Source organism: Hyaena hyaena, unplaced genomic scaffold, assembly GCF_003009895.1.
Source record: "Hyaena hyaena isolate Hyena2069 unplaced genomic scaffold, ASM300989v1 scaffold_0, whole genome shotgun sequence".
Lineage (NCBI taxonomy): Eukaryota > Metazoa > Chordata > Mammalia > Carnivora > Hyaenidae > Hyaena > Hyaena hyaena.
The window spans coordinates 10,816,227-10,957,654 of NW_024080632.1; the positions used below are offsets into that span (position 1 = coordinate 10,816,227).

The 141,428-nt window shown below is 46.7% G+C and overlaps 4 protein-coding genes and 1 long non-coding RNA gene across 11 annotated transcripts; 2 read left to right on the forward strand and 3 right to left on the reverse strand.

The window, feature by feature from the left end:
• Positions 1–16,413: 16,413 nt before the first annotated feature.
• On the reverse strand, positions 16,414–30,116 carry LOC120243227. Of its 2 annotated transcripts, none has more exons than XR_005531266.1 (3): positions 29,784–30,116; positions 28,437–28,552; positions 16,414–16,737 (listed from the first exon to the last, which is right to left on the reverse strand). It is a non-coding gene; the product is annotated as an uncharacterized LOC120243227 (long non-coding RNA). The 2 variants fall into 2 exon arrangements; XR_005531262.1 differs by lacking the exon at positions 16,414–16,737 and adding an exon at positions 21,183–22,023.
• A 121-nt stretch (positions 30,117–30,237) lies between these two features.
• Positions 30,238–42,965, forward strand: RFC5 (replication factor C subunit 5). Its single transcript, XM_039252128.1, has 11 exons — positions 30,238–30,413; positions 32,196–32,260; positions 32,531–32,667; positions 33,766–33,845; positions 35,075–35,148; positions 36,406–36,565; positions 37,281–37,362; positions 37,746–37,875; positions 38,831–38,908; positions 39,909–39,963; positions 41,031–42,965. The coding sequence occupies exons 1-11, from the start codon at positions 30,349–30,351 to the stop codon at positions 41,125–41,127; spliced, it is 1,023 nt and encodes a 340-aa protein (XP_039108059.1). The 5' UTR covers positions 30,238–30,348; the 3' UTR covers positions 41,128–42,965.
• On the reverse strand, positions 42,411–62,218 carry WSB2 (WD repeat and SOCS box containing 2). Of its 4 annotated transcripts, XM_039249575.1 has the most exons (9): positions 62,110–62,217; positions 55,823–55,991; positions 50,216–50,460; positions 49,914–50,045; positions 46,863–46,963; positions 45,499–45,671; positions 44,645–44,755; positions 44,389–44,496; positions 42,411–43,762 (listed from the first exon to the last, which is right to left on the reverse strand). In XM_039249575.1, exons 1-9 carry the CDS (start codon positions 62,120–62,122, stop codon positions 43,600–43,602), a joined length of 1,215 nt encoding a protein of 404 aa, XP_039105506.1. In that variant the 5' UTR covers positions 62,123–62,217; the 3' UTR covers positions 42,411–43,599. The 4 variants fall into 4 exon arrangements, with proteins under 4 accessions (XP_039105506.1, XP_039106182.1, XP_039104823.1 ...); XM_039250251.1 differs by lacking the exon at positions 44,389–44,496 and having other exon boundaries at positions 62,110–62,218; XM_039248892.1 differs by lacking the exon at positions 62,110–62,217 and having other exon boundaries at positions 55,823–56,025.
• Positions 62,219–64,303: 2,085 nt separating this feature from the next.
• VSIG10 (V-set and immunoglobulin domain containing 10) lies at positions 64,304–102,551 on the reverse strand. 2 transcript variants are annotated; one of them, XM_039248752.1, is made up of 9 exons: positions 102,131–102,551; positions 95,547–95,828; positions 83,019–83,321; positions 81,007–81,267; positions 73,005–73,298; positions 70,380–70,490; positions 69,838–69,850; positions 68,168–68,385; positions 64,304–67,045 (listed from the first exon to the last, which is right to left on the reverse strand). In XM_039248752.1, the coding sequence occupies exons 1-9, from the start codon at positions 102,207–102,209 to the stop codon at positions 66,990–66,992; spliced, it is 1,617 nt and encodes a 538-aa protein (XP_039104683.1). In that variant the 5' UTR covers positions 102,210–102,551; the 3' UTR covers positions 64,304–66,989. The 2 variants fall into 2 exon arrangements, with proteins under 2 accessions (XP_039104683.1, XP_039104604.1); XM_039248673.1 differs by having other exon boundaries at positions 69,838–69,853.
• A 21,844-nt stretch (positions 102,552–124,395) lies between these two features.
• On the forward strand, positions 124,396–129,503 carry PEBP1 (phosphatidylethanolamine binding protein 1). Of its 2 annotated transcripts, XM_039227149.1 has the most exons (5): positions 124,396–124,646; positions 125,699–125,744; positions 125,967–126,030; positions 126,734–126,834; positions 128,522–129,503. In XM_039227149.1, exons 1-5 carry the CDS (start codon positions 124,512–124,514, stop codon positions 128,737–128,739), a joined length of 564 nt encoding a protein of 187 aa, XP_039083080.1. In that variant the 5' UTR covers positions 124,396–124,511; the 3' UTR covers positions 128,740–129,503. The 2 variants fall into 2 exon arrangements, with proteins under 2 accessions (XP_039083080.1, XP_039083145.1); XM_039227214.1 differs by lacking the exon at positions 125,699–125,744 and having other exon boundaries at positions 125,921–126,030.
• Positions 129,504–141,428: the final 11,925 nt, after the last annotated feature.

Sequence of the window (141,428 nt, forward strand, 5' to 3'; positions counted from 1 at the left end):
TGCCCCTCCCCCTGTTGTCATTCATGTGCTCGCTCTCTCTCTCTCTCTCTCTCTCAAAATAAATAATTTTAAAAACTTTTAAAAAACATAGAAATGTATATTTTTTTCACAGTCCTGGAGGCTAGAGATCACAGTGCCAGCATGTTCGGGTTCTGGTGAAAGATCTCTTCCTGGATTGGGAGGGTGTCTTCTTGCTGTGTCCTCACATACCAAGCATGGTTCACATGGCCTCTTATTATTATTATTATAGGGCTATCCACTTTTTGAATTAGGACCTCATGCTTTGGCCTCCCCTAACCCTGATCACCTCCTAAACATTGTAAAGGTACATTAGGGAGTAGGGCGGGGATATATGAATTTGGAGGAGGGGACACAATTCAGACCATAGCACCACCCTGTTAAAGCACTTTTGCTTGAACTACCTGGAGTAGATTGTGCCATTGCAACAAAGAACCTTGGCTAAAAATCTTGCCGAAAATTCCAAAATCGGGAGACAGTACCAAAAATGAGATTTCTGGAGTTTCCGGGAAATCAGAGAGATCTGGCCTCATTGGGCAACAACTGGCTGGATGTGAGAGACAGCTGCCCCTTTCAGATGTGACACAGCTCCCTCCAGTTCACCATGGCCCCCACTTAGCCTCCTTTGTTCATTATTTCTATTTCTTGCCTAGCCCCTGAAGGCATTTGCATCTGCTGCCCCTGGGACAGCTCAAGGTGGTTTGTGGCTGGGATCCATAGGAATCTCACCAATTTCAAGCTTGGAGGACTGGAGCTAACTGTGGAGAATTACACCATGGCTGTTGTGACTTCATTGCAGAAGCTGCATGGCACTCGGGGTGCTGCATGTCTTATGGGGCCTTTGTCGTGGGAATAAATTATTCTTACTGGGCTATGAAATGAGTTGAACTTAGAAATATCACATTAGATTCCATAGCTTTTAGTTTTGACTAGAAGAACAGTCTCATATTAGAAGTCCAGTCCAATCAGGGGCGCCTGGGNTAGAGAGAGTCTGATTCAGTGGGTCTGGGTGGGGTCTGAGGATTTGCACATCTAACAAGTGCTCTGGTAAACTCGAGAACCACACTTTGAGGATGATGACCTCATGCTCTACTCATTTCTTCAGGCCAGTGGGAGCTCTCGCTATGCCTGAGATCCTAATAATAATAATCAACAGGGGCGCCTGGGTGGCTTAGTCGGTTAAGCGTTCGGCTTTCACTTAGGTCATGATCTCGCGGTTCGTGGGTTTGAGCCCTGCATAGGGCTCTGTGCTGACTGCCGGCTCAGAGCCTGGAGCCTATTTCAGAGTCTGTATCTCCCTCTCTCTCTGACCCTCCCCTGCTCACGCTGTCTCTCTCTCTCCTAGAAATAAAAATATTAAAAAAAAAAGAAGTCCAGTCCAATAAAAACTCTATTCTCATATCCAGTTTAATACTTCTTCCCCACCCCCTCTGGTCTGACCCGCAGATGGCTCAGGAATCTGCAGTGGACATGAGGGCAGGTGCGTCCTCTCCTGCCCCTTCCCCGCTCGCCCACCGTGTCCGAGTATAGGAGCAGGGGAGTGTGTGGAAAAGGGACCCTCCACTGAGAACAGGTGAGTTCAAGTACAGTTCTCTCTGGTGTCAGATCACCCCCACCCCCACCACCCCCACCATGTCCTTGCAAGCACTCACATGCTGGCTCTTTGCCTTGGGCAGACTGGGAGATCATTAGAGACCTCTGTAGGGACCTTGTGGGGACTTAATGTACGTACTGGGTGACCTCTTGCATACCTCTTCCATTTCATACCCCAGGAAGTAACCCACATTCTCTTTTGAGGTCCCAGGAGGCCACCCTCTTGGATGAGTCTTTTTCAGGTTGACTCAGACCTCCAGACACACACTCTGGTGCATGGGAAATAGGATACACCTTTGCCTTTTGCCCTCGCCCCTCGCCCTGCTGTCATGGACAGCCCCAAGCAACCTTCAGCTGGCAGTGAGATGCCAGCCCCCTCCCCCGACCATGCTTGCTGCCCCCAGTCGCAAGTGATTCTCTGAGCTCTCCTCTCTTGGCTTGGAGATCAGAGAGGAGAAGAAAATCTCCTACAAAGACCTGTCAGAGAAACCTCCTCTAGATAAAATCTGACCTTGTTTTATATAGGCTGGAGGCTGACAGTTATTGATGGTCAGGGGACCAGTCTGGCCACCTCTTGACAGGAGGAAGTATTGTTACCCACTGCCCTCAGCATTGAAGCTTTAGCTGAAGTTCTGGGTCAACAGGAAAAGTCTCATTCCACATCTTGTTATATTAGTGATATGCTGTCCCCAATATTTGCTAAGTTGCCTTGTGAATAGGGACCCAAACTGGAAAGTAGGGGAGCTCGATACCCTGGCACTGAACAAAACTAACACTCACCTCTTTAAAGGCTCAACATACTATTTTCCTAGGGCATTTCTTTCTCTCTCTTTTTTTCTTTTTCTTACTGATTCTGAGAAGGAAAAATAAAATCTCAGAATGCCCGCCCCCAGGACGCAACCAAATCTTCCACAGTTGTGAGAGCAGTATTACTGTTCTGTTCTAACTCATTGATCCCCAAAACATAAATGGCCTTGAAAAAAAAATACCTTTGATGAGTGCAGGCAGAATGTTCCTAGCTTTAACCTTGTGAAGTTTTTCCAACATCAGAAAACTGGCTTTTTCTAGAGTTCTTCTCCTCTTGGCTTTTTGCCTCCCTGTCTCTTACTTTTCCACTGCAAGCGAAGCAACCAGATCACTCTTGTGATAACTTCAGCTCACGATGATGGACAATTGAGTCCAGTGATTTATGCCAGCTTTACACAGTACACACTCTGCAATGCACCGTGAATGTTCAGATACAGCGCCCTCAGGCTGGGAGAGGGTGTGCGCCGTGGCATCCGCTGACTACTCAGAGCCCACTGAAGGAGCGTCATTGAAAACTGCAGTGAGGTGGGGCTGTCCACCCAGCGGGCTTCCATCGTGGGCCCCCTGGTCTGGGAAGCCCTGCTTCAGCCTGAATGGCGATGAGAAGAATGGCATTTGCTCTGCACAGGCACCAGGGGCCACCGCTCGTGGGGCAAAGCACAGTCTGGGCACCCGTGAAGGAAACACCCTGCGTGGCGTTCGTCTGTGGCAGCCCTGAGGAAGGTCCTGATTCTTCCATTTTGTTTCGCTTGCGGCAAAATGTACATAAAGTTGACCACTGGTGACATGAGTTACACTCACATTGTCATGCCGCCATCACCACTCTAGAGTTCCAGAATGTTTCCATCACCCCAGAGGGAAGTCCCGTACATATTTAGCAACTACTCCACATTCTCTCCTTCTCCCAGCTTCTGGCAGCCACTAATCTCCTTTTTGTCTCTACAGATTTACCTGTTCTGGATATTCCATACAAGTGGAACCTTACAATATCAGCCCTTCTGTGTCTGGCTTCTCTCACGGTAGCATAATGTGTCTGAGGGTCATGTGTGTCATAGCAGGTATCAGTTCTTCATTCCTTTTTATGGCTGAGTAATATTCCATTGTGTGCATAAACCGCATTGATTATCCGCTCATCTGCTGGTGCATATTTGGGTTTTTCCACCCAAATATGCTTGGCTATTGTGGATAGTGCTGCTACGACCATTTGTGTCTAAGGTGTCGTTTCAACACCCGTTATCTATTCCTTTGGGCATGCAAGCGTACCTTGGGGGTGTTGCAGGTTTGGTTCTAGACCAGCAAATACTGCAATAGAGCAAGTCAAATGCATTTTCTGGTTTCCCGGTGCATATAAAAGCTATGTTTAGACAATACCGTAGTAAAGTAAGTGTGCAATAGTATATTAAGCGTGTCGTAAAAAAAAGCAATGGGCATACCTTAATTAAAAACTACTTTATTGCTAAAAAAAAAAAAATGCTAGCCACCATCTGAGCTTTCAGCGAGGTGTAATCACTGATCACATTCACCATGACAAATATAATAATAATGATGAAAGAGTTGAAAACATTGCAAGAATTACCCAGATGTGACGCAGAGACACAAAGTGAGCAAATGTTGCTGGAAAAATGGCACCCACAGACTTGCTTGATGCAGGGTTCCCACAAACTGCCAATTTGTTAAAAACACAATATCTGCAAAGCTCAATCAAGGGAAGTGCAATAAAATGACGTATGCATCTATAGCCCGGAGCGGGATTGATGGGTCATACAATAATTCTGTTTAACTTTTCGAAAAACTGCCAAACTCCTTTCCATAGCTGTTTGCACCATTTAATGTTCCCGCCAGCAATATGGGAGGCCTCCAGCTTCTCCACATCCTCCTTCCCTGACGCTTCTTGTATCGATATTTCATTACTAAAATAACATAGTGATGGTATACTTCCGAAAGTATGCATTGACACACATTTCTCGAGTGCCTAGAATGTGCTAGGATGATGCTACAGTATGGGACTTAAATGTTAACACAAAACAGTGCGTTCTTCAGTTTTCCTTTCGCCACAAGAGATGGAAACCCACACCGAGCCAGCTTAAGCAAAAAAAAAAAAAAAAAAGTGATTCATAAAACCAGAGAGTTCAAGGGAGGAAACTCACAGCAGCCTGGCACTGTCCTTTTCCCTCTCTGTCCCTCAGTTCTGCTTCCGTGCTGGCTGCACTTCTAGGCAGCTTTTCCCCAGGATGTGGCAAAGATGGCCACAGAGAGCTTAGCAACCCTATCACAAAGAGAGCTCCTTCCTGCTTGGTTCCAACTCAGTTCCAACTAGCTCCAGCATAAGTTGCAGGATTGATTTTGCACTAACCTGGTTTAGGCCGCCTATTCCTTAGCCCGTTGTGTGAACCAAGGGGATGGAGCGTGAGGATGGGCAAGGTCTAGGTTGTGGGGAAGTGGTATTGACTCTACCCAAACCGTATTGTAGGAGATTAGGGGAGGGCTTCCCCTGGGAAAGGGGAATTCCTTTGGGAATTCCCAAAGGAAAAGGGGAATGCTGTTGTCAGAGGGGGAGTTGGATGTTGGGCAGACCAAAACATCAGCAATATTCCACCATCTTTGAGGGAGTCCTATTCTAATGGGGGAGACCCATGCAAATGCGTCCCGTAACTATACTATGCTCTGGGAATAAAGGAGAGGAGACCTTTACCCCCATGCAAGGGAAGGGGCTCCGGGAAGGCTCCGTTGAGGACATGATTCTGAAACTGAGACTAAAGAAGGAATGGAATCCTCCAGGCGCATGTAAAGGAACTGGCTTGTACCAAAGTGTGGCGTCCTGAAATCATTGGTGATTCCAGACACCTGCAAGAAACATATACTTGTCACAATGATTTTTAAAAGTCACAATGGAAATACGAAAACCATTAGACCTGGCCTTGAGAAGGCTTTTGCTGGTGGACAAGTTAAGGCACTGCCGGACCTTGCTCTACTGGTTTACTGGATGTAGGGCTTTCAGTGCTAAAACCAGGACAATCTAAGGCAATGTGGGACAATCTGGTCCCCCTATAGCTGAGTCCCTGACTCCAGAGTACCTACTGAGTGTGTGCGGAGTTGGGACAAGTGCTATAGGGTATCTGTTATGTAAGGATGATCCCTCTGTTGAAACAAAAACGTGCCCACAAATGTTCACAGCGGCACTATTCACAGCAGCCAAAAGGTGGAAACCACCCAACTACCCATCATCTAATGAGTGGATAAACAAAATGTGGCATATCCCTACAATGGGATTGTATTCAGCCTTAAAAAGGAATGAAGCACTGAGGCGAGCTCAAGCTCAGGGCTGGGCTCTGATGTGGATGAGCTTGAAAACATTATGCAAAGGGAAAGAAGCCAGATAGAAAAGTCCATGGCCTGTAGGATTCCATCAATAAGAAATATCCAGAGTAGGCAAATCCACAGAGATGGAAAGCAGATCGGTAGCTGCCAGGGGGCTGGAGGAGGGGCTTAATATGTATGGGATTTCCATCTGGGATAATGGAAAAGTTCTAGAGCTAGACAGAGGTGACGGGTGCAAAACACCATGAATGTACTTACTGTCAATGAATTGGGCACTTTAAAATAGGGGCACCTTGGGGCGCGTGGGTGGCTTAGTCGGTTAAGCGTCCGACTTTCTCTTAGGTCATGATCTCGCGGTTCGTGGGTTCAAGCCCCGCGTCAGGCTCTGTGCTGACTGCCAGCTCGGAGCCTGGAGCCTGTTTCAGTCTGTGACTCCCTCTCTCTCTGACCCTCCCCTGCTCACGCTGTCTCTCTCTCTCTCCTAGAAATAAATAAAACATTAAAAAAAATAAAAAAATAAAAAAATAAATAAAATAGGGGCACCTGGGTGGCTCAGTCAGTTAGACGTCTGACTTAGGCTCAGGTCATGACCTCAGTTCATGAGTTCGAGCCCCGCATCGGGCTCGGTGCTTATAGCTCAGAGCCTGGATCCTGCTTTGGATTCTGTGTCTCCTCTCTCTCTGACCCTGCCCTGCTCATGCTCTGTCTCTCTCTGTCTCTCAAAAACAAAAAATATTTCTTAAAAAAAGAAAGAAATCTTAATATGGTTTAAAATAGGGGCGCCTGTGTGGCTCAGTCGGTTAAGCGTCTAACTTCAGCTCAGGTCATGATCTCACGGTTCGTGGGCTCTTCTATCAGCCCAGAGTCCCCTCTCTCTGCTCATGGTCCCTCTCACTCTCAAAAATAAAAATAAACATTAATGAAGTAAAGTAAAATAAAATAAAATGGTTACAATGGTCAATTTTATGTCAAGTGTATTTTGCCACAATAATAAAAAAAGAATCCCCGTTCCTCCAAAAGGTGTATAAACCAGGTGAATTGAAAGGCAGCCAAATTTGGCTTGTAGATGAGTTTCATTTGGTGGCATGGAGTTTTAAAAAAAATTTTTTTTAATTTGTGGCTAACATATCTAAAATGGGATATTTCACATACAAAAATTTTGATGAGCAATTTATTTGGGAAAATCGAAAACCCTGGCCCCACTTGACCTGTATCTGCCCCTGGCAACATCAGGAGGTGGGCAGAGTGGCTACTCAACTTTGGGGCTCAGACTCTCTGATCCCCTCCAGTCCCCCTTTCCCCAACCTTCCCCTGGGATCCTCATCTCCTCTGTTTGGTCCCATTAAAGTGCAGGATTTCTAATACTTGCATAAAACAATTAGAAACAAGGCAGAAAATAAAATGCAGAAGTCAGGCAAATAATATGGTGATTTCCGTGTTCATTTCTTTGTAAATGAGATGTCAACAGATACTACTTTCCCTAAAGTGTTACTCCACTTTCAAAAAAGTAAGGAAAAGTCCCCTTAAAGCAATGATTCATAACCTTAACTGCACATGGAAATCACCTGGGAAACTTTAAGAACTATTGGTGCCTAGGTCCTACCCCACCCCCTCCACCTTGGAGATTCTGATTTATTTGGTCTGGAGTGTGGCCCCCTGGGTAACTCTGACGTGGAGCCAATGTTGAAAAGTCCCCCTTTACATCTTCCTTTTAGAGACTTGCCTTCTTCTGACCTCAGATGTCACAGATCAAACTGCACACACGTTGAGAAATCTTTGAAGTGTTTAAAGTAAATATCTTTCGCTGTTCTTGCTAGCTCCCCCTACAAACATATGCTGTCTTCAGCTGCTCAACAGGTATCTTGACAGATACAAGAAACACAGGAATAAAGAACCGGTTTTTTGTAGGGGAGTCATTGGTTCATTACCAAAAACAGCATCGAAAGCACCTCATAAAACACTGAAAAGTTAACCCCGTTTGTTTAATTGGCGCAAAGGGCCCTAGCCTGTAGCAGGCTATAGACTAAGGAGGCCATCTGATAAAGAACACACGCTGTTTACCCAGGCTGGAGTCTTAATGGATTGTCATGTGAATGCGTGTGCATTGTTCAAAGTGATCACCCCTTTCCAGAGTGCAACTGTGACATCATTGCTGACATCCTGGCCATGCATTTTCCATGTGCTCCTGCGTGCTAGCTCTTCCACCAAGCTCTTCAACACTACAAAAAAGCATCTGCTGGCAGAAAAAACAAAACCCATTCCATAGTCCGGGGCGTATTCAAGGCCCGCTATCCTACCCTGGCGCACACCTTCCCCACAGTCAGCCCAGGTAGGAAATGAAGCCTGCACCTGCCTTCCGGCTGGCGCAGGGAGCACCTATCTGGTCAGTTCCATCAGGCACTTCCTGTGACTCTTCTTGATACTTCACCACAGCTGTCTGCATCTCAGGGCATGGTGCTGGCTCAGCTTCCAGCACCCATCTGTGACTTGGCAAGGAGGGGGAGGAAGAAAAGAGAAAGAAAAAACAAATGCGTGTGGTGAGTGAACAAAATTGCCCCCGTTGTCCCGGACGAGCCTCAAATCATCCACAACTTGCTTGCCTTCTGAGAGGCCAGACCCTGAGTTTCTTGAGCCTCTTTTTGTAACTGAGTCTGAAAGACAGAACGGACGGTCCTTTACGAGTGTCTTCTGTCATTTTTAAGACTTTCCTTTTCTTTGAAGAAATAGGGAAAAATTAGAAATGCTGAGGGGGACAGATCACAGGTTTTCCCCTGTCTGGTGCTTCTGTGCACAGAATCAGATAAATCAGTACCAGCTTAGTTTAGCCAGTAAATTGAGAACACTTTTTATTTTCCTCATAGTGAGCACAAATGTTGGCTTTTAGTTTTTGAAGACAGGTCTGGTCCACCGTTTCAACTGAGCTGCAATGTTAGTAGTCCTCAGCTCCTGGGATGCTTAGCTAGTCTGGATTCATGTATTCCTGTATTCATTTAATTCACTTATCAATTCATTTCTTTATTTTTTTAATGTTTATTTATTTTTGAGAGAGAGAGAGACAGAGTATGAGTGAGGGAGGAGCAGAGAGAGAGGGAGACACAGAATCAGAAGCAGGCTCCAGGCTCCGAGCTGTCAGCACAGAGCCTGATGTGGGGCTCCAACTCACAAACTGTGAGATCATGACCTGAGCTGATGTTGGACACCTAACTGACTGAGCCACCCAGGCGCCCCAATTTCTGATTAGAAGTAAAGAGCCTGATCTCCTGATGGGATAACAAGAATCTGCAGAATTGGAGGGGGTGATCCAACCTTCACCATCACAAGTAGCTGACCACTGCCGGTGAGAATGTTGGCTCTAAGCCTGATCACCAGGTTCAAGTCCCAGCTCTGCCACCTCCTGGCCCTGTGACCTTAGGCAAGTGATTTCACCTCTCTGTATCCGGGTTTCCCCACTTAATGAAGGTAATAAGAGTATCTGTCTCCTTGGACTGCACTGAGGATTAAATGAGTTGACGTGTATAAAGTGCTTAGAACACGCCTGAAAATACACAAAGTTGCTTCTGCCCCTGGAAACAAACCCCATCACAGTAACACAAAGGCAGAAGCACTGCTGTGTCATCCCAGATTTACGTGTGTGCAGCCTTCTTCCTCCATCTATTAAAAAAAAAATCTATATTGGATTAATGGGAAGATCCAGGGGTGCCCGGGTGGCTCTGTCGGCTGAGCGTCCAGCTCTTGATTTAGGCTCAGGCCATGATTCCAGGGTCATGGGATTGAGCCCCGCGTCGGGCTCTACACTGTGTGTAGAGTCTGCTTGGGATTCTCTCTTTCTCTCCTTTTGTCCCTCTGCCCTGCTCTCACTCTCTCTCCTTCTCTCTCAGGTGAAAAAAGAATTAATTAAAAAAAAAAGGGAAGATCCAGTTCAGAATTTCCACAAGTGCCATGTGCTGACCAGTTCCATCAGAACTACTTGGATTGCTCATCAAAATTTGCAAAACCCCAGGTCCTATCTCAGACCTACCTACCAAGCCTCTTTGGTTAAAGTCCAGGCAATCTTCATTTATAACAAGCATCCCATGTGATACAACGTATCAAGTCAGGCAAGTATGACTAGAGTTAACAAATAGTGATACCAATGAGCCTAGATATTGCTCTTCTGAATCCAGGGAAGCAGGGTCTCTAAAACTTCCTTCAAGTGTTACCTTTATTCACAATTTTTTCCAGTTATTTTACAATTGGTAACAGCGTATGCTTACAATTTTCTGTAAAGTGACTCACTATTTTTACTAAAGTAAATTCATCGTAAAGGGAAAACGTATTTTATTAGTGCAAATGAGAAGCAGACAACTTGCCACAATGAGATGATGAATGTAAGAGTAAATAATTTTTTTTAATGATATGGAATTCTGCGTAGACACGGGTACCTGCTGAAGCACTGAATCCGTGGCAGCGTTTGCTGGAAAGAAAACATCAGCAAGTGCCAGACAGGTGGGACAGGCTTGGTAGCACCACGAGGAGACTTTCTCCTTTATGAGACGATTGAGAGGGACAGAACGGAGAATGACTTCCTCACTGAGTGATTCAGTCCCATTGAATGTTGTGTGGAAACACTACCTAAAGCCATTTCCCAGTGAGTCACGGCGCACACGTTAGCAGAACTGCAATAAAGTCTTCTCCTAAAAGTCTACTGACTCTAGATTTGCCAAAGAAACAAAAACAAAAACAGAAACAAAAACAAAAACAAAAACAAAAATAAAAACAAAGGCCTGTACTATCCAGGACACTGGCAAGCGTAGTACATGTGGTCCACGGGTCTCCAGGACATCCCTCAAATGTTACTCTCAAAGGGTGAGGGGGTCACCGATATAGATTAGGACCCAACTACCCACTCACTGTGGTTTGTGACCTTGGGCAAGTATCCAGAAATGTCCCTTTCTATAACGTAAAAATGACGCAATACTTGTTCAAGCCAAGATGAAATAAAATGATGTTTGAAAAGCCTTAACACGGAGGGTGACGCATGGTTGATGTTCAGTAAATGGTAGCTTTTAAGAATTACCAAGACTTCATATTTTTAACCGTCTTTGATAGAACTCTTTGTAGACCACGATTCTACTTCCTAAATGCAGTGCAACTTGATGACTCAAGGTTATCATTTTGAATGTCTCTGCAGTCATTTTATTGTCATTTGATGTATTTCTAACACCTTCCTGTGTTCGGCCTCTTATTTGGCCATTCCACATATGCAGTGGGCTGACAAACAAGCCAAATGTCCACAGTCAGAGACCTGATTAAAACACAGCGAAATTACACGGGTAGCCAATAAAAATGCAAAAAGATACTCTAATCAGAAAAATACAAATTTACGCAATGAGACACTTTCGGTCCAGCAGCATAGCAAATTTTAAAGAGTGCAATTATCTAAGGTTGGTGAGAATGTGGCAGATAAGCACTTGTATACACCAAGAGTGAGAATGTCAATGGGCACAATTCTTCCGGAGGGCATATATGCTTTGGCCGAGCAATTCTATTTCTAAAAACCCGTGTGCAACAGAATCTCTTCCTTCTGGGCACAGGATGGGATGTGCAAAACCCCAAATCCTGGTGAGGATGGGGAGAAGTTATAACCCCTGTGCATTGCTGCGGAAAACAGCATGGCAGCTCCTCAAAAAATTAAACATAGGATTGCCACATGATCCAGCAGCTCCACTTTTAGTTATATACTCAAAAGAATTGAAAGCAAGGACTCAAACAGCTATGTGTACCCGCATGTTCATAGCAACATTATGCATCAAGAGGGGAAATGACCCAAGTGCCCACTGATGGATGAATAACAAAATGTGGTGTATAGTGCAATGCAGTATTATTTGGCTATGAAAAAGAATGCAGAGAGGTGCTATAAGTTGGATGAAAACATTATGCTAAGTTTATCAAACTTAGACATAAAAGGACAAATACCAGTTATTTGAGATACCCAGCACAGTCAAATTCATAGAGGCAGAAAGTAGAATTGTGGTTGGTCAGCACTGGGGGAGTGGGCCATGGGGAGTTAGTGTTTAATGGGGACAGAGTGTCAATTTGGGAAGATGAAAAGTTCTGGAGACGGACAGTGGGGATGGTCACCAACCAATGTGAATGTGTTAAATGCCACTGAACTAAACATGGTTAATAGGGTAAATCTTAAGTATATTTTACCACAATTTTATTTTATTTATTTAAGTAATCTCTATATCCAACCTGGGGCTCAAACTCCCAACCCTGAGATTAAGAGTTGCATGCTCTACTGACTGAGCTACCCAGGCACACCTACCATAAGTTAAAAAAAAAAAAAAAAAGTGCAGAGCTAACCAAAAAAGTGTCACTTTTGAACAGAACTTTGATGGCCTGGTGACTTTTTTCTTCTTATTTCACATTCAAGATTATGTGTAATAGTGGGACAGAGAATATCACAAATCTGGTCTCAAAATAAGCAGAATGTTACTGAGTTTGTCTTTTTTTCATTCTGTTCCTCCTATTCATCTTCATGCCCATAAAAATACTAACAGAGGGCGCTTGGGTGGCTCAGTCAGCTAAGCGTCCGGCTTCAGCTCAGGTCATGATCTCACAGTTCGTGGTTCGAGCCCCACATCGGGCTCTGTGCTGACAGCTCAGAGCCTGGAGCCTGCTCTGGATTCTGTGTCTCCCTCTCTCTTTGCTCCTCGCCTACTCATGCTCTGTCCTCTCAAAAACAAATAAACATTAAAAAAAAATACTAATAGAAAACTGCTAATTTTTTATTAAATAATTAGTAAATTAACAATTAGGCATTGTGATAAGTCTGCTCTTCACAAAATTTACAGATTATGAAGATTCAGTAAGATTACACATGCAAAATGCTTAGCGCAGTTCCTTAATTGTTATTGTTCTGATTTTTCTCTCATTTAATTCTCAAATTCCTATGACATAGGTATTATTGATAACCCCATTGCATGGCAAAAATTGAGGTTCAGAGAAGTTAAGTGATTTAGCCAAGGTAACACAGCACATGGCAGAGTTAAGGCTAAAAAGCAAGCTGTCAGACTCCAAAGTCTATGTGCTTAACTACATGCTGAAAATACTTTCTCAAGTCTTCAATTCTGTGAGAAGATTCCAACTGTTCCTAAAAGTGCACCGAAGCAAGTTTTAATTAATGTTCTAAATTTAAAAATATCTTTTTTTAATATGATTTATCGTCAAGTTGGCCAACATACAGCGTGTACAGTGTGCTCTTGGTTTTGGGGGTAGATTCTCATGATTCATTGCTTCCATACAACACCCAGTGCTCCTCCCAACAAATACTCGCCTCCATGCCCAGCACCCATTTTGCCCTCTCTCCTACCCCATGCCCATCAATCCTCAGTTTGTTCTCTGTATTTAAGAGTCTCTTATGGTTTGCCTCCCTCTCTGTTTGAAACTATTTTTCCCTTTCCCTTCCCCCATGGTCTTCTGTTAAGTTTTACAAGTTCCACATGTGAATGAAAACATGATTATCTGTCTTTCCCTGACTGACTTATTATTATAGTCAAATGTAATATATGTTACTGTCTTCAATATTTAATGATTTATTTAAAATAATATAGTTGAAAAACACATAATTTAAAAGACCCCTCTATCCTACCCTTCCCCATCTTCCTATTCCCCAGAGACAACCACCCCCAAACCTTATACATTTTTCCCTGGTACTTATCACCATCCTTCTATATAAGAACCTTAAACCACTATTTCTTGATTTATCAATTTTAGAATGTCTATTAGTTCATTTCTCCCACACTAACACCACTCCTTATTTGTCCTCTCCTATCTCTCCAACATCCATCACACAGCAATTTGGGGGTAGTAGGAAAAGTTTATATTATGACCATATAAATATTTTTTTCTACCAAACCAAGTAGATGCTCTATGACCATGCCTCCTTTCTTATAAAGCCCTTTGCTTTTCCTAGAGTTAATTATTGACTTGGTTTTTTATTTCTCTGGTTTTCTAAGTATTGTTTCTAAGTAATTTTCCAAGAGCTCCAACATCTCTATCAACAATATGTTCTCTACATTCAAAGTATCTCCTGGAAATCTTTTCCTGGAAAGAAATCTCCTAGTTTTCTTGCTCCAATCAGGACAAGTTGTTCTCTAGGGTTTACTGCACAGCATCATTTTGAATCATCTCTTTGCCATTGTCCTCTGAATTTCCTTTGCCTTTGCCTCTTCCTCACTTTGATCTCCTCTTCCTTAGAATCTTGTCTCACTCTTTCTTATTTTACTCTCATTCTGTTGGAGTACATTTCCAAAAGTTTATTGAAAGAGGGTAAATGGGAGGTAGTTTTTTTAAGTCCTTGCATGCCTGAAAATATCTTTGCTCTAATATTACTCTAGTGATAGTTTGGCTGGGTATAGAATTCTAGTTTGGAAAACTGGTGACTGCTCTCCCTTCAGGTGTGGTACATCTATATCTAATAAATACATTTTTTATTACTTTATGTTTTTTTTTAATTTTTTTTAATTTTTAAAAAAGTAATCTTTACACCCAATGTGGGGCTCAAATTTACAACCTTGAGATTAAGAGTCACATGTTCTACTGATGGAGCCGGGAAGGTGCCATAATTTTTTTTTTAAGTAAGCTCTATGCCCAATGTGGAGCCTGAACTCATGACCCCAAGATCAAGAGCTATGTGCTCTACCAACTGAGCCATCCAGGTGCCCCTACTTAATGTTGTTTTAGTGGGGTTTCTGGAAGAAAAAAGACAAATGTATAGTTTACCATGTTTCACCAGAAATCCCTCCAACAAACTTTCGTCTTCCAGTATTTGTTGAAATGTCTTATCCACTATTGTCTCTCCTCTCATTCTCTTTGTCCTTGTGAGTTAGTACTTTCTCATCCCTTTATTTCTTTTAGCCAGATTTTTGGAGGAAGAGGAAATAAAGGTGTCTCCCAATATGCTGGCTTTAATTGTAAATTTCACAACTTCAACTTCACAATATAAATAAAACTCAAATGTCTTGAATCATGCAATAAAATATTCATACATATGAACAGAAGGTGAGCCCTCCAAAGGATGAATTTTGCACTCTCTTTTGTGTCTGAGGAGACAAGACCGCCTTTATACTTTCCGATGAGGTCTCTACTCCTCAGCTCACTTGGCTAACACCTAAACAAGGCATATTACTTCCTGCACACATAAAATTATAAATGCAATTAGACTTCCTTTCCTATTTACAAAATGAGTAGGATATGTGATCCCTAGATCTAAATAAGATTTTTTTAAATGTTTACTTATTTTTGAGAGGGGGAAGCAGAGAGAGGGAGACACAGAATCTGAAATAGGCTCCAGGCTCCGAGCTGTCAGCATAAAGCCTGACGTGGGACTTGAACTCACGAACTGCAAGGGCATAACCAGAGCTGAAGCCAGACACCTAACTGACTGAACCACCCAGGTTCCCCTCTAAATCAGATTTTTGCTTTTATTTCTACTTTATTTTATTTTATTTTATTTTTAAAGACAGGGAGAGAAGAGTAGTGAAATTCACTGGTGAAAGAATTATAGATAGAATACTACTATTGTCTATTTCTAAAGAAATTTAAAAGTTTTAACAAATCCAGACAGTTAAATAGTGACCTATAATCTCAAAGGCATCGTCCTTCCCTCTCAGATGGGTTTCTGATACAGGTTAATTTTTCTGCAAGTAGAAAACTGAAACAGTTTGAAGTACAAGAGTTAGGAATCAACATCTGTGAAAACAAGTGGAAGGAAGCATGTGGGATAATTGGAAATATAAATGCTGGTCTCTTCTCTAGCTTCTGACACAGGGCTCCTGAAACCTTTGAAATTTCCTAGGTGATAAGAGCTCTGGGAGCATCTTTTGCTCTAAAAAGGTGACTCTGTGTAGCCTCCTGGATGGGCTCCTGAATGGGGGCTGGTCACTAGAAAGACTAAGCCAGGATTAGAAACTAGGAGTTTTCAGCCCCCCCACCCCCCCCAGTTCTCCAGAGAGGGCAGAGGGTTAGAAAGGAAGTTAATAATTAATCATGCTACCTGAGGAAGCATCCATAAAATCCCACTATTCCGGGTTTTGGAAAGCTTCCAGGTTGGTGTGCACATCCACATGTTGGAAGACTGACACACCTCAGCTCCTTGAAGACAGAAGCTCCTGCACTCAGGACACTCCCAGGCCTCGCTCTATGGATCTCTCCATCTGGCTGTTCATCTGTATCCTTTATCATGTCCTTTCATAAGCTGGTAACTGTTAGTAACTATTTTCCTGAGTTCTGTGAGATGCTCTAGCAAATTCATTGCACCTGAGAAGGGGATTGCAAGAACTCTGCCTTATAGCCAATCAGTCAGAAGTACAGGTGACGAGCTAGACTTGCAGCAAGCATCTGGGTTGGGGGTTGAGGGGCCAGTCTTGTGAGACTGAGCCCTGAACCCGTGGGATGTGATGCTATCTGCAGATTGTGTCAGAATTGAGTTGAATTGTAGGACACCCAGCTGGTGTTGCAGAATTGCTTGGTGCAGGGAAAACCCCCACGTATCTGGTGTCAGAAGTGTTGTGAGTGCGGTAGTATGAGAGTAAAGGAGAAACACAGGACGGAGAACTGTTTTTTTTTTGTTTTTTTTTTTTTTCCTAAACAAAGCAGAACTGGGCAGAAAAAAAAAAAAGCCAAACCATGGTGCACGTCCAACAAAGCCTCCGCCAAACCCACAGGAAGCTCTGAGACAATGATCGCCTGTCGGAGTTGGCGGGGTTGAGCCAAAGTAACAGGCTAGCATAGCCACATCCCACTACTGCTTCGCTCAGTCACTCGGTGTGAGCTGCCCCCAGAAGGACATGACCTTGGATGAGCAGCTCTTGCAGCTAAGGCTGAAGCCAAAGGAGCTGACAGCAGAGGCCATCTCTTGATTGTGTTCCAGGCAATGGGACAGCAAGTCTCTCCTTGAATAGGGTCTGGGCAGCCCATCTCTTTGTCCATCATTACTGTATGAGTCTCCTACGGCTGCTGTAACAAATTAGCATAAAGATAGTGGCTCAAAACAACATAAATTTACTATCTTACAATTCTGGAGGTCAGGAGTCCAGGTCTTCTTGGACTAAAGTCAAGGTATTGGCTCTAGGGGAGAATTCATTGCTTTGCCTTTCCCATCTTTTAAAGACTGTTCACAATTCTTGGCTTGTGACCCCCACCCGGCAACCCAGCACTCCAACTGCTGCTTCCACTGCCTACTTTCCTCTGATTTCCTGCCCCCCTCTTTCCCTTATAAAGACTCTCATGGTGACATGGGACCAACTGGATAACAGAGGACAATCTCTGCATCTCAAGATCCTTAACTTAATCCCATCTGCAAAGTCTCTTTTGCCATGGAAGGGAACATACTCTCATGATCCAGGGGTTAGGTTGCGAACATATTTCGGGGACCATTATTCTCCCTACCAAAGTTACCAAAGAGATGGTCTAGAGTAACTGGCAAGAGTAGCATCAAGCAGATACACTCATTTGATCCCAACATTTGTCAACAGTAATATCTCATATTGTGGGGATGAGCGCTGGGTGTTGTATGGAAACCAACATGACAATAAACTATTAAAAAAAATTTTTTTAAATAAAAAAAAAAACAGTAATATCTCATGTGAACCCAGAGCTCTGTCTCAAGGACTTTGCTAAATGCGCAACATGAATATCTCATTTCTTTCTCTCAACATTCTGAGGTGGGCACTATTATAATCTTTATTTTGCTGATGAGGAAGTGGAGGCCCAAAGAGGTTAAGCTATTTACCTTTGGTCAAACAGCTGGTAAGTGGAAGAATCCTAATTTATTTTTTTTTAATGTTTATTTATTTTTGAGAGAGAGACAGAGTGTGAGCAGGGGAGGGTCAGAGAGAGAGGGAGACACAGAATCAGAAACAGGCTCCAGGCTCTGAGCTGTCAGCACAGAGCCTGATGCAGGGCTCGAACCCATAAGCTGTGAGATCATGAGCTGAGCCGAAGTCGGACGCTTAACTGACTGAGCCACCCAGGCGCCCCAGAAGAGGAATCCTAATTTAAACCCTGGTCTGCCAAACTCCAAAGCTGATGCCCTTGCCCATGTCTTTCGAATCCTCCTTTGCTTGTTGCTAGGGTTAGGTCTTTAAGCTGATAGATACGACTGCCTCCCCTCACCCTCTACGCCAGCTCAGGGTGGCATATGACAAAGGCTTGATAAATATTTGTTGAATTGAATTTCCCAGAATGTAATCTCTTGCCAGGTTCTGCATAACCCTTAGGGCATTCCCAAATTCCCGTATTCTTATTCTCACATCCAATAAACTTTTATTGGGCATTTATGTGCCAGGCACTGGGGAAATTCAAAGATGAATAAAACATGTGGCTTATTTCCAGGAAGCTCACTTTCCAGTGAGGGAGTCATGATTTTGACCTTGGAACAATTTTGAATTTTCCTCCTCCTTTTTCATTCCTTTAGACAATCAGCGATGGATTTGAAAACAGGAACCATCACTGTTACTGTTTTCAACACCTAGTCACAATAGGAGCCTAAAGAATAAGAGGAGGCTGTAAGTTTTTCGACTTTTTTTTCATATTAATATATATTTTTGCTGTGCACACATGTATGCAGGGAAGATTTTAGGTTTTATTCCTCTTTGTAAAAATGGAAGTGTGTTATATATATTACTCTTATGCTTGTCTTTGCCTTTAGGAATGCACAGTGGGTGTATTTCCAAGCTTACTTCCTCTTCTTCATACTTCTTCCTGTTTTATCCCCCCATTGATGCTTATCAAAATAGTTCAAGTGTTTTCCCCCAAAACTTGCAGGATAAGCCCTTCCTTTTGCTGTGGTTACAAAAACCTTGAGGAATGACAGGTCTACCTTTTCCTAAACCATCTACCCCCTCATCCCCAGAATGGTCTTTTCCAAAGCCTAGATTTGATGGTCGTTTCTCTCCCAGATTCCCCAGTGCCTACAGGGTAAATCCAAATCTGAACTGGTTGGCCTAGCAGATAATGATATTCAGAATCTGGCCCCTATTCAGCCTCACATGATGACTCTGTACATACATCTCACGCCTCCGCTGGCTTTCTTCATTCCACCTTAGCGGTCTTCTTGCAGGCTCCCAAGTGCACCAGCCTATCTTGAATCCAGGCTTTCCAACATCCTCTCTCTCTGCTTGGACAGCTTTCTCTGCTCCCTCCATCAGCATAAATTCTCCTCATTCTTTGAATTTCTGCTGAAGCATCATTTCCTTGGCCCCTCTTAGGCTGGGCCTTTCTTTTCTTCCCTTCATCCTGGGTACATGCATCATGCTAGAAATTAACTCAGATGTCTCTTTTGCCTGCAATTCTCTCTGCTCCTCTGGAGGGTCTGTCCCCTTCACCTGCTGAAAGCCCCCCACGCCCGCATGCCAGGCACCACACAATTGGTGGCACATTGCAGATGTTGATAAATGTTTGCTAAATGAGTGATAATGAATGACTCATGGGGAAGTTTTACTGCTTCTGGTTAATATACAATGCGTAGGTGCAGTCTCATGTTGAATATTTGGTTCCACTGAGAATGATAAAGGGAAAAATCACTTACCAAGGGGAAGGCACCCTAGTTTCTTTTTCAAAACTACTTTAGGAGTTGTTCTTTTCTTGTATTGATTAATTTATCTGTGGGTTTAATCTTTGTCAACCAATTTATTTTAAATAGGTCTTTAATAAACCAAGTATCTAAAGCGTTTGCGATCTGATCTTGTCATTTGTTGTTCCTGTTGACTGTTGCTCATGGTGGATTGTTTCCTTGTGTGTTTTGTGATTTCGAACAAATAGATCTTTGTTTGTGGGCATCTGGTATATCTAGGCTGAAGGTTTGTCCTTTCAGAGTGTGTTTGGTTCATTTCTTGGCTTGGGGGTTCCCCACTGTGGAAATTTGAACCCTAAACCTGTTAGTATAGTCCTGTTGTGACAAATTCAGAGGGGGCCTTTCTTTCCTACTCAGGGTCCAGAAAAAAAACAAATAGGCTTCCTTATTACCTCCCTGTGTTGGTCAGATGAATTTTTCTAGTCCCTCCACCCTTTTCTCCAAGACTGTAGCTCTTTGGAGGTCCTCGTTTGTGTGGAGGTCACCGTTCCATTCCCCCAGTCTCGTCCCCTGTCCTTTGGGACTTTTACAACTGAAACCCCTCCCCAGCTCCACAGAGACAATCCTTACCAGTTTGGTTTTCACCCTCTCTTTTGCTGATTCCTGAAGATTATCCCTTCTTTCTGGTGTTATTAAATTTTATCCAGCATTATCTAGATGACTATCAAATGAGAGCAAAGGTTTTACATGATCTGATCCAAAATATTAACCAAAACTGGAAACCCAGCAGGTTAGTTTATATATCTTTCCTTCATTCTGTGTGCATGAGTCTGGTTTTCTAAAAAGTCACTTTGTTCTCTTCTTATTTTCTGTATATTTACCACTTTTCTCCTATTATCTTCCTACATTTACAACAGCTACATTACAGAACAAAATGCCTTATGCTAATAATGTCTCCTGTAGAAACTAGACTTTTCTTCCCTTTAGTATTTGGCTCCTATTACTGGTTCTTTTTCACCTCCTTTCCTAACTATCCTTTTATGTAATTTTCTAGTGAACAGGCACCAAATATAGCTAGTATCTGATCCATATGTCACCTGCTAATTTAAATGTTCTTTTCTTAAAAAAAAAAATCTATCCCAATTTTGCAGATTAAAAAAAAATCTTGAGGTCGACAAAACTGCTAGCAATGTTTCCATACATACCATTGTCAAAAGGCTGGCAAATTTGGTAACATGGGGTAGCCAAGTTTTAAAAAATTCAGTACTAGTATTGCAAGTCATATTTATAATTTGAATAAAAATTCTAACTTGCTTAAAGCATGTTTTGGCCCTAGATAAATTTCTTTTGGTCTTAGGTCTGGGCATACATGCACATAAGTATTTCTATTGATATACGTGTGCATCAAGTGTACTCTATACCGGTAATATTTGCAGCCTCAGAGTGCTTAGCAGAGGGCCCAGTTTGTGAGGCTGTTCTTCATTATTCCAACCTTCCTTGGAAATTCACATTTACGTAACACCAAGTGAAAATGAAGTATCGAAGGAACTACTTTTGTCACTGCTATAGTCAAGGTTACACATTAGCTAACTTATAAACAAATCACTCTCAGTGACAGAAATACTAGCAACTGAGATAGCCTATAAGCACAGCCACCAAACTTTTTTCTTTTTCTTTTTTTTTTTTATTTATTTCTAGGAGAGAGAGAGAGACAGCGTGAGCAGGGGAGGGTCAGAGAGAGAGGGAGTCACAGACTGAAACAGGCTCCAGGCTCTGAGCTGGCAGTCAGCACAGAGCCCGACGCGGGGCTCGAACCCACGAACCGCGAGATCATGACCTAAGTGAAAGTCAGACGCTTAACCGACTAAGCCACCCAGGCGCCCCCAAACTTTTTCAAAAGGACTTTTAAAAAATTCCCTTAGTTATGACAGCTTTGGTTAATGGATATTCTACTCATCTTTTCCTTTTGGCCTCTGAAATGTTTCAAGATTTGGTAAATCCCAATTTTAAGGATTTAGCAAGTTGTCACTGGGAGGTTATCCACTGGGACATAACAGGCCAACCACACCTAAATGTGGCGGCTTAAAATAACAATCATTTTATTTGCTCATGAGTCTGTGGGTCAAGAACTAGGCAGGGTGCAGAGGGACAGTTCTTCTGTGTTCCATGTGGTGTTAGCTGGGGTGGGTTCATGAGGGGCTGGAGGACCGTGATGGCCTCTCTCACGGGGCTGGTGCTTCAGCCGGAATGGCTTGGACAACTGAGGACTGCATAGGACAGCTGGGCCTCTTTTCCTGGGGTGCTGACTGGACTCCCTCATGTCGCTGGGGCCTTCTGGTTGTCAGGTGAGTTCCTGGAGTCCCCTCCGCTTGGCTTCCCTCTCCAGCAGGAATCCCTGGACATCCTAACACAGCAGATGGTATTCCCTCTAGCTAAACTTCCAGGCTTCCACTTAGAAGTTCTGGGATAGCATCGCCGCCATGTTCTCGTGGTCAAAGCAAGTCAAAGGCCAGCTCTCGAGGAGTGAGGAAATAGACTCCATCTCTTGAGAGGGGGGAGCTTCCTGCCCGCATAGAGATGGGAGGAATGGCCAGCCACCATCTTTGCCGACAATCTACCATTGTCACTTTGTTTATGTATTTATAAATAATTGGCACCCATCCTGTTTATACGGTTGCTACAAATCACAACGCAGAGTACTAACCACGGTACGATCACGGCCACGGTTGCTACAAATCAAAGGAGAAGTGTATTAACTATAGCTCAATATTAGTACTAGAATAGCTTATAGTACCTAGACTAATGAAGTCAAGGTATTTTCCCAATATAAATATACTTAGGGCATGTATTTTTTAATTTTTTAATTTTTCAGTGCTTACAATGATCTCGTTTGGTTAACAGTAAAGCTTAAACTAAAGTCCCTTAGTCCTCAGGATCTGTGGGGTTACCTTTAGTTCATAACCTCTGTGTACACCTTCTCCCTGGTGGTCACACAGGAGTACAGGGAGACATGAATACACAATCTTATTTTTTTTGTTCTCATAACACCATATTGCAGGCTTGGACCAACTTTCTAATCCCACTAATTGTTTTTTAAAGAAATAACACGATTTTGATTTTGCAAATTTTATCACACCAAGTTCTCCACAATAGGGTACACCAAGATCTTACCATTGAAACCCTTCCTGGTGTTAAGCAGATGGATAATTTTGAAATATGTACGTATGGAATTAAGTTCCATGACTATCCAAATACGCCAACCATTTCCATGGCATTTGGAATTATGCAATGGAAAACATTTCCAGTGACGCCCTTTTATGTGTTAATTTTGCAAAATTTATTCTCAATTATAATTTCAAATCACCTGAGAAACAGAAGAACATTAGACATTGTATCAAAACCAAGAACTTATTTGAATTTAGCATTAAGAAAACATTTTAAATTAATTAATTGGCACAAGCTGAAGATAGCCCATGTTTAACAAGCCAGTTCTGGTTGACATTTGCCAAAATATGACATATTGAGTATGTTGTTTTTGTCCAATATCCTTTGAATTTAAGAACAAAATTAAAGCAGAGGGCACAAAATCATTTACTCCCATGAGATTCATGAAACTTTAATTAGATACCCCTTTAAGATAGAAATTTGCTTTCCCTAATTTTTTTTTAAATTTTTTATGCTTATTTATTATTGAGACAGAGAGAAACAGAGCATGAGCGGGGGAGGGGCCGAGAGAGAGCGAGACACAGAATCTGAGGCAGACTCCAGGCTCTGAGCTGATGCAGGGCTTTAACCCATGAACCATGAGATCGTGACCTAAGCTGAAGTTGGACGCTTAACCGAGGTGCCCCCCCTTAAATTTTTTTAAAAATCTGTACTTTTAAATGGCCTTTAAGTTTTAACACTTTTTCAAGACACGATTGTCCAATCTTCATATTAATGAACATGCCAGATATTTTAATTTCCTGCACATCTACCAAGTATTTTTAGTTTGGAACAAGATTAAATTCTAAGGTGCCTCCCTTTAAAAAAAAAAAAAAAACATACACTTTCTCTTAAGTTGAAAGAATTTTTAAAATATATTTTGACCACCTATATCTTTGAAACACTTAAAATATCTTCAGGTTTAAAAATTGTCTTCCACGTTGGCTTGGGAAATGTTGGCTCTTCAATTTTCAGTACTACTCTCTTGTTTGATTTTTCAGCATTGCATTTAATTGAAATAAATGTATTTTTCTTATCACATTGCCATTGAACTTGGGCCAAATGCTTTGAAAGAGTGAGTTTAGGGGGACTGGAGGAACAGGACAAAATGGCTATAAATAGCAGTTCTTTGTGTAGCATCTACTGTATAATAAAGTGTTGTGTAACTCTGCCATGCAACATAAATAATGATAGTAATTTGCATTTTCTTATTACTATTCGTCCTCGAATTGAATCTACAGTCTTTTGCCAATATTAAGGTCTCTTTCTCACATCCTTACATTCCCTGGGGTCCCTGCTATGACGAGAGAGGGGAGATAAACAGTCCCTTTGGTTTGCAGACATTGTACGACAGGTACGCACCAACTGCGTTTCGCCTCTGCGTTCCCATCTCATAGACCCAAAGGCAGCATGGTCCATGGGCAGACCAGCACCAAGCAGAGCAGATGTAACTCCACTTCCATCCCCTCCTTATTAACATCTATTCCCTTTTTTTCAATCATGATGACCCGAGAGATTCTAGCCCAGGGCCATTACGCCGGTCTCAAACTTGAGAGAATCAGGAAAGACTCCAAAAGAAGAAATATTTTAAAAATTTCACCAGCCTGGAGGGCCTGTTATTAGTGTGACAAAATAATGTGATGGAGTCATCAACTGGACTGAACTTTCTGCTGTAGACTCATCACAAAAGACTAGGGGATTTTGGTTTTATTTTTTTCTTTTCCCCACGCAGTTAAGCCTCAGGGTCCTGGGGAGATAGGTTTTGGCCTTCTGTGGCTCAGGGGAGCTTGAATGCCTAGGAACTTTGGGACTGGGAGTTGAATTATCAAAATGCGAGGAGGCAGGAGTGTTACTTGAGAGAGCAGAGGCCCAACTCCCTAGAGAATTCCACACTAGAGCTGCCGAAGGCAGTGAGGAGCACAGTGGCGGGGAGAGAGATGCATTCTGTGGTATCTGGGGCTTCTCAGCGGAAAGCTGCACACCAGCTGCTTGGAGACCTGGTTAAAATGCAATTCTGATTCAGAAGGTCTGGAGTGGACCCAGAGACCCTGCATTTCCAACAAACTCCCAAGGAGTGTTGTTACTATTGGTTTGGGGACCTCGCTTTGAGTTAGTAGCAGGTGAGGAGGAGAAGGGGGAAGAATTTCAAAGGAGGGGCACAGGGAAGTCTAAACCTCAAACTTTGTTTTGTTGCAAAGAGCAACTATTTGATAGACTACAGAAAAAAACTAAACACTAGAAAGCCCTTCCTCAAATTTTCTGGCCTCTTTGCCCATAACCTCTTAGGCTTCTCGAATGACCCTAGGGAAGGGAAGGAACCCAACTCATGACTCCAACCGAATGCATTTCCAAACTCCTTTGACTTGAGGAAGAAACAGTGGAGGAACGGGAGCCATGTTATATTTACTTTAGAAGAATTCAGAAACATGAAATTTTTTGAGCTTATGGAGCAAATTCATATGAATCACCCTTTCGATCTCAAAGAGAATCAGATTAAGGAATCAATAAATAACCATTCCTTAGTTACTCAATTAACACACGTTAGCGGACAATGAGTGGATTTTCCTAAACCCTGATGTGGGACTTTTGGGGGCTTCTGACAAGAGAAACTCATTGAAAGGAACAAGTGTTCCCAAAGATCTGAGGATTTACATCCCTTATCAGTCAATGACTTTGCCATGGTCACCAGGGAAGATGGCCCTTCCTCTACACACACACTTCAAATTGCCCATGGAGATTTTTCCCTCCTTCAAGTCCTTTCTCTTCATTTAAACACGATTTCACCAGTATAAACATGTTCAGGAGAAAGACCCAGTTTGATTTTCTTCTGCCAGCATCTTCCAAAGATAGCCTCGCATCCCATTCTCTCATAAGAACAAATCTTAAAAATAAACTAAGGCAGTAAGTGCTGTGTCCAAAGCCAAGTTTGTTCCAAAGCTGAGAGTAATAAAATCCAGGTCTCCCTTTCCCTAATTCAATTTTAAGAGCAAATGCCTTTCGTTGGTAATTCTGTTTGTAAGTTCTGATTCTTTCATTTGTAAGGCCTGGTCTTTATAAAGCACTCCCAAATCTGGTTGTGATTATATAAGAAAAGGGGCATTTTGTTGTTTGTTTTTTATTATTTGTATTAAAAAATTTTTTTATGCCTATTTTTTTTATTTTGAGAGACAGAGACAGAGAGCGAGTGGGGGAGGGGCAGAGAGAGAGGGAGACACAGAATCCGAAGCAGGCTCCAGGCTCTGAGCTGTCAGCACAAAGCCCGACGCGGGGCTCGAAACCACGAACTGTGAGATCATGACCTGAGCTGAAACTGGATGCCCAATGGACTGAGCCACCCAGGCACCCCATGTTTTTTATTTTTTTAATGTTTATTTATTTGAGAGAGAGAAAGAGAGAGCACAGGCAGGGAAGGGGCAGAGAGAGACACACACACAGAATCCAAAGCAGGTTCCAGGCTCTGAGCTGTCAGCACAGAGCCCTACCAGGGGCCTGAACTCAAAAACCTCAAGATCATGACCTAAGCTGAAATCAGACACCCAACCAACTGAGCCACTCCGGTGCCCCCTACCTAAGAAAAGTTTGTGCCCATGCTCATCAATGTCACAATTCACAGAGAGATAGCAGTTTGGCTGACTCTTAATCCTCCCAGAAGGTCTACAATCTAGCGTGGTGTAAGAAGGAGTGGCTGCATCTTTTGCCTGATCATCTGTCCACAAGAAATAAAACGTCACAAAGTAACCCAACATTTTTGCTTGACCAGCAGATGTTTTTTTTTTTAATTAGTTGCCAATGTTTACAGTAATTTCACATAAACATCTAAATTTCTGATTTCCCTTAAAGTATCAGAAGCGCTGGCAACATTTGGGGGCTGTCCCTCATGGCTGAATACTGGCAGAGTGGACATTTGTGCTCCTTTGGCCACCGGTATCTGAACCCCTCCCCTATATTCAAGGATGTCCTCAGTTCACAAGTCTTGGTGGGAGGCGGACGTCATTTCCCAACATTGAAGCTACATACCATGGACAATGACGCACGTCTCCCCAGGCTTTTAATGGGGCGCTAGTTTTACTTAGCATCCAGTGCAGGAGAGAACTGGTGAATTCTTCCTGACAACAGAATTGGTGAAAGCGACATCCAGTGTCTAGGGGCAGCGGAACTTGAGACCAGTTCCGAAGGTCACCAGTAGCTGCGCTTTCCTTACTGGCTTGGTTCTGTGGCCTACCTTTGACCGTGGTTTCGGTTCCGTGGCCCGTCTTTGTCCCATTGGCCAAGCCATCCAGTACTTCTTCACTACAGTCCTTTCCTGCTGAAATCTTTCATCTACAAACTCTGCCGTCCTAGAGGGAGGGCAGTTTCCTCTTGCTTTCTGTATTCACTTCCAGGCTGCTTAGAGACATGTGAGTTTGTAATTTTGGTCTTTCTGTCTTTCGCCTTAAAGCTAAAGATCACCCAGTGCAAGGATCCACAGAGTTCAAACTGGGAAAAGTTTCCCAGGGGGACCTCTTCCCATCCCCGCCCCCTCTGCCATTTTCCCTTACATCTCATTGGGCAGAACTGGGTAACATGCTCACCTTTAAGCCAATCAGGGGACTAAGATTGCCGTGATTGGCTTAGGAGAGGCCCTAGTTCAACTTTGGCTGTTAGAATCACCTGGGAAGCTTTTAAAAATGCCAGTCCCTGGTCCCACCCCACACCGAGGCCAAATTTAATCGGTCTGGCTGGACTTCAGGTATTGGAATTGTAAAACCCTCAGATGCTTTTAATGCCATCCCTGTCTCTAGTCCAGCCCCCTACCTCTGCCCATTTTACAAATGCCACGACTGAGGTCCAAACGCATTAAGTAACTTGCCCAAAGGACTATACCTTCAACTAATAACAAAAACAAAAGCAAACAAAACTACACACACACACACACACACCCCATTAAATGGACACCTTTGTTCTTCCAGTGTATGCGAGTAGCATTCTCTTTCTTACAAAGTGAAGTGATCAGATACTGGGGGACTGAGAGGCAGTAGAAGGTAGGGCAGTGGTTCTCAAACTTGAGTGCAGTCAGAGTTCCCTGGAGGGCGCGTTACAACACAGATGGCCGGGCCCACCCCCAGAGTTGCACAGTCAGTGGATTTGGGTGGGGAGAAGAAGGGTTAACATTTCTAACAAGTTCCCAGGGGATGCTGCTGCAGGGCCAGGAACCACACTAGCTTAGCCTCTAAGAATGTGGGCTATAGAATCACACCGTCCTGGTAAGATCTGGTTGTGCCCCATATATTGCTAAACTTTCGGGCAAGTGACTTAACACATCTATGAAATGGGGCCAAGGATAGTTGCTTTGGTTTATCACAGCAACTAAGTGGGTATAACAAATGTGAAGCACTTAGAACACTGTGTGGCCCATAGTAGCTGTCTAATGAATAGCAGGCATTAGCATTCATTCATTCATTCATTCATGGAAGTGATTAATTGAATGCTTCCTTTGAGCCATGCACAATTCCAGGCACCAGGAATACAGCGGTGAATAAATCAAAGCCTTGCCTCCCAGTGAGCTTACAATCCACCGGGAAGGCACACAGTACGTGACCTCATAAATATATAATATCACTCAGAAGAATTCTGCACTCCAAGAAAATGGAGCAGCAGGTGCACACAGAGTTTTATGAGAACGTAGTCCAGTCTCGTTCATGTCTTCCAGCTCAAGGAGATGGTAGCAGCATGTTTCTAACGCAAAGGCCCTTTAGCAGAATGGCTACATTTATGTAATTTATATTTATATTCACGTAGATTTAAAAACATATATATTACATGATATGTATTACTTATATATTATATATTACATCAGTAACATATTTATGTATAGTCCATATTAGATATTTTGTATTTTAATATGTTTCATGTTTTAATATTCACATTTATATTTTATATATCATAGGGATAGACTTACATGATTATGGAGGCCAAGAAGTCCCACAATCTGGTATCTTCCATCTGAAAACCCAGGAGAACTGGTGGTATAATTCAGTCTGAATTCAAAGGCCTGAGAATCAAGAGCACTGATGTCTGAGGGCAAGAGAAAATAGATGTCCCAGCTCAAAAAGAGTCACCCTTCCTCTTTTTGTTCCATTCAGGGCCCCAGTGGATTGCAGGATCCCCACCCGCACGGATGAGGTGATCTTTACTCAGTCCACCCAGTCAAATGCCGATGTCTTTCAGAGATGCCCTCAGAGACACCCCCAAAATAATATTTTACCAGCTCTCTGGGCGTCCAGAGTCTAGTCACGTAACCCATAAAAGGCACCCCCATGGGCACAGTCATAGCAGCCAATTCTTGAGTCGGTTTGGCTTGAGAAGAAGCATTTGAAACAAGAACAGGGTGGGTGGAGAGTGTGCTAGAAGTGAAGGAGAGAGTAAGGAGGCAATGTACGGAATGCTTTACGTGTGTTCCTGAGTCCTCACAGACACCTTTGGAGTAGAGATTATTGGACAAGAAGAGGCGAGATGGCCAGAGCTCAGTGGCGAAGCAGAACACGAAGGAACTGAACAAAGTTAGAGTTGGCTGGGGAGGAAGCAGGGAGTATGGGCAGTGTCCTAGCATAAGCCACATCCGACCAGATTCAGATGAATCCCCAGGCAGGCGCGAGGGTCAAGGATAACTGCCATCATGTATTTGCCCCAGTGTCTCTCTACCGTGTTCCCAGAGCAGGTGCCGGTGATGTGATAAGGTGCAAGGAGCGGCTATTTATGAATCAGAACGCTTCTGACCCCAGGCCAGCCTCACCTTGTCTCCATACTGTCTTTCTCAAACGTTAAAAAAAAAAACAAAACAAAAAACAAAAAACAAAAAAACAAAAAAAAACCCCACACACACAACAAAAAACCAAAGCAAAACAAAACAAACAAAAAACCCAAAACAAAACAAAACAAACCTCCCCCAAACCCCCACGTTATTATGGATAACATTCATTGCTGGGAAATAGCAAGATAAAAGAAAATAAAAGTGGTCCATAATCACTTCATCTCAGAAAACAACAACAATAACAACAACCACCAAACACTAAAATTTTAATACTAATTCTCCGATCTTCAAATCAGGGACCCTGCCCTCTGTGCTGAGTAACTAGCCCTTTCCAGTTAAACGTATTAACCTAACTGGAAGTTTGTTTTTTTGTTTTTACTCTGGGGTTGTTCTGGAGCTTGGTTCTCTAGATTCTGTTGGGTGAGGGGCATGGGTTTGGGCGGTAGATTGGAGTTGTATGTGTTTTGGAGTCCTTTATCAATTCGAAGTGCTTACCTCCCAGCTTTGGGGCCAAAAGGTGTTTCGAGCCTTTTTTCCCAGGGCGTCTATATTCAAGAACTGCCCCATCGTGTGGGGTTGTTTTTTCCTCTAGATTTTTTTTTTTTTTTTAGCACCGGCGGCTTTCTCTGTTCCTTTGAACGGTAAGTGTTTGAACTCTGGTGGTGGCTGGAATTGGCATTGACCGTGAGACTTCAGTTTGTAACGATGACTGGAGGCTGTAGGGGGTGGCCTTGCCCCTCCTGCTCCCCCAGGTCCCCGGGCTCAAGAAGCCCAGCCGCATTGGCAAGCGGGCAGCGCGGGGCTAAAAGGGCGGACCCGGAGGGAGGCTGCCAGCGGGCGCCTCCCGGTAACCAGGTAACCGGCGCCTTGGCAACGAAGAGGGGGCGAGACCCAAAGAGGAAGTCGGAAGCTGGCGGCCAAATCTCGCGAGAGTTGCCTTTGCGCGCGAACTCTAAGTGCCGGACCCCGGGATCCTGGGGTCCGCTTGTGGCTGGTGGCTGTGCAGACCCCCGGGGGACGCGACGACGCCAGCGGACACGGACATCTTCTTCACCCCGCCATGGAGACCTCAGCGAGGCAGGAGCAGCAGCAGCCCGCGGCGGCCAAGATCAGAAACCTGCCCTGGTAGGAGGAGGCCCGGCCGCCGCGGGGAAGGGGGTCGGTGGCCGGGGTGGGCAAGTGGCGCGGCCGCAGCCCGACTTCGCCCCACCGCCCCCGACCTGCAGCCAGACGGAGCCCCAGAAGTTCTCTTTGGCATCCGCAACTCCCCAGCCCCTTCCGTTATTTGAGCACTTTGTCCTGTCTTCCCGCGGCCCTGATCCCACGGCCCCCAACCCTTTTACGACCCGGATGTCAGCACAGGGGTTCAGTCCCTTCTGACTTTGCATCGGCCTCCGTGCCACAGTGCCCTCTATTCTTGCGGAATCTTCAATGCCGATATTGCTCACATTCTAAACTGAAATAGTAATGATAACAATAAAGCTCCCTAGTTAAGTGGTATTGGAAAGTCTTCTGTTTAGATCACCAGGGACCCCGTTAGATGTTTGATAAAGACAAGGACGCTAGGAGGTAGGTGCTGTTATTACTCGGGTTGTAGTACCAAACGGTTAAATGACTTACCTAAGGTCCGGAGCTTGAAAATTGGTTTGGATTTGAACCCAGGTGAGTTCAGAGCTTGCACTCCAAACCTTACTTCCACAGCTGCATCTGTGAATGATGGTTTAGAAACTGATAGGATCTGGCTTGATTTCAGAAAGCTCCAAGTGGGTCCTGTCTAATAAGTTCAATTTGTTTCTGTTGTGGAAAAAACAGTTTACGATTGTAAACATTTTAAAGTGCGTAATTCAGTGACATTAAGTACATTGAGAATGTCATGCTCCCATCTATCACTGTCAAGTTCCAAAACTTCTCATCACCCCAAATGGAAACTCCATACCCTTTGGCAGTGACTCCCCATTACTACCCCCTCCCCTCGCCCCCCTGGCCACCACTGATCTGCTTTCTCTCCCTGAATTTGCTTATTGTGGACATTCATATAAATAGAATCAGTACGTGGCCTTTTGTGACTGGCTGCTTTCACTCAGCATCATGTTTTCAGGGTCCATCCGTGTCGCAAGTGTCAGTGCGTCAGTCGTTTTTATGGCTGAACAGTATTCCCTTGTACAGATAGACCACCATTCATCTTTTCATGTGTATTTGGGCACGAATTCAGTTTTTAATTTACTTTGAAATAATAGGTGCCCATCCAGGTTGAGATTATCTATAAGCAGACAGCTGGAGACATGAAGGTAGAGCAGGGTTTATCAGCCTCAGCACTACTGGCCTTTGGAGATATATACTTGGTGGGTGCGGGCATGGTGACTATCCTGTGCATCGTAGAATGTTTAGTGACATCCCTGGGGTCTGTCTGCCGGAAGCCTATAGCACCCTCCACCCAGTTGTGACCATTAAAAATGTCTCCAGACATCACCGAATGTTTCCTGGAGGACAGTACTGTCCCTGGTTGAGAACCAGTGGTCTGTATTCAAACATAAAGGATTTTGCTTCTCTTCGTCTTTTTGTTAGGATACAAAAAGATTCTTTTGCATGTAATAGCACATCCTTGCATTTGTATATGTTCTTTTTTTAAAAAAATTTTTAAATGTTTTATTTATTTCTGAGAGAGAGAGAAAGAGAGAGAGAGAGAGAGAGAAAGCGTGAGCAGAGGAGGGTCAGAGAGAGAGGGAGACGCAGAATCCGAAACAGGCTCCAGGCTCTGAGCTGACTGTCAGCACAGAGCCCGACGCGGGGCTCGAACCCACGAGCCGCGAGATCATGACCTGAGCCGAAGCTGGACACTTAACCGACTGAGCCACCCAGACGCCCCGCGTTTGTATATGTTCTAATCCAGGCTAAATTGTATTTCAGGGTTGAAAAATACCGGCCACAGACGCTGAATGATCTGATTTCTCATCAGGACATTTTGAGCACCAGTAAGCACCCTTGTGTCATTTGCTGTTAGTCTGGTTGCAGGACCTATATAAATTTCTTGGTATTGTCTCTGCTGAGCAATAACCTCGAAGGATCTGATTGAGCTTTATGGAATGTTGCTGTAAAAGCTGAGTCCTTCAGATTTTTCATTCCTGCATCTGCCTCTGAGTAGAACGTAGAGTTGAAGTGCGTTCAGCCCAACTCAAGGGCCCACAGCAAATGAGGCAACTCCTGGGAACTGATGGGGGTCTCTCTTTCCTCCCGATCCTCAGTTCAGAAATTTATTAGCGAAGACCGACTGCCGCACCTGCTTCTCTATGGGCCTCCAGGGACGGGAAAGACCTCCACCATCCTAGCCTGTGCTAAACAGCTATACAAAGATAAGGAATTTGGCTCCATGGTCTTGGAGGTAAATAGGATTATTCTTACTCTAGAAAGGACTTGAGTCTCTTACTTTTAGTTCTCTTAGATTTGTTTTGCTTTACAAGTAAGTTGCTTTGCTGGACATAAAATATTTCGAGTCACTTTTTCCTGGAATTGATGTTTCGGTCTGGATTGGCATGAGCTAGGGGGCAGTTGTAGGGCTAGATATTTTTCTCTGCTGTTACCAACTTCTACTCAAACGCTCAGTGGGCACTCAGGGACTGGTGGCTCAGTAGCTTGCTGTCCAGGTTCCTTCTTCACGTTGGTCCACCCTGTTCTTGCCCCAGAAGGCCAAGCTGTGTTGACTGCAGGCTGCGCGGTCCTTGGGCTCCTGGGTAGGTTTGGCCCGTAGGGGCCCTGGCTGGAGTTGGAGGAAGCTGAACGGGGCCTGCTTCTGCCCTGGGGGCCACCACAGGCTGACAGCACCCCACCCGCAGGACCACTGCCCCCCTCACCTCTGAGGGCTGGTCAGGGGCCCGGTAGCCCCAGAGGGATTGCATAGCCCTTGTGGTTTCCCCACACCCCACCGACACCCTTTAAAATCTCTCTTCACGGACTGGTCTTCAGATCACTGAGTTTTGAGTCCGCCATCTGTTTGCTGCTGAGATTTGACTGATAGACTTAGATCACAGAATTCTAAATATTGTCTATTGCAAAACAAAATGTTTAATTTTTTTTGTTGTTGTTGGAGATCTTAGAAGCTGGCTGCCGCCAGTGCTCTTAGTTCTGTGGATTCAAGACTTAATAACTTCTGAGTTGCTCTGGGCTGCGGCAGCTAAAATTGAGCAGGATTCTGCTCACGCCAGAGATGCTGCTCACTGTGGCCGGGCCAGTTAGTTATTCCTCCAGAGTATGTCAGTGATTGTGCTGGAAAGGGGGAGGAAACACAAGTTGTTGGCCTTTCAGAATGTAACGTGCTGATCTAGTGAGTTGTGAGTTTTAAATACAATTGTGATCTTGGCTTTTTAGCTGTTAGATCTAGAGACCTAGCTTACCGCGATGGATTGAAGAAAAGATACATTAATTCACAGATGGCACACCAACATGTGTCTGATTTATTCTGGCTTCTCCCTTCCACATTCAGCTGAATGCTTCCGACGACCGAGGAATAGACATCGTTCGGGGACCAATCCTGAGCTTCGCTAGCACAAGGACAATATTTAAGTAAGAATTATTTGTATAATTCCTCTCTCTAGAGGTTTTGGTCAGTGAGATGACAGAGCTTAATTTTTTAAATCCTCTCCTTTGCCAGTCTGTAAAGGTAAACAATGACTTTGTCATAAGTAGCCATGAAAAAGAGATAAAGTATGGTGGTAAGATAGAATGCAAATATGAAAATAAAATATGGGGGTGCCTGGGTGGCTCTCTCGGTTGAGCGTCCGACTTTGGCTCAGGTCACGATCTCACAGTCTGTGGGTTCGAGCTCCGCATCAAGCTCTGTGCTGACAGCTCAGAGCCGGGAGCCTGCTTCAGATTCTGTGTCTCCCTCTCTCTGCCCCTCCCCCACTCGCTCTGTCTCTCAAAATAAAATAGAACACATTAAAAATATATATATATATCTTTTTTTTAAATGGAAAAAATAAAATATCTCAGAACTTGCTATATTAGCAAGTTCCTTGGGGAAGCCTAACTTCATTTTAGTAATTAATTTTTATTTATTTATTTTTGAGAGAGAGAGGACAAGCAGGGGAGGGTCAGAGAGAGAAGGATACAGAGAATCCAAAGCAGGCTCCAGGCTCTGGGCTGTCAACCCAGAGCCTAGTGCGGGGCTCGAACTCAGAAACCATGAGATCATGACCTGAGCCAAAGTCGGATGCTTAACCGTCTGAGCCATCCAGGCGCCCCTGAGCTAGTTTGAATTTAAACAAAAATGAATTGAGATGAGGATGGATAAAAAGGAAAAGATGAAGGCAGGAGTGGAGGTGGTGGGAAAAAGCAACAGGGTGCCAGAGGCAAGAGCATAACAGAAATACGGAAGTCAGACCTCCGTTCCCTTTAAGAGCTGGAAGAGGGATGGGCATGTCCTCTGTGGGAGCACACTTGTTTGCTTCGCTCAGAGGTCAAGGAGAAATGGACTTTCCGAGGCCCAGCCTGATGGCACAGATGTGAACATGTAGGTTTGAGCCTGGAGGTAGAAGGGAGATTAAAGAAATCTTCAGAGGCGCCTGGGTGGCCCTGTCGGTTGAGTGTCCAATTCTTGATTTCTGCTCAGGTCATGATCCCAGGGTCGTGGGCTCGAGCCCCAAGTCAGGCTCTGTGCTGAGTGTGGAGCCTGCTTGGGATTCTCTCTCCCTCCCTCTGCCCCCTCCCCCAGTCGCGCGTACACACACAGTCTCTCTCTAAAATAAAATAATAATAAAGAAATCTTCAGATGGCACCGTTTGTTTTCCTAGGAAAGGCTTCAAACTAGTGATCTTGGATGAAGCTGATGCCATGACCCAAGATGCCCAGAACGCCTTGAGGAGAGGTAAGGGCGGTCAGGTACAGCGTGCTGGCCCATGAGTGCATTAGAAGAATAAGGAACTTTGGACATGAGCTAATGACGCAGTTCGTTGACAATGTTTGTTCATCTTCTGGCCCAGAGCAATCTGTTTACCTTTCTGTCCTATATCCCACCTGATGGTCTAGACAAAATCTCCCTGCACTGGGGGTGTCCCCTTGCAGCAGCTTAAAGGTAGAAGCCCTGTCGGGACTTTTAAGTCTGACCAGACACAGCTGTTTCATTCTCCTTTTCCACTGGGTTCATTTTGGGCTTGGGAATTTGTATTCTTAGATGGAGGCAGGGTGGGGGGGAGGGGGCGGACATGGAAAGTCTCTTATTCCTAAATTGCTGGGTAGACCTTTCTGCTCTCGGTACCCTAAGATACACAGTGGCCCAGAAAATAGTACTGGAAATGCCGTCGCACCCAGAAAGCTGATGTGACGTCTCTGTTTGCCAAGGGAATGACTTGGCGGGGAGGGGAGTATCGCGCGAGCTGTCTGTCTCAAGGGGCCTGGTACAGTTAACTTCTCTGAAGGGACGTTGGTGACCTCCGACATTAAGATTCCGAGGTGACCGACTAGGAGAAAAGAACGCTCTTTCGGAGTTCTGGGGCAGAAGGGGTGGACTGCGGCCCATGTGTGAGACGAGGAGGAGACGGTCGGAGTTATCTTCTGATCGTAAAAGCTTTGGCAGCCCTGCTTCAGCCTCTGCTTTGCAGAGTGACTGTCAGTGTGGGCAGGTCCCCGGGGGAGAACACTGGGAAACTACAGAGCGAGACTGGTGTTTCATAAGCCTCTCTGAATTTGAGCTATCGCTCTCTTGAGTGCTCTGAGGCTTCGAGACAAGGTGCACTGGGCAGTCCACACAGAGGGACCCTGTCCGCCTCTGTCAGGTCATCACCACCCCGCCATAGAATCTTATGCGAGATGACAGGCGTACTAGATCTCATAGCTACTGGAATGGGATGGCAAGAGCGCCAAATCATGGCAAGCCATCAAAAAAGGAAGCATTTTCTAGAATCCTGTCGCGATGACGTGTTCATCAGCTTTGGGGAAGAGAGTGGCCGGGCTCCCAGGCCTGACCACCGCAGCCACTGCCTCTCGTCACAGCAGCGTCCCCTCCTGCTCACGGTCTTCACCTCCTGTGTCCCGTACCCTTCACGTGACCACGGAAGAGTTCAGGGTTTCCAGGTCTTTTGAAGAATCCGAACAGACGCGAGACGGTTTTCTTTTCCCTTGCCAGTGATTGAGAAATTTACAGAAAATACCAGGTTCTGCCTCATCTGTAACTATCTGTCGAAGATCATCCCCGCCTTGCAGTCCCGCTGCACCAGGTTCCGATTCGGTCCCCTGACCCCAGAACTCATGGTCCCCCACCTGGAACACGTCGCACAAGAAGAGAAGTAAGTACATCGGGAAGCGGTCAGGGACCGAGCAGCGTCGGCCGGGTTCCGGGGTGGCCGGCGGGTTGACATTTACAGGTGATAATGCGTGTCGTCGACGAAGCGGGGTGCCTGGCGCAGAGGGAGCACCGGGGTCTGCCGGCTGCCCCCATCTCCTCTGGCGTCTCCGGGACATTCCTGGTAAAAGGCGCTCGTTCTTCTCCCGCTCCCCTCCTGCCCCCGCTGGCAGCTGTCCCCATTCCCTCCTTCTCTCCTTTTGTCACCGGGGACTGCGTGCTGCCCAGTCCCTTCTGCTAAGATGCCCCGGCCTTTTCTGACCGGAAGGGAAGGTACTAAGACTCCGTCTTCCGTGTCACTTGCCGAGCAAGGAGCCACCCCAAGCTGCTGCCTGTTGAAAGGGGGCGCCCTGGCTCTGCGCTCTCAGGCCTCCCCCGGTGCCCTCTCTTTTCAGAGAACAGAACCCAAAGCCCATCGCTCAACACGGCCAGGCCTGGTCCTCGGGCCTCTCTCGAGTGGGCCGTGACTGCTGCTGCGAAGCCACATCCCTTAAAAGCAGAGTGACTTCTGGATCCTGTAGATCAGGAGAGTTCTACTCACTCCGTCCTCCCCTTGCTTTCGTCCCTTCAAAGCCTCAGTCATTCCAGGCCATCTCGTTCCCTGGGCGAGTGCCCGCGCTCTCCGGGCCTCTGAGGTCCCCCTCCCTCTCCCCTTTCAGGGTGGACCTAAGCGAGGACGGGCTGAAAGCCGTTGTGACGCTTTCCAGCGGAGACATGCGAAGGGCTCTGAACATCCTGCAGGTACCACCCTCCCTCCTGGCAATTCTCGAGGCACTGCTTTGGAATAGTTTGTCAAGACAGGCAGTGGCACAGCCAGCCTAGAAGTTCAGAAACCCAGAACTGGAAAGATCTCTGTCTCACAACGAACCAAAGGTCTCCCGCGGCCTGTGTGTTCTGTGCCGGAGTCCGGGGAAGGCTAGGGAGGGCTCTGCAGCTGGGACACCGCAGCGGCCATCCCCTTGGGAGGCCTTTCCAGGGCGCACCGCGCGGGCCCGGGCTCGGGCTGTCCCGCACCCACACGACATTACTGCCCACTTCTATCGCTGCCTCCGCGTTTTCCTCCTGACCCACCTACAGTGTGGTGGCCACGGGGACGGCCACTGTGATTCTCCCTCTCTGCACAGAGCACCAATATGGCCTTTGGGAAGGTGACAGAGGAGACCGTCTACACCTGCACTGGGCACCCGCTCAAGTCAGACATCGCCAACATTCTGGACTGGATGTTGAATCAGGACTTCACGACCGCCTACAGGAGTATCCTTTCTCACGGCCTACTGATGGCACGTTAGGTACCTCGGGCCTGAACTTGGCCCGGGAGCCCAGGCTGCAGCCAGTACTGGCAAAACACTGCTGGCTGTGTGTGCACCTGGTCAGCTTTCTGTGGGAACAAGAGGTATCTGGGGGGCGTGGATCCTTGTCTTTAATGCCCTAAAGTTCTTTCTGAAGGGCTTGGCTTGAAGCCACTGTCCTCACGGATGAGAGAAGCATTTAGGTTTTGGGGTGGCAGATGTGATCATTTTCAAGTGGCCATTGCTATTCTCATTTTTCAGTAAAATTAAAAGCTAGGGGTAGGGGCGCCTGGGTGGCTCAGTCGGCTAAGCGTCCGACCTCGGCTTAGATCATGATCTCATGGTTCATGGGTTTGAGCCCCGCGTCGGGCTCTGTGCTGACAGCTCGGAGCCTGGAGCCTGTTTCAGATTCTGTGTCTCCCTCTCTCTCTCAGAAATAAATAAAACATTAAGGAAAAAAAAAAAAAGCAAGGGGTAGCCTGCTGGGAGATGCATTTGGCTCTGTTCTCCACTAGTCAGAAGGAAGCAGCTCTTGTTGAAGATAAAAACATAAAAAGATTTTTTTAGAAGCGGGGAGTGGCGCCTACATGGCTCAGTCAGTTGAGTGTCTGATTCTTGATTTTTAAGTTCAGGTCACAATGCCAGGGTCATGGGATCCAGCCCTGTGCAGGCTCTGAGCTGAGCAAGTAGCCTGTTTGGGATTCTCTCTCCGTCTCCCTCTGCCCTTACCCCCCCCCAAAAATAAAATAAATAAAGATAAGAATTGGAGTCCAACAGCTGCAGCTTCAAACTGAAAGCAGCAGCTGCGTCAGGGTGAAAAGCCCTACTTCCAAAGTCACTCACCAGAGTTTGGATTCAAAATTGCATGCAGCGGGTTTCTTCTGGAACTTGCGCCCTTTGCCTTAACCACCCCTCTCTAGATATTACAGAGTTGAAAACGCTGAAGGGGCTGGCGTTACATGATATCCTGACAGAGATACACTTGTTTGTGCACAGAGGTAACTCCCTCTCTTCCCTCGCTGAAGCTGGTTGGAGGGGGAGGCGTGCAGGGGGCTTATGGGTGGTCGGGAAGGAACAGGAAGCTTCACTTTGGAAGCAAAGAAACAGGAATGGAGTATGAACCTGCCCCGTCTTAGTTTTGTCTTGTTGCTGTTTACAATTTTGTTCCAGAACTATTCTCTTAACCTCTAAAACTGCTGGGGAAAGAAACTCCTGAGAGCCAACTTTCTTTCCTCCAAGGGTTTGTATTTTACAGCGGTGAACAGTACGCTGTAATTCACATTTCGAAGGGTGTTTCCCCCCAAAAGGAGAAGAGAAGGAAGATCTACCTCCGGTGTAAACCAAAGCAGTCTTAAGTGAACCACCTCAAGTCCCACACTTGGTCTGACCTTCTGTACGGAGAGCTGGTTCTCCTTGGCGGCGTGTAGGGGTCCCCCCAGACCAGTTCCCTGGGCCTTTTGGGGGGCACTGGGCTGAAGGATTTTTGCAGGCTCTCCAGGTGACCTGTTGCACAGCCTTTTCGGGGAAACCCCGCCTTCCTCCGCAGCCAGCTGCAGACAGACCTCGGGTCCGCGAACATTCTCCCAGCCTCTGCAGGCCTCGCCGGGCTGCCTGGGAATGCGGGCCGCTCAAGCCCTGCCCTGCGCTTTGTGGGAAGGGAGTATGAGCGGAGGTTTAGAATTCAGTTGACTACGTTTGTTTGTGACACGGGGACAGCAAGTGAGAACAGGGCTTTCCGGTCCCGCTGTTGAGCTGCCCCCTTGCTAAAGCAGTGCTGCTGCTCTCCTGTGTCCTTGCGACCACTTTGGAACCTGCTCACAAAACGGGTAAAAAACTGAAAACCTCTACAGTGTTCACTTCCTCAGAGGTGCGGTCCCTGTGGATCTGAGGCCTCGAGACAAGTTTAGTGTCGCCTGATGTTTAAATTCCTAATTGGTGGGTGACGTTTTATTTTTTTTTTGCAGCAGACCTCACTCAGTTATTTTGTTTTTCCCCCAGTTGATTTTCCATCTTCAGTTCGAGTACATTTACTGACCAAAATGGCAGACATTGAGTGAGTATTTCCCAATTTTGGTTCTTTCCCCTTTATTACCTTGTAGCGGTTCTTCTTCCCCTACCTGTGGGGTTGGAGCTTGTGTACGTCACTCATATATGGCACAATCTAGCCTTTGGTGGGAATCACGGAAAGAAACTGGGGGAAGGGTACGACTTGCTCATCTAAAGAACATACAAATAAACACCAGGACAGTTCCAGCTCAGTTACATATCTGAGGTAAAGGCTTCTCCTTAGGCCTCGGAGGCCTGGCCCACACCGGTTCCAGAAATGCTGTCATTTGGAAGGCCTGCTTTCAGTTCCGACATCGAGGTCACTTGGGGGACGAGCAGCTATCCAGCTGTTATTAAAGCATTTCGGCATAGCAAAGCATATTGGGGGGAAAAGTAAACATAAACTCAATTTTCCACTTTGCCCGGCTCCATAAACACAGTGATTAGGCCCCAGTGAAGCCGGCAGCTATCATTTAAGGAGACAGAAGCATTGGGTTCAAACCAGACGCCAGCACGGGGCTGGCTCTCATTTGCCGTCACTGGCTTTCCACGTGCACACTATAGGCCCCTTCTCGGCCCCGCGCTGCCAATGCCGTGATTTTGCCTTCGCCGGCTGGGCACCTGGAAGGTGGCAAGATGGGCTTGCCAGTGTCCTGCTTTACCAACCAGAGCACAGAACCACAGTCAACCGTACTTCCTAGTGAGTCAAGAGGAAGGAAAATCTGAGTGATAATTTCTCTCGATTCCTTCTGCGAGCGAAGAAGTGATCCTCAGCCATGTAAATTCTGTACAGCTAGAACAAAGTTAAGTTCAGAACGCTGCTGTTGATAACGAACACATTTTTTTCATTTAATTCTTCACCACCAGTGTGGATGGAGTTATCAATGAGTATCTATCTTCAGGGCAGAGAAGAAAATGTTAGGGGACACATCCAGGATGACTGCCCATGATAAAGTTTTAGTACCTCCTTTCCTCCTTCAGCAAACATTCTGTCTCTGATCTCTACTGTTCTCTGGTCAAAAGGTAGCTGTCCGTGATAGTCTCTATTCTTACCTTGTGTTTGATGTCTTTTAGGTACAGACTTTCCGTTGGCACCAATGAGAAGATTCAGCTGAGTTCCCTCATTGCCGCTTTCCAGGTCACCAGGGACCTGATCGTCACGGAGACCTAAATGCTGAGGCCTGTCGCCGCCATTCACGGGCCCCACAGTGACTAGAGAACGGGGGGCTCAGTCACGGGATAAACTGCTGTGCGGGCCGGGGGCGTGCATCCATGGTCACCCCAAGTTTTGGAAAACTGTTCCAGACACGGGCGGGCAAAGGTTTAAACAGTCGCGTGTGTGTGTGTGTGTCTAGCAGGTATACATAGGACACTTGTAACACGCAGCTCTGACTGCTCTGCCCATTGGTGTTTTACAGGAAAAACCAGAGCGAAAAGAAAAAGGTTTTTTTTTTTTTTTTTCCTCAGGCTTAAGGCTGTTAGCATTCAGTTGCTTAGATGACAGGAAATTGGCCTACCCCATTTTGGTACAGAACAAAAGGCTTCCAAATCTCATGTGGTACCAGTGTCTTCTATTACTCAGGCTAAACCAAACATCTCCAAGATCAAGTGTATAAATCTAATCTGTAGCACCATCTCTGTATCGACTTTAAAAAGGTGTTAATGAAGAAAAAAAGAAATGTTAATTGATCTCTGGCCCAAACGATTGTACTCTTTTACTGGCCTCGGGTTCTCTTACTTGAAAAATGTCTTTATTTCTCCTCTAAAAGCAGGCTCCTAACCACGGTGGGGACAGTGTGGAGTCACTTTGTGTCCGTGGGGGCCAGGCTCCCTAGTGCTCCCTTGTTCATGCAAAGAGGGCAGGTGAGCTCAGACCCGAATGCACAGGGTGGCAGTTGATTCTAGAGCAAACAGGCGGCGTCTGATAGTGTTCTCAATAAAAATAAAGCAGCTTGTGTACGGGCTGTGTTGCAAGGGACTCTTTCCTTCACCGGTTATAAAGACGCAGACCCGTTCGGCTGGCATCTGTGTGAAAGAGCCTCCCCCATCTCTGGTATCACAGAAAAAGCTTTCCTTGGAGGCAATTCTTTTTAAAGGTGTCAGGTTCTTATACTATTCAAAAGGGAGAAGCTGGTTATTTCCATCATTCATGTTCAACCCACTCCCCAAGGACACCAAGCGAAGTTCGAAGCTAATGGCCAATGGGGTCTCGGAGAAGCCACCCAGAGCCTCTCCGACTACACTGTGATATGTCAAGATAACCACAAAATTAAAAATTCACCCCAGCCATTCCCCGCTCTCCTGCTGTACTCACTTGGTTTGAGAAGTGATATTTTTTTCTTAGTGGAAAAAATGAACCAGTGAGCCAAAAGCTTTTTAACTTTCCCTTCAATGAAAGCCTCTTATCTTGAAAAGAAATGTTTTTCTTCAACAAAGGTGGCAGAGGGGACTTCGTACTTTTGCAACAAGTTTTATAACATTACACTGGCCTCCACAAAGCACCTAGTAAGAAAGCCAAAGGATAAGGTGGTGTGTTTCTTTTAAAATAATTTACAATATATTAAATTTTCCAAAGGCAGGTTTCATTGGGATGAGGTGTCCTGATCAGAGAACTACACGCCGCTGAAGGAGAACAGTACTTTCAAGGAGCTACGTCTGTGCCGGGGCGGAGGGGACACGGCTGATCGGTCCGATGAGGTGAAGCAGCAAAGGCAGACCGCGTACGTGAGACCCAGCCCAAGGGGCCACCACACCACTTCCCACACTCAAGAAGAGACGTCAACCGTTGGACTTAACAACTATGGTTTTTAGATACCGTGGAGGGAGACACAGCTGTACCTTAACATCTGCTGAGAAAATACAAATAAATAGGCTACAAATGGCAAACACCTGCCAACGCGGTGGCCACCTGAACAGTCATGCAGTTTAGGGGGACATCCGTGTGGAACCGGACGTACACATCTGTCATCGCCTGCACATGCACACCACTGGTTATAAAAAAAAAAAAAAGAGCGCCTTGTATAGTGTATCAGTCAGGAGCACGGCCTCTGAGTCACCTGCAATTTAGTCAATACCTCAGGGGACACGGCTCCATGGAAACTTTGTCCTGCCGGTCAGAGGGGGGCCTGAGGAAGGACAGTGCTTGCCAACATCAAAGCCACTCTGACACAGCAGGAGAGAACTTCGGACAATGTCACCGCTGTATGTGAAACATGACAACGCAGAAGTATGGGGCAGAAGCCACACCTGCCAGTCGAGGGACCCAACCCCACCCCTACAGAGAGGCTCCTGAGGCCTGGTTACTCTTCCTACCGAATCAACATGAGTAACTGCGCTTTGACTCAAAAACATGACTTTGAAAAGTGTTGGGTGCTGCTGTCTGTAAGGGGACTGAGGGTTTAAGGGAAGGCTCAGCCGTCGCGGAACTGGAGTCCCCCTCTGTGACGGACCTCCCCGTGTCATGGAGAAAAACACTGGTGACTAGTCCACCGGTATCTGGTTTTGCTACACTCTGTTCACACCCCGAAGACAAATTCCCTTCCAAGCCAAGACCTGATGTTGGGCCCTTTGGCCCAGCTCCTCCTCTGCCACGGAGGTTTATCCTGCTACAAAGAAAACAAGTTATGAGACTATGGAGCGTGACTTAAAAAGTCCTGTAAGTGAGGAACTCTTTCATTTTCTTGGGGATCGGCAGTGCTAGCACTTGGTAGGTGGTTAGGAAACTTCGAAGGGCTTTCCGGCATAAGTGCTTCAGTGAGGACAGGACCCTAGGAGCTGTCCAGAACTGGACGTGGCCATCCCTTGTCCTGAAACAAAACAGAGACAGACGCTGTAAGGCCGACCTTACATATACCTGCTTTCGCTGTGACAGGTGTGCATGTTTCCACTCTGGCGCACGGGCAGCAGACACCCAGAGAGTGAACCGCGACCCTTAAATGCAACCCTGATGGCTGGCATCGACGTCAGGGCTGCGATGCCGAATGACTAAGGCTGCGGACACGACTCTAAGAACGAAGGACGCCTCTGATACCAAAGTGCTATCTGTGAGCAGAGCCCTTCTGAATCACACTGTGAGTTCAAACGTGCCACAGGGAAGAGGGCCACCTTCTGAATTCTGGATGTTCCCCGTATGGTGGTCTCTGCCCTAAACGGTTTCCCGTATAAATTCTGCATCATCTCACTTCCTGCTTCCTTGCGGACCCGGCTCATTAAGTGGCATGAATCACGGCTCTTTAATTCCATTTAGATGAAATATTAAAAGTAAAGGCTAACCTGTATTGGCAGCATAGAATATTAGAATTCTGTGTCCTCTTAGATTTCCTTAAAGGCTTCATCACAGGCAAGAAAATTCTAGAGGCTTGCTTTCCTTAAAAAGCTGCATAGTACACTCAGCAGAAACTGCTGCCCATCTGTTCAGCTATCAGATACGTACCCTGTGGCAATAACTCCACCATGTGGAAAAAATGTGCAGCAAAGACCATTGGTCATAGGAGCAAATGCAATGGGAGTTTTGAGTTCCAGGGCCCAGATCCTGAGGAGTCTGGACGAGAGAGAGAGAGAGAGAGAGAGAGAGAGAGAGAAAAGACACGTTTGCACATTAGCAGACCCGGGGCCAGGCCAGAGGGCGATGCTACAGGGACTTGCAGGGACTTGCTCCGAGGCCACACACAGAGATTCCCCTTCGTTACCTGTCATCGGCCACCGTGGCGAGGTACAGGCCTTCGGGCGAGAAGCACACAGATCTCAGGGAGCTAATGTGGACATCGCTGTCGTCCATGGGGGGGTCAAGCTGGGTGTGGCTGAGGAGAAAGGAACAGGCTGGTGGTCCTGGAGTGACGGGCCACTCTCCACCCTGCATCTTCTTTCCCAGGCAGGCGGCCAAAATGGCGTGGCTAAGAAAGGCTCAAGACCCATCTTGTATCCCCTGTGGAAAACCTCGGGACAAGCAGACTGGGGGACAGAAGCGCATTTCCTGAGGGTCCAGGTGTCTTGTGGAAGGGGCTGAAGGGTTACTCACGCTCCCTGTGCTAATTTCCTTATGCAAAGTAGGTCAGCCCTCACTTTAATGCCACAGTACAAACTGAAAGTCTTTTTTAGGCTAAGATACGTGATAATTATAGGACTGCCTATTATTTGCTTCAGAAAACAACAGAGGCCAAGAGAAAAAGACCAAGTTTGTGAGAACATGAGGATTCATTTTGGAAATACCAGGTTCGGTAAGAAGACCGTTCTGAATCTGCTACTACAGTTATTAGTAAATGGAAAGAAAGAGTCACACTGAGGTTTCATTAACGCTCAATCCAGAGTACACGCCGCCTCCTGTACGAGGAGCCCTGAAGCGCTCGGGTCTGATTTGAGAACCTAACTGACAATGAGGGGCCCCTGCAAGCCAGTGCCTGAGAAGCAGCACCGAAGGCACCGTGCCTTGTACCCAGACTGTCCCCTCCCATGCCGCGGACTCTGCGGGGGACATGCCTGACCCAAGGCAGCTTTCTCGTCGGTCGCCCCCCAAGAAAGTCATAAGCGGGGATTCCGTCCTTACTGGAGTGACCTCAGCCTCTCGCCCGTGTAGGGGTCCCACATGATCACGTTGGTATCGTAAGAAGCCGTGACGAGCAAGGCAGAGTCGGGTGAGAAGTCACAAGAGACAACACTGCTTTGGTGGCCCTCCAGCTTCCGGATTAACGTGTAGGACCGCATGCTCCAGAGAAAGACCTGTGGAAAAGAACAGGTGCCAGGTCAGGGGCAGCCACAAACTGCCTGGAACATGAACGGTGAGCGAGTGACACGGCGAAGCCCGCTCACGGCCCACGGCCAGGTGAGGCCAAGCTCTCCGCTCCCCTTTTATACAGCTCTTCCAGAACACACCAGAAAGGTTTGAACAAAGGAACAGGTCTGAATTCTTGAGGCGCCCAACCAGTGCATGTGTTCAAGGAGCTTACGGGAGAACAAACTCAGGCAACGTCAGGAAGACTACAGCCTAAATGCTGTCGGTAGAGGCTCCTGAGTTCTGCTTCTGAGCCCTGTGGGCAAGATCACAGTGTGTCCTGCTGCAGACCTACGCCAGTTCATCTTGTCCTTTCACTTAACACCAGAAATCGGGGTCAGAGGTGAAGGCCATGGCTCCCAACAAAGCGATGGCACCCTGCCAAGCCATTTTACACCACAAGGTCACAGGACGGTGGCAATCTGCCCTGTGACTGCACGCCCGTCTGACATAGTTCATCACTTTAAACCTTTAGTCATTAAAAAGCGGGATTTTCTTTTCTTCCCTTTAAGAAAACTTGGTTTCACGTCATCCCAAATCCCAAAATGATTAACCGCCTGGGCTGTACCATGTAGTGAACTCTTAACTTGGTTAACCATTAGCAAAGAGCTCAATGCAGATCTAAACTTCAAATGAACAGACTGTTCCCAAACTGTTCTTGGGTTTCTAATACTTTCCGAACTAATGGGCAGGATTTCAGGACCAAGTTCCACAAGTGACTGTACATTCTGACTTGAAATAGAAATCCCAATTCTGTAGACTCAAGTTCAGTGGTTCAAAGGAAATTAGATCCATATAAGGGCTGCAACTTTTAAATTCTTAAGACTCTTGGGGGAGAAAGAAATTTAAAAAGCACACCTTTGCCACTTTGTGAAGGCAAACAGCCCCCATGCAGTGGTGAGAGCAAGCCATCCACTTCAGACCTCTCCTCTCTTCTGGCTTACGTTAAAGCGGGTATCAAAAGAGAGGCATGCAGGGGGAGGTCACGCCCACAAGCATGCCTTTTATTGGGGCTGGTTTGCAGACAGATTTTGAGGCGCGGCTCCTACTTTCCCTCTCGCACACGAAGCCTGTTCTGACCTCCAGGTCTCGCAGAACTAAGGCAGCAGAGGGAACAGTACCCGATGTCTGGGACTCACCGACTTCTCTCCGGCTGCCGAGCACAGCATGCTGCAGTCCGGGGACACGGAGCAGCAGTAAACCCACTGCAGGTGGCCCGATAACACCTGGATCTGTTTGCCTGGCACGGAAAAGGGGCAAACGGTGAGCCAGGTCCCGAAACCGCAAAGCCGCCAGACTGAAGAGCTCGTAGGAACGGCCCACCTGCCCAGGACACCCAGCTGGTTCTCTATCGGCTGGGCCCGAAGGCCCACTTCATTCATGCAGAAGAAGCAAGATGACACGATTTGTCATTGAAATACCTGAAATCTATTAATACAATACTCTGATCCCCTAGGAAATCACTACCTCGTTTCACCAAAATCTACCCAATCAGTGGGACAGAGGTTGTACATAGATCAGATGTGACAGATGCCTTTGACTGCAGAGAACATTCTTTTCAGGTCCCTCAACCACTTCTAGTACTTTGAAGCATCCTCCCAAATTTGAGAGTGTTTTATCCTCACTTCTGTTGTTAACACTCTGTAATGGCTTCCCCCTCTCCAAAGGGCCCCACTCCTGCTCTCTCACCCTCTCCAGGTTGTCTGGATGAGCAACGGTGCACAGTAATAAGGGCCGCGTGCTCTGCTGCCAGGCGAACTTGGGTTTGAACCCTGACTCCACTGTTTCCTCAGCACATAGGGGCCACTCACATAACCTCTCCAGTTCTCAGTTTTGGGGAAAAACTAAAATGTCCATTGATAAGCATAAGAGAGCAGGTAAGTATATAAAATATATCTACCCCATTAATTCAGATGGCATTAGGGATCTAGAATTTCCATGGAGGGGGCACCTGGGTGGCTCAGTCAGTTAAGCATCTGACTTCAGCTCAGGTCCTGACCTCGCAGTTCGTGAGTTCAAGCCCCACATTGGGCTTTGCTGACAGCTCAGAGCCTGGAGCCTGTTTCAGATTCTGTGTCTCCCTCTCTCTCTCTGCCCCTCCCATGCTCACGCTCTGTTTCTCTCAAAGATAAACATTTAAAACAAAATTTAGACCTTCCATGGAGTACTGTTTTGCAGAAAAAAATGCAAAGAACATGTATCTTTTTAGGGAACGATGACTCCCAAATCCATACATGACCCCAAATTCCAAGTAGGAATATGCAAGTATACGGGGGAATGCGGGCACGGGTGATGAGGTTGCTGGGGGATTACAGGGAAGGCGATGTGATGGAGGAGGAGACAGGGAAAGAGCCCGGGGTGGGGGGCGGGCGGGCCAAGACCAAGAGAAAGGGGAAAAACAGTTTTTACGAACACATACAGTCATGCATTTAAGAGTTTATGTGTATGTATATGGGTCCGTATAATTTTTTTTAAGTGAGTCACGGTTTCCTCAGCTGTCCAAGCAGAGCAGCACCTCCCGCAGTGGGGCTGTGGGTGTTGAACAAATTCAGGCAGGACAGCAGGGCCAGGCCCGGGACCTGGGACACTACTTGATCCTCTCCCCTCCTGGGAGCTCCAGTGCGCTCGCCCGCTCCCGGTCCCCTTCAGCCAGTCCTGCCTTCCCAACCACTGAAAGATTTTATTACTTTAAAAAAAAAATGTTTTCTATTGTTTGTTTATTTTTGAGAGAGACAGAGTGCGAGCAGGCAAGGGGCAGAGAGAGCAGGGGACACCGATTCCAAACCAGGCTCCAGGCTCTGAGCTCTCAGCACAGTGAGGCTCGAACCCACGAACCACAAGATCATGACCTGAGCCGAAGTTGGACACAACCGACTGAACCACCCAGGCGCCCCTGACCACCAAAAGATTTTAGAGTCGCTTCCAGGGCCTTCCTTGGATGGTGGCAACAAGCTGCCTCACGACACATTAAAAATGCTGCTGCCACAGAGGAGCCTTCCCAGGCAGCAGACCCATTTGTGATTTCAAGTTCTCTTGGTGACCAGAGGCCCCTGAATAAGGACACCACAAGCACCTCCCTGGCTATGTGACAAGTCATCAGGCTCACTTCGAAGAGGGCAGGAGTAGCTCGTGGCCCCGTCACAGCTGAGGCAAGAGCACCGGTGCCTCCGTGTTACCGGGGACGGGCACCTCTTCACCAACCGTCCACGTGGCCATTTCCTCCCTCCACCTCCCTCCGGCTCCTGTGTCCCTGCCCACGTGGGGAAGAAATGGCCTGGTGATAAATTCCCCTTCCCTATGTCACCTTTCCAGTTGCAGCTCAACCCTGGAGATGTATGGAATCCTTTGCTGGGCCACCTCTGTAGGCGGTTCTGCTCACAGCACAATTCCGCAGAAGCTGACCCTCCGGAGCCTAAGAGATTTCTTCTAGGCAAAGATTTCAAGAGAAACTTGATTTCTGATAGGAAGTATCCCGCAGGGAGGACTTCTTCTGGATCCTGTGGTTCTCAACCTGGGGAGACTCTGCCCTTCACACGGACAGGGCGTTGTGTCTGGAGACATTCTGGGTGTCAGAACCAGAGAAGGTGTGCCTGGTACCTAATGCGTAGGGGCCAGGGTGCTGCTCAACTCCCAGAACACACAGGACAGCCCAGAACAGAGAATTACTGAGCATGGGGCGCCTGGGGGGCTCAGTCAGTTAAGCGTCCAACTTCAGCTCAGGTCATGATCTCACAGTTTGTCGGTTCAAGCCCCGCATCAGGCTCTGTGCTGACAGCTCGGAGCCTGGATCCTGCTTTGGATTCTGTGTCTCCCTCTCTCTCTCTCTTTCTCTTAAAAATAAATAAACCTTTAAAAAAAAATTATTGTGCACAAAACGTCAAAGGTGCTGTGGTTAAAAAGCCTATACTCTGTCATGTATTTTCAATAGGGGTGAAATCTTACTTTTCTTATATGCACAGATATGCACTCAGTGCCTAAGTAAATGGTATATTCTCGACATTAGTATCTCGTGGGGACAAGGAAGGTGTGTGATTAGAAAAAAATGTCTTGAAAGACCCTGTAGGAAACCTGGCTGAGAAACACTATTCTAGACAAAAGCGACACCGGTCACGTGGAGAAAGGGGCGAATACGGCGTCTGCGGAGCTGCCCGGCGGCTCCATCACCTCCATACCCTCCATCACCTCCATACCGTGTTTATTCAGGTCCCAGATGCGAAGAGTCTTATCCCGAGATGCCGACACCAAAATCAAACTGCCGCTGGGTGTGAAGCTTAGATCTCTCACGACATCTTGGTGGCCGGAAAGATTCAAAAGCAAGAGCCCTGGCATGGGAGCAGAGGCAGTCAGTCAGTGGGAGGGAGGCAGCACCCAGTCTGACGGCCACGGCCACACCCCTCAGCCAGCGGGGGGGGGGGGGGGGGCCCTGGCGGCCCCTCTGGTCTCTGATGAGCACGTGCACACCCGGACCTCGTCCCAGCCAGAAATGACCTACCTGTCTGCACCTCCCAAATCTTGATCTGCCCATCATTGAGTCCCGTAGCGAGGATCAGGCAAGAGATATCTGGCACCTGGGGATGGTGGCGTGCCCAGAGCTTCCTGCTGGGTGGGGAGGGCCACGGGCTGAAGGCCAAACCCCAGACGATCTGCCCACAGTCCAGAGTCTTCTCCTTTGGGCTGCCCCGCCCTTTGGTGTCATTTTTGCTGCTCCGGCTTTTGGCTTCAAACCCTTTAGGGATGCTGGAGGAAGCAGAGATCTCTGAATGAGTCTAAAATTGTCACCAAGGCAACCAATGTTTCATTCTAGGATATCTAAGACATTAAAGTTCTAGAAACAAATTGGCCTTCCAGAATTCCGTGAATTCTGGCAGGACTTTTCATTTCTTTTTAGAATTCATGTGACGGAGACTTCATTAGCCTTGGTTCATCCCATCTGTGATGGGCCTGCAACGGGGTGACCTGCCTTGTGGGAGAACTAGGTCACAGAAGCCCCAGGGAGCCATATGCTTCCTCAGAAAGTTCTCTCGGGTTTGGTGCATGGAAGGAAAGATACTCAGTGTTTCCCAATGAGGAAGAAAGCTCGCTGTAGGTGTGGAACTAGGACAGATCTTAGAACTCGAACACCCATCTGCTGTTCCCCTGCCTGATGAGCCCCTTTATCTCGAGCCCAGAAAGCCCCGAGGAGCGGGAAAACGACCCCTTTTCTGGCCAGCACAGTTTGCTGGGTACAGGTTGATTTCTACCTTCAGTCGCTTTATGTTCCAACCAATCAGTGAGGCTCTTCCATTTACCTCGCTGACGGTACATCCAGCATAGGAACTGACCAGCGGGGTGATCAAGGAGGGAAAGAGCCCACAGAACTGCACCCACCTCCAAGATCCTGAGGCCGGACCCCCTCCGTACTTCCGGTGAAACACAGGCCCCGCCCACCACTCCCCCAGCACACACGCTTCCCAGGCCTGAGTAGTTGGAGCCCAGGGGGAGGGATGGGTTCAGCCCCCAAAATCAAAGTTTCCTGTCTGCAGTATGCTTTTTCAGTGCAAGTGTTAAGTCCTACCTTTCTGTGAGACCCTGACCACACTCTGGGGCGTATCCGACTAGGGGAAATGGGGATGATGAAGCTGGAACTCCATTCCATGAAAAATCCCACACTCAGCGTCTATGTTAACTGGGCCTCTTTAGGTATTAGACTTGTTCCCCGAAAGCTGTAAGCGGATCATATTTTTGCCAAGTGTGTGGTTGAAATCTATTAAAGAACTGTAACCAAGCTCACGTGCAAAATTAGAAGGGAAGAGGCAAAATTAGGGCAAACACAGGCCCCTCCAGCTCTAAAACTCTATCAGCAGAATCAGAGGCTGGCAAACTATGCCCAGGCCAGCAATCTGTTTTTAGAGATGAAGTTTTATGGGAAACCCACCATGTTCATTCGTTCACGTACTGTCAACGGCCACTCTCCACTGTTAACGGCAGAGTTGAATAGTTTCGACTGAGACTGTATGGCCTGCAAAGCCCAAACTATTTACCATCTGCACCTTCACAGAAACAGCCTGCTTAGGGGCGCCTGGGGGGCTCCATCAGGTAAGTGTCCGGCTTTGGCTAACGTCATGATCTAAGTCTGTGGGTTTGAGCCCCGCGTCGGGCTCTGTGCTGTCAGCTCAGAGTCTGGAGCCGGCTTCGGATTCTGTGTCTCCCTCTCTCTCTGCCCTTCCCCACTCGCTCTCTCTCTCAAAATAAGATAAAGACAAAACAAAACAAAAACAGTCTGCTGATCCCAGGTCTCAGTAGCCAAATGCAGTTTGAAACCCTGTTGTCCTGACGCACATCTGAATGTGATAATGAATGTGTTTTCGACTGACCCTCCTCAAGCCACGCACTTCGTAGACCTGCCAGGCCCTGGTACAGGGACCCGAGTCTGTCACCCAGGGAAGAAGCTACAGGGAAAGCTTTGTAAGACACCTGGGAACCACCAAAGGTGTACATTTGTTTTTCACAGAATCCTAATTTCTGTCTTTAGGAATTAAGGAATAATCTGTAGTAGCTATTTTATTCCAAAGGAATTTAAGGCATATCTGTAGTTTTATTTTTAATGTTTGTTTATTTTTTGAGAGAGAAGGAGACAGAGTGAGCAAGGGAGGGGCAGAGAGAGAGGGAAATAAAGAATTCGAAGCAGGCTCTGAGCTGTCAGCACAGAGCCTGACATGGGGCTCAAACTCAGGACCATGAGATCATGACCTGAGCCCAAGTTGGACTCTTAACTGACTGAGCCACCCAGGCGCCCCGAGGCATATCTGCAGATTAATTCATTTAGGTATCATAAATTTACTTTCTCTAGAAAGAGATAATAAAGCCTCCATTTTAGGGGTATAGTTAACTTGCCTAGGGTCACACAATCAGGGGCAGAACAGGAACTTAAGTCTTGGGTATCCAAGCCCACTACTCAACAGATCCCTTGGACTTTGCAGTTGGCCACTGAATCAACTCCCTTGAGTTACACAGATGGGGGGGGGGGGTGCATGGGAAGGGGACAGCAAAGGGCAAGGGAGAGTCATGGGGGAATATAACCTCACTGCAATTCAAGCTTCTAAAAACTTTTTTTAAATTATTAAAATACAATTATCTGGATAGTATCAATTATTTGCTCAATACCCAAAGTGCTATTAAGTTTTTTTAATGTCTAACAATCCAAACAAGACTATAAAGACCTCAGAGCTCCCCTTTTAAAGGACTTTTAGAATACCCATTATTTTAAATTATAAAAATAATGGAGAACTATGGTAAAAATTTGGAAGTGAGACAATAACATAAAAGTTACCCATAATCGTAACACCACTCTAACCAGAGTAAACACTTCACTATCAGTTTTTACTTACGTGTATGTACATATATTTAAAAAAATTTTTAAGGTTTATTCATTTTTGACAGAGAGAGACAAAGTGTGAGTGGGGGAGGAACACAGAGAGAGGGAATGGAATCTGAAGCAGGCTCTAGGCTCTAAGCTGACAGCCCAGAGCCCTACACAGGGGTCTAACTCACAGACTGCGAGATCATGACCTGAACAGAAGTTGGATGCTTAACCGACTGAGCCACCGAAGCGCCCATACATTTTTAAAAGACAAATTTGGGACCACATTACATATATAGTTCTATAGCTTACTCTTTTCCAGTAAACCTTATAAGCATTTTCCTAAGTTACTATTCTTCACAATGTGTGATTTTTCCCCTAAAACAAGTAACTTCTCATCTGACATACTAAACAGTAACATTTCTCTTGTTATATTTAAACAACAGACACACAAAAAGGATTAATACTCCAATTTCCATTTTCTGAAGTTTATACTGGAAGGAGATATTTACCTGTGGTAATGTATTCATTTGGATATGAGTGATTTTTGGAAAACCAGTTTCCATTTTTATGCTTTCTATAAAAATTCTTTTTCTGACTGAATTCACCCCAGACTGGATATAAGGTTGAGTCTCCTGTATCCAGAGTAAGAGCTCAATAAGAAAAAAGAATTGCCTTGGTATTCTCATTAAAATGACCACACGGAAGGAACTGAAAATCATGATTAAGGCAAAAACATCTCACATGGAAGCAAAAAACATCCTATGACATTGCCTTAAGTTCCTTTACCATCCTCTCATCACTGGATTTTAAGGGATTTCTAGTTTTATGTAAATAGATGACCCCATTTCCGAGATCCCTGGTAGCCGGGAGAAGAGTTTTGAGGTCCTCGGTGCATCCTCCCAAACAGCCAAAGGGACACCCCTCGAACCCAGCAGTGTGCAGGGTACCATCTCAGCGAGCTCATGTCAGCAAGCAGTGCTTGTCATCAAGACAACGAGCTTCAGACTGAACTCAGGAAACACTGAAATCTAATGCACGATGTATAAGAAACGCCTAACGCAAAACAAATGAGACCTTCAAGGGCAGGGGCCGTGCTGGATTTCTTTGAGGATTCTCAGCCCCTGGCTCAGTGTGGGGCAAAGATTTCCAACAAATGCTGGCTAAATAAAGGCCGACAAGGAAGTGCCGGCCACAAATAATAAAAGGCAAATGCTGGGCTCACAGCATTTAGACACTGGGACCCGTCCAGCCCACAGAACAAAAGTAGTCAATATCACAAACTAAACTTGGACGATAAGAGAAAACCAAATACCCAATTTAAAAATGGAGGACGCCTGGGTGGCTCAGTCAGTTGAGTATTGGACTTCAGCTCAGGTCATGATCTCCGTCGTGAATTCGAGCCCCACATCGGGTTCAATGCTGTCAGTGCAGAGCCCACTTCAGATCCTCTGTCCCTCTCTTTCTGCTCCTCCCCCACTCGCACTCTCTCAAAAATAAACCAACATTTAAAAACAAAATGGGCAAAGAATGTATATGGACATTTCTCTCTCTTTTTTTTTTTTTATTTATTTCTAGGAGAGAGAGAGACACAGCATGAGCAGGGGAGGGTCAGAGAGAGAGGGAGTCACAGACTGAAACAGGCTCCAGGCTCTGAGCTGGCAGTCAGCACAGAGCCCGACGCGGGGCTCGAACCCATGAACCCCGAGATCATGACCTAAGCGACAGTCGGATGCTTAACCGACTAAGCCATCCAGGCGCCCCAGGACATTTCTCGAAAGAAGATATGTGACGGGTCAAGAAGCGTAAGGAAAGGTGCTCAGTCAGAAGCCATCAGGAAACGCAAATCCAAACAACGAGAAGCCGCTTCCCGCCCCACCAGGATGGCTCCGCCCCAATCAGAAAGGCAGACAATAACAAGTGTTGGAGGGGATGTGGAAATGACACATTGCTGGTGGGACTGCAGAACGCTACATCCCCCCCTGAGCAACAGTCTGCTCCTCACGCGGTGAAAACACTGAAAGCGTAAGTCCACGCCAAAACCTACACATAAACGTTCACAGCAGCGTTATTCGTAACAGCCCGAAAGGGAAAGCCACCAAAGTGTCCACCAACAGACAGATGTACACACAAAATGTTCGGTCTCCACATAATGAGAGTATTATCCAGCAATAAGAGGAAACAAAGTACAGGTACGTGCTGTAACGTGGATGACTGAAAACACTATCCTAAATGCAAGAAAGCAGTCAGAAAAGCCTAGACGGTATACGATTCGATTTACGTGAAATGTCCAGCAGGAGGAAATGTGTAAAGGCGGAAGTGGATTAGTGGCTGCTCGGGGCTGGAGAATGGAGACTGGAAGACGACAACTAAGGGATGTGGGCTCTCTCTCTGGAGCAAGGACAGCGGTTTTGAGACTGACCGTGGGGATGGTTGCACAACTCTGTGAATCTACTGGGAGCCACCGAGCTGTACACTTTAAACGGGCAGATTGTATGGTATGTAAATTACAGCTCGCTAAAGCTGTTAAAGAATGACGGCAGGGCTAACATCATCTCCACTGGATGGATTTTCACACGTGCCCAACGTGGGGCTCCAGAAACCCCAAGGATCAGTTCCCCAACGGTGCGGCCACTCCCCCTCTCCTGCTCCTGGGCAGGAAGACCCAGCAAGGGAAGGGAGTGACCTGGGAGAGCGCTCTCAAGTTCCCCTCTGGGAGAACTCCCTCTCTCCTCTGGGTCTGGGTACCTGGGGACTTACCAGTGCTCCTCCAGTGGCCAGGGGATCAGCTTGACAATGCAGTGTCCTTGAGACCACGCGAACCAGGAACCATCTGGGGAGAAGGCCACGCTCCAGGTTTCGCAGCTCGACTTCCAGTCGAACTGGTGGGGGCGCCCGGGCTTGAGCTCGGCCAGCAGCAGCGGTTCCTCTGTGACGGGAGACAGCATGCTTCAGACAAGCACCCTCACTTCCCCGGGCAAGGGGCGAGCCGGGCTCCAGACCACGTCGCTGACTCGGACCCAGGAAGGACCCAGGAAAGCCGAGGTCTCCCCAAGGCACTGGGTGATACTCTGGATTCCAGATTCCGGAGGGAGTTGTCATTTAAATGACCTGTGGCAATAGCAGTAGCCACGGGCCACATTCCAGTGCGGTTACTCAGTTCTGGCACTGGCTACCGCTGGTTAACCGTGACTCAGAGTAACCTTTGTGCCAGTGAACCCAGTGAATGGGGGCCTCATTTTCCTAAGAATGCTGGAAGAGGAAGAAAGGGGAGAGGCGGACCAGGCTGGCCCATGCTAGACGTGCTGATCAGGAGGCCTTCAAAGGTATTTAAGGTCTCCTCAAAGACCCCGGAAGCGGGTGAAAGGAGGAGCATCTGACACGAGAAGGTTCCCTCGCATTCACCAGCATCCTCCCCATCAGGGAGGCTGACATGTTCAGCGCTCACCCAGCTTCCTGCGGCTCAGACCTCTTGATCCGGCTTTGCGTTGCCATCTCCTGTCTGTTCTGCTTTTAAACCTTCATCCCGTCTTGCCCAGACCTTTTACAAGGCTCTCCTGATTTTCCTCCCCGTCCCCTCCGCCCTGGGGACCCTGCTAAAACTGAAACACGGGTCACATCGCGACATTTCTCTCAGACACATTCCAGGCTCCCACCTGTGTACGCAGTAAGGGCGGAGCCTGGGCCTTGAACCCCAGACCACCAGCCCCGCCTCTTTTCCGTGACCTCTGGCCACAGGAGTCACAAGGCCAGGCCCCAAGCAGCTGGCTGGCATTCACACCTGGACTTCTGAGAATGCAGAGCGCACATCCCGAGCTCTACCAGAGGGGGAATGAGTCCCACCCCGATGACTTCACTGTCTCCCGTAGATCCTAATCTCCCTCTGGTCTGCCCTCCACCTGAACTTAAGCCCCCTTGTTCAAACACCAAAAGGGGTTCATTTTCCTTTCTCTCAGGGCTCTGGCACAGTGCCTTGTGAACGGCATGTTCATACTGTTGCTTCTTCCTCTACCTGAAGGGCATTTCCTAGTTCAAGCCTCTACTCCGGGGGAAAGGTTCTCAACGGAAGCTCGTAAGCTGAAGGCAATCAGAATTGACTTTGGGACTACTAATTATGTTACGATACATACTAATACAAAAACTGGCTTCCACTCCGAATGACGTCACTTCCTGATGTCTGTGTTCCCACTTCACTAGTTTCAAGACCTGGACCCTTTTTATACCTGTTACCAGATAGACACTAATTTAAACAGCCCCTACTTCATACCGTTTAGGACACATCTTTACAGGTCTTCTCAGATCTATGACCACTGAAATCAGGATAGATCTTACAAACAAGAAATTTTTATAGTTAAATAGGCAGTATTTTTTCTCAGTGATACATATGAACCTTGGTATCTTGTGCTCAATAAAACAGGTGGCAAATATGTATACATAGAGAGACGCATGTATGTGTATATAACATCTCCTGGTATATGCGTTGTAGGAGATGTGGGTATTATCTTGTGCTAGTAAATAAATGTGTTGCTGAAGATTCTCTCTTTAAATAGCATGTTAATCGTATCAAGCCTTTGGTGGCTTTGCTATTTAAAGAAAATTTAAGAAGTTCCTTGGCAGAGAAATAGTCATTTCTGAGGTTCTGCATATAAATCTAGGTTTAAGTACATTAGGTCTATCTAAATTGTTATTCGCATAGGTTAATTCCTCTTAGCAATCTGTACATGTTTGCACAGGGGATCTTTTCACTTACGCAATTATTGGTCTATAGGAGCACACTCCTTTGGATGGGAATATTTTGCATGGCAAGAAGTTACTTTACATTTTATTTTATTTTATTTTTTTTACTTTTTTTTAAATGTTTTATTTATTTCTAGGAGAGAGAGAGACAGCATGAGCAGGGGAGCGTCAGAGAGAGAGGGAGTCACAGACTGAAACAGGCTCCAGGCTCTGAGCTGGCAGTCAGCACAGAGCCCGATGCGGGGGCTCAAACCCACGAGCTGCGAGATCATGACCTAAGCGAAAGAAAGTCGGACTAAGCCACTAGGCGCCCCTACTTTACATTTTAAATCCAACACAGGTCTCTCAACGTTACCCAGCAACCCTGTGGAGCTGCCTCCATTCTCATTGTTCCTGGATATTTCCTGCTGGTGGCCTAGCCCTGACCTGTCAATGCCTCCTTCGTGTGATCCAGTGCTTCTCAACGCATTTTGCCCCTGGGGACACATGACAATGTCTGGAGACATTTTGGTCGCCACGAGTGGGGCTGGCCCTACTGGTACCTAACGAACAGAAGCCGTGGAGGCTGCCAAGCACCCCACAGCGCCCAAGACAGCCTCCCCCCCAACGAGGGATTATTTTGCTTAGAATGTCGATAGAGCGGAGGGTGGACAACTTGGATGTAACCGACTGATCCACAGGCACATTTTTATCTATTAGGTGAAAACGTCTTTATTCCACCCTGATAATATTCACACTTGGGTCACTTCCTCCACAATATGCATCATGGAGGCTTTACACAATATAAAGAGGGGTCCTCCTTGACTTCTCTTTCTTTCCTTCCCAAACCAAATCCATTAGCAAGTTTTATCAAGGCTGTTTCCAAAAGACTTGGCAAACCTAACTTCTCTATCTCCATGGCTACGATTCTAATCTATGCAAACCATTTCAACATCACCTCTCACTGAGTGGCCTTCCAACTGCTCTCCTAGCTTCCGCTCTGGCCCCCACCACCCATTCTCCTCACTTCCTAGAGCGATGGGTTTCAACGACTCTTAGAATAAAACTCAGACTCTATTGTGCCCTTGAAGTTCCACATAACCTGGCCCCTTGCCTTCATCTCCCACCTGGGCTTATGACTTTCCTCTCCCTGCCCCTGGCTCCAGCCTTCACTCATCCCTTGACTGTGCCCAATTAGTTCTGACCTCAGGGCCTTTGCACCAGCTAGTTTCTTTGCCTGGAATGCCCTTCCATAACTGGCCCCTTCTCTTCATTCAGTCTTGGCTCAAACACCAACTCCTTAGAGAGCTCCTCTCTGCCCCCAAGTCAATCTCCTCCACTGCTCGACACTGTGTTCTTCAGAGCACAATCACCATGATGAGGAGTATCTGTCTCCCCTCAACCAAGGCACCGACTCCATGCTACAAGGGACCTTGTATGTTTATCCTTAGGGCGTAGCAGAGATCCTGGCAGAGAACAGGCAGGCAGGCAGTATTTGCTGATTAAATATACAGGGTATACCTCTTTAAATATAAACAAAATGAAGCCCCTTAAAGTATTATGATGCCTATGCCAAACATTTCACATGAAATGCTTCTTAAACATGAGCCATACCCAGATTTCACACTCTATTTCTGTAAGATGGAGATTTAATCCCTGCTATTTCAGGCTCAGGAATTCAGGAGCTAAGAGAAGAAAAAAAACTCAGTGACTCCTAGCTCTTCGTTTCTAGAACTAAAGAAATTCTGAAGGGGAGTCTGAGCCCTTGGCTGCTGGGGGTGGGGGCGGGAAGCTATAATTAATGCAGAACTTAAAAAACAAAACGACCCCCCCCCCCCAAAAAAAAAAAACAAAAAACCAGAGCCAAGAGGATCCAGCCTTCATCTGGAATTGTACCTTCTGTGGCCTTTCTTAGTGATCAGGGTTTTCTACTTAACCATCGGGATGTACTCGGACAAATAGGCTGAATGGAAAGATAGTTATTATGGGCTGCTTCTGTGCAAGGAGAGTCACCTGAGCACAGAAAAGAACACTATGACTCCCAATCAGCGGGAAGCTTGGGGATTTGTCCGGCCTCATGATCTTGACATTAGCTGTTCCGCTGGCCCGGGAAATAGCCTGGCAGGCCCCAGCTCTTTGCCTGCTCCGTCCAACCACTCGGGGGCTCGGTGCTGATGTCACATTCTCAGAGACCTTCCTGATCTCGCTATCTAAAGTGGCTCAGTCAGTCTCTTTTCTTTTCACCCCATTTAATTATATGGGCACCACTCATCTTTTCTCGATTGTTCACTTGTTTTTATGTAGTCAACGGCCTCTCTCTTCCCCACCCACACCCCAAACGTGCGTATCTGCTCACCCCCGAGCCGCACTGTCCACTACAGTAACCACTAGCCACACTTGGCCAGTGACCATCTGAAATATGCCAAGTCCGAATTAAGATGGGCTGTTAAATATATAACACACAACAGATTTTGAACTTAGTACCAAAGAAATCTAAAATATATCAATAATCAGGTTGACATATGTTATATATGTTGGATTGATGGATACAATTTTAAATTTGGTTTCACTTTTTTTTAATGCAGCTACTAGAACATTCTAAATTCCAGATGTGGCATTATATTTCTATCGACTGGTGCTGGCCTAGAGAGTCCCAATAGATACTCAATAAATATTTGTCGAAAGAATAAATGAATTCTAACCACTGCTCTGAAGATATCTACTGTTGTCCATTGTAATCCCATTACAATGGGCTTTATTCAGTTTCAAAAGAACGTAAAACTCTCTGGTCTTTTTTTTTTTTAAACAGTAACTTGGCAGCTCTCAACAGTTCTGCCCACACCCCAACACACAGTCGTCAATCATCAGGAAAAACTCAGAACTGGAAACAGATTCCAGCTAAAAAGGGAGGCTTGCCACAGATCGCTTTCAGTTTTAACTATAAGGAGTCAATGGAAACAACAGCAGAAGCTATAAAAAGATTCACATAAGATTCAGACAAACAGTAGGGGCCATTTAAAAAGTGGTAACACACTCACTGAAAAGAAAGCCCTTATCTGGATGGGAAGGCAAAGAGAGCCGCCTCTACACCTTTTACTGAATGCCTGACCAGGGCAAACAAAGAAATGTCATTTCCCAAATTAAAAAGTTACACCACCCCAGGGAGCACCCTGATTTGAACCTACCCACCCACAATCCCAGGCTCCATCAAACAAGCCTGGGAAACGCAAACATCAACAATCAGAATTCTCCAGGCCAAGATGTAGCGTGAACTTCGCTGGAAGCATACCAAGAGAGGCTCTGGAACAAATTCTGAAGCCTAGGCCTTGACCCGTCTTGAGAATTTCCCCTAAAAAAACCGCCTTTAAGCACGGGGGGATATATTCAAGAGTTGGAAGTCCCAGAACAAACCCTAGGCCCACCCCAAATTTCTGTATACGTGGGGTTTAAAGGCAAAGTGGGCAAAAGGGAGAAGACAGAGAGAGAACCTGGAGGCTTTGCTTTTGCATAACAAGCACACATAACAAGCACTCTGAGATGACATGTTCATTTGGATTGACTCTCCAAGTGTGGATATTCTCAGACTTCCACACCGTCTTCTGATGACAGCTGTTAACAAGGATAGAGGCATGAACCTCACCCATCAGGGTTTCCCACACTTGCCCCATCAAACACGCCAGCGAGGATCAGCATCCCCCAGCCCCACCCCATATCTACGAATCAGCCTCCACTGGGGGAGGCTCGCAATAGATTTTTTTAATAGGGACCCCGGACCCCATTCTTATGACTACGCAAGTCTGGAAAGCTCCCAACCACCCCCTGGGGCACGTACTATTATTACCCCATTTTGCAGATACAAAACAGACTTGAGTTATGCAGTCCGTCCACGATCACACTGCTTGCAAGGGGCAGAGCGGACTCCCACCCAGACCTGCAAGTGCGTCACCTGGTACCTGGGCATCCACCCCCTTGGGTATTACCGCCCTCCCCCAGAGCCTGGCGCCCCTCCCCACCCCGCTGGGCGTAGGCATCGAGCCTCGGGAGCCCCCCCCCCCCACTGTCCTGGGGGACGGGGATCCCCGGCACGCAGTGGTCCGTGCTCCTCCGGTCCTTCCCGCGGCGGGCGGGAGACCGGGTGGCGGCCGCTGACAGCGAAAGTGAAACAAAGCTGGGCGCCGGGCGCGCCCCCCGCCGCCGGCCCGCGCGGACCGCCCAGGCCCCGCGCCCCCCGCCGCGCCCCTCCCACGGCCGAGCCCGCGCCCCCGCCCGCCCCCCGGGAGAACGGGCCCGGCCCCGCCCGGCGGGAACCCGCGCGCCGCGACCCCGCTCACCTCCGGCCTCCATGGAGGACGCGTGCGGCCCTGCGGCAGGCGGCGGGCGCCTCAGCCCCCCGGGCCACCGGCCCTCATGCCGCCCCCACGCCGCCCGCCCCGGCCCCGGCCCCGGCCCCGGCCCCGGCCCCGCCGCCGCGCCCGCCGCGCCCGCCGCCGCCGCCGCCGCCGCCCGGAGAGGCCATCAGCTGCTTCCCGTCACATGGCGGCGGGCGCGGGCGGGGACGCGCGGGGGGCGGGGCGACGGGAGGCGGGGCCTGGGGGAAAACCGAGGAAGGGGGCAAGATAAAACCGAAGGGGGACCTAGAGGAAACCGGGGTGCAGGATAAAACGGGGTGGGTAGGGTTACGCATCCGAGAGGAAAGCGGTGGGGGTGGCGGCGGACGGGACAAAACCAGGGGGCGGGGCCGGAGGGAAAACGGGCGGACAGGCAGGTGAACGCTGACCGGATACAAACCAGGGGGCGGGGCTGAGGGAAAGCAGGGGGGAGGGGGACAGGTGAGCCGGGCAGGCTAAAGCCGAGGGCCGGGGTGGGTGGGGGGGAATGAAGAGAGGCGGGGGAGGGGTAGGAACGGAGTGGGAAGGAACGGGGCGGAAGGGAAACCGGGAGCGGAAGGAATGCGGCTGGTGACAACGGGAGGGGGGAGGGTAGAAAAGGGGGTGCGGCGGAGGGATGGGGCGGGGAGAAACCCGGAGGGGGTGGGAACCAGGTGAAGAGGAAGGGGGAGCGAATGGGCAGGAGACTGCCGCACGAGAACGAGGACACCAGGGATCAGGGATATTGGGGGGGAGGGGGAGGGACAAAAAGCGAAGGCCTCGGACAGAATTGGAGGAGGGGGTCCGGGAACCCCCGGGCTGGTGAGAAGATGGGAGGGAAGGAACTATCCTGGAGAATAAAATGGGGGCGCAGAGGCCCGGAGCTCAAAAGGTTACATGGGAGGGAGCCCAGGTAGAGGAGCTGAGCCCAGGGGCCGGGATGAAAGCCGAGGACCAGAGGAAGGTGTAAGCTGCAGGTTTTTAAAAATGGGAACGAAGGACAAGCCCAGTGGAGGCTGGTGAGGTGAACGACCAGGTCAAGGTAAAAATGGGTGGTCAGAATGGGGCAGCCGGCCAGAAAAGAAGGGGGGAATCCAAGAAGAGTGGGGGTCCAAAAATGGCCAAGCTGGGTGAAAATGGCCGTGACCTAGAAGGACTGAAGGTCACAAAAGGGGGTGCTCAGGAACAGCCGGGAGAGAAGTGAAACAGCCAGAAGTACAACTGGGGGCTCCGAAACCGGCTCTGATTAAACCCACACATATTAAAAGGGAGGGGCTGGGGGTGCCTGGGTGGCTCAGACCGGTAAGCATCAGGTCATGATCTCACTTGGTGAGCTCCAGCCCTGAGCCCCAGGTTTGGCTGTGCTGACAGCTCAGGGCCTGGAGCTTGTTTCAGATTCCTGCTCTCCCCTTCTCTCTGCCTCTCCGCTCATGTTGTCTCTGTCTCTCTCAAAAATAAGTACACGTTAAAAAGGGGTGGGCTGGGTTGGAAGGAACATGGGATCCTGGGGTTAAGGCAGGAAGCATGGGTTTGGTTAGAAAGGAAGTGAAGGTGGGAAAGCTGTGATAAAGAGCTGGGGAGCATTGAGGGGGCATTGGGGAGGGAGACTGGAGCCACTGCGGAAAGAGGTATGGGGGGGCGGGGGTTGGAGGAGGAATGACCTAAGAGGAAGACTGGCTGGAAGCCTGTTCTAAGGACTGGGGTGTAGCCCGGGCCATTCTAGGAAAGGGGCCTCAAGTGTGAAGTATGAGCCTATGAAGAAATCCAAGACCACCACCTACCACAGGGAAAGCTGATAGAAATGGTCTTTTAAGGCAGTCCAGCAGATCTGTGGTCCACGCCAGCCCTTTCATGTTCAAAGGCAGTCTGACCAAAACAGAGGCATATACAGGGAGGAAAAAAATAATAACGGAAGAACAAGTTTCTCAGGGAGATTAGGAAAGGTGGGGATGTCTCAGTAAACGTAAGACAGGACCTATCAGGAAAATAAAAAAACAGCAATGAGACCACTATTATTGTTACCAATATGGGGAAAGCTAGTAAAAAAAACAAACAAACAAAAACCCCAAAAAACAAAAGAAACTGGGGAAAGTAAACCCATTTCTCTAAATCTTTCAGTTTACTAATGGTCTAAATCAAGATCATTAAAACATTTACTTAAAAATAACTTTATTCCATAATCTTTTTTTAAAAATCCACATTATAACCTCAGAATAAATTTCTCTTACCCATCCCCCCAAAACACAGACACCAACTATTACAATGTAAATAACGCAGAGGGATCTGCTAATTTTTCTTTGCAGCAGTTCCTGGCCAGTGCCCGTGGTGAGAACTACCAGTTGGCACTTACTGCATCATGATGAACTTTACCCGGCAAGGATGCTTTTCCAGGTTTCAGTGCATGGGTTCTGGAAGTTTTCCATCACGGGTTTCCTGCAGTAACAGGGCCTGTGTGTGCTTGTGAGAATGCAGATGAGTATCAAAGCCACAGGATTGCGGGAGCCCTTCCCCTGTGTCCCCTGTTGAAATGTCAGTTGTGATAGCCCTTTAGTATTTATCTTCCTGCTTCTGATACGGAGTTCACAATACGTTCAGTTAAGATTGTATAACAGCGCAACTTAACAGCTTGGACTTTGCCACACAGATTTTGTAACCCACTGTCAACGTGCTTGTAGTTTTGGGGCTGGGGGTCGTCTTAAAAGAAAAGCAAGCCCGAATTCTGTAAAAATGCTTAAAGCTTGAAGAACCCCAGTACGTGTGCTCTTAATTGACCCAGCTCTAGTAATGTGCAGATAGGGCTCAGATATAAGTGACAGAAGTCGTGGCTCAGCTAACCTAGCGTTTATAGTGTTTGACAACAAGAGCCTGAAGCCCCTATTGCTAGTGGAACAACCCCGCTCTGAAGATTTTCTATCATCAGGCGTGTGTGCAAGAGAAGAGGGAAGTTCTGGAAAAGCAGCTCAGTGATCCTGCCAATCATTCCCTGTGTTCCTACCCAGGGATTTTTTCTTTTCCTTTTTTTCTTTTCTTTTTCTCTTTTTCAATACGGTTGCCTCTGCAGAGTGGACTCTTCAGGAATTGAAATCACGGAAGATTCTAAAGGGAGACAAGCTCAGTGTTCAGTGACTTTAGCGGTAACTCCAGTCTCCTGTTCTGAAACGATGTTAACTTAGACTGGCTGGAGTGGTTAAGTACTGAAATACGGTGGAGCGAAAGACCCAGCATGTAAGGACCGTTAGCAGGCCATGGCGATTCCTGAGGGCTAGAAATTGCAGCCAGCTCTTGTGATCGCCAGGGTTCTGAACTGGGGACAGGACTCACTCCTAGTGATTTTGCGCAGTCTTTTCATCCAAGAAAATAGAACTATGCCAACGACACCTGTGGGGTAACCCTACAAATAACCAGTTTCTCATCTTCCAGGAGTTCTAGTCCCTGTTACTGGAGAAAGGAAGTTCTCCATTAAGCCCCAGGTCTTACCCATGAGGCAGGATCTGAACATTAAGGAGCGCAAACTCAAGTCGTCAGATTTTCAGGGTTAGCACACATCTTTTGCACCCTTATTAGGTCCCTGACGTTTAAGAGGTTTGGACGAAATCAGAGAAACAAAAATCTCTCAACTGTCCAGGGATCTGGAAACAGCAGCTTAAACCCATCATATGTTATTTTCAGTTCAAACTTCGCATCGTTGATCAATGTATCCTCATGATCGCCTTCCTTAGGCAGTGGGAAGGAAACAAGTTTTCTCAGTCCCATTTACAAGATCTAGAAACCGAGGCCGGATGAACTTGTCTGCCCAAGGAGTGCTTCTCACCAGATACTCCACTGCAAAACATTTCTCCTGCCTTCTTTCAAAGCCACAGGAGAAAAGGAAGAATGGGAAATTCTGAAAACCAATAGGGTATCACCTAAGAGGCTTTTGTATAAATATGAAGCCCTGAAAAATGAGAGGTTCTAATGAAAGGCACTTCCTCTTATGGGCCCCTACCTCTTTTGAAAAGAATTATGCCTCCAGGGAAGCAAATACCATCAGGAGAGCTCTCATCTGAAACCATTTGACAAAGAAGGAGAGGCCAAGGCGGCAGCTTGTAATTTACAGTTGACATTGTTTCTTCCACCAGGGAGGGCAAAGGAGCAGATCACCAACGTCGGCTGAACACCTCCTGGGCGCTTTCACACCCACAAGTACCTATTCAGGACCCACCGTACCCCGTAAGGCAGGTATGATTCCACCTATTTTGTGGATGAGGAAACTGAGGTCCCCGGAGAGCAGTAAAGCAACGTGCCCAAGCCAGTGAAACAAGAAGCAGGGCTCAGATTCGGGCCTCGGTGTTTCCAACTCCCAAACCTGAGCCAGACTGCCTCCCTCTGACTAGCATGGGTAACTGACACCTCCTTGCCTTTTCCAGGGAGGTGCGTCCGCCTCATTCTCCAGCTTACCTGGGCAGGGGCCCCATGCTATTCCCTTGTGTGTTGGGGGCAAGATGGCCACAGACCCTTCATAGTGCACTGCGAGCCCTGAGCACTGAGGTCAAGGGCTTCCCCCTACCCCTGCTTCCCCCAGATCAGCATCAGTCAAGCTGGATAAAGCCAGAAGTCACAGTGAAAAAGGGCACCTCAGATGCCGACTGCACCTTTCCCCCACACACTGCCCGTTCCAATACTTTTTAACATCAATGAGAAAACTCACAGCAAGTCAAACCAGTGTGGGGGTGGGGGGGAAGGAAATATATGTGTGTGTGTTTTTCCTTTTTGATGGGAGTCCCAAACCATTTTAAGCCCTCAGGCAGGGGTGCAAGTCAGTCAAAGCTTTCAAGACAGGGTAACGGAGGGCAATTCTCTCTTCTTCAAACTGGCCGATCTTCTTCTTGAACGATGTCACTCTGCTCCTCGCTGCTGTCATCTGGACAGGAAGGGAAAAGCCGATCTGAGTCTGATGGAGGCCGACAAGAGAGGACTCCATCTCCACCATCAGGTTTCAGTCATTGCAATTTCTAGTCCTTTACTGGAGAGCCTCAGAACTGAATTTCGTGGGGGAGCAGGTGGGGCAGGGCATGTGCTCCCCGTTTTCTCCTGTTCTTTTTTTAAAATTTATTTATTTAGAGAGGAGGGGAGGGGCAGAGAGAGAGGAGTGAGAGAGAATCCCAAGCAGGCTCCACGCTGACAGCACAGAGCCCGATGCGGGGCTTGAGCTCACGAACTGTGAGATCATGACCTGAGCCAAAATCAAGAGTCGGACACTCAACCAACTGAGCCCCTCTCCTGTTCTTTTCACTCAGAATCCTCCAGACACGCTTGATGCTGCATAAACTCGGTTGATGCCGTTCTCTTCACCTGAAATACTCTCACTCTCTCCTTTCTGCTTATTCAAACTCAATTGCTCTGAAGGATTTGCCTCATATCATACTTCTGCCATTAAGCTCCTCCCGACTAATGTACCCCTCAAGGGACTCACCTCTCTCTGAGGTCCTGTTATTTTTAAACCTATCGTTCATCTGACAATTAATCAAAGTGCTGTCTCAAATTGATGGTTAAATCTTGCTTCCATTTTGGGGTCCCTGGGGTGGCTCAGTCAGTTAAGCATCTGACTCTTGACTGGGGCTCAGGTCATGATTTCATAGTTCGTGAGGTTGAGCCTGCTTGGGATTCTTTCTCGCTCTCTCTTTGCCTTTTTCCCACTCGTGCGTGCATGTGCTCTCTCTCTCTCTCTCAGAATAAACATTTTTTAAAAAAAAGATCCTGCTTCCATTTTCATCTTCTCCAGCTTTCACTCTGTGTACCCTGCCTGGTCTTGCAAAGTGTCCAGCTTACAGCTATCATCGGTCTTTTTTATTCCCCTAAACAGTGCTGATATCACGCCTTTCCCAGAGCAGGTCCTTGATAAATGTTTGTCAGTTTAATTGTGGTGTCAGGAGTTGATAGCAGATGCCAGATTAAACTTTAACTATCTTCCCCACCCTTGGGAAAAACCAAACTCAAAGATTTCTTACCCCAGCAGGGTAGTTTTAAGGGAAAAAGAGCTTACCTTGCAGAGCCTGGAGTCCATTCCCCGTCCAGTCTACATTCCCATTCACCAGTGCGGTCACTTGATGGATGTGGCCATGCTTGTGTATTTCTTTTGGCAACTCCTCCCTCTCATCTGCTTCCTCCTCCTCTTCTTCCTCGTCTTCGGCCGCATCTTCCTCCTCTACCTCCTCTTCCTCTGAATCCACCAAAACCATGATATCACCCATGTCTTGCCCCCTAATTTCCAAAGGGGGAGAAATAATCAAGAAGATATCCTTTTCCAACATCAGCCCTCACCAAATCCAAAACACTAGATTTTATTGCAACTGCTTTTGTAACGTGGAAAATCCTCTGTGCGTTCAACTTGGTTAAGTCGAGGGATGATGACCTTGACTGTAATCTCTCAAAGACATGCCGTCACAGACTCCTACAGACAATCACACATTCTCCTGGGTGGGTTTATTATCTCCCCCTGCTCCCTGGGCAGGTGACTCTTCGTCCCAAGAACCTCCCGTCTAAGTTCCTCATGCAGCTCGTACGCGAATGCTACTGCGTTCCTTTCCTGAAATGCCCTGTGTTTCTGCTCTACTTCCTAAAATTTCTCCTCCTACTCATTATTCAAGGTCCAGATAAAGTTGTCTTCCTCCCTGGGAGCCCTGAACCATGGGTGCACTTGGGGATGCACAGTGGATTGGCATATAATTGTTCTCCAATTCGTCACTATCTCTGCCTACTCGGCCGGACTGTACATTTCTTACACGTGCCGTGGGCCAGTCACAGTGCTAGGAGTATTGCGTTTTCACCTGATATTCACAGTCTCCCTCTGGGAAACAGGGGAGGAAGACAGAGGCTCAGAGAGGGTCAAGGATTTTCCACGAGCACAGGGCTGGGGAACGGCAGAGTTGCCATTTGAACCCAGGTCCGCTAATTCCAAAGCGTTTTGCCTCTATGCCTTGCTTCCTCCTCCTGTGAGAAATAAGCCCAGGGAATGAAAGTGAGGCTTTCATGGCCCTCAAATACACAGCACTAAAGGTGACATTTTCCCATGAAAGATCATCCCAGAACAGTAATACCACCGGTTAAGAGGAACAAAGAGAAGAGTTCTTTGCCCCAACCCAGAATATCCTCAGGAAATGAAATACACAAGTTTCATTTAGTTACTTTGCCCCAGTGAGGTTTCCTTTTGGGAGGGGCTTTTGGGCATGCTCAGACCAGTCTCCCAAAACATGCTGTAGGACTATGACTTATGCTTCCTTATAGCTCTTTTTAGAAAATGAAATAAAATAAATGCACAAACGGCTTCATCGTACACACACCGTCTTTACGCTTCAGTAACAGCTCAGCAATGTGCCCCACCCTGGGACCTGGCATTGTAAAAACAGCATAGACTTTGGAATCAGTCAGACCAGGATCTGAATGCCGGTGCAGCCATCCATTTCCTGGATGGGCTTGCAGCCATTCCTTCACCGAGCGTCTATCTCTTTATCCAGACGACGGAGATGCCACCACCATCCAGAAGAGTTTATGATGGAGTTTATAATCATGCCTAATGAAGCACCTCGCCCAGTGTCTGGCACCTGGAGGGTCCTCAACCATGGCTGCTATTATTGCTCTTACGAAAGTAAACAAAAATCGCGGTGAAGACAGATCATGGAAACGAGTTTTTGACTCAATGCTAGGAACACTCACCTGAAAGTGTTTCCTACTGGAGGGAGAAAGGGAAAACAATTAATATCCAATAACATCTATTTCAGCCTCAAAAAACGTTTTTAATTGAACATTTACAAAAGAATGGAGAAATTAAAGACTGGCCCAACGTGAGACATGACAGGGTGTTCAGGAATGGCACTTAGGACATTCATTATTGCACCTCTCTGGACCCAATGAAGAAGCCTATAGAATGGGACCTCAGCTGGGAATACAATTAGGGCCTCCTTCCCGCACCCACACTCTTCCTTTCTTTTTTTTTTCAAGTTTCTTTATTTTGAGAGACAGAGAAAGGGGGGAGGAGAGAGAGAGAATGCATGCACTTAAGCAAGAGAGGGGAAGAGAGAGAATCCCAAGTCGGCTTCACGCTGTCAGTACAGAGCCGCACCTGGCAACCTATGAGATCATGACCTGAGTAAACACCAAGAGTCAGATGCTTAACCGACTGAGCCACCCGGGTGACCCACACCCACACCCTTTCGAGAAGCCTAAAAGGTAAACAAAAGGACCCAAGAAACCCTTACCTTTCCAGCAGAACACAGGGCTGTAATACAACATAAGCCCTGAGATAATGGCCAGTCCCAGCAGAAGGAGGCTCACGATGGTGCCTACAATCCCACCGATATTCAAAGGTTCTACAAAGACAAATCACACTGTTGATTCTTCCACCTGATACATCTGCAGGCAGTGCTCGCTTCAGCAACACGCACACTAAAATTGATACACGTGCAGGTAAAAGAGCAACATCTCCCTTCCTCTGCCTGGGTCCTAGTCTTACTTTGGTTCCATAAGCTTGGGCAAAGCATGTGACCTCTCCATAAAGCAAGACAAATATCTCATTTCCTCAGTTTCCAGGAATCAAATGGAGCATGTGATGCAAAAGAACACTGGAAAGTTGGGACGCTTTGATGGCTCAGTCGGTTAGGCATCCAACTTTGGCTCAGGTCATGATCTCGTGGTTTGAGAGTTCAAGCCCCACATCAGGCTCCATACTGACAGCTCAGAGCCTGGAGCCTGCTTCAGATTCTGTGTCTCCTTCTCTCTGCCTCTCCCCCACTTGCACTCTTTCTCTCTCTCTCAAAAATAAATAAAAATTAGGGGCCCTGGGTGGCTCAGTTGGTTGAGTGCCAACTTTAGCTCAAGTCATGATCTCACTATTTGTGAGTCTCTCTCTGTCTTAAAAATAAAATCTTTAAAAAATTTAAAAAGAATAAACATAAAAAAACCCACTGGAAATTAACACCTCCATGTGTTTACCAGACATCAAGACCATTTATAAGGCCACAGAAAGTACGAGTATGAGTAATTGGTGCTGTGATAAACAGTGATGAATGGAACAGAATCGAGAACCCAAGAACAGACCTATGCATAAAAGAAAATTTGATCTATAACAGATTAGTGGGTAAAAGAAGGATTATTCAAGAATGGTGCTGGAATAAATGGTTATCCATATTTGGGTGGGGCTGGGGGGGGTGGAGAAACGTGATCCCTACCTCACACCATTCACAAAAATCAGTTCCAGATGGGTTAAAGATTTAACTGTGAAAGGCAAAACATTAAAACTTCTTAGAAGAAAATATAGGATAGGATTTTTGTGGCCAAGGGGGAGGTAGGATGTCTTAAGACATAAAAATTGCTAATGATACAAGACTCATAAAATTGTATTAAAGTAAGAATGCTCATCAAAGGATACCATAAAGAAAGCAAAACAAAAGGCAAACAACTAAAAGGAGAGATCTGTAATCTGTGAAACTAGTAGGAATTAGTATGCAGAATTTCTAAAGAACTTGTACATATCTATAAGAAAGGAGGAAATGTCAAAAGACGCGCATATATTTCACAAAAGAAACACAAATAGCAAATATACTATTGAGCAAATATGAAATAATGCTCAATCTTCTTAGGAACCAGAGAAAAGCAAACTAGAACAACAGTGAGATTCCACTTTACATGTACTTGATGGGCAAAAATCACAAAGCCTGAACGCAAAAATGTGGAACAACTCAATATTCCTAAATAGTGCTGTTGTGAATGGAAAGCAGTACAACAACTTTGGAGAATAAGCTGGTATTATCCAATAAGATAGAAATGCGCATGCCCTTCCTTTCTACTCCTTCTGCATATATCCTAGAGAAATATTTGCCTGGGGACCCGCTATAAAAATACAGGAGAAACTGGGTAAAAGATTTTCATAGTAACATTTTTGCTCATCACAACAACAAAAAGTCAGAAACAATACAAATGTCTATCAACAGAAAATTAGTAACTTAGTTGTGCAATCGTGACACAATAGAAAATCCTGCAGCAGAGGAGGTACGAGGTATAATTACACACATTGGGATGAATAAATCCTAGGAACAAAATGTGGAGTGAAAAAAGCAAACATTTCACTTATGTAGAAAAACTTTTTTTGAGTAGTGCTTACATTTTTCAGGAGGCCCAGGATGAGACTGGAAAGGAGTCTACAGGTAGAGCTGCCCGATAAAATATAGCATGTTCACTTAAATTTGGATTTCCGGTATATAATGAATCATGTTTTGGAATAAGCATCTCCTGTGCACACTGTGGGACATATTTACACTAAGAAAATTCTTTGCTCTTCTGAAATGCAAATTTAAGTGGGCACCCCAGGTTTTTTTCCAGCTTTGTTGTATTTTTCTAAATCTGGCCACACTACCTACGAGTAACTTCATAGGCACTGCTCCGTATCTTAGGCAGGCTGGTGGTTTCTTGGGTTTTCATTTTGTTCTTATGCTTCACAACTTATACTTTTTATATTTTTAAAGTATATTTGATCACACATATTCTTTGGGAGGTAACAGATTATTATTTTTTAAAGTTTTCTTTTATATTTTATTTAGTAATCCCTATCGCCAACGTGGGGCTTGAACTCACGACCCCGAGATCAAGAGTCATGCGCTCTTCCGACTGAGGCTGCCAGGCGCTTCAACATAAATTACTTTTTTTATCCCCATACAGTGTTGGAAATTTAGGACTGGAAAATCATTTTTCTACCTTGTCAAGTCCTAGCCAAGCAGATAGGCCTTCTCCCGGATGGCAGTGACCCATAGATAGGGAAGCACCAACCGTCCCCATGCTGGTGGCAAGTCCTCTGAAGCTCTCAACCTTCCTCCTTTGGGGCCACTCACCTTTCACACTCAGCCAGATGTCCACCTCCCGCACCCCTACGGGGTTCTCGGCCCGACAGACGTAGTAGCCCTCATCCGGGATCTGGGAGCAGTTGCGGATGGTGAGTGTGGAGCTCTGGCCATTCTGGGTGATGAGATAGTGGCCATTGGGCCGGATGACCACCTCGGGCTGGGTGAGGTTCCTCAGCCACAGGATCTCGGCAGGGGGGTACGCGCCAGACACTTGGCAGGTGAGCGTCACATTGCCCCCCACAAAGCAAGTCTTCATGGGCTCAGAGGCAAGGGAGGGGCTTCCTGGTGATCAGAAGGTAAAGAAAGAAGGCAAATGTTCAAGGAGATTCAAGCAGTGGCCTGAGATTTTCAGCAATATTCTCTCCTTCCTTATGAAACAACTATAGGAAGTTCTGAACCACACTTGGTCTCATGTAATAATAAAAGCTAACGTTTATTTAGGATCTACTATGGGCTAGGCATGGTGACGCTTATTAACCCAACAAGTTCTCAAAAAACCCTGTCCTTATCCCCATTTTGCAGATGAGGAAACAAAGGCCCAAAGAAGGTTAAGTAACTTGCTCAAAGTCACACAACTCAATAAATGGTGCAGCTAGGATTAGGATGAATAAGAGTGGTGGTGTGCTCAAGACAGGGGGGTCCGGGACATGAGGCTTTCAGTGAGAAAACGGGGCAAGTCTTGGGCAAACCAGGATGAGGTGGTTACTCTTGAAGCTAAGTTGCCAGGCTTTTGTAGCCCACGCTCCTTATGTCTATGCTCTAGGCTTCTATGCATAATAACCACATTGCTCATATGGAAAATGGGCACGCAGCCTGCCAAGAGTGTTCAAGGGAACGGTAAAGCAGCTATAGTCATTTATCGCCACTGTTAACAAATTGCTACAGACTGAGTGCTTTAAAACACCGCACATTTATTCTTTTATAGTTCTGGAGGTCAGAAGTTGGAAATGATCTTACGGGGTTCAAATCAAGCTGTTGGCTGAGCACATTCCTTCTGGGGGCTCCAGGGGGCAAATCCGTGTCCTTACTATTTCAGCTTTCCGAAGCCACCTGCATCCTGTGGCTCGTGGCCCCTCCTTGCCCCGCTCTTACACTTGTTATCAGGTCTCCTGCTGCTGACTCTGACCCTCCTGTCTGCTTTTCAGAAGGACCCTTGTGATGACACGGGTCCACCCCAATAATCCAGGATGATCTCCCCATCCCAAGATCTTAAATCACAGCGTCACAGTCTCTCTTGCCATGTAAGGGAACATGGTCACAGGGATGAGGACACGGACATCTTTGTGGGGAGACATCATTCTATCATAGGTGTGTCCTAGACAACTCAGAACACAGCGTCCCTGTGGGCTCAGGGGCCGATTTGAGTGGGGCGCAGGGAACTCTAAGGTCCACCCCAGCAATCTTATTTTATTTTTAATGTTTATTTTTTTTTGAAACAGAGACAGAGTGTGAGCAGAGGAGGGGCAGAGAGAGAGGGAGACACAGAATCTGAAGCAGGCACCAGGCTCTGACCTGTCAGCACACAGCCTGATGCAGGGCTCAAACCCATGAACCATGAGATCATGACCTGAGCCCAAGTTGGGCCCTTAACCAACTGAGCCACCCAGGTGCCCCAATTTTCTTTCTTTTTTATTTAACTTTTAATGTTTATTTATTTTTAAGAGACAGAGAAACAGAGCGTGAGCAGGGGAGGGGCAGAGAGAGAGGGAGACACGGAATTCAAAGCAGGCTCCAGGCTCCGAGCTGTCAGCACAGAGCCCAATGAGGGGCTCAACCACAAACCAAGAGATCGTGACCCGAGCCTAAGTAAGACGCTTAACTGACGGAGCCACCCAGGTGCCCCCAACCCATTTATTTTCTTTGCAGCAGAAAGCTTTTCCTAAAATGCACACCATCTTGGGAAGGGTGGCACATTTATCCTGGGTGATACATTAAGCCCATATTTTCAGCAGCTGAAGGACACAGAATGGCATGCTGGGTTCCTGCCTGGGAGAGTGAAACCACACGCTTCCCACAGCCGGTTGTCCCAAGAGAGAATCTAGGGTTTCAGTATTGGTGGCCTGGGGAGACGGAAGGGGGAATGTTCTCAGGGGAGGGGGGAGGGGTGTGGAACAGCCCAAAGCCTCTCCCTCTAAATTATGTCAGCAAAAGAGACCCCCAAACCTAGGTTTCCTCAGGAAACTTACATGCTACAGCCCTTTCTGGATCAACTGTCGGGTTCCTGCCACGTCGCCAAATTGTGCCTTCCCCTTCTCTGTGGTTAACTCCTATCTCCTTTGGGGTCACAAGCCAGCAGCAGCGACACGCCTCATCTGTATGTTGGAATTCAGGGGCCCCCAAACCTAAGTTTAAGAAACGGCCTCCTGGGGTACCTGGGTGGCTCAGTCAGTTAAGAAACGGCCTCCTCATCCTGCAGCGAAAGCAAAGCAAACAACGCCCCTGGGCCCATCCCCCCCCCCCCCAGCAGAGGTCATGTTCATAAACTGGCTCCTGCAAAACAGCATTTACCCTCTCAAAAAGCCGAGTCACCCAAACAGCGAGTGTGGCACCTATAAATTCAGAGTTTCTTTCACTTAAGAGGATGCTGTGTGCAGGGGTGAGGGGATGCAGAGCCCTCAGAGATCTGCGAGAGATGGATAATACACCAGGGCCTTCACGTAATGAGCTGCTTAGTGCTTCAGCTTATCACGATTCAAGTGGATTTCTCCCGTGTAGGGGCCTATAAGCAATTTAAAGAGAGATGTGGGCAGCAGGAATCCCCAAAAGTATCACTGTTCATCATCTGGGGGGCTATGCTGTTCTGTACCGAAAGGTGGGCATTAACATTACTTTGCAATGACTTACTAGAATTCCCAAGGACATTGATCCAGAGCCTCCTTCTCCCCCAAGGGCACCGCTATTCAAAGTATGGTCTCTGGACCAGCAGCATCGACACTTTCTAGGAGCTGGTTAGAAATGCTGAGTCTTGGGCCTGTCCCAAACCCAGAGAGCCAGAATCTGCCTTTTAACCAGCCCTGCAGGTGACCTGTATGACATCAAGGCTGAGACGCTCTGGGCCCAAACGACCAAGAGGGAAGAGGGGAGAAATGGACAATGTCAGAGCCAGGAAGCTTCTAGGCTCTTGGGACTCCTTCCCTATGCTCCTGGAATTGGGAAAATGTCCACTCAGTTCTTTTCTCCAGACACATTTCTTAATCCTGAGCACATATTTAGACTCAAATTGCTGGCCCAGTCTCAGGGGCCACAAGAATGATGAGTCAGACAAGAGCTTCAGTGAAAAAAAAAGGAAGCGGTGGGTGGAAAACAACACCAAACCTGTCAGCTGCCTCTGCCATCCCACCCCCCCGGGGGTCAGTCCATAATTTAGCCACTTCCTGGGAGCCGCCGTCCACAGCACACTTTGGGAGTCTTCCTTCCCCACCACTGAAGTCGTCCCTGCTTCCGGCTGTAGGAACTGGGTCAAGCCCATTGCTTCTGCTTCATCATCCATAACATGGAGCGTGGTGGATTGAATAGCATCTGCCCAAAGTTCACGTGGAACCCCAGAATGTGACCTTATTTGGAAACAGGATCTTTGCAGATGTAACTAGTTATGGATCTCAAGATGCAGTCATCCCGGATGTAGGGTGGGCCCTAAGGCCAACAGCAGGCATCTTCCAAGAGGAGAGGACCCAGGGAGACCCGGACACAGAGGAGACATGAAGACAGAGGCAGAGACTGGAGGAACGGAGCCACGAGCCAAGGAACACTGGTGGGACTCGAGGCCAGGAGAGGCACCGAAGGACTCTCCCCTGGAGCCCTCGATGGGAGCACGGCCCACCAATGTCTCCATTTCAAACTTCCAGCCTCCAGAGCTAGGAGAGGATACATTTCTGTTTTATTTTTCATTGTTTTAATGTTTACTTATTTTTGAGAGAGAAAGAGAGAGAGACAGAGCATGAGCAGGGGAGGGGCAGAGAGAGAGGGAGACACAGAATCTGAAGCAGGCTCCAGGCTCCAGGCATCTGCATGGCGCCCAATGTGGAGCTCTAACTCACGAACCTCAAGATCATGACGTGAGCTGAAGCCGGATGATTAACCAACTGAGCCACCCAGGCACCCCAATATCTGTTGCTTAAAACCACCAAGCTCATGGTGCTTTGTTACAGCAGCCTCAGGAAACGAATCTATGAGGATAAAATATGAGCCCTCAGTTCCCAGGGTGATCGTGAGGACTAAGCAAGGTACTGTGTGAAAAACACTCAGCACAGCACCTTGCATACAGTTTGAGCTCAACAAATATCGATGTCACTACTGTGATATTGTCAGTTCCCTATTTCACGTTTCTGTGACTTCCTCTCCGAGGAAATTTTAAGTCCTTCGAAGGTAAGGACTCGGTACTCCTATATAGTACCTGGCACCATGCTGAGTATGTAACTGGCACCATGCTGAGTATGTAACTCTTACCCGAAAAGACTTGCTGGATTAGGTGTGGAAGGGGGTCCCGAGGGAGGCAAGGGTTCTTGGAGTCAGATCAGCCTGGGCCTAAGTGCCGGCTCAGTCACTTACAGGCGGGGGGTGATCTTGGGTAAGTTCATTCACATGATGTGACATTTGCAACTTACAAACCATCCTGTCTAATCTGCAGGCTACTGTGAGGGTTCAAACCTCGTGCTCGCAATTTGGAAACAAGAAAAGAACTTCTGGGCCCAGGAACCTAAGAGAACCGGACTGACAGAGGTAGGTGACCCCTTCACAATCAGAAACTGCTGAGTTAGCAGAAATGGGGCACAAATGCAGTTTAGGAGCCAAGTAGGACGGAAAAAGATCTATGACATGCATGACCCTTCTAGGAAATTAACTGACAAAGTGAATGTAAAGTACTCTTAGTGAATAATAAGAAAGGGATGAACCCAGTAGAAGAATGGACAAGATATGAACAGCTAATTCACAGACAGTATATAGGGAACCAATTTGTACACAGTATTATGTACTAATTAGCATATATTTGTACCAATCGGTACATAAAAATTGTCAATTTGATTAGGATCAAAGAAACCCAAATTAAAAGCTATGCCATGTCTTAACAAATAGGAAAAGTCTAAAAAATTAAAGATAACACCCACTGTCAGTGGAAATACTGGCAACTAAGTACTTGCCCAGTCTTCCCAGAGGGGAGTCCCTGCCAGTGGGTACAGGGGTTCTTTGTGGGAGGATGGAAATGTTCTGGAAGTAGACAGTGGTGATGGTAGTACAACTTTGTGAATATACTAAAAACCACCATTACATACTTTAAAATAACGAAGTTTGTGTTATGTGAATTATATCCCAACAAAAATAAAATTGCGGGGTGCCGGCGTGGCTCAGTCGGTTGAGCATCCGACTTCCGCTCAGGTCGTGATTTCACCGTCTGGGAGTTTCAGCCCCACATTGGGCTCTGTGCTGACAGCTCAGAGCCTGGAGCCTGATTCGGATTCTGCGTCTCGCCCTCTCTTTCTGCTTCTCCCCTGCTCATGCTCTCTCTCCCTCTCTCTCTCAAAAATAAACATGAAAAAAAATTTTTTTAAATACAATTGCAAAAACACAGTTGGGCCGGATTTAGCCCACGGGCCATTGTCTGCCAGCCCCTGTTCTGATGTAGAAAGTGAGTCTTGGTCCCTTCTGTTGCCTACAGCTGCCCAGGTACCGGACACAGATGGCCGCTCGGGGCACATTTGCTGAATGAGCCACTGGGGAAGGGTCACCCGTGGGAATGCTACTTGCCCGGGGAAACACGCACCTCCTGGAATTACAGGGCTCACTGACTCAGCAGGTCAGCCCTCTGTGGCTGCACCTCGGAGGATTATCCTGACACACCGTGTTCACCAGGGCCAACAATGGCCAAGACTCTCAGGTCTTTGCTTCTGGTTGTGCTCTTTTCCTGGGGCTGCTCTCACAAAGTACCACAAAGTGGGTAGCCTAAAACAACAGAGATCCACTCTCTCACAGCGTGGACACTCGGAGGTCTGAAACGAAGGTGTCAGCAGGCTTGATTCCTGTGGGGGCCACCAGGGAGAGAGCATCCCATGCCTTCTCTTAGTTTCTGGTGGTCGCCGGCAACCAAGGGCATTCTGGGCTTGTGGTTGGATCACTCTCATTCCTGCCTCCGTTATCATGCGGCATTTTCCCTGCGTGTCTGGGTCCAACTGTCCCTCTTCTTGTAAGGATATAAGTCACTGGAATAGAGCCCACCCTAATCCAGCATGGCCTCATCTTCACCTAATCACGCCCACAAAGGCTCTTATCCCAAATACGGTCACATCCACAGGGACCCAGGATTAGGACTTGAACATATCTTTTGTGGGAGACACAATTCAACCCACAATAGCCATCTAGCCTAATCACTACCTCATGCACAACACCGCGGCTTTACTGGTCTTCTCTCAGTTCCTCAAGCGCTGGATATGTTTCCACCTCAGGGCCTTAGCATTTGCTATACCCTCTGCCAGGAATACTCAGCCCACCTGGCCAGCTCCTTCATCTCACAGGTCTCTGCTCCAAATACTATCACCACAAGGAGACCTCCATGCCCCCCAGGAAGAGTGGCCCCCTTCCTGTGATACACTCTTTAAAAACAACCCACTTTATTCTCTTCATAGCTATTATCCCTGGGGTGCTTAGGTGGTTAAGCATCTGACTTTGGCTCAGGTCATGATTTCGCAGTTTGTGGGTTCGAGCCCCGTGTCGGGCTCTGTACTTACAGCTCAGAGCCTGGAGCCTGCTTGGGGCTGTGTCTCCCTGTCTCTCTGCCCCTCCCCCATTCGTACATGTGTGCGCGAGCGCTCTCCTCTCTCTCTCAAAATTAAAATGAAAACATTAAAAAAATAATTATCATTATCCGAACCAACCTTACTTGCTTTTGGATTTTCTATCTTCCTCTGACCCCCACCCCCACGCAGAAGAGCTTAAGCTCTAGGAAAGAGGAATGATCGTGATTTCAAAAACATGACCAGAAATCATTTGACACTCTTCCCTTCAAAAAGTAGAGCCCAATTCCACCCACTCCCCACCCCCTTTGAAAATGGAGCCAGACTGGGGCGCCTGGGTGGCTTAGTCGGTTAAGCGTCCGACTTTCGCTCAGGTCATGATCTCGCGGTTCGTGGGTTCGAGCCCCGCGTCGGGCTCTGTGCTGACTGCCAGCTCAGAGCCCGGAGCCTGTTTCAGTCTGTGACTCCCTCTCTCTCTGACCCTCCCCAGCTCATGCTGTCTCTCCCTCTCTCCTAGAAATAAATAAAACATTAAAAAAAAAATTAGAAAATGTAGCCAGACTGAGTGACTCACTTCTAATGAAGAGAAGATGGCAGAAGGGACGCCGTGTGACTTGTGAGGCGGGGGGGTGGGGGGCTGGGGGGCAGAAAAAGGATCGCACCTGCCTGGCTTGCTCCCTCTTGCATCACTTGCTCTGGGGAAAGCCAGCGCCATGTTGCAGACAGTCAAGGGGCTCTGGAGAGAGGCCCCGTGGCAAGGAAGCACCGGAAGTGGATCCTTCAGACGATTTGAGCCCTCCCAACGAAGTCTTACAGCTGAGACCCAGGAATCATGGAACCAAGAGAGACCATCCCCACTGTGCCCTGTCTGAATGCCTGACCCACAGAAATCACAAGATAAATATATGGCTTGTTTTAAGCCATTAAGTCTGGGGGTGTTTGTTACATGACAGGAGACAGCTAATAAGTGAACCACGTACTCGTTCAGTGTTCCACCTCCGGTACCCAGAAACTGTGCCTGGTGCACAGCACGTGCTTAGTTAGGATTCACCAAGTGGCAAAGAGCTTGGAGGAGAACCAAGAAGCTTGGTGAAGCATCTTTAAAGTTTGAAAGGAAGGAAATACAAAGCAAAAGAGAAGGAGAAACAGAATTCTGTTCACCGCGACATCTTGGGATTTCTTTTCCAGACCTTCTTGCAGAAGGTCCTCTCGGAATAAAGGAAGAAGGGTGGACCCCAGCCCCAGACAAGGCAAGCCAGACTCACTGATCTGTACCACGCAGCTGGCTCCCAACTCCGGCCCCACTATGTGGCTCCCGACACACTTGAACTTCTTGCCGTCTGACAGCTGGGATTGGTTCAGCGTCTCCACCCCCAGCCTTGACGTCCCCACGGCCACGCCTTCTGGCTCTTCTGTCCATAGGAAGTCCGGGTCTGGGTACCCCCCGTCCCAGCGACAGGTGAGCTGCAGCGTGAGCTGTCTCTGCGACATCTCTGCCCGGCACTGAGGGGCTGCCGGAGGGGGTGCTGTGAAACAGCAGAGGACACGGGCTTACTCACGGACTCTGAGATGAGCCACTGGACTGACCCTATGGACTTACAGAACCAGTGTATCCGAGAAACACTCATGCTCAGTTAGTGTGCCCCGAAGTAGCTCCTTGGCACAAATCTGTGCATGACAATAGTCCGGGTCTCCTCTGCGGAGTGTCCAGTCTCTGAGGTTGGGGCCCTCGTTCATCTTGGCAATTCTCACTAGCCACAGTGACCTTTAAATGCAGCTATTTAAAATTAATTACATTACACGGTTAATCCTTACATCACACGCTCAACATTTCAAGGGCTCGGTAACTCCATGTGGTGGGCGGCTACTGTATCAGGCCACAAAGAACAGGACATTTTGATCATCATTGAAAGCTCTACTGGACAGTGCTGGTCCCTGGGGGTGGGGGAGGGGGGTTACGGGTAGGATTCACCCCCACCCTTAACATATCCTTCGGTTTTACTTTGTGCAGGTGTGCAGGCATTACTAAGAACACATAAACATTTAACAAGTTACAAACCTGTAAATCTAATGTAACCCATGTGTTAATAGCTGTATATGAAAATTCACATATATATGTATACTGTGCATGTATTCTATATGTATATCATAACACGTATGTATATCATGTTTCATGTTTTATAGATTTTATATAATACACATAAATAGAAATAAATTTGGATCTTACATAAATGGGTACGTACATGTCATCTACAAGAAAAATTATCGATAATATACCAAAATGAGGGGTAGAATGTTTTTTTCTTCTTTCCACTCATGTTTCCTCTAATAAGCACATACGACTTCATCTACAATAAATGTCATTTATGACAGCGAACACAGAGACTTATAAAGGCTCTGAATAACGTATGAATTAAGTAAGGTGTTATTATCCTGTTCATTAATTTGCTGTCCTGACGCTCCCTTTCGCTAGCAGAGGTTATGAGTACACTCTACATGTCTATGGTGGTTTTCACCCAAGGAATTTGTTCTCTCACCCCCCACAAGAAACGATTATGAACTGCTGGCTCCTAACAGTGCTAGAGGGCCCAGGTTCACGCACAGAATGAGGATGGTCAGATGCATACACAAATGGTGGTCTTTCCATGCAGTGGGATATTAACGCCATCATAAAAAGGATGAACCTTGAACACACAACGCTAAGTAAGAGAAGCTGGTCACGAGAGGCCACACTGGAGGGAGCCCACTGATAGAACACACTCGGAAGAAGCAAATGCCCAGAGACAGAACACAGATGGGTGGCCAGGGGGTGGAGAAGACAGGAAGCAGTAACTGGGTAGTAACTGCTCGATGGGGATGGGATTTCCATCTGGGGTGAAGAACACGTTTGAAACTACACCGAGGTGACGGCTGCACAACGCCATGAATGTACCAAATGCCACGGAGTTGTACATTTTTAAATGGTTATTCTGTACTTCCGCCTCAATTTAAAAAAAAAAAAAAAAGCAAGCATTAGGCTTGGCATTAATTTCCTTCTGTGGCTCACGGGGACGCTCCTCTGCGCCCCCCGCCCCCCCACAACTTAGCAGCAAGCTTCTAGCAGTGACTCCTCTCGGACAGGCAGCCCTGGGGGTGTGCGTGTGCGCGGAGGTAACGCCAGAGGCACGTTGGGGCCCGTGCAGCAGACACGCCTTTGTAGACAAGAGGGAGAGGCGCAAACGTGCAGGTGACGAAGGGTCAAGGTGAGGACGTGGGGGAGGGGGCGCCTCTTACGCACAGTAGACCAGGAGCTCAGTGGTCGCCTCCCGCCGTCTCCCGCTGAGCACGTTCCTGGCCAAGCAGGTGTAGTTTCCCTGGAGGTTTTGCGACATGAGAAGCAGAGTGAAGCTGCTGACCGCCAGGTTGTTTCCGAAGGGCTCAGGGCTGGAATCGGGGGCCCGGAACCACCACTCCACCATCGGCGGAGGCCGAGAGCTACTGCTGCAGCTGAAGTTCACCTGGGAGCCTCTGGCCGCATAGAGGGTGCCATTGGGGAGCACGCCGGTGCTGGAGATATTGACCTCAACCTCATAGGGACCGCCTGGGAATGACAGGGGAGCGGGGAAAGTATTCATTACATTTTTTTAAAGTATTTTTTTTAATGTTTTATTTATTTCTGAGAGAGAGAGAGAGGCAGCGTGAGCAGGGGAGGGGCAGAGAAAGAGGAGACAGAATCCGAAGCAGCTCCAGGCTCTGAGCTGTCAGCACAGAGCCCAACGCGGGGCTCGAACCCATGAACAATGAGATCATGACCTGAGCCAAAGTCAGACGCTTAACCGATTGAGCCACCCAGGTGCCCCTCATTACATTTTTTAAAAAAAAAGTTTTTAATGTTTATTTTTGAGAAAGAAATAGTGCGAGCAGCAGAGGGAGGGGCAAAGAGAGATGGAGACACAGGATCCGAAGCAGGCTCCAGGCTCCGAGCTGTCAGCACAGAACCCAACGTGGGACTCAAACCCATAGACCAGGAGATCATGACCTGAGCCAAAGTCAGACACCTAACCAACTGAGCCACCCAGGCGCCCTAGTTTTCATTACTTAAGAGTTAACTTGAGGGGCGCCTGGGTGGCTCAGTTGGTTAAGAGTCCGACTTTCGCTCAGGTCATGATCTCGTGGTTTGTGGGTTCGAGCCCCGCATCGGGCTCTGTGCTGCCAGCTCAGGGCCTGGAGCCTATTTCAGAGTCTGTGTGTCTCCCTCTCTCTCTGACCCTCCCCTGCTCACGCTGTCTCTCTCTCTCTCCTAGAAATAAATAAAAAACATTAGAAAAATTAAAAAAAAAAAAAAAAAGAGTCCAACTTCGGCTCAGGTCATGATCTCATGGTTCGTGGGTTTGAGCCCCGCGTCGGGCTCTGTGCTGACAGCTCAGAGCCTGGAGCCTGCTTCGGATTCTGTGTCTCCTTCTCTCTATGCCCCTCCTTCCTCCACTTATGCTCTGCCTCTATCTCTCAACAATGAATAAAGGTTTAAAAAAATATTTTTTTATAAAAAAAAAAAAAAAAGAGTTAACTTGAGCTCCTTACCAGATCTAACAGACACAGAAATGATCAGGAAGCAACCATGGAGCACGTCAATTTCTATTGAATACATACTATATGACAAATGCTATGCTTAAATGCCCTTATGCATTCTAATCCTGAGATAAATGTCAATTTACTGGGAGGGAGGTTCAATCCTTAAAGGAAGGGGGAAAATGCAAATCGCTCCTTTTCAAAAACACTGGTGGGTGGATGGGCTACCTGTGCATGAAAGAGCTAACATGGCCAGCCCAAGTGCTTTGCTTAAAAAGGCCCGCTTGCAAGGCTGGTCTTGGCTGGTGACTGGAACTTGGCTTTCAGGGAGTCTCACCATTTCCAGAACTGACGAGAGGGAGGCTCACTGGGCCTGAACCGTTTGTACAGTGTGCTTTATGCTGTACACCTGCTTCCCCTGAGAATCTGGGATTTGGGTGCATGCGAGGTAGAGGGCGCCAACGTGACTCGCCCCCAGTAAAAATCCAGCACGCTGGGTATCTCATGGGCTTCCTAACACATTTCACACGTGTTGCCGCAACTCATTCCTGGAGGAGTTGAGCATGTTCCATGGAACTCCCCCGGAAGAGGAATCTTGGAGGCTTTCCTGATTTTCCTCGGCCTTAACCCCATGTGTCTTTTTCCCTTTGCTGATTTTGCTTTGTATCCTTTCACTGTAATAAATGAAATTATATGCTGGGTCCTGTGAGTTCTCCCAGAGAAATCGCTGAGCCTGGGGGTGGGCGGGGCAACTCCTAGCATAATTTCACACTGAAACACAAGAAACATTGGTTCCAAGATCACCTTTGGGAGCTATTCACTAGCTGTGTGACCTTGGGAAAATTACTTAACCTCTCTTAGCCTCCATTTCCACATCTGTAAAATGGGGGCAAGGCCAGAAGCCATTGCAGGGAGCTATGTTGGTAATTTAAGTAGCACAGTAGAGCACACAGAACAGTGCTGGTCAGGTGGGAAGCACTGGTAAGTTCTGCGTCTTCTCTGGGTCCCTCTTACGTTTCTGAACTTCTTTCTTACCTCCAGAAATGCCCTCCCATGGCTGGTGCCCAGTGCATGCAAGCTGCCGCACCTCTTTTGATGAAAAGAATATATTTAACACCTATTTGTACTAAAGTCATTTAGCGTGTTACCTCTCCCCCTTTCAAAAAAGAAGAATCCAGGAAAAGCAACACTTAACAAAAGGAATAAATCTGTGACTGTAGAATTTGAACAGAAATAGGCCTGGGAAAAATTATTCCAGGGAGGAAAAGCCTCTCCCAGAGCCCCACAAAGCACAGCATCTATTTTACCTATGTCTGAGGCCACTGTATGACTCCAGAAACTGTGCATTTCTGGGGCGCCTGGGTGGCTGTCTGTTGGGCGTCCAACTTCAGCTCAGGTCACGATCTCGTGGATTGCAGGTTTGAGCTGCGTGTCAGCTCTTTGCTGACAGCTCAGTGCCTGGAGCCTGTTTCAGATTCTGTCTCTCTCTCTCTCTGTCCCTCCCCTACTCACGATCTGTCTCTCTGTCTTAAAAATACATAAACATTTTAAAAAGAAAGAAAAAAAAAAGAAATTGTGCATTTCCCAGGACAGGATTCTTGACAATATTCTTCTCAGGTTGGGACTGGCCCCTAACAGTTGCACTGATTTGCTGTCACCTCCCACAGAGGGTCTGTTTTTAAAATGATGCCATTGGTATGGAAGGTACCACTTACTCTTGCTGGCTAGTTGATTAGGTATGCAGACCAACAGGTAATAGGGCGTGCCCACAGTTGGCAGGCATCCAGTTAAGCATGGGGTACCTCTGTAGCCCTGACAGCCAAAGCCCATGCCAGCAAGGAGGTAGTATTTCAGATTGGAAGCCTGAGTCTTCTACCTTGTGGTCTGGAGGGCCATTAGTGGCCTGAATGGACAGTGTGGACCCCTAGCAACTGGGTGAGAGGGGCTTTTGACCAGCACAATTCTCACCAAGAAACAGGGCTGGATACAGGAAATGGATGAGAAGGATTAGAAAAAAAAATCAAATGGAAGAACCTGAAAGGCCTCCTGAATGAAGTGTTCAGAGGTTACAGCTCACTCATAAAGCCCGTGGGTTGAGTCCACTTTTTTTTTTTTTTTAATGTTTTATTTATTTCTAGGAGAGAGAGAGACAGAGACACAGCATGAGCAGGGGAGGGTCAGAGAGAGGGAGTCACAGACTGAAATAGGCTCCAGGCTCTGAGCTGGCAGTCAGCACAGAGCCCGATGCGGGGCTCGAACCCACGAACTGCGAGATCATGACCTAAGCGAAAGTCGGACGCCTAACCGACTAAGCCACCCAGGCGCCCCTTGACTCCACTTTCTTAATTAAAGCTGACGCTATCTTGATTCCATGGGGTTCTTCCCCTGCTCTGACTTCGCTACAAAGGAGGTGCCCGTTTCTTCCCCTTCCACTGCTCTCTCCACCCACTTGATAATTTATTCCCAAACAGAAAGCACCAGCCCTTTTTGCCTCCGGGGTGAGGGCGGCAATCACTCAAAGAGAAAAGAGAGCTGGGGCAGGAAACAAAAATAAAACAGCCAATAAATAAAAATAATAGAGTGGCGACAAAGGCTCAGCGTGTTACGGAGGCCTTGGTGACTGGAGCTGGAGTTCTCGGCTCTTTCTTGGATGGATGCCTTAGCCTAGATTGGGCGAGGCTTGTCCTCTGAATTCACAGACCTCGTGTAAATTCTACCGCCACTTACAGACAGACAACCTTGGGCAAGTGCTCATCCTTATTCTCTTGCCTTTCCTATGAAATGAAAAGAACAGTAATAGCATCTATCACTGGGTTGCTGAAGTCCCCAGTAAGAAAATTCAAGCAGAACACTGAGCCTGGTGTTTGACCTTAGTCAATATTCAATAAATGTTACCTGATATTATTATCGATAGTATCCTTGTAGATGGATTCAATAGGCATCAGCCAATGGAGGCCCACTATCTGTTTTTTTACAGCCCACAGGCTAAGAATGGTTTTTACCGAAGAATATTCACAATCGATTTGGTGGGATAGAATACTAACTTTGAATCCCAATTAAGTGAAATGTTATTGCCACAAAAAGGAATTTGATTTTTTTCATTACACTATACTACAAAAAAAGGATTCACTTATTATTATACTTTGAATTTTATCATTTGAAAACTGTGGAAATGTGTTTCACTCTTGTTTTGTATGTTTTAATTTACCAGTTGGGGGAGAACATCTAAAATCTTTACCATCTAGCCGTCTACGGAAAAAGTTTGATTCCTGTTCTAGAACAACGTATCGGTGCCACTGCCTTCCTATTCTCTGCTAACATCCTTTTTTTTTTTTAATGTTTATTTTTGAGAGAGAGGGAGAGCAAGAGAATGTGAGTGCGGGACAGGGAGAGAAAGAGGGAGACAGAGGATCTAAAATGGGCTCTGCACTGACAGCAGTGAGCCGGATGTGAGGCTCGAACTCACAAGCCGTGAGATCATGACCTGAGCCAAAGTCAGACACCCAGGCACCCCTCTGCCAACATTCTTGACGTAGAAACTCACTTCTTTCATCCCCCTCCCCACCCCTATAACCATAGTTTGTCCAGTCAAGGGTCTCAAAGGGTTGACTTACAACTCAGGGACCCACAAGATGGGAGATTTCCATCTCGGTGTCTTGGGTTCCCTGCCAATTGGAAGAGTGATCCTCACGCATTTGCTCTTCATACCAGCAGTCTGATTTGAAAATGACCTAAGGATAGGGACGTCTGGGTGGCTCAGTCGGTTAAGCCTCCAACTTCGGCTCAGGTCACGATCTCTCAGTGTGTGAGTTCATGCCCCGTGTCAGGCTCTGTGCTGACAGCTCAGAGCCTGGAGCCTGCTTCAGATTCTGTGTCTCCCTCTCTCTCTGCCCCTCCCCTGCTCATACTCGGTCTCTCTCTCTCTCTCTCTCTCTTTCTGTCTCTCAAAAATAAATAAAAAGCATTAAAAAAAATAACCTAAGAATATACCAGGTAGTCTCCGCTAATCAGTGGGCATACCTATCATTCTCAATGGGATAAGATCCTCAGGAAAACTCACAGAGATTGTTTTGATACCACTTTTACAGACCGAACATAGAGATGCATGTGACAACCCCATTGCCTCCCGATCTCCCTAGCGACTGCCAATGCCATCCACAGAGCTGGAACCCAGCGGTCTTCAGCTTCGTATCAGGATGCACCTCTGTTTCAGAGGAGTCTGGCAAGACTCAAATTAATCACACTCCAGGCAAGGATCCTCCATTTTCCAAAAGGGGCCAACGATGCTCTTCAACTTGTCCCACCCACTCTTTCCCTAGGACCTTATGTTGCCCCGAGGCACCTATGTTGTCGCCGCCACCATCACAGAACAAGTGCGAATAGATTAGCTCAATTAGTCAGGGAACATGGGACCTTCCTGAGGCCCCTTTCCTGGATGTCTGGAGTGGTGGCCACATCACTTGCTAGCCAAGAGTGCTCTCCATCCCCCCAAACCCCAGCTGACTCCAAAGAGAGTCTTGGAAGTTGATATAAACCAGCCTCCTCGCTGCCCATGTGCCATCCGGCTCAAATGTTCCCTCAACACTTGCTTGGCCCGGGAAAAACAGACGCAGGGCGAGCCTGGCACCATGTACCATGAGATCTGACTGCAGCTCTCATGGGCTTATCTGATCACTCGGCTCCCCAGTGCGTGAGAGATGGATGGTATCCTTAAAGAAGAACAAAGTCTAGTGGAATGTGTTAAGGTCTCTGCTACCTTGCCCATCTCTCCAGCCTTCCTGCAGAGAAACACACAGCAGTTCCACCCTCATACCCACCCCAATTTGGAGGCAGATGAGGAGGGGTAAGTCAATGAAATAAATAGCCGCGGCAGCCCTGAACTGCTCTGGACTAAGGGATTTCTGTATTCTCGGGAGCACTGGTCCCAATCTGGAGAGCAAGGCTTTTCAACTGCATCGTTAAATTAACAAGTAACAGGAGCACCTGGGTGGCTCAGTCCGTTAGGCGTCCAACTTCAGCTCAGGTCATGATCTAGCCGTTCCTAAGTTCGAGCCCCGCTTCGGGCTCTGTGCTGAGCCTGAGCCCCTGAGCCTGAGCTGAGAGCCTAGAGCCTGATTCGGATTCTGTATCTCCCTCCCTCTGCCCCTCCTCTGCTTGTACTCTGTCTCTCTCTCTCTCTCAAAAAATAAATATTTAAAAAAATTTTTTCTAGAGTAATGGGTGTTGTATGGAAACCAATTTCACAATAAATTATATTTAAATCAATCAATCAATAAATGATTGAAAAATTTTAAATTAACAATCATACAGTCTTTCATCCTGAGACAAACGACACAATCACATCGCAGCACCCACCCCAGGTATATTAAACCACTCCCGGCTTATAGAAAACCTGACTCCTTGGAGGGCAGAGGTACCAAATGCTGCCTCATCAACAGGCGGAGATCCAAACAGTTAGGAGGGAGGAGTTACCGGCATTCAGAGTCAGGCTTGTGCCTCTATAGCACCTCTGTCCATTCGCACAAACTCCCAGATAACAGCTCGTCCCGTCTCAGAATTTGTTTTCCTAGCTTCCAAGGCCAGGTTAAAACGTTTCCAAACTCTTCTCCTTAAGAGACTAAGCTTTCATCCATGTCAGTGAAAAGACAGGAGAAGATCTGGACACGCAGAGTCCCTGACCCACGGAAGGTCTTGTTCAAAAGGCTTGGATGTGAACGGATTACTGGGAACCTGAGCTGCATTCTTCCCACAGGAATCCCGTCCGTCACCTGCTGGACCAGTTGGTCGAGGTAACACGAACCAAGTGCATGTCGCGTGCCCAGCTCCGTGCGGAGGGCCGTGCACGTAAATGTCACAAATGCGCGCGGTGAATCTGTGCCTCGGTTCCACCACTACCCCTGATCCGCGCGTGACAAAACTGAAGCCAGAGATGTTCCAGTGATTTCCCCGAGGCCACAAGGACAAGAGCCAGCAGTGCCTGGATTTGAACTTCGGCAGCTGGACCTCCGTGTCTGGTCTTAGCCGCTCGGCAATGCCATGGCCCTCCCAGAAATCGCCGTTGGATCAAACCTAATCCGTATTCCAAAATCTTCCATGGAAAATGAGGGCTGAGTCCAATCTGAGATGTCAAGGGCTCCCCTTCAGCCACTGTCTGAGGAGGAGTGGGAAGGGGGTCCCTGATGCCCAGAGGGGTCTGGTGCTTGTCTGGGTTTCTCCTAGAATGGGAGCAAGACCTGAGATTCCGGAGGGCTCTGGTATGTATGGGACCAGAGGACATCCGTGCTACAGACTGAATGTTCGTGTCCCCTCCACAATTCACGTTGAGACCTAATCCCCATTGTGATAGCTTCTAGAGGTGGGGCCTTTGGGGGAGGAGACGAGGTCCTAAGAGTAGAGTCCTCACGAACGGGACTGGCGCCCTTCTGAGGGGAGACCCCAGAGAGATTGCTTCCTCTGTCTCTCTCTGCCCTCTGGCAAGTGAGGACATGATGAGAAGACTTTATCTACAAACCAGGAAGCAAGTCTCCCAGAAACTGGATCTGCTGCCACCTTGATCTTGGGACTTCCCGGCCTCCAGAACTCCCAGAAGTGTTTGTTGTTGAAACCACCCAGCCTAGGTTACTTTTGTTACAGCAGCCCAAACCAAGCTACCGGCTGTGTTCTCTTTTCACAAATGAGCCTACACCAGTCGGGGACACCGTCTGTTTCCAAACAAAGAATGTCCCTACTATGAATCACATCACAGTTAACTCAGGAAGCCCCAGGAGCCGGCTGCCTTTAGGGATTCTTTTAAAATCATGGGGCGCCTGGCGGGTGGCTTAGTCGGTTAAGCATCCGACTTTCGCTCTGGTCATGATCTCGCGGTTCGTGGGTTCGAGCCCCGCGTCGGGCTCTGTGCTGACTGCCAGCTCAGAGCCTGGAGCCTGTTTCAGAGTCTGTGACTCTCTCTCTCTCTGACCCTCCCCTGCTCACGCTGTCTCTCTCTCTCTCTCCTAGAAATAAATAAACATTAAAAAAAAAAAAATCATGGGGCGCCTGGGTGGCTCAGTCGGTTAAACGTCCGAGTTCGGTTCAGGTCATGATCTCACGGTTCGTGGGTTCGAGCCCCGCGTCGGGCTCTGTGCTGACAGTTTGGAGCCTGGAGCCTGCTTCAGAGTCTGTGTCTCCCTCTCTCTCTGCCCCTCTCCTGCTCACGCTGTCTCTCTCTCTCTCTCTCAGAAAGAAATAAAAAAAATTGAAGAAAAAAAAATTTTTTTAATAAAATAATATCTAAGTTCACGTTCATCATAAAGAGGCCTTGCATTTATCTCCCCACAAGGCAATAATGAAACGAATCCACCCTCCAGTAAACTTAGCCAATGATTAATCAATGTCAGATAAAGTCATCATAAACTGGAGGGAGTGATGATAATTTTTTAAAAAGCAACAAACTGCATTGCCGTCTTACTCGGGGGTCAGAAGAGAAGATATTTATTGAGGAGACCGACATGAGTCATTAGTGACCGGCAGCTGGAGTGAACTGCCCATGAGTGCAGCTCTAAATAGAGCTGGGCCAAGGCAGGTGACATTTTTAATACACCCACATTCATCCCAGGCAATTCAACAGTTTAACAACGGCATCTCCAGACATAAAAACACGGTACTCCCAAATCTTTTAAGCCCCAAGAGTTGGCATATAAGTAAACCTTAAAGACCATCAAAAACCCTAGAAGTGTCCTTGAAGCCTTGCTTTTCCTCATCCTCCACTTCCAATGCCCCCCAGCAGGTCTTACTGGTCTACCTCCAAAACAGTCTGAAGCTGTGCATTGTCACCAAGGTCACTGCCACCACCGTGGTTTTGGCCACCAACATCTTGTGCCTCCAACTGGCTTCCCTATCTGTATCAGTCCTTCCTGAGATCACGCCCAGACATTCTGCGTGTGTCAGTGAAATAATGCCACACAAACGCTTAAAGCTCCAGAAGTTTCCTTTGGCATCCAGAGCAACCACAACAAAAATCTCAAATTCTTGCCAGATCCATTAGTTTCTTGGGGCCGCCTTTACCACGTGCCACAAACTGGGTGGCTTAAAACAACGAAGTGGATTCTCTCACAGTTCTGGAGGCCAGAGTCTGAAACTGCAGAGTCAGAAGGGCAGCTCTCGCTCCAGAGGATCCAGGGGACCAGGAGAGAATCCTTCGTCGCTTCCTCCCTAGCTTCTGGAGCTGGCCGCCGGTCTCTGGCGTTCCTTCCCAGCTATGTCCTCCACTTTCTGCCTCTGTTCTTAGACGATGTTCTTCTTGTGTGTCTGCAGTTTCGTCTTCTCAGGACGATACCAGTCAGTTTGGATTAGGGCCCACCCCCATGACCTCCTCTGAACACGATTTCATCTGCAAAGACTGTATTTCCAAATAAGGCCACGTGCACAGATACCAGGAGTTAGGATTTCAATATTGGGGCGGGGGGATATAATTCAACCCATAACACAAGTCCTACTGGGCCCTACCTCACACATCCCACGCCCTCACACATCCCATGCCCTCACACACTGGGCTGGCACCACACCAGCTTGTCTCCTGAGCACACACACCACACTCAACTCACCTCACACTGGATATAGTTCTGCCTGGATTGCTCTCAGCTTTGCATGACTGGCTCCTACTTATCGTTTAGCTTAAATGTCACTTCCTCTGAAAGGTTCTCTCCGACCCCCCTAATTTATTTTTTTTAATGTTTTGTTTATTTTTGAGAGAGACAGAGAGACGGAGCAGGAGTTGGGGAGGGCCAGAGAGAGAGGGGGAGACACAGGATCTGAAGCAGGCTCCAAGCTCCGAGCTGTCAGCACAGAGCCTGAAGCGGGGCTTGAACTTCTGACCCTCGAGATGGTGACCTGAACTGAAGTTGGCCACTTAACCGACTGAGCCACTTAAGCGCCCCCAGAACACTTTAAATTGGGGGTGGGAGGGGTCAGGGCTCCTGGCTGGCTGTTGGTAAGCAGCCAACTTTAGCTCACGTCATCTCAAGGGCCACTAGTTCAAGCCCTGCGTCGGGCTCTGCGCAGACAGCTCAGAGCCTGGAGCCTGCTTCGGATTCTGTGTCTGTCTGTCTCTCTCTCTCCCCCTCCCCGACTCATGCTCCATTNGCGGTGGCCGTGGCCTCAGGGCGGTGGCTCTATCAGAAATGCAAATGATCAGGTCCCACCCCAGCACATTTAAATCAGATAAATCACCCATCTAGGGGTGGAGGTGGAAGGTAGAAGGCTGAAGTTTAACAAGCCCTCCAGGTGATTCTGATGCTTACTCACCACTGACAGTTGCTAAGGGCCACTGATCTGGTCACCAGGTAACACGAGGCAAACGCAGCCCATTTTGCTGAGAAGTGTGGAAACTTTCCAGCCCCCTCCACGGTCAACACCCCAATCCAAAGAGGCCACGGGCACAGGCATAATCGGCAGCCCCCGTACGGAGTCTGACTCACGCTGTCACATTCAGTAGGGGAGAAAAGTTATGATGCCAAGGACAGAGGGCTAACTCCCAAGTCCTGCAGCGAGAAGACAGCCGCGTGGGACCAGAAGCTAGACTTCTTGCCATCCTCTAGCACATTCTCTTTCTGCCACCTTAGAGGCTCCCAAAGTATGTGAGCCTGCGGGATTTGCGAAAGGTGGTATTTCATCACAAAATAAAGTGCCTTTGACCACAGTACCGGGACAACTGAATGAAGGTGGACCCCTTACCTCACACCATATATGAAAAATTAACTCAAATAGACCACAGATCTAAGCGTAAGAGCTAAAACTATGGAGCGCCTGGGTGGCTCTGTCGGTTAAGCGTCCGACTTCGACTCAGGTCACGATCTCACGGTTCATGGGTTCGAGCCCCACGTCGGGCTCTGTGCTCACAGCTAGCTCAGAGCCTGGAGCCTGTTTCGGATTTTGTGTCTCCCTCTCTCTCTGACCCTCCCCTGCTCACGCTGTCTCTCCCTCTCTTCTAGAAATAAATATAACAAAAAAAATAAAAAAAAATTAATAAACATTAAATAATAAATAGAAATAAAGTGTTTCAGAGAATCACCCAGCCTCAATTCTCTGCAAAGCCCTCATCACTGTGATATTGCCTGAATCATTTACGTACTTAAGCTTATTGTCTGTCTTTCTTCCCCACCAGGGTGTCACCTCATGAGGGCAGGGGCCTTGTCTGTCCTGTTCACTCCTGTGGCCAGCACCTTGAACAGTGACTGGCATTAGGCTTTCAATCAATCAATGTTGAATAAAGAAATAAGTAAATAATTTTACAGACGAGGAAACCAGGGAGTAGTAAAGTGCTCACACGTATATTTCTCCTACACTACGCACCCTGGATGTAGAACATGGATACCCATCGAAACCAGTAAACAGCACACTGTCTTTGTAAAGGGCTATCGAGTATGTATCTTAGGCTCTGCAGGCCGGACGATCTGCATCGCTGCCGCTCAACTCTGCCTCAGCAGCACCAAAGGCAGAGATAAGATGTAAACAGATGAGTGTGGCTGTGTTTCAATAAAACTTTATTTGTGGCCACTGGAATTTCATATAATTTTTACATGTCACAAACATCATTCGTCTTTTGTTTTTTTCCCCCAACCATTTAAAGATGTAACAAATCTTCATAGCCTGCAGACCAGATACGGCCCACAGATATGGCTATAGTTTACCAACCCCTATTCTAAGTTCATGCGTGTATATCATCAGATAAGATATCGTGTTCAGAAAGTGTAGTATGTAATATAATAGGAGCTCATATCAAGCCCCGTCGTCAGCACTATATCCTAAATGCACCAAGCCTTACCAGGTACCTAATGCATTATCCCCAATTAACAAACAAGGAAAACTAATGATCAGAGATATTAAGCTACTTACTCAAGGTGACATAACCTTAGGATTGGAATTCAGGCAAGTCTGACTCCATCGTGTTATACTCTGACTCTGGTCCATAATAAAATGATATTAAACAGCAAGGATGATACTAACAGGCTGAAAGTAATCGCTAACTAATCTGCCAGGGGCCATTAATAGCACTTTATCTAGATAAACCAGGATCTAGTTTTCACAGGAATTCTAGGACGCAAGAATTCTTTCTGCCCCCATTTTACAGATAAAGAAATCCGGGCGTGAGAGGTCACTCAGCGAGCAGGAAGCAGAGCCCAGGATGAAACCCAGGCATCGACCCCAAAGCCCTCCTCCATCCCATCCAAGGCTCCGAGCGCCTGGCCAGCCGGCCCCAGTGTCCCGCCACCGCACTTACGGGCCACCTGCAGCCACACTTGGAACCACCACGTCTCATTCAGGATCTCCCGGCAGGTGTAATTTCCTTCATCCTGCAGCGTCAGCGCCGTGATGCGCAGCGAGCTGGCATTGGCCAGAGAGAAGCGGGGCTCCGCCGGCCGGAAGCTGGAATTGGAGGACAGGAGGAAGACAGGCTCCGAGTCATTCCGGTACCAGGTCACCAGGCCCCTTGGTCCCGAGATGTTGCCACAGTGCAGAGTAAAGTTCTCGTGAACCTCTCCGATGACCAGAGCCTCTAATCCTGCACAAGGAAAGGTCAGGCCATTACTACATTTCTTCATCTCCGAACACCCTCCCTTGTGCACAATCCCTCTGCATTAGGATTAAAAAAAAAAGAAACAAAATCAGGTGTGTGTTTTCAAGAGGCAGAGCCTCCACTCTGTGGGGATGACTGGCCAGTGCCGATGTTAATGAACCTGTGGTAAACGGCAATTGCACAGGCAGCCCCAATGGGCCCCTCCCACCACTATCCATGCCCTTCACTGCATGACCACACTGCCCTCCCACCCAGACTCTCTGCGCTGGACCACGTGGCTTGGTCCGGCCAATAAGATGTTAACAAATTGTGATGGGAGCAGAGGCTTAAAAAGCCTGCTGTAACAGGGCTTGCTCACTCTCCCGCCTGCCATCGCCTGGAGAAGGACATACCCAGGTTTAGGTCCCAGGAGGAAGATGAAAGCTACGTGTGCAGACCCCAAAGGTCCCAATCACCCGAGCTGAGGCCATTCCAGATCAGCCTTGAGCCACTGAGTCGATGCCCCAACATGTGAGTGAGCCCAGGCAAGATCAGCAGAGCTGACTAACCCCAGCCCTTGAGCAATAAGCACTTACTGTCATTTTGTGACTACGATGCGGCATCACTGTGGCAATAAATAACTGACACAGAACCCAAGTGGGTTTATTTGCCTAGAAATCCAGAAGGGATGAAAGGAAGAGGGCCTAGGCTTTATTCCCATGGTCCTTCTCTGCACTTCAGGAGCAAATGATCCTGGAGTCAAAGCTCTCCTACAGCTCCAGCTTTGGGCCTGCCCTGTGCTAGGCACTGGGGAGCCAAGGACGGGCAAAAGAGAGGGAGACCTCCCGGATCTCACAGGCCAGTTGGGAAAAGAGACAATAAACTGGCATTTACAATACAGTGTGATACTATGACAGGACCTCGGAGAAGAGGCTCCCAAGTCCAGCTGGGGTGACCGCCAGGGAAGGCTTCCTTCAGGAGGCCACACTGAGATCTGACGGACAGGTAGGAATTAGCCAGGTAGAGGCAAGAGCACTTCAGAAGCCCAGATCAGCAGCAGCAGCAGCAGCAGCAGCAGCAGCAGCAGCAGCAGCAGCAGCAGCGGCGGTGGCCGTGGCCTCAGGGCGGTGGCTCTATCAGAAATGCAAATGATCAGGTCCCACCCCAGCACATTTAAATCAGATAAATCACCCATCTAGGGGTGGAGGTGGAAGGTAGAAGGCTGAAGTTTAACAAGCCCTCCAGGTGATTCTGATGCTTACTCACCACTGACAGTTGCTAAGGGCCACTGATCTGGTCACCAGGTAACACGAGGCAAACGCAGCCCATTTTGCTGAGAAGTGTGGAAACTTTCCAGCCCCCTCCACGGTCAACACCCCAATCCAAAGAGGCCACGGGCACAGGCATAATCGGCAGCCCCCGTACGGAGTCTGACTCACGCTGTCACATTCAGTAGGGGAGAAAAGTTATGATGCCAAGGACAGAGGGCTAACTCCCAAGTCCTGCAGCGAGAAGACAGCCGCGTGGGACCAGAAGCTAGACTTCTTGCCATCCTCTAGCACATTCTCTTTCTGCCACCTTAGAGGCTCCCAAAGTATGTGAGCCTGCGGGATTTGCGAAAGGTGGTATTTCATCACAAAATAAAGTGCCTTTGACCACAGTACCGGGACAACTGAATGAAGGTGGACCCCTTACCTCACACCATATATGAAAAATTAACTCAAATAGACCACAGATCTAAGCGTAAGAGCTAAAACTATGGAGCGCCTGGGTGGCTCTGTCGGTTAAGCGTCCGACTTCGACTCAGGTCACGATCTCACGGTTCATGGGTTCGAGCCCCACGTCGGGCTCTGTGCTCACAGCTAGCTCAGAGCCTGGAGCCTGATTCGGATTTTGTGTCTCCCTCTCTCTCTGACCCTCCCCTGCTCACGCTCTCTCTCTCTCTCTCTCTCTCTCTGAAATAAATAAAACATTAAAAAAAATTTTTTTTAAAAGAGCTAAAACTATATCACGCTTAGGAAAGAAAATAAAAGAATAAATCTTTGTCACTTGGGGTTAAGCAATGGTTTCTCTGGACACCAAAAGCACAAGCGTTGAAAGAAAAATGGATAAACTGGACTTTGTCAGAATTAAACACCTCTGTGCATCCAATGACACCGTCAAGAAAGTGAAAAGACAATGTACAGACGGGGAGAAAATACGTGCAAATCAGCTATCTGATGAGGGGTTTGTATCCGGAACATATAAAGAACTCTCAGAATTCAACAATAAAAAGATAAATAATACAGTTTAAAAATGGGGAAAGGATCTGAATAGACATGTCTCCAGAACGATCTACAAAAGGCCAAAGCACATGAGAAGATGCTCACCATCTGTCACTAGAGAAACGCAAATCAAAACCACAGTAAGGTACCTATTGCTTCAGACCCGCTAAAATGGCCAAAATCAAAGAGAATAGCAAATTAACAAGCACTGGCAAAGATGCGGAGACTGGAGCCCTTCTGCGTTGTTGGGAGGGTTCTTAAATGGTGCAGCAACTTTGGAAAAGAGGCTGGCATTTCCTCACAAGGTTAAAGGGACGAGATGACTCAGCAATGTGACTCCTGGGTGGACGTGTCTACACAAAGACTTCACGCGCACATTCTCAGCGGCGTCTTCATAATGGCCAAAAGATGGAAACCACCCAAATGCCCATCAGCTGGTGAGCAGATGAATACGGTGTGGTATAGCCATACGGTGGGAATATTATTTGGCCATAAAAAGGAACGAAGCAAGCGCTATAGAATGGATGGGTCCTGAAGACATTACAATAAGTGAATGAAGGCAATCATAAAAGGCTGCATATTGTGTGAGCCTATGTATATGAAATGTCTGAAATAAGCAAGTCTGCAGAGACAAAAAGTAGGGTATCAGGTGTCTAGGGCTGGGGAAAGTGGCTTATGAGGGGCGGGGGAAGGAGGTAGTGGGAAGCAACCGCTAATACTCAAGCCTGACGCTTCCTCTCGGGGTGATGAAAACATTCTGGACTTAATTAGTGGTGATGCTTTGCACGATCTTGTGAATATACCCCAGATCACTGACTTATGTATTTTTAAAGGGTGCATTTTATGGTGTGTAAATTCTATCTCAATAAATCAGTAAAAAAAAAAACAAAACAACAACAAATAAATAAACTGCCACCTGTCCCTTGAAAAGCCTTCCTGATTATAAAAGAAAGAGTAACAGTGATTTGTCTCTGGCCCTTTGTATGGTTGGAAGGGGCTCCCTTTGAAAGGCGGGAAGCCAGCCTGGAGCCTCAGGAAGTTCCAACTCTCCCCACTCTTAGCCACACCACTCCCACCACATGCCAGGAAAAAAACAAACAAAATAAAACAAAACAAAACTCTCAAAGTCACTCGCTGGAAGGCAGAGAATGTCGTCTAATGCCAGGGATTCCAAAACAGCAAGAAATCTTTCTGAACGATCACTTTGCAAGGCACGTGAGAGTTATTTTTAAACGATTAGGCCTGAGGACCCAAGTCCTCAGTGGCAATCCCCGTGGAGGAGAGAGAAGACGGGCTGTCGCATTATACACACAGCAGGTGTTCAGGAGACCTGCAGACCTGGCCCTTTCCTGGCTCCCTGGCAAAGGAAGAAAGAAAGAACTTGGAAAAGCCCTGGCAAAACTTGAATCTCAGAACCTGAGCTAACATTGTCTTCTCCTCCAAGGAATAGAATGACACGATCACAAAAGAGACCGTTTGAAGGCATTCCCCTTCTCCTGGCTTTGCTCACTCCGTTCTTTTTAACCATGAAGCTGAAGGTGACCTTGGAGGGCATTTAGTCCTGAGACACGGCAGTCCCGAGCGCTGGGTTCAAGGTGAGGCAGGCTGAGTCCTGCCTCAGTGGAAAAGCAAACAGTCATCAGTGAGGTCTGTCTGATGAGGACATGGCAGGGCGGTCCGTGAGGCACTCAGTCACCCCTTGGTCACCCCGCACCCCCTTCACTTAACAGATGAGAAAACTGAGGTCCACAAAAGCTTACGTGATTTACCTAAGGCCCCACACAAGTCACCGGGAGAGCTGGGACCGCCATTGAGGCCTTCATATTTCCGGTCACAGGGACATACTCTGCTCTCCCAACCGGACAAGATGAGGCAGTAAGACATGACAACCATTAGTGTCACTCGAAGTTGTCCCCACGGTATCCAGAGAGTCCTCAAATGCCCCCCCCCCAATTCCGCCAACCTTAAATTCAGAATATGGACCTAAGGAGGAAGCAACACAAGCAACCGCTTCCCAACGCTGCCCTCATATTATCATTTGCAGAATTGGGATTGTACCCACTGAGTTTTTTTCCTTACCACCTTCTCCCCGAGAATGACCCAGGAGTTACAATCTCAGGCGACAGTGCAGGCATGAACAGAGTCTGGAGTCAAGTGACAGGAGAAATACAATTTTCTTTCCCCTAAGATAACTCCCAGTTTGAAAACTACACAACAAAAACATTACCTAGCTACGGAAGCCCTCCGGGCACTACACATGAAGGTGAACTTGGCCTGGGTATCAAAATGACGGGACATGGTGGTGCAGGAAGTGTCCCTGTGTGGTGAGCTGCAGCCAACCTAAAAGCTGGCTCATTCCAGTATGATGATTTCAACGCAGGCTTCTGATGTCCCAGGTCCCTGATAGTCACGGAGCAGTAAACACCGCAGACAGCCAGAGAGAAGGGAACAATCACCTTTAACTTCTGGGCACAACCAATGGGAAACTGTCTGTCTTCTCCTCTTCCCCGTTAGCAGAGTGACCACTAAGTCCAATGCCTGCAGGGGTCAGCACATAAGGTCCATAACCGAAGGGGGTCAGGGATAAGTACTACAACAGAAGAGGTGGGTCAAATTGGGGGTCACATGCCCTACAGAGAAGGGGTGACCACTGCTCAGTTCCAAGGGGAAAAAGCAAGCCCTGGGCTGCCAGATCATCTGATTTTTCCAGATAAACTAGAAATCTAGATCGTGGGCAATTTTACTGCTTTTAAATGATTGCTCAAAACAAAATAAAATCTTTTTTTTAATGTTTACTTGTTGAGAGAGACACTGCAAGAGGGTGAGTGGGGGAGGGGCAGAGAGAGAGAGACACGCACACACAGAATCCGAAGCAGGCTCCAGGCTCTGAGCTGTCAGCACGGAGCCCAACTCGGGGCTCAAACCCACAAACCGCGAGATCATGCCCTGAGCTGTAGTCAGATGCTCAACAGACTGAATCACCCAAGCACCCCAAAACAAAATAAAATCTTATGTGAGCCTAACGGTTAAGAGCTTTTGGCACTTGCTGCTAGGAAGCTCAAAGTGCAATTCGTCTAAGAGATTACAAGAGGAGATCAGCAGTGTGGGCTGCACTGGGCAACACAGAAAAAAACACCCCAAGTATTCTGGCAGATTACATCACTTCCTGGCCCCATCTCCTTTCCCTCTACCTGAGTCCTCACTCTCACTGCTCATCACCCTGCCCTGCACACAAAAGACATGCATTCACTGGTGCATTAAATTAAAAAATGCTTTTTCAATATTTTTACACCCCATATATTTTTGCAAGCAACGCTCTGATCTTATCGTTACAAGGGAGAGCACAGATGGAGTATTCAAGACTTTTGTCAATCACGTCAAGTGGAAGAGGTCACGTCAAGTTTAAGGGCAAGTTTTTTTAAGTCTGAAATTACATCAAAATAAAAAGTGTTGTTTGTTTTAGGTGAAGGAAGAAGGCACGGTTCTGAATGTGCTAGTCTGCACAGGTCGGCTTGCAGGGGTGTGTAGGGAAATCCACAGGTTACGAGCGTAAGGCGAGTTCAACCTTGGGCAGAGGAAGGAGAGAAAAATAAAGGAGCCTAGAGTTTGAGCCCCGGCGCGGCAGGTAAAACTAGAGCGCAGATTTACATCCGACGCCTTAGGAAAAAAAAAAAAAAAAAACAGAACAAAACACCACTTTGCCCCCTACACGTGCCTCTTCAATTTTCCCTACTTCAAAATTTCCCTCTTCAAATTCCCCAGTTTTCCCATCACCTCTCCGCAGGCCCTCCGCAGCCTCGCCGGCTACCCATCCCGAGAGACTGATGATATCTTGCCCTCCATCAGGCGCCCGGGAAAATTCCTTCCTGCAAAGAGAGCCGAGCAGCGAGCAGGAAACTCAAGACCCTCCCGGGGCGGCTGCGGGGCCGCGGCCACAACCGGCTCCCGCCGAGTCGGAGGAAATTAGGTCCCTGCCCCTCCTCTCCCCTCCCTTCCCGTGGCTCGGCGAAACTCCACTCTGCCCTCGGGATCGCGGCCCCTTACCTGCGGCGACCCAGCGGGCCAGCAGCACCCCGAGGCAGACGAGGACCTGCGGCTGGGACGCCCGGACGCCCGCGGCCATCTCGCCCCAGATGCCGGCCAGGGGCCCCTCAGGAAGCGCAGGCGCCGGCTGGGTGGATGTGCGCCCCCCAGGGCCCCGGCCCACGGGGTACTCAGCGCTCCTCCCAAGTCCTCGGAACGACCGAGTAGCTCCGCTTTCCGCAGCCCCCAGGAAGGATGCTTGGGCTGAGCCCTGAGTCCGGGGCCGGGAGCTGCGCTCGGCTCCCGGCGCGATTCTGGCCCCGGCGCGCCCGGCCCGGGGTGGGAGGGCGCACCCCGCCTCTGCGCCCGCCACCCACTCCCGCTCGCGGAAAACAACAGGAGCCGGACTCCCTCCCGCCTCCCATCCAGGCGGGAGCCCAACTTCCTCTACCTTGGCCCGGGGAGGAGGGCTTTATGCAAAGGGCGCGCGTCCGGGCGCGCCGAGCCGAGTCCGGCCCGGTCGGGGGTGGAGCGCGGAGGCCGGTCCCTCCCCGAGCCCACTGCGCCCGGGACGGCCGCCTGGAGTCGCGGGCACCGCCGGGCCGCGCCGCGCCCCGCAGCTGCCGCAGGACGGCACCCCGGCCCCGGCCCGCCGGCCGCTCCCCTCCCAGGCGCCCCGGCTGCGGCGAGCCGGAGGGGCGGGCCGCCCAGCTGCAGGGTTCACGGTCCCCTCGGCGTCCCGGCTTTGCTCTTCCAGGGTTCTCCTGTGCTCTCCCGGGCTCGGGGCGGACGCCAGGGCCGCCATGGCTGCCTTCTGCCCTTTGCAGAACGAACGCAAGTCTAGAGCAGGAGAAAAATGATCCCATAGTCCTCCAGCCAGAAGCGGCCACGAGACTCCTGTTCTGCTAACTAGCTGAGCCCACACAGCGCGAGCGGGGCTCGGCAGAACTTGTTCTGGGGACCTTTCTGTCCCCCCGCCCCCCACCACGCTCAACCGCATCCAGTCTGGTTCCCAGAAAGCTGAAATCCCTCTTCCCTGCCACTTCCTCGCCCCTTCCCATGCTAGGAAAACTAAGGTTTCTATATCCTCAGGAAGAGCTGCCCGAGGAGGGACCCCTCTTTTAAAAAATTGTGGGGCAGGGGCGCCTGGGTGGCTCAGTCGGTTAGGCATCCGACTTCGGCTCAGGTCATGGTCTCACGGTCCATGGGTTCGAGTCCTGCATCGGGCTCTGTGCTGACGGCTCGGAGCCTGGAGCCTGATTCGGATCCTGTGTCTCCCTCTCTCCCTGCTCCTCCCCTGCTCACACTCGGTCTATCTCTCAAAAAATAAAATAAAATAAAATACATTTTAAAAATTGTGCGGCGTCTGGGTGGCTCAGTGGATTAAGCGTGGACTCTTGGTTGGGGCTCAGGTCATGATCTCACCGTTCATGAGTTCGAGCCCCGCCTCCGGCTCTGCACTGAGCGCTGAGCCTATATGGGATTTCTTTCTTCCTCTTTCTCTGCCCCTCCCCAGCTCGCTCTTGCTCTCTCTCCCTCTCCCCCCACCCCCGCACTCTCTAAGTAAACACAATATTTTAAAAATGCAATTATTGGGGCGCCTGGGTGGTTCAGTCGGTTGAGCGTCCGACTTTGGCTCGGGCTGTGATCTCGCAGTCCGTGAGTTCGAGCTGGTGACAGGCTCTGTGCTGACAGCCAGCTCAGAGCCTGGAGCCTGTTTCAGATTCTGCATCTCCCTCTCTCTCCGACCCTACCCTGCTCACGCTGTCTCTCGCTCAGAAATTTAAAAATTTTTTAAAAATTAAAAAAATAAAAAAGCAATTAGTACAGTAAAATATTAATTGTAGACTCTAGAGAGGGGTATATGGGTGTCTACCTTCTTGCAACTACTCTGAAAATGTTCATCATAAAATACTGGGCAAAACCCAAAAACTCCTGTTGAGAAAAATCATTTGTCCTGTTGCTCAAAGGCCCCTTACTGAAATATTTCTTCCATGATGAAATCCTTTGAAACTAATAAAACATGTGCTTCGCCTGATGAACTGAGCCATAAAGTTGTACAGCTCTTCCCTTTCCCCTCTTTTGCGCAATGATTTAACTCTTCAGCCAGCTCCTGACAGTTTTCTTCCTTTCCCTTCAGTTTTGTGGTTCCTCTTCTACCTTGTGATGGAAGGTAAATTCCATCCTCAATGATGCTTCCTGTTTCCTCAGTGCCGGGCACCTCCTAACCACCCACTATGTATTTGTTAAATAAACATAGGAGAGGTTCATTGGTTTTAATCTCGTAGCGGCTCCGCAGGCTTTTCTGACAAACTCCTGACCTCACATTCCCCACCTGAAGCTAACAAGATAGAAGTAAAATCAATAGCTGGCAAGTTTCCAGCTGAGGATCTGGAATTTTCTGTGACCCTGCTGATACCTTCAGTGGGGAATTGCACAGAGCCAGCCCTCCTGATATATTTGCTGAGTCAAACGTGAGGTCCTTATGACCACTTAGTTCTCCACCCCCAGAAGGATCAACTTCCTTCAGGATGGTTGACACTGCAGACTAGTTTGCGTGGCTGGGGACTTTTTCCAAAGCCACTTTAGAAATTTAATCTCGTCGGGCCCTCCCTGCAACCCTTGTACCTAAGAAATCATGCAATCCCACTTCATAGATGAGATACCTAAAGATCCCAGGAGGGTCAGCTCCAAGTCACAAAGCTGGTTGGTGGCAAAGCCACGACTAGAACCCATGTCTGTCCCACACCAAGTCCTGCCAAGCAAAATTCCATTTTGTCACTTATGCATAAACTGCCATGGTCCGGATGCTTTGGGTGTTACCGGGCCAGCAGACATGGGCAAGCCCCTGAACGGGGCTCAAGGACAGCTATGTCGCCCGGGGAACCCCCACCCTCCCTGGTCTGGGGACAGGCTGTGGACCACCCGGCTACCGGATCTGTTAGGAAAAGCCCTGCTCTGGTGTCCTGTAGCATTTCAGGTGGCTCTGGGCAGGAGAAAGCGCCCTGTCTAGAACAGTGACCGGTGCGGTGGGGGTTCACTGTGGGTCCCTGACAAGGTAGAGACCTTTCAAAGCCTGAGTTTTACGGTCTGTACCTCGTGGGTTGTTGGAAAGATTGAGTGAGTCGACTTGTAGGAAGGGACTCAATGAAGTGTCTTTAAGGCATCGACCCCAATCCACAGTCACATGCTAATCCTGAACCCCACAGTCGCATATGAAACATGAGGCTCAAACCCCTCTCTGCTCAGGCTGCTACACACGGCTGGTTTTGTTTCGTTTCCCTTTCACCTCCTGTGAACTGAAAAAAAAAAATTTACTCGTGGCTAAGCACTTTACCTACATGAATTCGTGGACTCCTTAGCACAACCCTGAGAGGTAGGCATTCTCGTTCAGGATTTACGGAAGGCTCAGCGAGGCCAGGTGACCTAACAAGTGAATGGCGGTCCGGGTGGGGACTGATTTGAACCCAGGTCCGAGGCAAAGCCATCTTGTTCCGTGTTGGAGGGAGAGACCGGATGCCTGGCTCCATAGCCAGCCCTCCTGCAGCCTGGGTCTCTGAGGCCATCAGGTTACCTATTATTTCTGCCTCGCTACTCCTCTGTCTCCCTAGACTCAATGCTGAAAGGTTTCTTAGCAACAATCTGCTTCTCTGCTCAACCTGGAGATATTCTCCTGGGGGTTTCAGAGAGGGCAGGCCAGTCGGGAACAGCTGGGGTAGCAGCCTGGCCCCTCAGTAAACTTTGCACCCCTCACTTCAAGAGGAATAAACAGGTGGATGAGAGAACCCCACCCGCGCCCCCTTGGATGGGCCTGGGACCCGCAGGCTGGCACCTCAGGGAACGGACAACAAAGGCAGCTTGGCTTGTTCTCTGGAAAAGAAAGCCTGATAGACCTTCCCCAGGCACCCTCTCCTCCCACTTCCCCTCTGCCTTCTGCCCAGAAGAAAAGACCTGAAACACAGAGCAAGAAAGTTCCTGAAAACTGGCAAAGTTTTAAGAGGCTGGCAGGATGAAATGGGAAAATGGAAGAGTGGAGAGTTGTCAAATGAGTCTACTCTGCAGACTCATTTTTTTAATTTTTAACGTTTATTTATTTTCTGAGAGACAGAGAGAGATAGAGCTTGAGCGGGAGGGGCAGAGAGACAGAGACTCAGACTCTGAAGCAGGCTCCAGGCTCTGAGCTGTCAGCACAGAGCCCAACGCGTGCTCGAACTCACTCGAGCTGTGACATCATGACCTGAGCTGAAGTTGGATGCTTAACCGACTGAGCCACCCTGGCACCCCTGAGTATACTATGTTTTTTTTTTTTTTAAGTTTATTTATTTTGAGAGAGAGAGAGAGCACAAGCAGGGGATGAGGAGAGAGAGAGGGAGAGAGAGAGAGAGAGTCCCAAGCTGACTCTGCATTCATTGTCAGTGTGGAGCCCGACGTAGGGCTCAAACTCACAAACCATGAGATCATGACCTGAGCTGAAATCGAGAGTTGGTCCCTTTACCGACTGAGACACCCAGGCACCCCAATGAGTCTACTATTTTTTTTAATGTTTATTTACTTTTTGGGGGGTGGGGGGAGGGCCAGAGAGAGAGAGAAACACAGAATCCGAAGCAGGCTCCAGGCTCCGAGCTGTCAGCACAGAGCCCAATACAGGGCTCGAACCCACCAGCCGTGAGATCATGACCTGAGCCAAAGTCGGACGCTTAACCAACTGAGCCCCCTAGGTGCCCCAGAACCCAGCCTCTCCTCTCTGGACTCGGGACAGGAGGGTGCATTTGGTGTGTCTGAGTGGCAAAGAACCACAGAACATGAAAGGCAGATCCAAAAACAGAAAGCAAAATGGCACTTACAGACGGATCAAGGAAATGAGCATCTGGTTCCCTGAGAAATAAGCAGCCAGGGGCTGAAGGGAAGGAAAATGTTCACCCACCTAAAAGTGGCACCTTGTAAATGTTTCACCACAGACTCCAGCTGGTGGTGATGAGGGTGGTGGGGGGCAAGGACAAGGGTTGACTTGTAGCGTTTGCCAATTTCCATGGTGTAAATACCTCCACCGTAACCAATTCCAGGCTGTCTCTGTGAAATGACTACACTATATGGACAATCAATGCTCCCGGAAGGCCCTGGAATACACTTCTCCCCCAGTGCCACAACTTCAAACTTTTGGCTGGATTTCCCAGGAGACAAACAGATATCTCAGGTAGAAAAGACTCTCTTGTTCTTTGATCTCACACTCACCTATCGAACGCCATTTGTTGGCCAAAATAAGTTTGATGTTCCTAACTTCAAATTGGGACGTATGGGGTGATAGCTGCAAGTCTATTTAACTTATGGCAATAGAAGAACTTAGTAAACACTGGGTTTCCAGGGAAAACTTGGATGAAACATTTTTCCAAAGTTGACATATCTGTTTCTTAGATGGCATTTGCTTTTTCCTGATTATAAGCTGATGGGTCTCATTCTAGAACAATGAAAAACAGAAACATAGGAAACAAAATGTAAACATCCCCCATCTAGAAATAGTCACTAACATCATTAGAAACTTTCAGTTCTTTCTGTTGAGTTCCAACGTGTGTGATTTTTTCCCCCTCAAAGCTGTGCCCTCCTCAATGCCCATCACCCCCTTCCCCTCCCCCCACCCCATCTGCCCTCAGTTTGTTCTCAGCATTCAAGAGTCTCTCATGGTTTGCCTCCCTCCCTCTCCCCCACTATTGTTCCCCTTCTTCTGCCCCATGGCCCTCTGTTAAGTTCCTCCTAATCCTTCTATATGTGCAAACATATAGTATCTGTCCTTTTCTGCCTGACTTATTTCGCTCAGCATAACACCCTCAAGTTCCATCCATGTTGCTACACATGGCCGGATTTCATTCTTTCTCATTGCCACGTAGTATTCCATTGTATGGATAAACCACATCTTCTTGATCCATTCGTCCGTTGATGGACACTTAGGCTCTTTCCATGTTTTAGCTATTGTGGAGAGTGCTGCTATGAACATTGGGGTACATGTGCTCCTATGCATCAGCATTTCTGTATCCCTTGGGTAAATTCCTAGCAGTGCTATTGCTGGGTCNGAGGGGCTGCACCAGTTTACATCCCCACCAACAGTGTAGGAGGCTGCCCGTTTCTCCACATCCTCGCCAGCATCTAGAGTTCTCTGATTGGCTCATTTTAGCCACTCTGACTGGCGTGAGGTGGTATCTCAGTGTGGTTTTGATTTGTAGTTCCCTGATGAGGAGGGATGCTGAGCATCGTTTGATGTGTCTGTTGGCCATCTGGATGTCCTCTTTGGAGAAGTGTCTGTTCATGTCTTCTGCCCATTTCTTCACTGGGTTGTTTGTTTTTCAGGTGTGGAGTTTGGTGAGTTCCTTATAGATTTTGGATACTAGCCCTTTATCTGATATGTCATTTGCAACTATCTTTTCCCATTCCGTTGGTTGCCTATTAGTTTTATGGATTGTTTCCTTTGCCGTGCAGAAGCTTTTAATCTTGATGAGGTCCCAGTAGTTCATTTTTGCTCTTGATTCCCTTGCCTTTGGGGGATGTGTCAAGTAAGAAATTGCTGTGGTTGAGGTCAAGGAGTTTGTTTCCGGCTTTCTCCTCCAGGGTTTTGATGGTTTCCTTAGACGTTGTGATTTTTTTTTTTTTTGACAAGTAATTACTAGTCTTTTTAACTGGAAAAGTAATAAAACATTAATGATAAAAAGAAAGAAAGAAAATTCAAATGAACCTTGCTAACATTGTGCTAAGTGAAATAAGCCAGTCACAAAAAATCAAATACTGTCTCCACTTATTTGAGGTGCCTGGTGCAGTCACATTCCTAAGAGACAGAAAGGTGTTTGCCAGGTCCTGGGGGAGGGAAGTGGGGGTTAGTGCTTATTGGGTATTGGGTTTCAGTTTTGCAAGATAAAAAGGGTTCTGGAGACAGACAGTGGCGATGCTTACTTGACAGTGTGAATGTACTCAATGCCAGCGAACTGTATGCTTAAATAGGTTAAGATGGTAAATGTTATGTTATTTATGTTGTAACACAATTTAAAAAATGTATAAATCAGGGTGCCTGGGTGGCTTAGTCAGTTAAGCGTCCGACTTTCACTTGGGTCATGATCTTGCAGTTCATGGGTTCGAGCCCCGCGTCAGGCTCTGTGCTGACTGCCAGCTCAAGCCTGGAGCTTGTTTCAGTCTGTGACTCCCTCTCTCTCTGACCCTCCCCTGCTCACGCTGTCTCTCTCTCCTAGAAATAAATTAAAAAAACATTTAAAAAATGTATAAATGCAGGGGCACCTAGTCAGTTAAGCATCTGACTTCAGCTCAGGTCATGATCTTGTAGTTTGTGAGTTCGAGCCCGGCATCAGGCTCTGTGCTGACAGCGCGGAGCCCCCTTCAGATCCTGTGTCTCCCCACCCCCACCTCAAAACTAAACATTAAAAAAAATTAATGCAGGAAAAATGGGAAAGTGGGAGAAGGATGAGAAAAAAAATAATATACGCATGGGATAGAGAACAGAGATACTTCATTGGTTATTTATGAATCAAAGGTGAATCATACCCAAAAAATCCAAGCAATTTTACAGTGAAATTGTATCTTAAGATTAAGTCTTCTGCTCACCTTCCCCTGATCCCAGTCCTCTTCCTGGGAGAAGTATGGAGATACCACATTTTGATTTATCCATTCAGCAGGCGATGGACGTTCAATAAACATTTAAGCCACGAAGTGACTCAGAGAACTCAGGGCGCTTCTTAGTTTCTTCTCTGCCTTCTCTTCCTTCTCTGGCTGCTCTACTGTGAGCAGACTGGCCTTTACAAAGGCCTGTGTCTCTTAGTTTGGTCTCTGCGTTTGCACCTGAATGGGAATTCAATCAAGCAGAATTTCATGTCATTATTTTTCCTTTTCTTTAAGGTTTCAGTCAAACTCCTTTGGGGGCATATAGGCAGGAATTCCCCACTTTTTAGGGTTCCAGCATCTGAGTATTGTTTGTGTCAGTTCTTTCTCCCCACCCTGCAAACATTGCATCCCATTTCTCAACGCCAAAGGTACTAAACTTAACTCAGCTTTGAGATTTTTGCATTCCTTGTCCAGGAGAACTTAGACTTGCTAAACTGGTAAGACGTGGTCACTTCTCTCATCCTTTCTTTTCCAGTGGATGGCTGACTTCCTGTAAGATTTCCAGAAAGTTCCCTCATAATGTATACTATTTGCTCCTGCCAGGCCCAGTCTTCATTGGAATGTCTCCTCCCATCCCCTGAACAGACTTCTGAAGTAGGTACTATTCTTACCTACATTTTACTAGTGAGCGAAGCTGAGGCTCAGAGAGGTGAAATAACTTTCCTAATAAAGTCACAGCCTCAAGCCCATATTTATAAAATGAACCACTTCTGTTCTTGGCCTCACATTTACTCAGAGTAAAAACTTGGATGGGGTGGGGCACTTCAAGGATGAAGAAACTTGTGATGAGGGGTGTCTGACTGGCTCAGTCAGAAGAGCATGAGACTCTTGATCTCGGGGTTGTGAGTTCGAGCCCCACATTGGGTGTAGAGATTACTTAAAAATAAAATATTAAAACAATTTTTTAATGTTTTATTTATTTTTGAGAGACAGAGTGAGACAGAGCATGAGCAGAGGAGAGGCAGAGAGAGAAGAAGGCACGGAATCTAAAGCAGTCTCCAGGCTCTGAGCAAGCGTTCAGCACACACCCTGATGCAGGGCTTGGACCCCAGAGCCATGAGATCATGACCTGAGCTAAGTCGGACGCTCAAACGACTGAGCCACCCAGGCACCCCTAAAAATAAAATATTTTTTTAAAAAAGAGCAAAAAGAACCTTGTAATGAAAACTTTATACCTTCTTCCTCAGAAAATGACGTATTTCCAACATTTAAAAGCAAATGCAAGGAGTTAGGAAAACAGCAAAACAATATCCCGAGGTTCTGAACAGGAATTGTTGGCTGGGCCCAGGAGGAAGGGGAAAATCTCACTTATGAACTTGAATCACCAGGTGGCGCTCTCAGCCCTGAATGGACTTTGGGTCCCATAGCCAAGGTCAGCTAAAAGATAAGAGTTGGTCCAAGTTGCATGGAACTCAAAGAATTTCAGAGATTATTGGTTCCAATAATAACGTTCACCATCTAGAGGAGGAGAGGAGGCCCAGAGTTGTCAAGGAACTTGCTCAAGGTCACAGCTCATGGACAAAGCCAGGACTCACCCACTTATCCAAGTTCACATATTTCTGAAATGTATCACATAGTTCCCTTACTCTGAATAGGGCCCAGTGGATACAATGCAGTATTTTCTCATGACGGTTCAAGCAATGAGCTTTTGTATGTGTGGACATTGTGAACGCTGGCTCCCGTCCTGTGTTATCTGTAAAAACTAGTGGGGCTTATCACCCACACAAAATGTCTCCAGATTGCTTGGCTTTCCTTCTTTCTTTCTTTCTTTCTTTCTTTCTTTCTTTCTTTCTTTCTTTCTTTCTTTCTTTCTTTCTTTCCTTCTTTCCTTCTTTCCTTCTTTCCTTCTTTCTTTCTTTCCTTCTTTCCTTCTTTCCTTCTTTCCTTCTTTCCTTCTTTCCTTCCTTCTTTCCTTCTTTCCTTTCTTTCTTTCTTATTTAATTATTTTTTTAACAATTAATCATTTTTGAGAGAGAGAGATAGAGTGGGAGACACAGAATCCAAGCAGGCTCTAGGCTCTGAGCTGTCAGCACAGAGCCCGACGCGGGGCTTGAACCCACAAGCGGTGAGATCATGACCTGAGCTGAAGTCAGACACCCGATTGACTGAGCTACCCAGGCACCCAATGTTTATTTATTTATTTTGAGAGAGACAGAGATCATGTGAACAGGGGAGGGGCAAAGAGAGAGAGAGAGAGAGAGAGAGGGAGAGAGAGAGAATCCCAAGAGGAGACACAGAATCCAAGCACGCTCCAGGCTCCCACGTGGGGCTTGAACTCATGAACCGTGAGATAATGACCTGAGCAGAAATCAAGAGCCAGATGTTTAACTGACTGAGCCACCCAATGCACCACACCAGACTGCTGTTTCTTTGTTTATTCTGCTTGTGGGTGAGGCACTGAATACAGATTTCAGTCCTCATATGCATCAGATTTGCTTATGTTTCTATGTGTCCTTATCTTCCCCTTTTTGAGCCTCAGTTTCTGGGAATTACTGGGTGGATTTTGAGAGACAGAAAGAGACAGAGTGGGAGCAGGGGAGGGGCAGAGAGAGAGGGAGACACATCTCCTAACCAGGCTCCAGGCTCTGAGCTGTCAGCACAGAGCCTGACGCAGGGCTCGAACTCATGAACCATGAGATCATGACCTGAGCTGAAGTCAGACGCTTAACCAACTGAATCACCCAGGCGCCCCCTCACCCCAACTGTGATTTTATGTCTCAACTCACTATAAAAGCAAATAAGATGCTATATTTCGTGAAGTATCTTCTATCTCTTGAACTCCACCCCTCCCACCACAAAAGTGCAAATAAACTCTCAAGTCATCAACACCTTGTGTTCAAAGCAACTAGTAACCCTGACCGGGTTCATCTTATGGTAAAACAGATGAAGATGAAAGATATATATATACATGAAAGATATATATGTATATATGAAATATATATATATATATACATGAAAGATAGATAGATAGATAGATAGATAGATAGATAGATAGATAGATGACATTTGCCCTCTGGGACTTTCACTCAACTACAGGGAAATGGTTTAGGATCCTTTTGTTACCAATTCTCTCTGTTCACTTTCCTTGGACTTCTAGACAGCAAAAATGAATTCAAATGAGTTGAGGAAGTCAAAATAAATTCTAGGCTCACGTGTGATAATAAATATATTAATTTCTGGAGCACGCAGAAAGTTCTAGTAAGCTCATAAAATGTTGATAGGTAGAGATGGAGTCGAATAAAGTGACCCAAATTATATGTAATTAGTATTAGATGTGTATTCACGCAAGGTGCTTGCCATCACAGGGCCTACATGCTGCTATGTTGATCTGGTGAACAGAATCTCTGTGAAGGTGTGTACAATACTCATTTGCTCCTTGTAGAGGACATCTTTTGCTTTTGCTTTTCTTGCCTCTATTTCTCTTCCTGCTGGTATCAGCACAATTGTTTTCCTTTGGAGAGCTGCCCCAACCCTAAGAGAACAGGATTGGGATGGAGCCATGGGGGTGGGTGAGCCTCCCAGGCATGGTGGGAGTTGAGCTGATGAGGGCTGGGTGCACAACCTTGTCTTGATTAGTGAGAAGCAGTCCCTGGATGTTGCTGGAGGTGCTGAGCAATGAAAGCCTTCCTTCTGCTGTGGTTGCTAACCCAAGTGAATGTGAGCCTGAAGCTGTTGGTGGCTTGGTTATCCATTTATGCAGATAACCATTGGTTATCTATTCCTGCAGAACAAATGACCACAAACTTTGTGGCATAAAACATAGGGGCACCTGGGTGGCCCAGTCAGTTAAGTGTCCCACTTCAGCTCAGGTCATGATCTCAAGGTTCATGGATTCCAGTCTGTGTCGGGCTCTGTGCTGACAGCTTGGAGCCTGGAGCCTGCTTTGGATTCTGTGTCTCCCTCTGTCTCTGCCCCTCACCCCCCCCCAAAATAAATACACATTAAAAAATAAAAACAAATAAAACAATATACATTATTATCTCACAATTTCTGTGGATTAGGGGCTTGGGTGTGACGGAGCTGGGTACTGTGAATCAGGGTCTCTCAAGGTGTCAGACAAGGCTGGGTCCCATCGTCAGGAGTTCAGTCAAGCTCTGAAGCATCAGGCCCAAAACGAAAGCATCAGGCCTCTGCTCTTAGCACAATGGTATAAGCAAGAGGCGGAACCTGGCCAAAGCCTCTTGTCTCCCCTTTGCATTCCTGCCATGGAATGTCACAGGGGGAATCAACAGAGCCATGGGGGTCATCTTGCTATTGAAAGAACCCCGAATGAAAGGCTCCAAGGGTTTTATGGATCTTAGAGTTTGGGAGGTGGGAATGCAAAGGATGAGAGAGCAAGCCTTGGAGTGGAAAATTACTGGTACTGAGTCAGAGGGGAGGAAGTGACTACAAAGTCCTGTCCCCCCTCCAGAAGGAGGCCTTGACATGGGTATCTGAAAAGGACCTCTGCCCAAGACCTCAGATAAAGGGACCTGGGAATGAAGGCACCAGCCCTTGGAATACAAACATGGGTAAGAGCATGACTGGTCAAAGGACGTGAGTCCTTGATGCATCTCCTTTCAGAGCCTGCCATGTGCCTGCCGTGCACCAGGCCTGGTGTGGGGAGGCCAGCTTTCCCCTGTGAGACCCGCGAGGTAAAGGCCTCTGGGCAGGCCTGCGAAGTCACACGTAGGTTTTTAACCAGGGGCTGGACACCCTGTTTATCAGAAGCCTCGACTGGGGAATCATTGGCTTCCAATCTCTCTTGGTGGTTGCTGGTAGGATTCAATTCCTTGTGGGCGATTGGATGGAGGACCTCAGATCCTCGCTGTCTGTTGGATGGAGGCTGCCTTCAGTTCCTGGCCATATGCCTTTCCATGTGGCAGCTTATTCCATGAAAGCCTGCTAGCTGAGAAGGCCAGATAGAGTGTGTGCTAGCAAGCTGTAAGTCACAGTCTTACGTAACCTGATCACAGAAGTGACATTCCATTAACATTGCTGTATGCTCTTGGTTAAAACTGGGTTACTCAAGGGGAAGGGATTATACAAGGCCATGAATTCCAGGAGGTGGGAATCACCAGGGCCTTCTTAGAAGCTGCCATCACAACGGCTTTCTGGCAACATAAATGGAGAGTCTAGTTGAGATTCAAACCAGCCAGAGGCACAAAGGGGAGAAATAGGAGCGAGAGAGATACTTATGGTACCACTTAAGCCCCTGGATCCAGATACTTCTTTCACTTATTTTGTGATTTATATATTTTTTCAATGTTTATTTTTGAGAAAAAGAGAAAGACAGAGCATGAGCTGGGGAGGGGCAGAGAGAGAGGGAGAAACAGAATCCAAAGCAGGCTTCAGGCTCTGAACTATCAGCACAGAGCCCAACATGGGGCTCGAACCCATGAACTGTGAGATCATGACCTGAGTCGAAGTCGGATGTCAACCGACTGAGCCAGGCGCCCCTGGATCCAGACACTTCTGAAGCCAACCACCCATTGGTGTCCCAGGACCCAAATGAATTACTTTTCCTTAAAGTTTCCAGTGGTTTTTTTTTTTTTTTAATGTTTATTATTTTTGAGAGGGGAGAGAGAGTGGGAAGGAAGGGTGGATGAGAGGAGACAGAGGATCTGAAGCGGGCTCTGTACTGACAGCAGGGAGCCCGATGTGGGGCTCAACCTCACCAACTGCAAGATCATGACCTGAGCCGAAGTCTGACGTCGTACGCTTAACCAACAGAGCTACCCAGGAGTCCCTAAAGGCTCCAGTTTGCACTGGGTTTTAGTCACTTGAAACCGAAAGAGTCCTGATTAACATAAAATTAAGTTGGCCAGATTCTTTGGGTGTCTTGCGATAGAGATGTGCTGAGGTCACGTCAAGGACAAGGTGTTTGCTGAAAGGATGCTGGTGGTCTGGCCCCCACCTGAGGCCCAGTTCTGGAGCTCAGAGGTCTCTGTCTCTCCAGCTGCTGCTTTCTCTTTGTGATCTGTTGTTTTCCCACTGCTGATGAGCCATTTCTCCCCTAGTCTCTCTATGTTTTTACCCAAAACATACCCAAAACTGCTGCCTCTGATTTTCATCCTGTGCAAGACTCTCGATGGCCCCTTTACGCCCTCCGTACATCTCCTTTCTGCATTAGCTCCGGCCATTTACACCTGCCTGTTTCTCCTTATGTACCAGGGCCGATTCAAGAAGGCAAATCTAATTGCTCCAGGTCATGCCGTTGAGCAGGTCTGTTTCATAGGTGGTTTGTCAAGTTTGTGGATTGGTGGTCAGGTGGGTGGGGGTTGGACTCCTGAGGGCTTCCTAGGAGCTGTGGGCATGGGGGACTCAAAGACAACGCAAGCTGTTTTTCATGCGCATGGTCAAGATTCCAGTTTGAATCATCACTAATTTGATAGCATTAAAATCTGAATGAACGAGGCTTCACTGAGTTGGAGCACGATTTGGGAGAACTGGTTTCTATTTCTAGCTCCTTTTTAATAAGGAGATTATCTGCATTAACCAAGGACTCTTTCTGTTGCCAACGAACAGCATTCAGTTTAAACAGGCACAGATCCAGTATGGAATTTGCTGGCTCATGTATCTGCAAAGTCCAAGGGTAATTCTTGCTTCAGGCTTGGCTCCAGCCAGAGGTCACACAGTGTCAATGTCATCATGTCATGATGACTCTCTCAGGGCCACCTTCCTCTGTGTGGGTTCATTCTCAAGCAGCCTCTTTTGCCTTGGTGACAAGATGATCCCCAGCAGCCCCAGGCTGACGTCCTCTCTCCTCAGCAGCACTGGCTGGAAGAGAGAGTCCTTCTTCACAGTGGTTCTGCCTGAGGTCCCCAAACAGAGTCTCATTGGGCTGGCTTGGTCACCTGTGCATCCGGGAACCAGTGGCTAGACCAGAGGGATGCAATGCTTTGATTGGTCAGCCTCTGGTCACGTGACCATCCCTGGACCCGCCCCCCACCAACCCATATGCACTGACAGTGACAGAGGAATGGGCTGTCAGTACTTGAAAGAGAAATGAATGCTAGCAAAAGCAACACTAGTGTCTATACCTGCTAATCTGTCTTGTGTCTGCCTCCCAGTCTCTAAAAGCATGTGCTGTTGGTAGAGTGATCTTGCTAATGTCCTCTGAGCCTACCAATATATTTGCAGGTGACTTCTAGAATTTGCTTTTTTTTCTTTTTTTTTTAAGTGAAGTGAGCTTCACATAACATAAAATTTACCATTTTAAAGCGAACAAAGCAGTGGCACTTAGTACATTCACAGTGTGCAACTGCCACCTCTATCTGGTTCCAGAACATTTTCATCCCCTCAGAATAAAGCCCCGTGCCCATTAAACAGTGGCTCATCAGTCCTTCCTCCTTGCACGCCTCGTGGCCACCAGTGTTCATTCTCTCACCACAGATTTACCTATTCTGGATATTTCGTGTAAATGGAGTCATAAAATCCTTGGCCTTTGTTTGGTGTGTGGCTTTCACTTAGCATAATGTTTTCAAAGGTTTTTAAAAAATGTTTTGTATTTATTTTGAGAGAGAGAGAGCACACGCATGCGGGAGAGGGGCAGAGAGAAGGAGAGAGAGAGAATCCCAAGCAAGGTCCCTGCTGTCAGCACAGAGCCTGACACAGAGCTTGGTCTCACAAACACGAGATCATGACCTGAGCTGAAATCGAGAGTTGGATTATTAACCAGCTGAGACACCCGGTACCTTGAGCATAATGTTTTCAAGGTTCATTTACATTGTAGCAAGTATGGGTGCTTCACTCCTTTTTATGGGCTGAGTTATATTGCATCATGTGTATATACACGATTTGCTTGCTTCTTATTTATTTCATTTTTTATGTTTAAATGCGATAAAATACACATCACACAAAATTTACCATCTTAATTATTTTTAAGCACAGCTATGCAGCATTAAATACATTTGCATTATTGGGAAACCATTTTGCTATCATCCATCTCTAGAACTTTCTTCATTCCCTCCCCTGCCCCCTCCCCTGCCCCTGGCAGCACGATTCTACTTCCTGTCTCTAGGAATTTGACTACTTTAGATATTTCATTTAAATGGCATCGTACAGTATTTGTCCTTTCGTGACTGACTTATTTCATTTGGCATGATGTCCTTGAGATTCATCCATGTTATAGCCTGTGACAGAGTTTCCTTGTTTTTTTAATTTTTTTAATGTTTATTTATTTTTAAGAGAGAGAGACAGAGTGTGAGCGGGGGAGGGGCAGAGAGAGGGGGAGACACAGAATCTGAGGCCTGCTCCAGGCTCTGAGCTGTCAGCACAGAGCCTGATGCAGGGCTCAAACTCATGAACTCTGAGATCATGACCTGAGCCGAAGTTGGATGCCCAACCATCTGAGCCTCTCAGGCACCCTAGGGCTTCCTCCTTTTTAAAGGCTGAGTAATATTGCATGTAGGGAGAGACCACATTTTGCTCATCCATCAGTACAAATTTGGGGTTGTTTCCACCCGTTGGCTATTGTGAATAATGCTGGTGTGAATATGATGTGCAAATATCTCTTCGAGATTCTGCTTTCAATGCTTTTGGATACAGACTCAAAAGTAGGATTGCTGGGTCATATCAGAAGCCTACTTTAATTTTTTTGAGGAAATAGGGTTGCTCATTTAAAAAATTTTCTGTCTCATTTTTTCCTAATGAATATAGAGTATCTTTTTTTTAATGTTTTATTTATTTCTGAGAGAGAGAGAGAGAGAGAGACAGTGAGAGTCAGAGAGAGAGGGAGATACAGAATCTGAAACAGGCTCCAGGCTCTGAGCTGGCTGTCAGCACAGAGCCCAATGCAGGGCTCGAACCCACGAACCGTGAGATCATGACCTGAGCCGAAGTCGGACGCTGAACCAACTGAGCCACCCAGACGCCCCTAAAGAGTGTCTTAAAATGCTTTGAGGGACACCTGGCTGGCTCAGTTGGTAGAGCAGGCGACGTGACTCGATCTTGGGGTTGTAAGTTCCCATGTTGGGTGTAAAGATTACTTCAAAATCAAAATCTTTAAAAATAAAATAAAATGCTTTGATTCTTATAGCAGAAAAGCAAACATCTCAGTATAAAAACCTAACAAGTGAAGTGCCAGAGACCAAGATCTTGGTCAATTTCCAGAACTGTACCTCAGTCCAGCTTTCATGGCCAACAGCCAGTGCCTGGATCCCCTGATGTTACAATTCCAAATCAAGCATGGCCTCAACAACAGTTTCTGAATTATGGCCACAGGACAGAGCTTTATTATTATTACTATTTTTTTTTTGCCTAGGCCTGCCTGGTGAAATGCTGCTCTAGCAGAAGCACAATGAGTAAACTGGAATGAAGCCATTCCACCAAATAACCACATCAGTGAATTCCCTCCCCTCACTCAACAAACAAAAACAACCTGCGGTTTTTCAGACTCATTCATTTGAGGCTACCCAAGGACAGCACCAGCGGAAGCTCCCTGCCTAGACACACACACACACACACACACACACACACACACACACACACACACAGATTACAACCCAGAAAGGCAAGTATATAGTGGATATGTGTCAATAAAGATAACATTTGTTTTTCTTTTCTTCCTTTTTAAAAATTGCTTTCCCCATCTCCTTTAATGCGTGAACAGTGCTCTGAGTAATCAGTAAATATAGAGAATCTCTGCTGAATGCCAGGAGCCTCCACACGTCTCCAGGGCTGGGTTTTAACCTGGATTTCTGGGGCACTCCTTGGTGTCTGGGTGAAAACGAGGCTTACCGTGGGCATTTGCAGGGGCACAGGGCTGCCTCTGCTCTGGCTGCCAGGAGCTGTGTCTTGGACAAGCCCTGCCTCTCTGCTCAGACCCTGCTCTGGACTCTGCAGACCACTCAGCACAGACCAAATGCTCTCTCCTCAGCGGGTTGCCAGCCTTCAGCAAGTTCCTGAAATTTCTGAACTTCCACTTTCCTCTGGTTGTCAAGGGAGAAAATGAAAACCAACATACGCATGATTAAGCCATTCATGACCCCATTGTGTTAGCCATTTAAAAAAAAAAACTTTTTTTTTTGGAAACGTATTTAACATCAGGAAATGTTCAAAATAAAATAATAAAGGAGGTCGAATGCAGAATTATGTATGCATCCTTATGTGGATCACGTACTCTACATATATTGATATGAGCATGAAAATAGAACTTTGTGGAGGTTGAAACATTAGAAATAAATGACAAGGTAAACCTGGCTGAATGCTAGGTGCCTTTTTCACTTAAAGACTGACCACAGAGCCCCAAGCCAATATGGAACATGGTATCTCAGACTTCAAATGTAGATTTTCTTTGACCCACTTTCAGGATTTTCTATCCTCAAGAGAAAACAACCAACTCAATTCAACCCAATGAGGGTCCGAAGTTACATGCCAAAGGGAAGTATTGCAGAGATGTTTCTAGAGCATAATAGCAAAAATGCCTTACGTGTCCCCAAAGGGGCGGCTTGTGTTTATGAACAGGTGAAGATCCATACAATGGAATCCTGTGCAGCTATTAAAAATGCTGCTGTAGGGGTATCTAGGTGGCTCAGTCGGTTAAGTCTCCGACTTCGGCTCAGGTCATGATCTCACGGTTTGTGATCTCCAGCCCCGCATCGGGCTCTCTGTTGTCAGCACACAGCCTGCCTCGGATCCTCCGTCTCCCTCTCTTTCTGCCACTACCCTGTTGTTCTCTCTCTCTCTCTCTCTCAAAAATAAAATAAACATTTGGGGTGCCTGGGTAGCTCAGTTGGCTGAGCATCCGACTCTCGGTTTTGGCTTGGTTTGTGAGTTCAAGTCCCAAATTGGGCTCTGTGCTGACAGGGAGGAGCCTGCTTGGGATTCTCTCTCTCTCCTTCTCTCTCTGCCCCTCCCTGTTCACTCACTCTGTCTCTCAAAAATAAACTAATAAACTTAAAAATTTTTTTAAAATAAAATAAACATTAAAGAAAATGTTGCGGGGCGCCTGAGTAGCTCACTTGTTAAGCGTCTGACTTTGGCTCAGGTCATGATCTCAGGGCTCAGGAGTTCAAGTCCCACATCGGGTGAGCTTGAGCCCTGCTCAAGCCCTGGGTGAGCCCCACTTCTCTCTCTCTCTCTGCCCCTTGTGGGATTCTCTCTCTTTCTCTGCCCCTTGCTCACTTGTGCATGCTCTCTCTCTCAAAAAAAACCCATAAATAAATAAAAATCAATAAAAAGCCAGATTTAAAGAAATGTTGCTGTATTTTTTTACAGACATGACTGGAGAAAGCCACAGAGAGGCAAATTATACAACAGCAAGTATGCCATATGAAAATCAGATTTTCATATATGCATATTCACATTTATAGCCATAGAGAGAAGTCTGGAAGGAAATACAGCAACACACTCATTGACTTGGGTTGTAGGATTGCTAAAAGACGTTGCTTAATTAGCTGATTATGTTTGCTTATTTTTATTATGAGTTTTATGCAATGAACATCAAATAAAGCAATAGCTTCCTACTTGGAGGTGCCAGGCTGTGTATGAGGCACATCAGGTGAGTTGCATGGAATCATTTCAGGGGTGTCAGTAAACCCAGTTTAGAGAGGGATAAGTCATGTGCTCTGTGAGTTTCCTGTTGCTGCTATACCAAATGACCATAAACTTCGTGGCTTAAGACAACACGGGGGTATTTTCTTACAGTTCTGGATGTTAGAAGTCTGAAGTCTCACTGAGCTAAAATCAAAAGTGTCAGCACCGCTACGTCCATTCTGGAGGCTCTAGGGGAGAATCTGTTTCCTTGCCTTATCTAGCTGCTAGAGGCTACCTGCACTCCTTAGCTCATGGCCCCGTCTTCCATCTTCAAAGCCAGCAATGGCTGGTTGAGTCTTTCTCACAGGGCATCACTCTAGTTTTGACAATCCTGCCTTCCCATTCTGATTTAAGGATCTTTGGAATTACCTTGGGCCCACCCAGATAATCCTGGATAATCTCCTGATTTTAAGGGCATCTGATTAGCAACCTTCACTCCACCTGACACCATAATTCCCCCTTGCCATGCAATATTCACAGATTCTGAGGTCAGGATGTGGACATCTTTGAGACGCCATTCTTCTGCCTGCCACACATGCCCAGGGTTTCAAAGGTGAGGTATTTGGAATAGGAACTCATTCTGTGTCCCATACCCATGCCCTTAGATTATGCTATGTGGCTGGTTATTTGTGTACTGGAGAAAATTTTAAACTTTTTTTAGGTTAAAAAAATAAAAGGATGGGGCACCTGGGTGGCTCAGTCGGTTAAATGTCCAACTTCAGCTTGGGTCATGATCTTGTGGTTTGTGAGTTCGAGCCCCGCGTCGGGCTCTGTGCTGACAGCTCAGAGCCTGGAGCCTGCTTCAGATTCTATGTCTCTCTCTCTCTCTTTCTTTCAAAAATAACTAAAGATTTTAAAAAATAAAAATAAATAGAAAGATATTCCTTTTCTCATCTCTTCAGCCTTATTCGGCCTAATTGCTATGCCATCCACCTGTCCCTACCTAACACTCCTATCCCTACACTCCATTCCGGCAAAGTCCATCTGTCCCCTGTTCCAAGCCCTAACACTCCAAGCTCGCTTCCACTTTGGGTTGTCCTCATACTGTCTTTTAAATTTGGGAGTGTCACTCTAGGTCACCGGAGAAACTGTGCAAACAATTTATTAGGGGAAATGGCTGTGCAAGTAAGTGGGAGGGAGCGAAGAGGTTGGGAGAGCCATCTGACCGTCTGTGCAGGAAGCGTCTACCTGAGGTGCAGTTTCAGGGAAAGCAGGCAATCCATTCTGACTACAGAGGAGTCCCAGTCTCCTGGCTCTGCCAGAGTATCTCTGCAGAGCTCAGTCATTGCCAGTGGGCAAAGTGTGCCAAAGCATGGCCTGGGCTTGAAAGCAGAGCATAGAAGCTGGGATCCAAATTCTCTCCTAGCAGTCAGATCTAAGAGGCACATTCTCATGGTTGCCAAGTGGGCTCTTCATGGTGACGCCTTTCCTGGAGGATGCTTTCTGGAGGCTAGATCATGACTGCCTCACCTCTACTACCCCCGCTCCCCTCACCCTGCACTCCCAGCTAGGGTGTGCATAAGGGCTTTGTGTCTGGCCTTTGTAGCCAGGTAGGCTTACACCTTTCCAAGCCTCAGTTTATTTATCTATGGAATGGGGTAATAGCAGTGCCTCCCACGTTGTGTTGGTGTCATGATGAATGAGACTCTGAGTTTCAAGGCTTCCCTTCAGTCATGGCCTGGCAGATGGTAGTGCTAACGGTCAGTAAATGACAGTCCTCCTTGGAGTGCTCTTTGGCCTAGTACATCCCTAATAAAATTTTCCTGAAACTACCTACCAAGTGTTTTTTCTTTTTCTTAATGTTTATTCATTTTTGAGAGAGACACAGAGCTTGAGCAGGGGAGGAGCAGAGAGAGAGGAGGACACAGAATCCAAAAGAGGCTCTGGGCTCTGAGCTGTCAGCACAGAGCCGGATGTGGGGCTCGAACTCAGGAGCAGCGAGATTATGACCTGAGCTGAAGCTGGATGCTTAACTAAGCCACCCAGCCGCCCCTCAAGTGTTTTAATATATGTGTATAAATATGTTAATTTAGATATTTGTAAAAGGAAAGAACAACAAAAAGCATAAATGTCTAACATCAAGAGGATTGTTGAATAAATGGTTGAATATTCATCTAGAACAGAATAAGCCATTAAATAGTGATTTATTTTTGATTTGATATTTTGGGTATACTTTTTATATATACTTTGATATATTTTTGATATATTCTATAATGGTGGAGGTTAATGCAATTTTTTGGTGAATAAACAGAACGAAATTATTGTTAACTGATGTTTATATCCAAGTAGTGGAACAGAAATTATTTTTATTTAATTCTTTAGTTTTTTTTTCCTCCGAATTTTCTACAATGAACTTGTATTCTTATCACTAAGAAAACAACAGTTTTTTATTACCTGGGGCCGAGGGGGAAAGGCGGTAATCAATATTAACAACTGTCCTAAGATCAAATTGGTTAAGAACTGTTAAATAGTTCTATTTAGTAAAAAGAAAGCATTTGGTGGCCACCGTGAAAGCAGTTTTGGCAGAGGGAGAGACCCTTGCCAGCAAAACAGGAATCATTATGGTTTAAAAAATTAAAAAAATAAAAATAAATCACTTCCCAGGAAACTTGTATGCACCGAGTGGGGACAGGGAAGTCAAATACATGTGCAAATATATTTGTCCCTTTAGAAAAATGCTCATTAGTTCGATCTCAGGCCTTCTCACTTGGCAGTTAGCAAAACAGGAGCATGCGCGGAAAGTATAGAGCGTGAGGGCAATCAGGCTTGGGGCAAGAAGTGGGAAAAGAAGCAAGGCCTTACCATTTCTGCATTTAAAAAATAGAGCAAAGAATCATGCGAAATGTTATATATATCTCAAAGCTAGTTTAATTGCATTTCTTGATAAGACAGTCTTGCAAATCGAGGCAGTTCCTCGGAATTCGGCTGCTGCAGCGGGTCAACAACCACTCTGGGTGCAAAAAGAACAGCAAAACCTACTGTATTGACCTGGGACCGCGGGACGCCCCGCGCTACCGACTTTGACCCATTAGAGAGCAGAGTGGGCCGGGCTTCGCCTGTGATTGGAGGACAGAGGAAGGGCGGGGCTGGGCTCCGGCGCGTGCGTCGTCACGGCCTCTGGTCCCGCGCCGCCTCCCGCCCGCTTGCGGAGTGCTGGGAGTCGCTGCTGCAGGCCTGTGCCTGACCTCCCGCATCTCTTCTCCGCTGTCTGCCCCGGCGCGACTCCGCGATGCCCGTTGACCTCAGCAAGTGGTCTGGGCCTTTGAGCCTGCAGGAAGTGGACGAGCGGCCGCAGCATCCGCTGCAGGTCAAATACACTGGGACAGAGGTCGACGAGCTGGGGAAAGTGCTGACGCCCACCCAGGTACCCGCGGGCGGCGGGGGTGTCTCTGCTCCAGGCCTGGAGGTGTGCGGGGCGGGGACCCAGCGGAGATGGGAAGGATGTTTCGGCCTCTGTGCGCCGGATCCTCCGAGGGAAGGGGGTCGTGGTGCCCACGCCTGCAGAAACCTGCGAGCACCCGGACCACGGCACGTGGCGGGCGGGGCTCCGCCTGCAAGGGAAAGTGATCTACTTTACAGCTACTTCCTTCTAGGCGTAGGCCGGGCCAGGCCCAGTAACAGCCTGGGCCGCGGGGGCGGGGAGGGGGCGGTGCCTGGGAAGTGGTGGCGGAGTTCGCCTCCGAGGCCCCAGAGCCTCCGCTCGGGTCTCAAGATTTTAGGCCACGGTTTGGTGGCAAAAGCCCCACCGGATGGCATGTGACGCATTATATAACCAGTGACCAGTATCGCCGCCGGATTCCTCCCGTTTGTCTTAGCGGGCAAGAGCAAGAAGCCACCCGACGGTAAACTCGTTCTGCTGCTGGAAGGCTCGAGGGCAACAGCCAGCCGTGTTCTACCGTTTGGCCTCCAACGCCCCGTCCGGAGACCAGACTAGGCCTGGCTAGTGCAAGTGGCGAAACTGGAGTGCCGGACACTTGCTGGTTATTGGCCATGAAGCTCCGGGGCACTGGTGTGAATAAACTGTTCTGACAGTGTATTGTGTTGGAATTTTACAGAGCTCATTGTTTTAAATAAAGTGCCCCTCTCCCTAACCTCCATTTTCCCAGACTCACTGTCCAGTCGGGTCCCCTGGACTTTGTCGTTTCCTGTACACTTTCAAGTGCCTGGTTAATTCAGGTTGCACTTTAGCAGGCCCCAGCTAAGCTCCTGGTCACCAAATCTAGAGACCCTGTCATTCCAGACCATGTGAGGTTGCAGTTTAGAGGACTCAGTCTTTAAACCTGAGGGTTCTCAGCAGAGTCAATAAACTTTAGCCTTTATTAATAATCTGTGTGTTGCCTTTCAGGAACCTGGCATCAAAGAGTGCTGGCTTCTGCATTTCCAACTTTTGAACTCCACATTGCTTCCTTCCTACAGGTTAAAAACCGGCCCACGAGTATTGCATGGGATGGCCTTGATTCAAGTAAACTCTACNTGCAGTTTAGAGGACTCAGTCTTTAAACCTGAGGGTTCTCAGCAGAGTCAATAAACTTTAGCCTTTATTAATAATCTGTGTGTTGCCTTTCAGGAACCTGGCATCAAAGAGTGCTGGCTTCTGCATTTCCAACTTTTGAACTCCACATTGCTTCCTTCCTACAGGTTAAAAACCGGCCCACGAGTATTGCATGGGATGGCCTTGATTCAAGTAAACTCTACACCTTGGTCATGACTGATCCAGATGCTCCCAGCAGGAAGGACCCCAAATACAGGCAAGTTGGGCAAAGATGGGGAACACCAGGTCATCCAAAGGTGACCTAGTGCTTCCTGGCACGGGGTAAGCCCCTCGCTGGACATGCTGTGCCAAGAGAATAGACCCAGTTTGGGATGTTCACACTGACGCTTGAGCCAGGGTATGCATTTCCTACCCCTTCAGTCCCTAGAGCAGGAGCCTAGAAAGTGTAACACAGAGCCACATCTGCCTGATAACCTGTTTTTGTGTAGCCGCATGAACCAAGAATGGATTTTACATTTTTAAGTGATTGCAATTGAAAGAATAATGCTTTGTGACATGTGAAAGCTACATGAAATTCAGATCTCATTGTTCATGTATGAGGTTTTGTTGGAATACGGCCACGGTAACTTATTTATGTCTTGTCAGTGGCCCCTTTCACCCTATAGCCGTAGAATTGAATAGTCACAGAGACAGTATGAACAGCAAAGGCTAAAATGCTTACTGCCTGGCGCTTTCCAGAAAATGTTGGCAGATAACTGCCTAGAACATCTCAGAGGGAGGTGTCGGGCCCTCTCTGCAGAGCGGTGAGGTTTGTGCTGGCCAAGAAAGCAGGACTGTCTGTCTGTGTCATCGCCGCATCCTGGCCCGAAGCCAGTCCTTCGTGTACATTTGCTGGCTGTGCAGTGAGTCGAGCGTGTACTAATTTCCTGTGGGTTGTCTGTCCTTGTTCCTCGTTATAGGGAATGGCACCATTTTCTGGTGGTCAACATGAAGGGCAACGACATCAGCAGTGGCACAGTCCTCTCTGATTACGTCGGCTCTGGCCCTCCCAAGGGCACAGGTCAGTAAAAGCTGCTTTGGGGGAGTGAGGCGGCTGGGGATAGTGGGTGCACATTAGGAGTGGCCAGAGGGCTGCACATTTTAGTTTGGTTCTCAGAGATCCCCTAGCCTAGTGGGACTTCTGGGCAGTGAACTTCAACCCCCAAGGCAGTTGCCTGCCAGAGACCTTGAGACCTGCAGTAACGTCAGGTGGCCAGAGCCTTGGGTTCTGGTCAGTTGGTGCCTCTCTTATCATTGCCTCTCGGCCACTGGGCCTCATATGCAGGGAAGTCGGTGAGAGCATTCCGAGGAAGCAGTGTTGCAAAAAGCTTGGTACAACTTCCGGGGGTGGGCGGTGGGAGCGCTGCACATGGATTGAACACAGTTAATCCATCTGAGTTCTTCATTCAGCCTTCACTGGTTCCCACGAAAGATCTTGGAAATGATCACAGTTTCCAAATTCGTTATAAAGAACTGGCTTCTTCATCTCTTTATAACTTCTGTCGACAGTATAGGGTGGTATCGACTTGAAAAGCCTTGGAAGACTTAAGTATGCTGAAGATACGCACACGTGTTGTATGGTGTTACGTTATAGTTTACGTATTCTCTCTCAAAGAGAGAGAATATTATACCGAAAGTCCCCCAAGTCAGATAAGCGCTGGCTGGGCTTTTAGTAGGAGATGCACTGTTTACACCTGTTGGGCATTTGCTGGAACAAGGAAGTCATGGTGGGTGGACACCCTGTCCAGTCCTGTTAGTCTGAAGAGGGACAGGAAGGTCCCCGACAACAGTTGGCCATAGACTTGTGCTTTATCTGTAGACCCCGAAGCTTCAGAAGGCTTCAGGGCCCTCTCATGCATTCATAAGAGGAGAGTAAAGGTACATCTTTTTCAGGGATCTATTAAGTTCTCTAGGGCAGTTATACAATTAGGCAGCTTAATTATGGGAAGTACACCCATGAGAGTAAAGCAATTCTCTCGAGTAGGAGCTGTGTTCTCATTAGCAAAAGAAAGCCTCAGTGACTTTTTCTTCCCTCCTTTTGCTTTTTAAAAAATATTCTTTTAGCAAAGTACACTTTGCACATTAAAAAATGCCCGGACCATAGTTGTTTTAGTCCATTAATATTGACCGATAGACAAAGGTGACCTTGTAAGCACCTTTGAACACAAGTTGTTTTTCAGTGTCTTTGCCACTTAGTTGGTTGGAGTGAGTTTCACCAGGCACAAAGGTAGGTTTTGCGGTGACAGCGGTCAGCAAGACAAACACCATAGCTTAATGGAGCTCACTTTCTAGTGACGAGACTATGCTGAAAAGTAAGACTCTTAGAGAAGTGTTACTATGGCAGAGGTGAAGTGGGTGTTCAGATGGGGGTGGTGGAAAACGACTTGTGATCGGGTCCCATTGGAGATGGGCTGGGAGCCCGGAGTGGGATGAAGGAGGGGCAGAGGTGGAAGGAGAAGGGGTGAGGAAGGGCCAGACCCTACGGGTCCTTAGAGGCCGCAGTGCCTGGTGTGGACTTCACAGCAGTTGCAGGGAGGAGCCGTGGGGTGATTTTCAGCAGGTGAGTGACCTGACGTCTCCTCCCTCTGCGGATCCTCAGTGTGCCTCTTTTCAGTGGGACAGTTCGGTCCCTCCACATTGGCACATTCTGTGACGGTCAGTGACATCTCCATCCCTGATGCCTGGCCATGTGTACATGTTCCCTCCAGGCCTTCACCGCTACGTCTGGCTGGTGTACGAGCAGAACGGGCCACTGAAGTGTGACGAGCCCATTCTCAGCAACCGATCTGGAGACCACCGTGGCAAATTCAAAGTGGCATCTTTCCGCAAAAAGTACGAGCTTGGGCCCCCGGTGGCCGGTACGTGTTACCAGGCTGAATGGGATGACTATGTGCCCAAACTCTATGAGCAGCTGTCTGGGAAGTAGGCAAACGCTAGGAGACCGAAACCACCCTGGAGGCCTCGAGCAGTGTTCTCAAGTTCAGTGGTGCATGTAGATTTCTCTGCTTCCCCGTTTCCCATTCTCACAGGTGAGGCCTGAGCAGTCCGATAGTGGTTTAGGGTGACTTTTCCTTCTGTCTGTCTTCTATAATTCCAGAGAGTCACACCCCAGTTTGTGTTCTTACCAAATTTGAATTCTGTTGTGGGGGATATTTTGGTACCAGGATGGGGTTATCACATTGTTAATATAAGAATAGCAACGCAGAATTTAAGGAAGAAAAAATTCAGGTAAAAAGACTAGGTCTTGTAGTAATTGAGCAGAGCATGAAAGACGCTTGAAGGGAGGTTTAAAAAAAAAATTTGTTGCCTCTGCATTTGTGAGCTGAGTCTGGAGTTGTGCATGATGGCACTTCTGGGTCATGTTTCCACGGCCACGTCTCTCACCAAGACAGCCAGAGGCTGGCGTGTCCCCTAGCCCCTCAACATCTCGGACTCTTTACTAGGAGGAAGTGACCCGCTCTGGCTCCTTGAAAGAGCAATATTAGAATAAGCAATAGGGAGAGTCGCTTTGCAGTTTAGGCATTGCCATCTAGATGAGCTGCAGGGCAGAGTGACTTTGTCAGAAATCCCTACGTCTACCTGTTGAACTTGTCACTCTTTGCGTACTAAAAGCTGATCTGAGGTTGCAGAATATTGTTAATTCTGCTGTTTGCTTATAGTTGAATAAAAATAAAACATTGTGTGGATGAACCAGGTCTCCAGGTATTTTGTCCTTTTGCGTATGGGGTTTCATAAATGTGGGAAGTCAAGAGACAGCCCCTTTCCCTGAACAGCTTCGATGACTGGGACTTGATTTAGGGACCCTACAGAGGACCCACGCTTAGACATGTGCCATCAAAGTACAGCGGAAATAACCATTCCAGGGGCATGGGCACCTGGGTGGCTCAGTTGGTTAAGCATCCAGCTTCAGCTCAGGTCTTGATCTTGATGTCACAGTTGATGGGTTTAAGCCCCACATCGGGCTCTGTGCTGACAGCTAGGAGCCTGGAGCCTGCTTTCGGATTCTGTGTCTCCCTCTCTGCCCCCACTCCCCTTCCGCCCCCTTGCTCGTGCTCTGTCTCTCTCTCTGTCTCAAAAATAAACAATAAAAAAAAAGTAAGCAGTGGGACACCTTCCCAGCTTGGTGTGTTGGGCGCAGAGAACAATGACCAAAAAATAGGCTACACGCCTCACTATTCTGACTTGCCATCCGTACAGAATCTGGACCCAAAAAGCGGCAGGGTGGGTTGGGGGTAGATTACAGTTGCCCCTTGAACAACATTGGGGTTTGCGGCACCAACCCCCCTTCCCGCCCCGTGCAGTTAAAAGTCTGTGTATAACTTTTCAGTCCCCAAAACCTCAACTACTAATAGTCTGCTGTTGACTGGATGCCTTACCAATAACATTAATTGCTTAACACATCTCGTGTGTTTTGTGCACTATGTACCATATTCTTACATAGAAGGAAGCTTGAGGAAAGAATGTCCTTGAGAAAATTATAAGGAAGAGAAAATACATTTACAGTACCACATGGTCATGGGAAAAAGCCCACATGTAAGTGGACCCATGCAGTTTTTGAAACCCATTTGTTCAAGGGCCACCTGAACAGCACTTAATGTACCAAAAAGAAAGGAAAGGAGGTATTTGAAGGTCCACATCACTGACCTGGTTTGTGATGGAGAAGGGGTCGTGGTTGGGCCTGGCAGGTACTAAGCGAGGCTGGATCTTTCCCCCATCTTTCACTGCAGTTCCTTCTCTGAAAAAACTTGGAAACGTTGCTTCGTGTCACCTCTGGAGGAAGGGGAAGGAAGAAGGTAATTATTTTCTAATTTCAGGGGTTTAAAATTCAATTTTTAAATAATTTGCAAAACAGGGGCACCTGGGTGGCTCAGCTGGTTAAGCCTCCAACTCTTGGTGTTGGCTCAGGTCACGATCTCATGGTTCGTGGGTTCGAGCCCTGTGTCAGCCTCTGCTTGACAGCACCTGGGTGGCTCAGTTGGTTAAGTGTCCAACTTTGGCCCAGGTCATGATTTTGTGGATCACAAGTTCGAGCCCCATGTCAGGCTCTGTGCTGACAGCTCTCTCCCCCTCCCATCCACTGTCTCTCTCTCTCTCTCTCTCTCTCAAAAATAAACATCAAGAAAAAATTCTAAAAACATATAAATAATTTGCAAAAACAGAAGTCCTATAAAGAAAACAACTACCCTGTTGACCTTAAAAATAAATGTGCAAAGTAACACACACCCATAGTTAGATGAGGCACACAGCATAGGAAGAAGTGCCTTCCACCTTCCTGGTTCTTCAGGAGCAGTTAGCAATCTGTGTTTTCTTCAGAAACAAACATAAATCTCCACATCAGCATATATCTCCATGTTTCCTCTTTAAAAATATGGGTCTTTCTATCCACGTTAGCATCCATTGTTAGGCGCTGTCTCTTCCCCAACTAATGAACCTTTGTGCAGTATACCTTTAGTTAACAGGTCCCTACAATTCAAATCTTTATTTTGAACAAATAATCTATTTTTATCGTTGTTCCGTAACGAACCACTCTAGTTCCCTACTGTGATTAGATTATTTCTGGTTGTTTGCTATTATAAACAGTGTTTCCACATTTTTCTAGATGAATAAATGCTTTTGCAAGTAATTTAGTGGGGTAAACTTATAGCATTGAAATAATCTGGCCAAAGGGTACATACATTCAATCCTGATCCTGGCAAACCACCTCCAAAAATCACATGCTTATACTCCCGTCAATGGTACATGAAAGTACCTTTTTCTTCCTGTGCCCTTAACTGATTTTCTCAAACTTTAAACATTTTAATAATTTGGTATTTATGTGTGTTTAAAATCAGGGGCGCCTGGGTGGCTCAGTCCATTAAATGTCTGGCTTTTGATCAGGTCATGATTTCACGGTTTGAGGGTTCGAGCCCCACACCAGACTCAGAGCCTGGAGCCTGCTTCAGATTCTGTGTCTCCCTCTGTTTCTGCCTGCCCCCTGCTCCTGCTCCGTCTCTACCTCTCAAAAATAAATAAATATTAAAAAACATTTAAAAAAAATTTTAAACGTTTAGGGGCGCCTGGGTGGCTCAGTCGGTTGAGTGTCCGACTTCAGCTCAGGTCATGATCTCGCGGTTCGTGGGTTCGGGCCCTGCGTTGGCCTCTGTGCTGACAGCTCAGAGCCTGGAGCCTGCTTCAGATTCTGTGTCTCCCTCTCTCTCTGACCCTTCCCTGTTCACACTGTCTTTCTCTCTCTCTCTCAGAAATAAAAAACATAAAAATAAATAAAATTTTAAACGTTTATTTATTATTGAGAGACAGAGCAGGAGCATGAGAGGGGCACAGTATCTGAAGCAGGCTCCCGGCTCTGAGCTGTCAGCATAGAGCCTGACATCGGGCTCGAACTCACAAACCACGAGATCATGACCTGAGCTGCAGTTGTATGCTTAACCGACTGAGCCACCCAGGTGCCCCTTTAAAATTTTTGTTTTAATAATTTACTCATTTTTCTCTAACCTCTGGCTTTCTTTGAGACTTCCCTTCTAACCACAGTCCTTTGTCATAGAGACTGAAAGATCAATGAGGAATTATGGCAGTATGTTGGTTTCCTGGTCTAGGACAGGTATAGACTCAAGTGATTCAGACAAAGGTCAACAACCCAACCAAAAAAGGTGAAGTGTATGCACAAGAAGTTCACATGAGGGGCACCTGGGTGACTCAGTCAGTTAGGTGTCTGACTTCGGCTCACGTCATGATTTCATGGTTCATGGGTTCAAGCCCTGCGTCGGGCTCTGTGCTGACAGCTCAAGGCCTGGAGCCTGCTTCGGATCCTGCGTCTCCCTCTCTCTCTGCCCCTCCTCTACTCATGCTCTGTCTCTGTCTCAAAAATAAAAAAAACTATAAAAAAATTTAAAAAAGAAGGTCATGTGAAAAGAATACATAGGAAAAGATATTAGTAACCTTACAAACGGGGATACCCTACCTCAATCTGTTTTTTTAAATATTTATTTTTAGAGACACAGAGAGATAGAGCATGAGCAGGAGAGGGGCAGAGAGAGAGGGAGACAGGATCTGAAGTGGACTCTGTGCTGACAGCAGAGAGCCCAGCGAGGGTCTTGAACTCACGAAGCATGAGATCATGACCTGAGCTGAAGTTGGATGTTTAACTGACTGAGCCACCCAGGACCCCAGCTTTCTTCTTTTTAAAAACTGCTTTGGTTAGGGGCACCTAATTGGCTCAGTTGGGTAAGTGTCAGACTCTTGATCTCAGCTCAGGTCTTGATCTCAGGGTTGTGAGTTGAAGCTCTGTGTTGGACTCTGTGCTGGGTATGAAGCTTACTTAAAAATTTTTGCTTTGGTTAGTCTATATTGTTTGTGTTTCCATATATGTTTTATTTTACTTTTATTTATTTTTTAAAAGTAGGCTCATACCCACTGTGGAGCTTGAACTCACAACCCTGAAATCAAGAGTCCCATGTTCCACCAACTGAGCCACCAAGGCATCCCTCCCCCATCCCCAACATACATTTTAGAGTCAGTTTGTCAATTTCTAGAAGAAAAGCTTGCTAGAATTTTGATTGGGATTGCATTAAATATACAGATCAATTTGGGAGGAAATGACAATCTTAACAATATTGAGTCTTCCCTACCCATGTACATAGTACATTAAAATTTTATTAAGGTTATTTTAAAATTTTTTCAGCATTTTTTTTTCTGGTGTAGAGATCTTAGAACTTTTTCAGATTTGTATTATTTTACATTTTTTGGCATGTAAATGTAACAACTGTGGATGCAGTTTGTTTTTTTTTTAATTTTTTTTTTTAAGGTTTTTATTTATTTCTAGGAGAGAGAGAGAGACAGTGCGAGCAGGGGAGGGTCAGAGAGAGAGGGAGTCACAGACTCTGAAACAGGCTCCAGGCTCTGAGCTGGCAGTCAGCACAGAGCCCGACGCGGGGCCCGAACCCACGAACCGCGAGATCATGACCTGAGCGAAAGTCGGACGCTTAACCGACTAAGCCACCCAGGCGCCCCTGATGCAGTTTTTTTAAATCTTCATTTTCCCACTGTGCACTGTTAGTATAAAATAATAGTTGTTTTTGAATATTAACCTTGGATCCTGTGAACTTGGTAAATTAACTTAGTAGCTGTTAGTAGTTTTGTAGATTCTTTGGGATTTTCTTTGTAAACAATCACATCATCTGCAAACAGGGATGATTTTACTTATTTTCTACCCTTGTCTTTTTCTTGCCTTATTCAATGGGAAGGACATCCAGAATAATGATAAATAGAAGTGGTGCAAGTGGATGTTTTTGCCTTGGTTTTATCAGTCTTTCACTATTTAGTATGTGATTAGTCATAGATTTCTTTGTTTATGCCCTTTACCAGTGTGAGGATATTTCCTGCTATTCCTAATTTTCTGGGAGTTTTTGGTTTTTAACTTTTTAATGAATGGGTGTAGAAATTTTGCCAAATACTTTTTCTGCATCTACTGAAATGATTTCAGGAGTTTCTTGCTTATTCTGCTAATATAGTGATTACATTGATTTTCGGGTGTTAAATCAACTTTGTATTTCTGAGATAAACCTTTCTTGTTCATTGTGTACTACTAATCTTTTTTTTTAATGTTTATTTTTGAGAAGAAGAGAGAGCACGTGAGTGGGGGAGAGGCAGAGAGACAGGGAGAGAATACCAAGCAGGCTCCATGCTGTCAGCTGTCAGCGCAGAGCCCTGTGGAGGGCCCAAACCCATGAACCATGAGATCACGACCTGAGCCGAAACCAAGAGACGGAATCTCAACCTACTAACCCACCCCAGTGCCCTGTAGTTCCAATCTTTTAAAATATTGCTAATTTAGATCTGCTAATATTTTATTAAATGGTTTTACGTCCATATTATAAGGTAAATTCATTTATAATTTGCTTTTTTTTTTGGTAAAGTCTTTCCAGATATTTTTATTATTGTAGTTGATATACAATGTCATATTAACTTTAGGTGTATGTGATTCCACAATTCTATACAATACTCCATGCTCATCACAAGTATGTAGTTACTGTTGTCATCATACATTATTATAATATTGACTATATTTCCTATGCTGTACTTTTCATCTCCATGACTTACTTATAACTGGAAGTTTGTACCTTACCTCTTTATCCCCTCCCCCCATTTTGTCTGTCCCTCTCTCCTTCTTTGTCAGGTTTTGCTACTACATATGCATACAACAAGTTGGATGATCCTGCCTTCTTTATGTCTTGAAAGAAATTGTGTGGTTTGTGTTACTTCTTCCTTGAATGTTGATAGAATTCACTAGTGAAATTGTCTGGAATTGGAGTTTTTTCTTGGAGAAACGTCTTATGACAAATTCAAACATTTGAAAGATATAGGGCTATTAAGTTTCTATTTCTACTTGTGTCAGTTTTGGTTAAGTTGGTTTTTTTTTTAAGGAACAAGTGTAATTCATTCAGGTGGTCAAATTTGTTGCCATGAAGTTATTCATAGTTTTCTCTCATTATCCTTTTAATATCTGTAGGATCTGTGATGATAATTCCCCTATTCACCCCTGATATGGGCACTTTGTTTTTTCTTGTTAAGTCCAGCCAGAAATTCGTCAATTTGGTTGCTCTTTTCAAAGTATAAACTTTTGGCTTGGATAGTTCTTTTGTTGTTTATCTTCTGTTTAATTGATTTATGCTCTTTACTATTTCTTTTCTTCTATATATTTTGAGTTTGCTTTGTTCTTTTTTCTAGTTTCTTAAGATGGAACTTTAAGTTGATTTCCCTTCTGATATAAGCATTTAAAACTTAAGTTTCTAAGGACTGCTTTATCTGTGTCTCAAAAATTTGATATGTTGGATTTGTCATTCACTTCAAACTATTCTCTATTTTCTCAGGTGATTTCACTTTGTCCTATCTCTTATTTAGAAGTATGTTAATTTCCAGATATTTTATTCCTAGATATTTAATTGTATTTGATTTTTTGAACATTTAAAGTGATATTGTCTTGATAAATTATTCCTTTGCTCTTTATGAATGTCTTTTTATTTTTGATAATGCTCTTAGTCTTGAGGTCTATTTTAGTTGGTATTAAAATAGTACTCCAGCCTTCTTATACCTTACTATTTGCATGGCACATCTTCCTCCATTCATTTACTTTTGTTCCTAATGTTTATTTTTTAAATTTATTTTCTTTTATTTTTAAATTTATATCCAAGTTAGTTAGCATATAGTGCAACAATGATTTCAGGAGTAGATTCCAGTGATTCATCCCCAATGTATAACACCAAGTGCTCATCCCAGCAAGTATCTTCCTTAATGCCCCTTACCCATTTAGCCCATTCCCTTCCCACAACCCGTCCAGTAACCCTGTTTGTCCTCTATATTTAAGAGTCTCTTATGTTTTGTCCCCCTCCTTGTTTTTATATTATTTTTGCTTCCCTTCCCTTATGTTCATCTGTTTTATATCTTAAATTCCTATATGAGTGAAGTCATATGATATTTGTCTTTCTCTGACTGATTTTGCTTGGCATAATACCAAGTTTCATCCGTGTAGTTAAAAATGGCAAGATTTCATTCTTTTTGATTGCTGAGTGATACTCCCTTGTGTGTGTGTGTGTGTGTGTATACCACATCTTCTTTATCCATTCATCTATTGATGGACATTTGGGCTCTTTCCATACTTTGGCTATTGTCGATAGTATTGCTATAAACACTGGGGTGCATGTGCCCCTTCAAAACAGCACACCTGTATCCCTTGGATAAATACCTAGTAGTGCAATTGCTGGGTCATAGGGTAGTTCTATTTTTAATGTTTTGAGGAACATCCATACTGTTTTCCAGAGTGGCTGCACCAGTTTGCATTTCCACCAGCAGTGCAAAAGAGATCCTCTTTCTCTGCATCCTCGCCAACATCTGTTGTTCCCTGAGTTGTTAATTTTAGCCATTCCGACTGGTGTGAGATGGTATCTCATTGTGGTTTTGCTTTATGTTTCCCTGATGATGAGTGATGTGGAGCATTTTTTCATGTGTCTGTCAGCCATCTGGATATCTTCTTTGGAGAAGTGTCTATTCATGTCTTTTAACCATTTCTTCACTGGATTGTTTTTTTGGGTGTTGAGTTTGCTACGTTCTTTATAGATTTTAGATACTAACCCTTTATCTGATATGCCATTTGGAAATATCTTCTCCCATTCCATCAGTTGCCTTTTAGTTTTGCTGAATTTTTCCTTTGCTGTGCAAAAGCTTTTTATTTTGATGAGGTCCCATAGTTCATTTTTGCTTTTGTTTCCCTTTCCTCTGGAGATGTGTTGAGTAAGAAGTTGCTGTGACTGAGGTCAAAGGGTTTTTGGCCGCTTTCTCCTCTAAGATTTTGATGGCCTCCTGTCTTACATTTAGGTCTTTCATCCATTTTGAGTTTGTTTTTGTATATGGTGTAAGAAAGTGGTCCAGGTTCATTTTTCTGCATGTCACTGTCCACTTTCCCCAGCACCACTTGCTGAACAGACTGTTTTTATTCCATTGAATATTCTCTCCTGCTTTGTCAAAGATTAGTTGGCCAAATGTTTGTGGGTCCATTTCTGGGTTTTCTGTTCTGTTCCATTGATCTGAGTGTCTGTTATTTTTTTTTTTTAACATTTTTATTTATTTCTAGGAGAGAGAGAGAGAGACAGCGTGAGCAGGGGAGGGTCAGAGAGAGAGGGAGTCACAGACTGAAACAGGCTCCAGGCTCTGAGCTGGCAGTCAGCACAGAGCCCGACGCGGGGCTCGAACCCACGAACCGCGAGATCATGACCTAAGCGAAAGTCGGACGCTTAACCGACTAAGCCACCCAGGCGCCCCTGAGTGTCTGTTTTTATGCCAGTACCATACTGTCCAGATGATTACTGGTTTGTAATATAGCTTGAGGTCTGGGATTGTGATGCCTCCAGCTTTGTTTTTTTTTTTTTTTTTAAGGATTGCTTTGGCTATTCGGGGTTTTTTCTGGTTCCATACAAATTTTAAGATTGTTTGTTCTAGCTCTGTGAAGAATGCTGCTGTTATTTTGATAGTGATTACACTGAATATGTAGATTGCTTTGGGTAGTATTGACATTTTAACAATATTTGTTCTTCCAAGCCAGGAGCATGGAATTTTTTTCCATTGCTTTTGGGTCTTCAATTTCTTTCATAAGCTTTCTATAGTTTTCAGTGTATATATTTTTCACCTCTTTGGGTAGGTTTATTCCTAGGTATTTTACGGTTTTTGGTGTAATTTTAAATGGGATTGATTCCTTGATTTCTCTCTTTGTTGCTTCATTATTGGTGTATGGGAATGCAACTGATTTCTGTGTATTGATTTTATATCCTGGAACTTTGCTGAATTCATGGATCAGTTCTAGCAGTTTTTTATGGAATCTTTTGGGTTTTCCATATAGAGTATCATGTCATCTGCAAAGAGTGAAAGTCTGACTTTTCTTTGCCAATTTGGATGACTTTTATTCCTTTGTGTTGTCTGACTGCTGAGGCTAAGACTGAGGCTAATAACAGTGGCGAGAGTGGACATCCCTGTCATGTTCCTGACCTTAGGGGGAAAGCTCTCAGTTTTTAAGGGAAATTAAAAAGTACATGGAGGCCAATGAAAATGATAACACCACAGCCCAAAGCCTCTGGGACACAGCAAAGTGATAAAAATAGGGAAGTATATAGTAATCCAGGCCTTCCTAAAAAGGAAGAAAGGTCTCAGATACACAACCTAAACTTACACCTTAAAGAGCTGGAAAAAGAACAGCAAAAAACCCCCAAAACCAGCAGAAAGATAGGTATCAAGCAGAACTCAATACTATCAAAACCAAACAATAACAAAACAGATCAATGAAACCAGGAGCTGGTTCTTTGAAAGAATTAACAAAATTGATAAACCCCTGGCCAGTTTGATCAAAAAGAAAAAGGAAAGGACCCAAATAAATAAAATCAAGAATCAAAGAGGAAAGACCACAACCAAAATAGCAGAAATACAAAGAATAATAAAATATTATTAGCAATTATATGCCAATAAAATGAATATGGAAGAAATGGATAAATTCCTAGAAACATTTAAACTACCAAAACTGAAACAAGAATAGAAAAGTTGAACAGATCCATAACCAGTAAAGAAATCGAATCAGTAATCAAAAATCTCCCAAAAAACAAGACTCCAGCGCCCCTTCATTTACTTTCAACTTATCTGTGTCTTTAATATTTAGTTTTTCTCTTATAGGCAGCATATAGTCCTTTTTAAAATTCACTCTGTCAATTTTAACTGGACTATGTAGAGACTGTTCATATATATTGTTTATTTTGAGAGAAAGCGAGTGCACAAGCAGGGAAAGGACAGAGAGAGGGAGACATAGAGAATCCCAAGCAGGCTCCATGCCATCAGTGCAAAGCCCAATGGAGGGCTCAAACTCATGAACTGTGAGATCCTGACCTGAGCCAAGATCAAGAGATGGCTGCTTAACCGACTGAGCCACCCAGGCACCCCATAGACTTTTAATATTTAATGTAATTTACTGCTATGGTGGGATTTAGGTTGACCTTGTTTTCTGTTTGCTCCTCTTTTTACATCTGTTTTCCCTTTCCTGCCTCCTTTTGGATTATTTGAATATTTTATCTATTGGAACTTTGGCAATTACACCTCTTTGGGTTTTCTTTTTGATTTTGGTAGTTATTCTAGGAATTGCAATATACATAACAAATTTTTCATAGTCTGCTTAGAATAAGAACACAAAATTCTTCTTCATTGTAACAAGTAGAAGCTTCACGTAATATGTAGGAGCATGGCAACCATATGGGTCCTTGAAACCTCAATCTTTGTGATAGTTGTCATATGAATTGCATTTACAATCATCAAAACCTTTTGTAGACAATGTTAAAATTTTTGCTTTCAATTATATATATATATATAATTATTCTTTTTATATATATTATATATATATATATTCTTTTTAAGAATGTAGAGTGGGAAAGAGGACACTTATGGGGATGAGCACTGAGTGTTATGTGGAAACTAATTTGACAATAAACTATTTGTAAAAAAAAAAAAAGAATGTAGAGTGGGAAAAATCTTAGATTTATCTAGATATTTATCATTTGTTGCTCTTCCTTCATTCCGAGAGATCCAGGTTTTTCCTTCCAGTATCATTTCCCTTCACTATGAGGAACTTCCTTTCACATTTCGTGTAGCTGAGTCCTGCTGACAATAAATTCTCTTAATTTTTCTTCATCTGAGGATGATTTTATTTCACCTTCATTCCTCTGTCTAGGTGGCTTTTCCACAATCCACCGTTCCCTCCCTGCCCCACCGGGGTCCTCAGATAATTGCTTTTGCATTTGGTTTAGTTTTTAGTTGTAATCAGTGGAAAAGACTTGCATGCTACTATGCCAAACTAGAATAAAAATATTTTTTATAACTTATTTCTTTGGCAAAATACATGACTACATTAAAATCAAAGGGGGATATGTAGTTCTTATATGGGCATGTTTCTACTTGCCCCATTTTTTTTTTAACTCCAAGGATTTTTGAGGTTTATTTATTTATTTATTCTTGAGAGAGAGAGAGAGAGAGAGAGAGTGCTGGGGAGGAGCAGAGAGAGAGAAGAAAGACTCCCAAGCAGGCTCTGCACTGCACTGTCAGCATAGAGCCCGAAGGATGGCTCCAACATGCACCCTGAGATCATGAACTGAAATCAAGAGTCAGACCCTTAACTGACTGAGCCACCCAGGCAACCTTGGAATATTTTTTCAACAGATACATAATTATAGATGGGGGCAAATTCAAGAAAAAAAATTTTCTTTTACTCAATTTGACATCACTGGTGTTCTCTGATATTTCCTAGGACTGTAAGTGCTTCAGTGCCTTTGAATGCCTGGTGATAATGTACTACTTGAATTGTCATGGCTTGTCTTAGGCCACTGTTGATGAACCTAGTCCCTTGACTTGTTTCAGTAGAGATTTAAGCCATGAGCTCCAGCAGAGTAGGGACCCCATCCGTCCTATTTACTGCCACATCCTCCAGGCACACAGTAGATGTTCAATAATTATTTCTTGAACGGATGAGCAAAAGTATGATCTTGGCACTTCTGATACCCCCTTACCGTTTCCGTTTTCCTTTATAGCACATATGACTGTATAAGGTGATTTATTTATTATAATTATTGTGCTATCATTTTCCTCCTACCTCTAATGTGAACTCCAGGACAAGGATCTTTACCTTTTTAAAGTACACTGATGCATCTTAAACATGTGGCATTGCACCAGACCTGTGAGGCACTCATTGAATGAATGGTTACAAGTCAAGCAAAAGCAGCCCTTACCAATACATATGACAAGCCTGCAATACTTCTTTTTCTCCCAGGGGAGATTAGCATATGCTGGAAGGCTCTCTGCTGCTGTCCTAGTTGCCGCTTTGTTCCTGTTCTCTTGCCGCCCTTCTGGTTCTGGTCTCTCCATTCAGGACCTAGGAGGCGGAAGACTCAGTCTATTCCAGGTGTTAGGAGCAGGGACTCATTCCTTCTTTCTCGTAACCCTGCCCTGGGGCACTTCACAGACAAACTCGCGGAGGAGGAACTCTTAAAAAGATCAGCACTTAAAATCTCACAGAAATAAGCCCTTTTGCAAGCCAGCTAG

Excerpts from the sequence above, each read along its gene's own strand:
- RFC5 (XM_039252128.1), top strand. The coding sequence starts at position 30,349 with ATGGAGACCTCAGCGAGGCAGGAGCAGCAGCAGCCCGCGGCGGCCAAG. Across the intron at positions 32,668-33,765 it reads TTGGCTCCATGGTCTTGGAG|CTGAATGCTTCCGACGACCG; the intron begins GTAAATAGGATT and ends TTCCACATTCAG. Across the intron at positions 36,566-37,280 it reads CACGTCGCACAAGAAGAGAA|GGTGGACCTAAGCGAGGACG; the intron begins GTAAGTACATCG and ends CTCCCCTTTCAG.
- WSB2 (XM_039248892.1), bottom strand. The coding sequence starts at position 56,010 with ATGCTGTCTCCCGTCACAGAGGAACCGCTGCTGCTGGCCGAGCTCAAG. Across the intron at positions 50,046-50,215 it reads GATTTGGGAGGTGCAGACAG|GGCTCTTGCTTTTGAATCTT; the intron begins GTAGGTCATTTC and ends CTCCCATGCCAG. Across the intron at positions 44,497-44,644 it reads GCCACGGTGGCCGATGACAG|ACTCCTCAGGATCTGGGCCC; the intron begins GTAACGAAGGGG and ends TCTCTCGTCCAG.
- VSIG10 (XM_039248673.1), bottom strand. The coding sequence starts at position 102,209 with ATGGCCGCGGGCGTCCGGGCGTCCCAGCCGCAGGTCCTCGTCTGCCTC. Across the intron at positions 95,829-102,130 it reads GGCCCGCTGGGTCGCCGCAG|GATTAGAGGCTCTGGTCATC; the intron begins GTAAGGGGCCGC and ends TTCCTTGTGCAG. Across the intron at positions 70,491-73,004 it reads CATCTGGCTGAGTGTGAAAG|AACCTTTGAATATCGGTGGG; the intron begins GTGAGTGGCCCC and ends TTGTCTTTGTAG.
- PEBP1 (XM_039227149.1), top strand. The coding sequence starts at position 124,512 with ATGCCCGTTGACCTCAGCAAGTGGTCTGGGCCTTTGAGCCTGCAGGAA. Across the intron at positions 126,031-126,733 it reads AGGAAGGACCCCAAATACAG|GGAATGGCACCATTTTCTGG; the intron begins GCAAGTTGGGCA and ends TCCTCGTTATAG. Across the intron at positions 126,835-128,521 it reads TGGCCCTCCCAAGGGCACAG|GCCTTCACCGCTACGTCTGG; the intron begins GTCAGTAAAAGC and ends TGTTCCCTCCAG.